This window comes from Salvelinus namaycush, chromosome 19 (genome assembly GCF_016432855.1).
Source record: "Salvelinus namaycush isolate Seneca chromosome 19, SaNama_1.0, whole genome shotgun sequence".
Classification (NCBI taxonomy): domain Eukaryota; kingdom Metazoa; phylum Chordata; class Actinopteri; order Salmoniformes; family Salmonidae; genus Salvelinus; species Salvelinus namaycush.
This window is the reverse complement of record NC_052325.1, coordinates 29,667,591-29,811,769: the sequence shown is the minus strand read 5'-3', so window position 1 is coordinate 29,811,769 and position 144,179 is coordinate 29,667,591. Positions and strand designations below refer to the sequence as shown.

Here is a 144,179-nt window from a genome sequence, read left to right as displayed (position 1 = left end):
TCGACGAGGCGAAGCGGTTACGAGCAATGCACATGAAGGAACACCCGGATTACAAGTACAGACCGAGACGGAAGACCAAGACGCTGCTGAAAAAGGACAAATACTCTCTGGCCGGTGGCCTGCTCTCTGGGGCCGGCGGCGGTGGAATGGGTCTGGGTGTCGGGATGGGTTCATCCGGCGTCGGCCAGAGGTTAGAGAGCACCGGGGGCCACGGGGGCTCCACCAGCTCAGGCTACGCTCACATGAATGGCTGGGCGAACGGTGCGTACTCGGGGCAGATGGCTGCAGCTGCTGCGGCGGCGGCGATGATGCAAGAGGCGCAGCTAGCTTACAGCCAGCACCCGGGCAGCGGGCATCACCACCACTCACACCACCACCACCACCCGCACAACCCCCAGCCCATGCACCGCTACGACATGTCGGCACTCCAGTACAGCCCCATCTCGAACTCTGAGGGCTACATGAGCGCATCTCCGTCCGGCTATGGCGGGATCACCTACACGCAGCACCAGAGCTCTGGCGTCTCCTCCTCGGCTGCCATGGGCACGTTAGGGTCGCTGGTGAAGTCAGAGCCGAGCGTAAGCCCTCCCGTTAGCACTCACTCCAGGGGCCCTTGCCCCGGAGACTTGAGAGAGATGATAAGCATGTATTTACCGACCGGAGAGCCCGGGGACCCGTCGGTGCAAAGTAGACTCCACGCATTGCCGCAGCATTACCAGAGTGCGACGGCTGGGGTGAACGGAACGGTTCCATTAACGCATATATAGATTATTTATATGACTATGGAAACTGCAGGCAGAATACAAAAACCCATAACCAAATATTTACTTATTTTTTAAATGATCACTGAACTACCTGCATTTTGTTCAGAATGTTTATGGTGTTCTTGTAAATTAAAAGTAAATTAGCCTATCCTTTTCCCATTTTGGAGTATACACTCTCTTACGAACAGGATATGAGTTCAGATACTGGTTGTTGTGTTATCATTTTGTAATTTTTTATTAACCACACTTGTGGTTGAGGGCGATGCCAACCAAATTAATGAACACATTTGCTTAACTATAATCGAATTATTTTTGGTTCACTGTAAGTTATTGAAAAATAAGAACATGTTTTCCATAATCATGAAAGATGGTTTTAAAGATTGATATTTTCCCCATTTAAATATTCCCCAAGAGATTGTAAACATTTCCGTTTACACTGTCTATTCATGATCATAATTATCTCCTCTTATTGTAATAACTATTGTAAATTGTGAATAATTTGAATATTTTAAAAGACTGACGCGCAACTGCTATTGTATAATTTACGAAATGCATTTCTGCTAGAGAGAGGTTCTGATATTGGGCTGAATTACATTTTAAATAAATTTCACACATATGTTGCTCTGATTCTACAAAAAAAGTGTTAGCTTGATTATTGTTCACTATCTTCAGTTGCAAATGGTAATGAGTTATATATTGAAGGCCACGAAACTTTGAGTCCGACGTAAAGCTACCTATACAGCTAATATTTTTTTTAAATGGGAGAGTGTCTCTGGCAAACCCGTAACATGAAACAAATAGTTACAATGCGTAATATTTAATATAAGTAAACTTATTTTTTGGCCATTGGATTAAGAGAGGCATGTCCCATGGTACACCCAAACTATTCTCAGGGTTTACCCTTATGGGTTTGTAATCATTTCTGTAAAGATAACGTTACTAGCAAGTTGTCACAATAGAACAGGGTCCACATATTTCAGAGAGAAGCACACTATTCACATTAGTCCTTCAGAATATAGCCTACATTTCGGATATATGCGTGCATCGTCTCACTTGCAATATATTTTTATAATTAATTATGCTCTTTTTGTTCTTGATTCGATTTAAAAAGTTTTATTTTTAGTCTTTTCATGGTTTTTCTTTCCCATGATAATTTGAACGCAATTAGGCTACATGCATTAGGTCTATGGTTTGTTTTATTTTGATTACTGACAAACTTAGACTAGACCTGTTCCGCAGGTATTGGTTATACAATAGGCCTATAGCACTTAATAACTTGATTTTATGTTGTTATAATGTACAATAGATTATTCAAATAGCATAATATGATATATTTCTGTAGTAACTTGGCAAAAAATACATTAATATATCCTATAGCCCATAGAAAACAAGAGCAAAGCTATCTCGAGTTGGGTGACTTTTGTGGCTTTTTGAAAGACATATTTTTCTTGCAAGCGCTGAAGGGATGAACCATGCAGGCCTATTTGGACAATAACGCTATGATTGCAAATGGCGATCACCAAATGCAACTAGTAAATGTTGAACGATTATTCAGGCTCACTCAAATATCCTAGGCTATATTTTATCACAAAAATTATGTTTTTAAACCTAATAAATGTGTAGGAGGTTTTGACGTTTTTGTTATTGGCGAATTTAGGCCTACCCGTTTTATTGTTGTCATGAACAGTATAATAGGCGTACTGCTTTTCAGTAAGTTAGCCTAATATTATTTTACTTCATAGCATATTGTCCTAAATTATTCCACTTAAATTATTATAGACTTATTATAATTCAAATAAGGAGTTGTATAAACCAGAATTAGGTTGTATACATATATAGCAAGCTTCATTTGATTACTTTAGAATAGTTTAGTATTGAATTGACCTCATCTCACATTTTACTTGTGACTGACTATCTCCCAGTATTGAATACATCGACTACACTGTGAGTAGATAATCCTGATAAGTATGAGCTGAAGGCTTTTTAATGGTCTATTTGGGAGAAAAGTGGAAACTTTTCTGTTTTCTTGTTATGTGAGTAGGGGTCAAAGTTCAGGCTGTTTCCTTGATCCCTTAACAAAGCCTGTACCCCTGAATAGGAAGCAGTATGGATACAAAGAAACCACATTAGTCAGTGATTGACACACTCTGCATCCCTGCCATAGGCCTACTACAGCAAGTATACTTATGAAGGCTGCAATGCCAGAACAATGTGCCTGATTCACAATATAGGGACAATTCAGTACAGCTCGGCTTGGTTCGCTTGACTTGACTCGGTTTGGCCCTATAGTGTGTAACAGGCACTTGGATTTTAATGATCAAGAACCACTTTTCTATTGAACTTAGATTTCCCCCCAATAATGGTTGAATACATTTTGCACTTTCAGGGAATAGATTCCGGATGGCAGTATCATCCAAGTAGATAAAGTTCTTTATTTAAGCCATGGTTGTATTACAGACGACATAGTACCTTCAACTCATTTGATCGTATTACCACTGTGTGTCTTGGATTGATTTAAAGTTTGACCCTTTGGAGATTCTGAGATGATGGTTAGTGTGTATGGGATGTTATATTCCTTTCCTCTGTGCCATGATGAATGGAGACTAGATGAAATCACCGTGCTGGAGACGGAGATCTAAAATGTTGAAGAGGGTGATAAGTGTGTATGACTCGTTTTGAATCAGAGCAGATCATCTGTAGACATTAGGAAACAAGGAAGGGTGAGCTGTTCACTAGGTGTTTCAAGTTGAAGTGTTTTAATACCCACATGGCAGTCATAGACACTGAAGCACATAGGCATGGCTAACATGATGAAATAAACAATTACACACAATTTAGATGAGAAGACTCACAGTCTTATTAATACGTTGGCAGAAGTAGGATATAGGGATCTCTTGTGTCTTTCAGTTCAACTGGACAGTTAGCTATAAATTACTTTATAAAAACGGAAAGACTCATATGTCATTTGAGTAGGCCGTCATTGTAAATAAGATTTTGTTCTTAACTGACTTGCCTAGTTAAATAAAATAAAACATTTAATAAAAATATGGTGTTACGAACAATCCATAACAGCACAACAAATAATGATGCGCACGCACGTGTATTGAATTGACAGTGATTTCCTCTTTGGGAGCAGCTTTATATGTGCATGATACATAATTGCTGTTCTTATCTCCTGTTCAAATACTCCAATGTAATATCATTGCTGGGGCAGGAGGTTTTGGTCAGGGCACATGGAGAGGAGAAACTCCCCGCCCTATAGTCATTGCTAAACCTGTACGCAGCAACAAGTGACATGACCTCTGACCTCAGGGAACTTCTCTCTCACGCTGTGCTATGATTCCACAACCTTCTCCCCAAAGTGGGCACTTGCTCTATCCCTCTTATGGATGGAAAAGTATGGGAGTAAGCATGGGTTAGAGCAGAGGGAGTTCCCTTTGTATCTCACAGTAGTCCATTCCCTCTATGGGGGTTGCAGGAGCCTTTCTGTGCCTCATAGAGCCTGGAATAAACATCTTTGGTGCATTGAGAAAAAGTATGAGATGGTATTTTCTGTTGTGCCTTATGAGGACAGTTACATCCTGTTTCAGGCTATTGTGTCCACGGTTAGTCCAAATCAGGCCCCAAACAGCATTATAATACTTATTATTATTATTTGGAACGCTTCTGCTCTTACACGGTTTAAACTAGAAACGTCATTCAAACTTTAAAATGTGCAGACTGGTATGGATTGAGTTACATACATGCAACTTTTTGATATCTTTTATACTTTTTAAACTATTAAGCTTTTTGTCCTTCTTTCTTACCTCCATCCACTTTAATGGAATGTCCTCAACGTTCTAAAGGCTCCATTGTGACATCATCACTTCCAACATTCTATTCACTGTAATTGCAACAATGCGACTTTTGACACAAATAAGCTACTTTGACCACTTTACCAACAACTTGGACAATAAGGCTGCCGAGTGGCGCAGCGGTCTAAGGCACTGCATCTCAGTGCTAGAGGCTTCACTACAGACCCTGGTTTGATCCCGATGATTGGGAGTCCCATAGGGTGGCGCACAATTGGCCCAGCGTCGTCCGGGTTAGGGGAGGGTTTGGCCGTGGTAGGCCGTCATTGTAAAATAAGAATTTGTTCTTTTAACTGACTTGCCTAGTAAAAAAAAAAAAGTTAGAGAGTGTATGAAATCTTTCTCTACTTCTCTTATTTTCAAATTTGAACTCAGAACAAAAATATCTTATTACACTCAAACGACAGCTGTTTTACTAACAACATTTCCTCGAACTTTTTTTAAGCAATTGAAGTTTGGACCACTTTCCCACAAAGTTAGACACAACGTGTGAGGGTATGCAATCTTCCTCTACTTCTCTGCTATTCAAATCTGAGCTCAGAACGAAAATATCGTATTCCAATCAAACGGTACAGCTATTTTAGTAACCACATCAACAATTTTTTTCCGTAACTTTTTGAAACAACTGCCGTTTTGACTACTCCCACAACAGGATAGACAAACACTTAGAGGATCTAACATCATGGGCTAATTCTCTGCTATTCAAATCTGGACTCAGAACAGAATTATCTCATACCAATCAAACGCTACAGATGTTGTTCGGAGTTTAGAGTGACATAAAGTAACTAGCTAACGTCAGCTAACAGCTCTCTCATGTCTCATCATTGAGAAGCCCAAACGGAGCCGTTGCTATCGATACTCACAGACGTAGAGGCGCACAGGCAAAAATTATGAGTAGTGTGAAGAGGGTGATTGAATTTAGAACAATTGTGAACACCAAGAAAGTAGCGACAAGGCAACAGCGCATCGTCCTCCTTCTTAGGATCGTGCCTCGTGCTCTAAATAACTCAACTGGCTAGTTCGCCTGTCTGCAAAGAGAAGGACGGGCTGTACTTTGATCCTGCTGCTCTGATTGGTAATGCTGAGCATTAATGCTTTTTCAGACCGGTTCGGTTTCGGTACGATTATTAAAAAATAATCATGGTTTTCGATTTTGGTTTTGATTATTTTGTTTAACATTAAGTGCACTATACATTATGTGGGTGCTTTAACAACACACAATAAAATGCTTTAACAACACATAATAAAACAATGAATAAAAGTCCCATGATGGTAGTGACGGCCCATTACTGCTTATCACTTATTAACCATCATTTATTCACATACTTTACTTTAATAAAATATTTCAGTTGTGTATATTACATTGGTTTTATTTGAAGACTTGATTATTTAATTCGAAGTAATCATCTCATCTCTATAGAGCTGCTGCCTATGCTGTATGACAAAATCACTATTTTAGTAGTTCTTCAAAGTAAAAGAAACACAGACCAGACAAGTAGGAGTGCAATTGATTATGGTCATTGGAATGAATTACCATGTTTTCTGCACTAAACTATGTAGAAATATACACTACAACTTCCTAATACATCGCACAGTTCAGGTTTGATCTGATTTATCTCTAGAGAAACTTTGCAATGTGTGTGTTGAGCTCACAGGAAAAAAGAGAAAAAAAATGGAATTCAAATAATTTAAATGACGTTGGTCAATTAGTTGTTTAATAAATGAAAAATAACTGACATTCCAGTTAATCGCTCAGCACTACTGATTGGATAGAGCGAAGCTGTCTCCATTCACTCCTTTCATATTTAACCCGATCACTTCTCATCGCACATCTTTCAGTTTTCACGCAACAGTTGTAGTTTAGACACCGACCAGAACTACTGACCACAACCTACTGACCATAACCACACAACTACTGGCCAACTTCTACTGAACCACAAATATTATAAACAACCACACAACTACCGACAACAACTACTGACCACAACTACTAAACCAAAACTACTAACACAACCACAAAACTACTAACCACAACTACGGACCACAACAACGGACCACAACAACGGACCACAACAACTGACCACAACAACTGACCACAACTACTGACCACCAAACTTCTGAACCACACAACTAATGTCCACAACAACACAACTCCTGACCACAACTGCTGAACCACACAACTACTTACCAAAACTACTGACCAAAGCTACTGATCACAATTACTGACCACAACAACACAACTCCTGACCACAACAACACAACTAATGAACCACACAACTACTTACCAAAACTACTGACTGCTACTGAGCACAACTACTGAGCACAACTACTGACCACAAAAATACTGAACCACACAACTACTGACCACACCTACTGACCACAACTACTGACCACAACTACTGACCACAATAATACTGAACCATGCAACTACTGACCACAACTACTGTCCACAACTACTGACCACAACCACACAACCACTGACCACAACTACACAACTACTGTCCACAACTACTGACCACACCTACTGACAACAACTACTGACTACAAAAATACTGAACCACACAACTACTGACCACAACTACTGTCCACAACTACTGACCACAACCACACAACCACTGACCACAACTACACAACTACTGTCCACAACTACTGACCACACCTACTGACCACAACTACTGACCACAAAAATACTGAACCATGCAACTACTGACCACAACTACTGTCCACAACTACTGACCACAACCACACAACCACTGACCACAACTACACAACTACTGTCCACAACTACACAACTACTGACCACAACTACACAACTACACAACTACTGACCACAGCTACTGACCACACCTACTGACCACAACAATACTGAACCGCGCAACTACTGACCACAACTACTGTCCACAACTACACAACTACTGACCACAACTACTGACCACAGCTACTGACAACACCTACTGACCACAACAATACTGAACCACACAACTACTGACCACAACTACTGACCACAAAAATACCGAACCACACAACTAGCTCTGGTCCAGCTCTGGTCCTGGGTGTAGCAAGCTAGCTAAGGTTTGCACTTGCTCTGGTCTAGCTCTAGTCTGCACTATAAATTATAACTACTTAAATGTGAATAAATTAGCATATAATACCCACCAACAATAATTGTAACTATTGAACCGTTCAAGCTAGAGACACCAAACCAGCTTTCACATGTTCAGGCTATCATACCCCATAATTTCCTAACAATTAACCAACCAATCAATCAATATTTTAATCTAACTACTTTTTCAACTACAACCAGTCACCACCATTACAACTGCAGACACTACCACTACTATAACTTATTTAATTTCATTTGCTGGAAAAAATGCTTCACCCGTGCTGCAGACGGTTATATCGGTCCGCTAATACAGGACTATTAAAGGCCCAGTGCACTACTTTTGTGAAAAATATTATTTTCTATTTTTATTTTTATTATTATTATTTTAATTATTATTTTTCAGGTGGTGCTGCAGCACCCTCAGCACCCCTACTTCCCGCAGCTATGCTGTTAGCCTAAATAATGTATTTATTAGATAGAACTACAGGTAGCTATCAGTAGGTCTACATGTGAACCTATTCTACCTATTTCTTCAACTACCACAAAAATTATTTCAAAGAGCTGTCATCACTAGATCCATCATATTTCTCTCCCCAAATAATATCCTGAAACTTTCCAATCATTACATCATCATACAACTAAAATCAAACTTAATTTACACTGAACATTTTACAAAAGTAAAATCTATTTTTCTGAAACTCACTGCATGAATAATTCATAGTGGCTTTGCTTTCCTAATAGTGTTGTCCACATGATCCTACCTTTTATTCCAGTCTTCTGAAAGAAGATCACTTTGTCCTATGTCTTTCTTCTTTCAGTTTTCACATGCAACAATGCAAGAAATATAGAAATATAGGAATATAGAAACTTTCCCCACCAGTTTTTCCCCAATCAGGAATATCAAACTGTTCCACCATTTAGAAAACTGATGATACATATTGTACTGTAGGCCTATACACATCTATCTGCCTATAGGTAGGTGTGCTGCACTTATTTAAAATTGGTTAACTATGGTGTATACCAGTGGAGGCTGGTGGGATGAGCTATAGGAGGACGGGCTCATTGTAATGGCTGGAATGTAATTCATGGAATGGAGTCGAACATGTGGTTTCCATTTATCCCATCCCAGACGTAACAATTAGCCCGTCCTCCAATAGCTCCTCCCAACAGCCTCCACTGGTACTAACTTTAGAAGTTCAGAGGACCATACCGCACCTAGGGCCGCCTACAGCACCTGTCAGAGAGCCGCCTCCCCAAGATACAGGTGGAGACCATTGAATTCAATAAAACAAACTGATGAATTCAATAAAACAAACGGCTGAAAACTGAGTTTGGTGTGGATCCTAAACAGACAGTGATATGGCGTATGCAGAGCTCCCCTCCTACGCAGCGGAGGGGCACATAGCATGGCCCGCTTGGAGGTTATTTGTATCTTATCTGCAGATGTAAAGCGACACAGATTAACGCTGAAAAAACAGAGAGGCGGGGCGCGTCACGGCACATCGCTAGGTTAAAAGAGGAGTGTTCTGGTAAATTTAACCCGAATAATTTACTACTCGACCACAGAGGGGAAAGTGGAAGGGAGGGGAAGTGATGAGGAACGGGTTTTGGGGCAAAGGTGGCGATGTGGAGGTTGGGGAATGGAAGAGAGGAAGAGGGAGGGGAACAGCAGCAGTACATCTCTGACCAATAAATCTCTCCAGCATGCGATACTCTTATCTTGTAGCCACCGATATATTCCACGCTAGGAAGCCATCAGCGCTGGCGCACACTCGGCGCTGGTAAAGCCCCGATCCCTTGCACTCGCTGTCCTAAATGGGGATAATTAGCGTCACTTTATCACGCCTCTGCATATTTTCTCCGCTTTCCCTCCATCCCCAACGCCCCCCTCCCCAAAAAACCCAGCCGAGCTGCCTGCTCTCGATGCCCGCTCTGTCACAGAAGATTACGGAGACAGATTGCACAGAACGAATGTGCCAGGCAAGATTAGCGGGGAATAGAGAAAGCAACTGGGCCAATGAATTCCTCGCGAGGGCCTTATCGTGCAATTACACGTTGACATGTTTAACAATCTTGCTGCCTCTTAATCCTGCGCTCTTCCAGGAGCGCTGCGATGCTGCTGTTGCTGCTGCTCTGTCCAGCACCATACACTGGAGCACAGGCCCCAATGCACCGAAACGTGGTGGCACACAGGCTGCTGACACACACACAGGGAAAGTTTTTTTTTCTTCACACATTTACAAACTTTTACTCTTGTTGTTTCTTGCTCTCTTGCAATGCTGTTTTCTCACAACACGAGCTATTTTGAGCACGATGTTCTGTAGCCTATCCTGAACTGTTTGTCAGAAGATTTTCAATTAGACAGTGTCTAAGCAATCAGCCGGGGAAATGATTGTATTGATGATTAAACTTTGAAGTATAATCATCCACATTTTGAATACTTCTCTGTAGTATGGTTTTATTTGAGGACTTTTAGCCTATGAACGGGGACCCTGTGAAAATGGTTGATAATGTTGGGAATATAGAGCTCCCGAGGGGAGCAGTGGTCTAATGGCACTGCATCTCAGTGCTAGAGGCGTCACTACAGACACCCTGGTTCGAATCCAGGCTATATCACAACCGGCTTTGATTGGGAGTCCCATAGTGCGGCGCACAATTGACCCATCGTCGTTCGGGTTTGGCCTGTGGAGGCCGTCATTGTAAATAATAATTTGTTCTTAATAACTGACTTGCCGAGCTAAACAAAATGTAATTGATTCAGGCCTAACCCGGATTTCACCGTCTATCGCGAAGAGTGATGGTGAGAAACATTTAGCCTTGACCATTTGTTTAGAGTTCGTTTTGGACTCTTTTCCTCTCTCTCTCCTCTTTACTCCTTCACACCCTTACCCCCCCCCCCCCCTTTAACTTCCCTCCTCTCCCTCCATCCCTCTTGCTTGGTGGTAGCGGGGCCTGTGTGGGAGTGATTGTGAGCGCCACTGTTGGAATTTGGCAGCGGCCGCGGTTTGGAGAGCCGCCCCACGCTGAGCCCCATTCAGCGACCGGCGCACTGTGAGGTTGGGAAGTTTCACTCAGCCGTACAACTCAATGCCCCAACAAAGGCGATTACAAGCCCCAGTGCATTCCTGAAGGGACCGGGTAGCGACGCAGGTGCGAGGGAACCGGGGGAACCCGTCAGAGAAGTGTCAAAAACGGGACAGTGCCGGGACCACACAAAACCTAACGCACCGCGGGAAGCAGGGATTTTTTTGGAAGGGGTCGGGGGTAGAATGAAAATAATAAGTTTGATGAGGATAACGTTTTGGGGTGCTTTAGAACAGGCTTGTCTGTCTGCCCAGTGAATGAAAGGAAGAGAAATCGTCCAATTTAGTGAGAGAAACACATTTCTAAGACACATTTCAAGTCAGCAGTGCCTTGATTGTTGATTTGAAAAGAATATACTGCAAGGCTTAGCCGAAATATCTATATTTGACCAAATAATTGAAAGGACACTTACAAAAAACATTTTTTAATATAAAAAAACTAAAAGTATTCTGCAAGAAAAAATCTCCTCTAATTCTTACTCGATTGGTAGCAGAATAACTGGTGCACAGGGGTTAACTGCGTTGCAATGGCCCAAGCGTGTGTTTTTGGCTGGCTATAGGTCTGTCTGTATCGCGGAGACAGACGGTATATTTGATTAGAACAGCGCCTAACTATCAGTTACCGAGGAGAAACAGAGGATCCCTAAGGAGCGGTAATCAGCACGCCAGCAGCTCGCGGACCTCTCATTTCCCACCACTGCAACATAATGGAGGCGCGCAGGACCGCATGAGAATCAGCCCAGCGCAGAAAAATAACTGTCACTCACTGTTTGGCGACCGAATAGAAGACACAGTATTCATTCCTCTGTAACACTCAACAGCGCGAGTCTGTGAATTAAATTTACCCAAACGAAACTTACTTTTTGTTTGTTATGAGCACCTCGTTTGTAGCATCTTTGGAAGAGTTTCCTTATTATAGGCCTATGGAAAGGGAATTTTGTAAGTAGGTGCACAACATTTTCACCTTTTTGTTGTGTGTGCGTGCGTGCCTCTAATTCCCATGCGTGGACACCATGGGGGTCTTGTGTAATCGGACTACTCCACTCTTCCCTGCCCTCACCTGAGTGCTACCCACAGGGGTGAGTGGGGGACAAAAGCGGTCCCCCGCACCGGCAGCGGTGGTCAGTCAAGCAGAGCGGACTATGCTAATGTTCCTGACCCAGCGAGGCAAAGGGGGGCGAACAGAGATTCCGATTGTTCATGATCTCACGAAACACACAGCTGCAAAGCAATGCTAGCAATACTGCGAGACTTTCAGATCCAAGCCAATGCATGACCCGGCCAGAGTATGCTCTGTAATCGCCAATTTAAAGTATGTATACCTGCAGTTTGACCACGTTCAGAAAGGGAGTTGTGCCTAACTTCAGGCAAAGCTGAAAGGGCTTCTGTCTATAACTTGAACTTTCTTCTATATCGTTAATATGATCCCATGCCTCTCTTTCTATCTACCCCTGCTGTGGCTTGTGTAAAGCACTGTCAAATGCTACAAGATTAGAAACGTTGGTCGTTATTCCTGCGTGCTTTACTTTATACCATTCTGGCCGGACGAGAGCTGTCCAGTGCTGAAATGACAGCGACTGAAATCACGTCATTTCAGCACCTCCTCGAGTCGTGCGTGAAAAAGCCAACTGTGTGTAGACCCTCTGCTGAAAAATATAGGCTATTGGATTAGGCCACACTGGATGAGTTATCAGGGTGGCAGGTAGCCTTGCCGTTATTAAGAGCGTTGGGCCAGTAACCGACATGAGCAAGGCACTTAACACGAAATACTTCTGTAAGACGCTCTGGATAAGAGCATCTGCTAAATTACAAAAATGTCAAACGTAGGCCACTGAAGAAGTGGAGTGCATGAACTCCTATACTAAAGTTGATTGAATTCAACCAAATTGAGGAACAATATAATAAATTAATAACATGACAGTAGGCAAATTCTAGATGTGGTGAATAATTTCCACAAGTTGTACGCATGAAAACGCAATGGGAAACCTAAATTCCAGACTTACAGTACCAGTCAAAGTTTGGACACACCTACTCATTCAAGGGTTTTTCTTTATTTTTTTACTAGTTTCTACATTGTAGAATAATAGTGAGGACATCAAAACTATGGCATAACACATATGGAATCATGTTGTAAAAAAAAAATTGTTGAACAAATTCTTCAAAATATCCACCCTTTGTGTTGATGGCAGCTTTGCAAACTCATAGCATTCTTTCAACCAGCTTCATGAGGAATGCTTTTCCAACAGTCTTGAAGGAGTTCCCACATATGCTAAGCACTTGTTGGCTGCTTTCCTTCTGTAAGGACAAACGCTGGGAAACAAGAAGCAAGTACAGGGAGTGAACATTTAATAAATAACGGACATGAAACAGAATATGAATAGCGTCTGGACAGGGTAAACAAAACAACATTAATGCAGACACCGGGATGAAACTGAGGAATAGACAGATATAGGGGAGTTATTCAATATGTGATGGAGTCCAGGTGAGTAAAATGAAGCGCTGTTGCGTGTAACGATGGTGACGGGTGTGTGTAATGATGGGCAGCCTGGCGCCCTCAAGTGCCAGAGAGGGGGCGCAGGCGTGACACCTTCACCCTGCGGTCCAACTCATCCCAAACCATCTCAATTGGGTAGAGGTCAGGTGATTGTGGAGGCCAGGTCATCTGATGAAGCACTCCATCACTCTCCTTGGTCAAATAGCTCTTACACAGCCTGGAGGTGTGTTTTGGGTCATTGTCCTGTTGAAAAACAAATGATAGTCCCACTAAGCACAAACCATATGGGATGGCGTATCGCTGCAGAATGCTGTGGTAGCCATGCTGGTTAAGTGTGCCTTGAATTCTAAATAAACCACAGACAGTGTCACCAGCAAAACAGCCCCACTCCATCACACCTCCTCCATGCTTCACTGTGGGAATCACACATGTGGAGATCATCTTTTCACCTACTGTGCGACTCACAAAGACATGGTGGTAGGAACCAAAAATCTCCAATTTGGACTCATCAGACCAAAGGACAGATTTACACCGGTCTAATGTCTATTTCTTGTGTTTCTTGGCCCAAGCAAGTCTCTTCTTCTTATTGGTGTCCTTTAGTAGTGGTTTCTTTGCAGCAATTCGACCATGAAGGCCTGATTCACACAGTCTCCTCTGAACAGTTGATGTTGAGATGTCTGTTACTTGAACTCTGTGAAGCATTTATTTGGGCTGCAATCTGAGGTGCAGTTAACTCTAATGAACTTATCCTCTGCAGCAGAAGTAACTCTGGGTCTTCCTTTCCTGTGGCGGGCCTCATGAGAGCCAGTTTCATCATAGCGCTAGATGGTTTTTGCGACTGCACTTGAAGAAACTTTTAAAGTTCTTGAAATTTCCTGCATTGACTGACCTTCATGTCTTAAAGTAATGATGGACTGTCATTCCTCTATGCTTATTTGAGCTTTTCTTGCCATAATATGGACTTGGTCTTTTGCCAAATAGGGGTATATTCTGTATACCAACCCCTACCTTGTCACAACACAACTGATTGGCTCAAACTCATTAAGAAGGAAATAATTTCCACAATTAACTTTTAACAAGGCCAGCTGTTAATTGAAATTAATTCCAGGTGACTACCTCGTGAAGCTGGTTGAGAGAATGCAAGAGTGTGCAAAGCTGTCATCAAGACAAAGGGAGGCTACATTGAACAATCGAAAATCGAAAATATATTTTGATTTGTTTAACACTTTTTTGCTTACTACATGATGTTATTTCATAGTTTTGATGTCTTCACTATTATTCTACAATGTAGAAAATAGTAAAAGTAAAGAAAAACCCTTGAATAAGTAGGTGTGTCCAAACTTTTGATTGGTACTGTACTTCACAGCCTATATTTGACCCCTCTCCCGGAGTCAACCAGACAACAACACCCTGTGAAAGGACAAAACACCGTCTGGAATTGTTTTTGTTTTCCCTCCAATGGTTGCTTGCTGTTTTGTGTAGGGGCGAACTTATACCGCTGATTGAGTCTGAGCCGCTTCAGTCCAAAGCTATCATCTACGAGCTGACAATAACAGGAGAGAGAAGAGAACGAAAATACTTGATGTTTATGGATCGCTCATTGATCTTGCGCGGGTCTTTGAAGCGGTTTATGTGTTTGTTTGTTTGTTATTTTGATGACTGGCTCATTGTAAACAGACAGCGGGGGTTGGGGGACTGCTAGGAGGGTTGGCGCGGCCGCGGGAGCGCGCACAATTCCCTTTCGCTCGGACGGTCGATGACAGCATGTGCTCCGGTGTTCATGCCTGGAGACGCGAGGAAATGGTGGCAGAGGGAGCAGGGTAGTTTGGCGGTAATGACACCCCCTACAGCTCGTTATTACTTAAAGACCATGTCGCAGTGAAATTAGAGTTTGGTGGTGGCATGGTGCTCTGAGCTTGTCAGTCTGTCTCCCCAGCCTGCTCACCCCTTCCTCCCCACCGTCTACTCCCTTCACAGAGCCACATCTTTTTTTCTCTATCTCTTTCTCACACACACACAGAGAGAGAGAGAGAGAGAGAGAGAGAGAGAGAGAGAGAGAGAGAGAGAGAGAGAGAGAGAGAGAGAGAGAGAGAGAGAGAGAGAGAGAGAGAGAGAGAGAGAGAGAGAGAGAGAGAGAGAGAGAGAGAGAGAGAGAGAGAGAGAGAGAGAGAGAGAGATCATTATTGTTTGTTGAAGTTTTCCTTTCATTTCTATGTATCTCTATGAATGCTTATGTAGGACTATAAGGTCATAAATGAGTTATGTCACCATGACGCTGTAATAATCAGTCTATGGATTGTGATAATTGTGATCAATCAATAAATCAATCATAGGTATTATAAAGCCCTTTTTACATCAGCAGATGTGGTTTAGAGCAAAGGTGTCTTGCTGGTCCGAGTGTTTTGTCTCAGGTCCAGTTGACTCAGCTGTCCTCCATGTGTTCTCCTCCACATCTTTAACATTCACATTAACATCAGCCAGTGAAGAGAGAGACTGCTGTCGCTAACAGTATGAAGCACAGTGTTCACTGCTGCCAAGACAGCTAATCCTTTTAGTGCACTGCTGCTGGAAAATCTTTGGGTGTATAATCACACACATACACACACACACACACACACACACACACACACACACACACACACACACACACACACACACACACACACACACACACACACACACACACACTAAAGTGTACTCTCACAATTCTCTATCTTACAGTCACACACACACAAACACACACCAGGCTGTAAAGGATTTCTGATAGCTCAGTGCCAGGTGATTATTTCCAAAGTGGCGTGGAAGGGGTTAATGGGAGCTCAACGAGTCGGGCTAAGAAACATTGTTTTTATTTCCTGATGCTGCAGCCCTGCACCACGCTGATAGCTGTTTGAACTCCCTGACCTCTGACCTTTGTGAGGTCAAGTGATCAACAACCGTTGTCGTTTAGATGGGGTCAGATTATAGCCTGTAAGGGATGTGCACTTCACACCAATCCCTCAGTGGAGGAGGTGTAAATTGCCTTTAATGATTATGATAACACTACTCTAATTGTTTCCAATGCCATTAGATAGTTATAAGCTATCAGACAATTTAGCAGAGCTAGGTGAAATGGGATTCATTTTATTCATTTATAAGTGTGCTGATAACCTTACTGGTCTTAAGGAAATTCACCTTTTGGCCTACATTTACATCATGGGTGTCAGTCGTGTGTGTGTGTGTGTGTGTGTGTGTGTGTGTGTGTGTGTGTGTGTGTGTGTGTGTGTGTGTGTGTGTGTGTGTGTGTGTGTGTGTGTGTGTGTGTGTGTGTGTGTGTGTGTGTGTGTGTGTGTGTGTGTGTGTGTGTGTATGTATGTGTGTGTGTGTGTGTGTGTATGTGTGTGTGTGTGCATGTGAGCTTTAAGCATGGTAGGTACAATTCACAGGTGGCTAGAGTACAGGCTCATAGTAATTGCTGGAACAGAAACAATGGAATGGTATCAAACACATGGTTACCATGTCCTCCCCTCACCAGCCTCCTGTGGTACAATTACTGTAAATAATAACTCTACCTGGTCAATCATGGATAAGAAAAATAAAGATCATACTGTATGGTTGGAGACCAGACTCCATGTGGATGTGGTCTAGGACCTCTGTTCTTTCCCCCAGTCTGCCAGTTTCCAAGAAAGCTCCATATCTGTGTGATCAGAAGAGATAAATATTGTTGTGGTGTCTGAACTGACTGACTGCTGACCTTTAGATGTCTGTCTCACTAAGTCCATCGTCTCTCTCTCTCTCTCTCTCTTCCCCCCCCCCCCCCCCCCTCTCCCCAGGGTGTCCAGTATGATGACTGCCATGGGGGACAGTCCATGGATCACCGTGGAGACCTGTGATTGACAGACAGGCACTAGCCCCCGTCTGGCTGGCTGGCAGGCCGTCATTACGATGAGCAGGAGCAGATTTGCTATGCTGGCGACAGGACCGCACGGGAAATGTCAACGACCATCAGAGCCCCAGACAGACTTCCTCCCCTCCCCCAAGTACCTTACCTAATGTCAGCTAATGTCCATGCTCGTCATCCAGACCCTCGGTACCATCAACACAGCTTCACATGCTTCATCTGCACTCATTATCAAACCACATGCACACAAAGCACTCTACCCCTGTATACTTTGTCCAACAACTTAACACGCCTCACCCAAACCCCCACATGGCTCACCCATCCCGCACATATTTCACCCCAACCCCAATGTATCACCCAACAGCCTCACACCTCATCCAACCACCACAGTACTTCACTCCTTATGTGCGTCACCCATCCCCCTTCCTTGCCCTTATTCCCACATACCTCATCCCAAGCCCCACACATCAGCCCCCCCCCCCCCCCCCCCCCGTCACCCCCCATGCACCTCAGCCAGCCTCCTATATTAATACCCTGTCTCCCTCTATTGGCCTATGTCCCAGCAGCACTCTGCATGTTAACATTTCAAAATTCTTCCAATTGTGACTAAGAAATATTTTCTTGCCTTCAGTCTATGTGAACAGCCAGTCTGCCCTGCATGCCAGACAGCTAGCTAGAACATCACGTGTGGCCAGTTCTGAGACAGACTGGCACTCTGACAGGCACCCTGACCAGAGTAAGTGCCTCTCACACATATTACAGCAGTTTACTGCAGTTTGGCAGGACACTGACAACAAGATAAGCCAATGCCTGGCAAACTGACTGACCCCGGTCTAGTTAGCACCTAGTAAGATAAGGAGAGAATAGAAGGAATATGACATTGAGATCATGTGTAAGTGAAAAAGGTTTCAGTAATTCTTTTCTCTTTCTTTAAGTGTTTTTTCTGCAAATGTACACACAGTGCAAACGTTTAGGAAATCTGTTCCAAGGTATCTCTCTAGTAAAGTCTTAACAGTCAACCTTCTCCTCTCCGGGCCCAGACACAGTGTCATGTTAATGTTGGTGTTATTCAGAGCTCTGCTGCCTTGAATGATACCACAAAAGTAAATAAACACATTCAAATGGCTTGCTGTCGCCTCTCATTGGCGCCACAGGAGAAAATCTCAGTTTCATTAGATAGGAAATTAAAATGAAGGGTAATTGTAGAGTACAAGGAGGAAAGGCGAGGAAAACCTTCTGTGAGACCACAATCTAACTATAATACATATAATCACTCATTGAAATAGTTTTTTATTTATTTGAATTCTGTTCCTCCAGCATGGGATTTTTTTAAATTCCTGCCATTGATCTAGAAACTGCTTGAAGCAGTGGGAGAGAGGGTTAAGATCTGTGGTATGGAAATACTGGGCAGAAGTTATGAATGAGGCAATCAAAAAATGAATAGGTAAATCAATGAAGCATTCAATGTGCATCAACATTGACTTAGTCAAGCGGTCATCTTTGTGGTCTTGTATTATTGATTTTATATCAACGTATCAAGTTGAAATCTAAATTATCTTTGCTTCTGTACATTTTGAGGATTGACTGAAAATCTGTCCCTTGCATTAGAAATAAAATGCAATGCAAAATAAAGAGTTATCTGTTTTTTGTGTGTCCCAACACCCTATTGTGTGTACGTGTACCCAAACAGACACATAAACACAGCCTCATGCATTATGTGCATCAATGTGTTACCAACCTGCAATTACAAACGATTGGAAACACACACGCACACACACACACAGGAATTGAAGGCTCTTAGCAGCAGTTTGATGTTGGTAGTTAGGTCCATGGTGTGCTACTCTGTGGGATGTTAATATGCAGGTGTGTTATTCTGACCCAGACAGACTGTGTACAGGAACAGGATAATAGGCAACTCCAGTGACTATACAAAGTCATTACCAGCATGTTACTGTCCAACTAGGCACTGTTCCTCTCCCTGTGCACACACACACACACACACACACACACACACACACACACACACACACACACACACACACACACACACACACACACACACACACACACACACACACACACACACACACACACACACACACACACACACACACACACACACACACACACACTCCGGAGAGATCCTTGGTTATCACACCCCTGCAGATTGTTCTGAACTACTTCTGGAAAACACACATCTCAAGATGTGGCCACTCTTGCCAACAGTGAACCCAGTGTTAAGAACAGTTGTTGTCGTTGTTGTCAATTGTGTGTTTTTACCATCACTAAATTCCCAGCATTGCTAAGGTGCTTTGGAAGAGGATTAACTGATGTTGGCTGGCACCGATGAGCAAGCCTTGCAGATTTCCAACCAGCAAGATAAAGACAAAGAAAGAGGGGAAGGAGGAAGAAAATGTGGAAAAGGACAACAGGGAAACGGTTATAACAGCTTGTGTAAACATGATGACTTGAGAGAGGTAAAGAGGTAGAAGAGATGACGGGGGGAAGAAAGGAGAGAGGGAAGGAAATAAGGAGAGGAACGCTTTTGGCATGTGAATCTAAACAATAATTGTCCGAAAGGAGGCGGTTTCCACTTTCACACCGATACTGGATAGAGGACTGTCTCTCTCCCCTTTTCTGCTCCTCTTCGCTCTACTCCTCCCTCTGTTTAGATCTCTCTCTCTCTCCCCCCATTCCCAGAAGGTGACAGTTCAGTTCCAAGCTCTTTTGTCTCTCTTCTGTCTGACTTCAAACAGCAGTACTGCTCTGGTCATACTGATGGTGCCTGAAGCGGACTGACGCTCTGCGTCTCAGGTTTACGTATCTCTGAGTGTCCTTGGTGACACTTTTCCTCTCCTCTCCTCTCTCTCTGTCTCGCTCTCTCGCTCTTATTTTCTTCTCTTTCTTACTTCTTCCCTCTCTCTCACTCTCTCTCCCTCACTCTCTCTTCCTTCCTTCTCTCTGTTTTTAATTAGTGTGTGGAGTAGCATCTGCAGAGAGAAGCCGTGAGGAATCTGAACGTTTACTAATTACCAAGTCGTTCAGAAATACCTCAGGGACCTACTCTGATCCTGTCAATCCATTTGGAGTTTTATGTGAATAAAAACCAATTACATGTCAAGTGACTCATATGAATACAGAATATCGTAGATTTTGATAACTTATTAGCCTGGACTGGAGAGAGGCATAAACTCAGTATATCTTGAAGTGCTGTATATTTCCACGACCCTTGATCATGTGACTGTGGTGTACTATTTCAATAGCAACTTTATTATCCCCAAAGGGCAATTCGTGAGACAAACCACAATAGCATGGCCTACTTCTCATGCCAGCCCCATTCCCATGCAGAGGCCCTCATGGTTGGGCCATGGCACTGGCAAAACCATAGTTGTGGGTTCTATACTTACCAACAAAACTATGATGATATTAATGTATCATGTAATCAAATCAAATCAAGTTGTTCATGCTTTTGTTGTTTCCAATTGTTGTAGTTGTTGTCATAGTTGCTGTTGTTGTCGCTGTAGTAGTAGTTGTTGATGTTGTTGATGTTGCTGATGTCACTGTAGTAGTAGTTGATGTCACTGTATAAGTAGTTGATGTCACTGTAGAAGTAGTTGTTGATGTTGTTGATGTCACTGTAGTAGTAGTAGTTGTTGATGTTGTTGATGTTGCTGATGTCACTGTAGTAGTAGTTGATGTTGTTGCTGATGTCACTGTAGAAGTAGTTGATGTTGTTGCTGATGTCACTGTAGTAGTAGTTGATGTTGTTGCTGATGTCACTGTAGAAGTAGTTGATGTTGTTGCTGATGTCACTGTAGTAGTAGTTGATGTTGTTGCTGATGTCACTGTAGTAGTAGTTGATGTTGTTGCTGATGTCACTGTAGTAGTAGTTGATGTTGTTGCTGATGTCACTGTAGTAGTAGTTGATGTTGTTGATGTCACTGTAGAAGTAGTTGATGTTGTTGCTGATGTCACTGTAGAAGTAGTTGATGTTGTTGTTGATGTTGTTGATGTTGTTGATGTTGTTGATGTCACTGTAGAAGTAGTTGTTGATGTTGTTGATGTCACTGTAGAAGTAGTTGTTGATGTTGTTGATGTCACTGTAGAAGTAGTTGATGTTGTTGTTGATGTTGTTGATGTCACTGTAGAAGTAGTTGATGTTGTTGTTGATGTCACTGTAGTAGTAGTAGTTGTTGATGTTGTTGATGTCACTGTAGAAGTAGTTGTTGATGTTGTTGATGTTGTTGATGTCACTGTAGAAGTAGTTGTTGATGTTGTTGATGTCACTGTAGTAGTAGTAGTTGTTGTTGTTGTGGTTGTCAGGACTTTGCTTTGAGCAGCCCAGGCAGGATGTCCAGAGAGAGAGACAGAGAGACTTACACGTGTCTGTTTGAATCTCCTTATCGGGCGTCTCATTTCAGGAGCACTGTAACTAGATGCCTCCTGGTCGTGGAACACAAAGTACTTGACCGAGGGCCAGAGCTGTGTCTCATCTCCTCCTCCCCCCATCCTCTCCTCCCTCCATCCCTCCATCCCCCCACCTGACTGTTTCAGATTACGCCTCAACCCCTCTCTCACTGTTGCCCTGAGAAGTGGGAGGCAGGTAAGGTACTCTCAGGTGTGTGTGTGTGAGTGTATATGTTCGCTTGTATCTGTGTATGTGTGTGTGTGTGTGTGTATATGAGTGAGTATGTGTGTCAGACAGGTGAGCTACTCTCAGGTGTATGTGGGCCGGGCTGGCAGTGTTTTCTGATTGGGTGAGCTGAGGCGTGGAGGAGGCTGCCTTTCAACCACTGATCGCCAGAAGTACTCATCTGATAAGGCCCTGCTGCCTGCCTGCCTGCCCACCTCTAGCTCCACGGCTGCCAGGGTCACTCCACCCCACCATGGGGGTCAAACGGTTAGTTACAGACCCCCTTAGACACAATGCTTTGGGCAGGGCAGGAGGAGGATGAGAGAGAGTGAGTTCTGTGTGCAGGGGTAGAGGAGGTGGAGTGGTGCTGGCATCTCTAGTTTTCATCACTCACTCACTCGCAAGTCAGTCACACTCTAACTATAGCCCCCAGGCTCACCCAAGCTGTCTCTGCCTCCCTCCCTCCCAGTCTCTCTCTCTCAATTCAATTCATTGGGTTTTATTGGCATGGGAAACATATGTTTACATTGCCAAAACAAGTTAAATAGATAATAAGCAAAAGTAAAATAAACAATAAAAAATAAACCATAAACATTACACTCCAAAAGGTTCCAAAGGAATAAAGACATTTTAAATGTCACATTATGTCTATATACAGTGTTGTAACGATATGCAAATAGTTAAAGTACAAAAGGGAAAATAAATAAACATGAATATGGGTTGTATTTACAATGGTGTTTGTTCTCTACTGGTTGCCCTTCTTGTGGCAACAGGTCACAAATCTTGTGATGGCACACTGTGGTATTTCACCCAATAGATATGGGAGTTTATCAAAATTGGATTTGTTCTCAAATTATTTGTGGGTCTGTGTAATCTGAGGGAAATATGTGTCTCTAATGTAGCAGGAGGTTAGGAAGTGCAGCTCAGTTTCCACCTCATTTTGTGGGCAGTGTGCAGATAGCCTGTCTTCTCTTGAGAGCCAGGTCTGCCTACGGCGACACCTCTCAACAGCAAGGCTTTGCTCATTGAGTCTGTACATAGTCAAAGCTATCCTTCATCTTGGTTACTCACAGTGGTCAGCTATTCTGACACTGTGTACTCTCTGTTAAGGGCCAAATAGGATTCTAGTTTGCTTAGTTTTTTTGTTAATTCTTCCAATGTGTCAAGTAATTATATTTTTGTTTTCTCATGATTTGGTTGGGTCTAATTGTGTTGCTGCCTTGGGGCTCTGTGGGGTCTGTTTTGTGGGGTCTAATTTGGATAATTAGCGGGTATCGGCCTAATTATGCTCTGTATGCATTATTTGGTGTTAAAAGTTGTACACAGAGGATATTTTTACAGAATTCTGCATGAAGAGTCTCAATTTGGTGTTTGTCCTATTTTGTGAATTCTTGGTTGGTAAGTGGTTCAGTACTCAGAACCATAAAGGGCAATGGGTTCTATAACTGATTCAAGTATTTTTTGCCAGATCCTAATTTGGTATGTTGAATTTTATGTTTGTTTTGATTGCGTAGAAGGCCCTTCTTGTCTTGCCTTGTCTCTCAGATCGTTCACAGCTTTGTGAAAGTTACCTGTGGCGCTGGTCTCTCTCTCTCTCTTTCGCTCTCTCTTTCTCTCTCTCTCGCGCTTTCTCTCTCTCTTTCTCGCTCTCACTCTCTTTCTCTCTCTCTCTCCTTCTCCCTCTCTCTTTCTCTCTCTCCTTCTCCCTCTTTTTCTCTTGCTCTTTCTCTCTTTATTTCTCCCTCTCTTACTCTCTCTCTTTCTCTCTCTCTGCCTCTCTGTCTTTATTTCTTTCTTCTTTCAACCTCTCTCTGTCTTCTTTTCCCCCCAGATTGACTTCAACCCTCACAACCCTGTCCTTGCACCCCCAATGGGGGGTTCAACACATTATTCTGTCCCGCCTGGAATTGTTGGCCAGGCCAATCCCGGTTCCCCCCAGGGTGTGCTCTAAGTACAGGACCCTGGACCCAGTAACATTTCCACTGAGCTGACCTTTGCTGCGGCCATTGACTGAGGACTGACACGCTTGAAGAAAGTGCTGCTCACTGTGCCACACACTTAGAGAGGAGCAAACACACTGATGCACACTTTGAAGGAACAGACTCTCTCAAACACACACACATACGCATGCAGGCACTCAAGCACACCCACGCACACGCACACACATGCACGCACGCACGCACGCACGCACGCACGCACGCACGCACGCACGCACGCACACACACACACACACACACACACACACACACACACACACACACACACACACACACACACACACACACACACACACACACACAAATCAGAGAGAGAAGCAAAGGCCACATCATCAAGGCCATAAAACAACATTAAACTCCATTGAATAGGTAAGCATTGGTCAGGTACAGTCCACTGTGATAATAACATGGTAAGAGCCCACCCTAAGCCAGGTCAATCAACCTCTCTACCTCCACACTCTGTGTGACACCTGTTCCAAATAAAGATAATTGGTCAATTTAGCATAATTGAGTTCTGCTACGCTCTTTGAAATCAAGACATTGTGGTCAGCCATTGGGTGTAAATTTGTTGATGGGCTTCTTACTTTGTTTTGTCCCAAGGTGAACACTGATTTTCTCTATAACCTGACCCCAGGTCATCTCATTTAGCAGCATGTTGAACTCCTTTTGAACTCATGTTGGTTCGTGGCATGATGAAATGTACTTGTTTCACCCCTGCTTTGTTTTCTTCTTTATTCTGTTAGCCCTGCTTCTGACTTGCATCATACTTGGTTAGTTTCTGTCTGCAGGCTATTTGTTTGGCTCCCAAAGAAAACAATGTTACTTATTCTGAGCACAGAGCAACTAGCTCCCAGGGCCAACTCTCAGTCATCAGATAGACTCACAATACTCATATAGACAAACAAACACACTACTTCCTGAGACTCATTTACAGAAATACTGACTCAGCTCTGATAACTCCTAAATCCCAGTGTGCGTGCGAGAGAGAGAGAGAGAGTGAGAATCTACTGCACTGCATCGCCAATGAACTGTAGAATCAGAAATCATGTGAGAGAGACAGAGAGTTAAAAGTAGCACAGTTCATAGTTCCCAGTGTACAATGTAAACAAACACGGGTAGAGGACAGTAAGTAGGCAGCAGTAACCAACCCAAGGTCCAAATAAAACACCAACCCGTGGTGTCACTGCAGCAACAGAATTACGCCATGGGTTAACGTTTTAATTATGCCATGTGGTTCCGTATCTTAACTGTCAGTCAAACTCCACAAATGTGAAACTAAAATGTCATTCATTAGGGTTAAGGTTAGGGATCGGGTAAAAAAAAACAATAACAACAAAAAACGAGTGCATGGCACTGGGATTGAACACAGACCCTTGGAGACAGTGTCTTCGGCTTAACTCCCATCCACAACCTCTAGCAAGCAGCAAGACTACTAGATGGTAATAGGTGTTGACATTGCCTCTAGTGGACGGTATGGCCTACACATTTGGCCAGGTCCAAAACTTAGTCTGGTACCTGCAGAATTGGCACCTCCTGGCGCATTCCATAAGAAAATGTGCTGTAACAGAGGCTTGTTGTGGTTTTACCACCGGCTCTTATCACCTTCTCCCTGTCTATCCGCTATCCCTCCGACCATCACGCCAGTGTTCCAAAAGGGGCGTGGCCGTGCATGGCCGATGATGTGAGTGCTACTGAGAGTGGCGGGAGGACCTAACACTGAACTAACCATCAACCCTGCCCTCCTGATTCCTCCATCCTCCTCTGCCACCCTCCCTCTTTTTTCTCAGAACTATTATCTCTGAACAGGAAGCCAAACCGCCAGCGGCTCAGGTGTTACCTGTTTTAGTTCTGATCCGTTACCCTGGTCACCTGTTACCTCTCTCTGACTGCACACACACACACACGATGCACACACACAAACACACACACACACACACACACACACACACACACACACACACACACACACACACACACACACACACACACACACACACACACACACACACACACACACACATACACACACACACACACACACACACAACACACACAAACACACACACAGCTCTGTTCACTGACCCTGGCAGTCTGATGGATAGGTCTGATGAAGTCATATCACACATGACTAGGAGAAGGGAGCTGAAACTGTAGACTGTGCTAATTAGCTGACTGGATAAAGAGAGATAGAGATAGAGGGAGAAAGAGAGAGGGAGAGATAAGAGATGGAAGGAGAAAGAGAGAGGGTTAAGTCACGGAAGGAGAAGGAGAGAGGGATAAAACATGGAAGGAGAAGGAGAGAGGGATAAGACATGGAAGGAGAAGGAGAGAGGGATAAGAGATGGAAGGAGAAGGAGAGAGGGATAAGAGATGGAAGGAGAAGGAGAGAGGGATAAGACATGGAAGGAGAAGAAGAGAGGGATAAGAGATGGCAGGAGAAGGAGAGAGGGATAAGACATGGAGGGAGAAGGAGAGAGGGATAAGACATGGAAGGAGAAGGAGAGAGGGATAAGACATGGAAGGAGAAGGAGAGAGGGATAAGTCACGGAAGGAGAAGGAGAGAGGGATAAAACATGGAAGGAGAAGGAGAGAGGGATAAGACATGGAAGGAGAAGGAGAGAGGGATAAGACATGGAAGGAGAAGGAGAAGGAGAGATGGATAAGACATGGAAGGAGAAGGAGAGAGGGATAAGACATGGAGGGAGAAGGAGAGGGATAAGACATGGAAGGAGAAGGAGAGAGGGATAAGACATGGAAGGAGAAGGAGAGAGGGATAAGTCATGGAAGGAGAAGGAGAGAGGGATAAAACATGGAAGGAGAAGGAGAGAGGGATAAGACATGGAAGGAGAAGGAGAAGGAGAAGGAGAGATGGATAAGACATGGAAGGAGAAGGAGAGAGGGATAAGAGATGGAAGGAGAAGGAGAGAGGGATAAGACATGGAAGGAGAAGAAGAGAGGGATAAGAGATGGCAGGAGAAGGAGAGAGGGATAAGACATGGAGGGAGAAGGAGAGAGGGTTAAGACATGGAAGGAGAAGGAGAGAGGGATAAGACATGGAAGGAGAAGGAGAAGGAGAAGGAGAGATGGATAAGACATGGAAGGAGAAGGAGAGAGGGATAAGAGATGGAAGGAGAAGGAGAGAGGGATAAGACATGGAAGGAGAAGAAGAGAGGGATAAGAGATGGCAGGAGAAGGAGAGAGGGATAAGACATGGAGGGAGAAGGAGAGAGGGTTAAGACATGGAAGGAGAAGGAGAGAGGGATAAGACATGGAAGGAGAAGGAGAGAGGGATAAGACATGGAAGGAGAAGTAGAGAGGGATAAGACATGGAAGGAGAAGGCGAGAGGGATAAGACATGGAGGGAGAAGGAGAGAGGGATAAGACATGGAAGGAGAAGGAGAGAGGGATAAGACATGGAGGGAGAAGGAGAGAGGGATAAGACATGGAAGGAGAAGGAGAGAGGGATAAGACATGGAAGGAGAAGGAGAGAGGGATAAGTCACGGAAGGAGAAGGAGAGAGGGATAAAACATGGAAGGAGAAGGAGAGAGGGATAAGACATGGAAGGAGAAGGAGAGAGGGATAAGACATGGAAGGAGAAGGAGAAGGAGAGATGGATAAGACATGGAAGGAGAAGGAGAGAGGGATAAGACATGGAGGGAGAAGGAGAGGGATAAGACATGGAAGGAGAAGGAGAGAGGGATAAGACATGGAAGGAGAAGGAGAGAGGGATAAAACATGGAAGGAGAAGGAGAGAGGGATAAGACATGGAAGGAGAAGGAGAAGGAGAAGGAGAGATGGATAAGACATGGAAGGAGAAGGAGAGAGGGATAAGAGATGGAAGGAGAAGGAGAGAGGGATAAGACATGGAAGGAGAAGAAGAGAGGGATAAGAGATGGCAGGAGAAGGAGAGAGGGATAAGACATGGAGGGAGAAGGAGAGAGGGTTAAGACATGGAAGGAGAAGGAGAGAGGGATAAGACATGGAAGGAGAAGTAGAGAGGGATAAGACATGGAAGGAGAAGGAGAGAGGGATAAGACATGGAAGGAGAAGGAGAGAGGGATAAGACATGGAGGGAGAAGGAGAGAGGGATAAGACATGGAAGGAGAAGGAGAGAGGGATAAGACATGGAAGGAGAAGGAGAGAGGGATAAGACATGGAAGATTGCAAATCAAAAGTAGGGAGGCTTTATTGACAGTGTTGGTTATTTATTCACATGAAGGGTGATGGGAAGTTCAAGAATAACACACTCTTTTGCCAAGAGCTAAAACCACACACACACACACACACACACACGTGCACGCGCACGCGCACGCGCACACACACACACACACACACACACACACACACACACACACACACACACACACACACACACACACACACACACACACACACACACACACACACACACACCTGTCCAGGTATTCTAGTGTTTAAGGCCAAACCCTGTCAGATGGAGGTAAGTCAATCCTGGGGGGGGGGGGGGGGGGGGGGCTGTAAGTCTAGCCTGTGGTGGGACAGGTGAGAGAGTGGGGATTGTTTTCAGGCTCCTGGGGACTTCATGATTGGCGTGGCACCACACTGCCCACCCAACTTCAACAGTCTCAGGTAACCACACTCTCATGGGCCCCATAATCACCCTGCTCTGTCTCTCTGTCTGCCTCCACGGGGACCATCTGGAGGAGAGAGAGAAATAGACACAACTCTCTTATGTCCACCCGATCATACATTTTCTTCCACACCCAAAAACAAACACAGGCAGACACATTATACACACCTATCCTGATGACATCAATCCTTTGAGAGGGCAAGGTATCACACTAACACACAAACACACAAATATCTGAGGATCCCCGCTCTTTGTTGCCATAGTGACATTGTGATTGACACCCTAATCTCCGTGATTATCAGCTCACTGTGGTAACAGAGATACCTCTAATCCCATAATAATCTTTCAGTCAACACAGGAGTATCCAGACCTTTGACTCTATAGGACTATAAGTACTAATGAGCACTCTGAAAAATCTCTTTGGGTCCATTGAAGACAACCAGAATTGTGATAATCAGCATGATTTCATCAAAATTACCAATGATACTTGTGACCTGTCCATGTATTTTCAGTTGGAGGTTTGAATTTTATAAGAGCTTTGTTATTGTGTTAATTGATTGGTACTGTAGAGAAGCATTGGTCAACAGTCTCCCCCATTGATTACGATCAATATCAGTCTGAAAGGGAATTCCCCTCCACTGTAATATGCTAATTAATTGAGTGATTGCTTTATTGCTTGTTTGATTCATTGGATGGGCATGGGAGTGATGCTCATGTCTTGTTTTTACTCTTGTCCACTCTTGTCACCCCAGAGGAAATTAGACTGGTTTTATTGTTGTGTACTCATCCATCCATCCGTTCATCCGTTCATCCGTTCATCCGTCCGTCTGTCCATTCATCCCCTTTCACCTCTCCTCAACCAGGGCAACTCCAGGCTTAGGTTTCTAGTTAAAAGCTGTTCTTTTTCTACGAGGAACTCTGGGTCTTTTGTTGGTGAAGTGACAACTGTCTCCCTCCGAATAACTGCAGTGAGATGTGCCCAGCAGGGGGCCCAGCCCAGGAAGACAATGGATGTCACGACTTCCCCGAATAAGACATTGGTTCTTGCACTCTGAATTTAACCCATTTTTGAGTGGCACAATTTGCCATGATAAAGTGGAATAGGTTATGTATGATTTCTTTGTTGAGGAGAAGGCTCCTAAAATATTTCACCACTGAGAGTTGGCATCCAATGCAAAAATGAAATAGTGGTCAACATGGGGTGGAATATACTGTATAGCACCCACACTCAAAAGGCGAACCGCAGTCCGGATCTGGACCCAGAACGGAGTCAATGCGGGCTGCAGGTTCCAACTAAACATTTATTAATTTTTATTTAGGAACTGTCAGCCTCGAACCCTGGTATCATATGAAAACACATAAGACATGGCAAAATGTCTAGAATTGCAGGAAATTAGCTTAGTCATTTAGCAGACACTCTTATACAGAGTGACTAGCAGGAGCAATTAGCGTAATTAATGCCTTGTTCAAGTGCACATCGGAAGTTTTTTCACCCAAAACCTTTCAATTACTGGCACAACGCTCTTAACCACCAGGCTACCTGCATGTATCCCAGGAATGTCATTCTACAGAGCAGCTCTTTTTGTCTATGTGTGTTTGAGTGCGTGCCTGAATCAGAAATCTCTGTATCTTTGTCTCTGGTAGAGAAAGGGAAGCTACAATTCACTCTTATTAAGGGACCTATGCAGCCTTGGGCAGACAGAGAGGCCTGTCGCTCTCCTTTTGTTTTCAGGGGGAAATAATCAAGCCCAGAGTTTTAGCCTTCACCTTTGTGTAGAAACCAGAGAGCCAGAGAACTTGTCTTCTGTATATGAAGAGTTTCGTTCCAAAACGCTATATCCGCCAATTTTTCACATTTGTGTTTTTTCATCAGAAATGATTGCAAAATTGTTTCGCTGGAATGGAGTGTTCATATAGAGTATATTTGACTGTACTATGTGGTTGTCACACCTAGCTATCTTAAGAGGAATTTGTACCTGTAAATCACTGTGGATAAGACAATCTGCTAAATGACTAAAATGTACATTTTTCCATACAGATCTCATATTACTGTATTGATTCATAATGTTGTATATATATATATATAATCAAGCCCAGAGTTTTAGCCTTCACCTTTGTGTAGAAACCAGAGAGCCAGAGAAGGTAGTGCTACAGAGGGTAGTGCGATACCGCCCCACACTGTATATATATATATATATACAGTACCAGTCAAAAGTTGGGACGCACCTCAAAGCATGCGTGGACCAACAGTCAGGTGTCTTCACCGACATATTCAACCTCTCCCTGACCCAGTCTGTAATACCTACATGTTTCAAGAAGACCACCATAGTCCCTGTGCCCAAGGAAGCGAAAGTAACCTGCCTAAATGTTTACCGCCCTGTGGCACTGACGTCGGTAGCCATGAAATGCTTTGAAAGGCTGATCATGGCTCACATCAACAGCATCCTCCCAGACACCCTAGACCCACTCCAATTCACATACCGCCCCAAAAGATCCACAGATGACGCAATCTCAATCGCACTCCACACTGCCCTTTCTCACCTGGACAAAAGGAACACCTATGTGAGAATGCTGTTCATCGACTACAGCTCAGCGTTCAACACCATAGTGCTCATGACGCTCATCACTAAGCTAAGGACTCTGGGACTTAACACCTCCCTCTGCATCTGGATCCTGGACTTCCTGACGGGCCGCCCCCAGGTGGTAAGAGTAGGCAACAACACGTCTGCCACGCTGATCCTTAACACTGGGGCCCCTCAGGGGTGTGTACTTAGTCCCCTCCTGCATTCCCTGTTCACCCACGACTGCGTGGCCAAACACGACTCCAACACCATCATTAAGTTTCCTGACGACACAACAGTGGTAGGCCTGATCACCGACAACGATGAGACAGCCTATAGGGAGGTCAGAGACCTGGACGTGTGGTGCCAGGGCAACAACCTCTCCCTCAACGTGATCAAGACAAAGGAGCTGATCGTGGACTACAGGAAAAGGCGTGCCGAACAGGCCCCCATTAACATCAACGGGGCTATAGTGGAGCGGGTCGAGAGTTTCAAGTTCCTTGGTGTCCACATCACCAATGAACTATCATGGTCCAAACATACCAAGACAGTCATGAAGAGGCCACGACAAAACCTTTTCCCCCTCAGGAGACTGAAAAATTTGGCATGGGCCCCCAGATCCTCAAAAGGTTCCACAGCTGCACCATCGAGAGCATCCTGACCGGTTGCATCACCGCCTGGTATGGAAACTGCTCGGCATCTGACCGTAAGGTGCTACAGAGGGTAGTGCGAACGGCCCAGTACATCACTGGGGCCAAGCTTCCTGCATCCAGGACCTATATAACAGTACCGTAGCGCCAAGTCTAGGACCAAAAGGCTCCTCAACAGCTTCTACCCCCAAGCCATTAGACTGCTGAACAATTTATAAAAATCGCCACCGTTCAATTTACATTGACCCCCCCCTCCCCTTGTACACTGTTGCTACTCACTGTTTGTTTGTTACCTATGCATAGTCACTTCTCCCCCACCTACATGTACAGATTACCTCAACTAGCCTGTACCCCTGCACACTGACTCGGTACCGGTGCCCCCTGTATATAGCCTTGTTATTGTTATTCTTATTGTGTTACTTTTTATCCTTACTTTTTATTTTAGCCTACTTGGTAAATATGGTCTTCTTCTTGAACTGCACTGTTGGTTAAGGGCTTGTAAGTAAGCATTTCTACACTTGTTGTATTCGGCACATCTGGCAAATAAAGTTTGATTTGATTTGACCTACTCATTCAAGGGTTTTCTTTATTTTTACTATTTTCTACATTGAAGAATAATAGTGAAGACATCAAAACAATGAAATAACACATATGGAATCATGTAGTAACCAAAAAAGTGTTTTACAAATCAAAATATATTTTACATTTTAATTTCTTCAAAGTAGCCACCCTTTGCCTTGATGACTGCTTTGCATACTCTTGTAATTCTCTCAACCAGCTTCACCTGGAATGCTTTTCCAACAGCCTTGAAGGAGTTCCCACATATGCTGAGCACTTCGCTGCTTTTTCTTCACTCTGCGGTCCAACTCATCCCAAACCATCTCAATTGGGTTGAGGTCAGGTGATTGTGGAGGTCAGGTCATCTGATGCAGCACTCCATCACTTTCCTTCTTGGTCAAATAGCCCTTTCACAGCCTGGAGGTGTGATGGGTCATTGTCCTAATGAAAACAAATGAAAGTACCACTAAGCGCAAACCAGATGGTATGACTTATTGCTGCAGAATGCTGTGGTAGCCATGCTGGTTAAGTGTGTATTGAATTCATCAGCAAAGCACTCCCACACCATCACACATCCTCCTCCATGCTTCACGGTGGGAACCACACATGCAGAGATCATCCGTTCACCTTCTCTGCTTCTCACAAATACACGGCGGGTTGGAACCAAAAACGTCAAATTTGGACTCAAGGGACGTTCAAAATTCTTGACATTTCCTGATTGACTGACCTTCATGTCTTAAAGTAATGGTAGACTGCCGTTTCTCTTTGCTTATTTGAGCTGTTCTTACAATAATATAGACTTTTACCAAATAGAGCTATTTTCTGTATACCACCCCCACCTTTTCACAACACAACTGATTGGCTTAAACGCATTAAGAAAGAAAGAAATTCCACAAATTAACTTTTAACAAGGCACACCTGTTAATTGAAATGCAGGTTCCAGGTGACTACCTCATGGAGCTGGTTGAGAGAATGCCAAGAGTGTGCAAAGCTGTCATCAAAGCAAAGGGTGGCTACTTAAAAAATATAAAATATATAAATATTCAATATTTTACACAATATACAAATATTTTGATATGTTTAAGACTTTTATATATATATATACAGTACCAGTCAAAAGTTTGGACACACCTACTCATTCAAGCGTATTTCTTTAATTTGACTATTTTCTACATTGTAGAATAATAGTGAAGACATCAAAACTATGAATTAACACAAGTGTTACTTTTTGAAACAGGTGTGCCAAGCTTGTAGCGTCATAATCAAGACTCGAGGCTGTAATCGCTGCCAAAGGTGCTTCAACAAAGTACTGAATAAAGGGTATTTTTATTTAATACATTTGCAAACATTTTTAAAAACCTGTTTTTGCTTTGTCATTATGGGGTATTTTGTGTAGATTGATGAACAAAAAAACACAGTTTAATTAATTTTAGAATAAGGCTGTAACGTAACAAAATGTGGAAAAAGTTAAGGGGTCTGAATACTTTCCGAATGCACTGTATGTGAGTGTGTGCAGTATTTTTCTGTTATGATGCCTGTTCAATTGACATGGCGTGATGTTAACACCGGTATAATTCTCCTTGGACAGGTTATATCAGGTTCCAGTCTTCTCCACTTACAATATGTTGCCCAGAGGACGGCACAGTGCATGGTTTCATATTCAACTCTATCAATCACAGGTAGTTATGTGATCACAAGCACGCACACAGACACACACATGCACACACACATAGACACACACACACGCACGCGCACACACACTGGTCAGCCATGAAAACAGAAGGTGCATGTCAACCCTCTGAGGTAGCTTTCTATAATCCTCACCTCACCCCTCCTTTATCCACACTTCTGTTCAACTTGTTCACACTTCCTGTCACAAACTTTCTTACACGGAACTTGTTCTGAGCAATTGAAAAGCTAAAGTTCTGCCCTGTTATTCTGAAGTACCTGAGTGCAAGGATAAGGTGAGTGAACGTGAATTAAAGAAATATAATTACAATCCTCTGTACCCTCCTGCCATTGTGTCAAATCTTAAGAGGTTTTAATTGTTCTGTCTCCACCACAAAGACAGTGTGGCTACAACAAGTCTGAGAGGGAAAGGCGCTGTACTCCCTCTTGTTGTTGAATAAATTGAGCAGAAGATGAATTAATAGACAGACAGAGCAATATCAAGAGCATGGATGTCTGGTTCTCATATATTAGTATATCTACTTAATGTTCAGATATTGAAGGTGGATATGAAGAGTTTTATTCAAAAATGCAATATATACATTTTCAGAAGTTTTGGAAAATTAGCTGTTTTGTTTAAAGAATTTATAACAGAGATTGACGTGTTTTTCCACCATCTTATCATGTCATAGGGTTGTTCAATGACACATGTATTTGTTTAAAATCTCTTAATTGATGGATTCATTTCAGAAACACAAATAATTCTGTTTTGTTGCATATATATATATAAACAGTGCATTCAGAATGTATTCAGACCCCTTGACTTTTTCCACATTTTGTTACGTTACAGCCTTATCCTAAAATTGATTAAATTGTTTATTTCCCTTATCAATTTACACACAATTTATTAAATATAAAAACTGAAATATCACATTTACTTAAAACTTCTTATGGCTGAAGGGGCAGTATTGAGTAGCTTGGATGAAAGGTGCCCATTTCAAACGGCCTGCTCCTCAGTCATAGTTCCTAATATTTGCATATTATTATTAGTATTGGATAGAAAACACTCTAAAGTTTCTAAAACTGTTTGAATTATGTCTGTGAGATTAACAGAACTCATATTGGCAGGCATAATTCTGAGTTGAAATCAAAACAGGAAGTCAGAAATCTGAGCTTGTCTGTATTCACCAGAGTCCCTTAAGAAATCCAATTGAGTTATGAATGATGTTGCACTGCCTAGGGGTTCCACTAGATGTCAACCATCAATAGAAATTCCAATGAGACTTCTATGATGTTGTGGGAGAGAATGAGAGCAGAATCAGTCAGGTGTCCATCAAGCAGCCATTTCCTGAACATGCGTTTTCTTCATGCAAGACACTGACGTTCCATTGCTCACGCAGACAAGAAAGAATACTCCGGTTGGAACTTTATTGAAGCTATATGTTAAAAACATCCTAATGATTGATTCAGTACTTAGTTTGAAATGTTTCTTCGACCGGTAATATCACATTTTGAAGTTTTTGTCCGATATAACGCTGACCAGAATTAGCGTTTGGATATGTAAACCAGACGCGCTAACAAAAGAAGGTATTTGGACATAAATAACAGATTTTTTCGAACAAAACAAACATTTATTGTGGACCTGGGATTCCTGGTGTGCTTTCTGATCTACATCATCAAAGGTAATGGAATATTTATCATGTATTTTATTGTTTATAGTGACGCCATCTTTGCAGCTGTGGTATGCTACTATTGAGCGCCGTCTCAGATTATAGCGTGCAATTATTTTTCCGTAAAGTTTTTTTTAAATATGACATAGCGGTTGCATTAAGGAGAGGTATATCTATAATTCAATGTGTATAACTTGTATTATCATCTATATTTATGATGAGTATTCATGTTGAAACGATGGGCTATGCAAAGTCACTTGATGTTTTTGCATTTAGTGAATCTTGTAGCCTCAATGTAAACTCAGATTTTTTGATATAAATATGAATTTAACCTTTTCTCAATAGGGGGTGCTGTTGGGACTTTGTAATAATTACGTTCCCAAATTAAACTGCCTCGTACTCAATTCTTGCTCGTACAATATGCATATTATTATTACTATTGGATAGAAAACACTCTCTAGTTTCTAAAACCGTTTGAATTATTTCTCTGAGTGAAACAGAACTCATTCTGCAACACATTTCCTGTCAGGAAGTGAGATTTCTGAAATCGAGGTCCCTGTTCTGAGGTCAGTTTATAAGTCCCCATGCAAGCTATGGGGCTACATGCACTGCATACGCCTTCCTCTAGATGTCAGTAAGCGGTGAGAATTTGAATGGACTGGATTGCACATGGACTGGATTGCACATCTGGGACACTATAAAGGCTCATGGAACGGAAGTACCGTTCTTTTCAACGGGGCGCTTGGCGCAAGAGGGACATCACAATGGCGTCCTGAAAAGCTTTCGTTTTAGCAGTTCTGTATCTCCGGCTCTGATTTAATTTGATTTTTGTCTTAAAAACTTCATAAGGTAGTTAATTTAAACCGACTTATAGCAGTTTATATCAGTTTATTGCGATTTTCTGGGGTTTCTTTGTCACACGCTATCAGGAGTTGGACACCTCTCAGGTGGAGGGCTAGCATTAGCTGCTATTTCTACAGGAGAAGAGGACATCTTTCAACCAAAAGACGATTGTTCTGGAGAAAGGACACCTTGCCCAAGATTCTGATGGAAGCTCAGCTAATAGTAAGCAGTCTTTATGCTGTTAATTCGTATTTATGTTGACAAATGTCAAATAATAATTCCGCCATGAATTTCGGTGCGGTCTCGCTTTAGCGCACGCTGTATGTTGAAGTAACGTTAATTTTAAAAATGTAACACAGCGATTGCATTAAGAACTAATTTGTCTTTCATTTGCTGTCCAACCTGTATTTTTTAGTCAAGTTTTGGATTAGTTACTGATTAGAATAGGTGCCTCTCCAAAGATTTCTCCCGACATTTTCTGGGCAGCTTGGCAACTTTTCTCATTGTATAACCACGATTTGTGCCACTAAATATGCACATTGTCGAACAAACTCTATATGCATTGTGTAATATGATGTTATAGGACTGTCATCTGAAGAATTCTGAGAAGGTTAGTGAAAAAATTAATATATTTTGGTGGTTTATACGATATCGCTATTTTTGGCTTGAATCAATGCTGTTGTGATGTTTGCTATTGTGGTAAGCTAATATAACACTATATTGTGTTTTTGCTGTAAAACACTTAGAAAATCTGAAATATTGGCTGGATTCACAAGATCTGTGTCTTTCATTTGCTGTACGCTGTGTATTTTTAAGAAATGTTTTATGATGAGTAATTAGGTAATACACGATGGTCTCTGTAGTTATTCTAGTTGCTTTGGTGAGAGTTGTGATGGTGGCTGCAATGGTAAACTATGATTTATACCTGAAATATGCACATTTTTCTAACAAAACATATGCTATACAATAAATATGTTATCAGACTGTCATCTGAGGAAGTTGTTTCTTGGTTAGTGGCTATTTATATCTTTATTTGGTCGAAATTGTGATAGCTACCTATGCAGGAAAAAAATGTTGGACAAAAAAAGTTGTGTCTTTTGCTATCGTCGTTAGCTAATAGATTTACATATTGTGTCTTCCCTGTAAAACATTTTAAAAATCAGAAATGATGGCTGGATTCACAAGATGTGTATCTTTCATCTGGTGTCTTGGACTTGTGATTTAATGATATTTAGATGCTACTATTTACTTGTGACGCTATGCTAGGCTATGCTAGTCAGCTTTTTTACTGGTGGGGGTGCTCCCGGACCCGGGATTGGGAGGAAGTAGAAGTTAATCAAACAAAACATGCATGTATTGTGTAACATGAAGTCCTATGAGTGTCATCTGATGAAAATAATCGAAGGTTAGTGATTCATTTTATCTCTATTCTGGTTTTTGTGAAGCTATCTTTAGCTGGGAAAATAGGCTGTGATTATTTTTGGTTTTGTGGTGACCTAACATAATCATTTGTAGTGCTTTCGCTGAAAAGCCTATTTGAAATCGGACACTTTGGTGGGATTAACAACAAGATTACCTTTAAAATGATATAAGACACATGAATGTCTAAGGAATTTTAATTATGAGATTTCTGGTTTTTGAATTTGCGCCCTGCACTTGGACTGGCTGTTGTCATATCGGTCCCGTTACCGGGACTGCAGCCATAAGAAGTTTTTTAAGTATCCAGAACCTTTACTCAGTACTTTGTTGAAGCACCTTTGTCAGCAATTACAGCGTCAAGTCTTCTTGGGTATGACACTACAAGCTTGGCACACCTGTATTTGGGGACTTTTTCACATTCTTCTCTGCAGATCCTCTCAAACTCTGTCAGGTTGGATGGGGAGCGTTGTTGCACAGCTATTTTCAGGTCTCTCCAGAGATGTTTGATCAGGGTCAAGACCGGGCTCTGGGAGGGCCACTCATGGACATTCAGAGACGTGTCCCGAAGCCACTCCTGCATTGTCTTGGCTGTGTGCTGTCATGACGTTGCCTGTTTGGGTACATCAAGGCCCATCCCCCTTTCCCTGCCACTCCCTGCCTCCCCCTTTCCTCCTTCAACCCAGCTCACAGAGAGACATCGTAAATTCCTGAGAATCTCCTCATGGCCAAACAGCATTAGAGAGAGGGTAAACTTTCAGGACAAAGAGATTTCTTCCACCTCGCAGAACTTGAGGTACGAACAGATTTCATGTTCCGGAAAAAGTATAAAAGATCGGTGAAGATTCCAGCTATTAACTGGTCCGTTTGTCACAACTTGGGAAACTCATGGGAGACTGTGTGGCTACATTACCATACCACTGTTTATATAATAGCCTCAGATATGAGGTTTACATCTAATTGTTGTATAAAATGAATGAGTGAGTATGATACTGTTTGTATAATTGTGTAATATGATGTTGGACTGTTTAATTAAGAAAAATACAATTCCTTTTGATTTGAACTAAATCTGAGGACCCGCCCCTGAGCCCAGTTGGGTCAGACATCCTGGGACAGCCCCTTTCTGCAATCCTAATAAAAACCCAACTCTGAGAAATTATCACCAGACCATGTTTTTTCTCCATTAGGAGGGGACAAAGGTTGTGGACAATTGCTGAATCTTTAACCATACCATGTGGTTAAACTCTTAGACGAATAAGAACAAGTCTTTGATATGGACTACTAGTCTGCAGCTAGGAATTCGGTATCATTGAACGCGAAGAACGACAACCGCCGAAACATCCATTCTATAACGAATGTCACTCTGAACTATCTCCTCTAACCAAGACAGAGGAAGACGGACGAAACTCTCCAACAGAAACTAACTTTTCTCCAGCGATGAAGACGACACACTGAGCGTAAATATATATATATTGATTGCAATTGTTCCCGAATGAGTGAGCGTTCATGTGTAAAGGATTAGCATGTCAATTGTTATAATTAGGAACTCTGTAGTGACTTCTTAGTCGACCTCCCCATTTCCCCTTTGTCTAACAAGCCGCCATGCCGGTTCAGCCCACTAGGGCATATTTCTCCTATCATTTCATGTAACCATTTTAAGTTTGTTTGTTTGTTTATGCATTTCTGTGAATTACTTAGTTAGTAATAAATAAATGATTTAAGACAATTGATGTATGGATGACTCATAGTGAAGACTGGGTTCGTGCAGATAACCAACAATTTACAATGTTTGGAATGAGACTAACGTGAGGTAAAATAAATAAATCATTAATCAGAAGACTATTGATCAGATATGAAAATATCTGAAAGGTTATATTGGGAAATTATAACTTTGTAATCTGAATACATTCCCTGGTGCCCCAAATTCATAGTTAATTAGTTACGTTATTAATCAGTTGATCGCTTAATCCCTAATTACAGGAATCTTTGATATAAACTATAAGTCTTCAATTTAATGATAGCAAAGACACGACAGTGCTTAGGGTCATTGTCCTGTTAGAAGGTGAACATTCGCCCCAGTATGAGCGCTCTGGAGCAGGTTTTCATCAAGGATCTCTCTGTACTTTGCTCCATTCATCTTTCCCTCGATCCTGACTAGTCTCCCAGTCCCTGTCACTAAAAAACATCCCGCAGCATGATGCTGCCACCCCCATGCTTCACCGTAGGGATGATGCCAGGTTTCCTCCAGATGTGACGCTTGGCATTCAAGACAAAGTGTTCAATCTTGGTTTCACCAGACCAGAGAATCTTGTTTCTCATGGTCTGAGAGTCTTTTAGGTGACTTTTGGCAAACTCCAAGCGGGCTGTCATGTGCCTTTTACTGAGGAGTGGCTTCCATCTGCCACTCTACCATAAAGGCCTGATTGGTGGAGTGCTGCAGAGATGGTTGTCCTTATAGAAGGTTCTCCCATCTCCATAGAGGAACTCTGGGGATCTGTCAGAGGGACCATTGGGATCTGGTCACCTCCCTGACCAAGGCCCTTGCCCCCTGATTGCTCAGTTTAGCCGGCCAGCTCTAGGAAGAGTCTTGGTGATTCCAAACTTCTTCCATTTATGAATGATGGAGGCCACTGTGTTCTTGGGGACCTTCAATGATGCAGACATGTTTTGCCACCCTTCCCCAGATCTGTGCCTTGTCTCTGAGCTCTACGGACAATTCCTTTTACCTCCTGGCTTGGTTTTTGCTCTGACATGCACTATCAACGGTGGGACCTTATACAGACAGGTGTGTGCCTTTCCAAATCATGTCCAATCAATTGAATTTACCACAGGTGCACTCCAGTCAAGTTGTAGAAACATCTCAAGGATGACCAATGGAAACAGGATGCATCTGAGCTCAATTTCAAGTCTCATAGCAAAGGGTCTGAATACGTATATAAATAAGGTATTTCTGTTTTCTATGTCTAATACATTAACAAACATTTCTAAAAATCTGTTTTCACTTTGTCATTATGGGATATTGTGTGTAGATTGATTAAGATTTTTATTTATTTAATCCATTTTAGAATAAGGCTGTAATGTAACAAAATGTGGAAAAATTCAAGGGGTCTGAATACTTTCTGAATGCACTGTAGATACATAAAGAAAAGCACATATGCACATATTTATGTATATGACCAGATCTGATGAACATCAAGACATTCTCTCCTGTTCAGAACTCAATGATCATTTACTTTGGACTCAAATGTACAGGATCACTCACTAAGACTCTCTGCTCCTCTCCTAGGGGGTTTTCTGAGAAAGAGGACTAGCTGATCTTAGATCAGCACTGCACACTCAGATAAAAAGACAGATGTGGGAAGAAATTGAAATGCTTCAAAGCCAAGCATCTGCTGAGGGGAAAGATTCCTTGCTTTTTATAAAACACTCAGATCATCACAACTCATACCCCTCTCATTCATCCCCTGCATCATTTCCAAGACAGATTTATTCACCCTTCACCCCCCATTGTGTGTGTGTGTGTGTGTGTGTGTGTGTGTGTGTGTGTGTGTGTGTGTGTGTGTGTGTGTGTGTGTGTGTGTGTGTGTGTGTGTGTGTGTGTGTGTGTGTGTGTGTGTGTGTGTGTGTGTGTGTGTGTTATGGGGTAGTGGCTGTCACCCTTGATAAGAGGAGGCGGAAAATCAATCACCTCAATTGACAGCCATGTAAGTGATACTAGAAGACTGTCATTGGCAATCTCTCTCTCTCTCTCTGTCTTTCTCTCTGTCTTTCTCTGTCTCTCTCTGTCTTTCTGTCTCTGTCGCTCTGTCTCTCTCTCTGTCTTTCTCTCTGTCTTTCTCTCTGTCTTTCTCTGTCTCTCTCTCTGTCTTTCTCTGTCTCTGTCGCTCTGTCTCTCTCTCTCTCTCTGTCTGTCTTTCTCTCTCTGTCTCTGTCTTTCTCTCTGTCTGTCTTTCTCTCTCTGTCTCTGTCTTTCTCTCTGTCTCTGTCTCTGTCTCTGTCTCTCTCTGTCTCTGTCTCTGTCTCTGTCTCTGTCTCTGTCTCTGTCTCTCTCTGTCTCTCTCTGTCTTTCTCTGTCTCTGTCGCTCTGTCTCTGTTTCTCTCTCTCTTTCTCTCTCTCTCTGTCTGTCTTTCTCTCTCCCTCTGTCTTTCTCTCTCTGTCTCTGTCTTTCTCTCTGTCTCTGTCTCTGTCTCTGTCTCTGTCTCTCTCTCTCTGTCTCTCTCTCTCTCTCTCTCTCTCTCTCTCTGTCTCTCTCTCTCTCTCTCTCTGTCTGCCATTGGCTCTTATCTATATCTGTCACCAGCTGTATGTGACGCTAACACACAAACACATGCACAGACGCACAGTCACTCACACACACACGCACACGCACACGGCACCTGCTATAGACCCGGCAGGATTAGCGTGTTGTATAAGTTGTTTATGTCACAGTGTCCTTCTCATTATGCTACCAAGCATGTGTGTGCGTGTGTGCGTGAATGCATATGCGTGTTGGAGGGGTGAGGGGGGCACCAAAGCCGTAGAGAGTACTTGGCAGAGTCTCCCTCTCGCTTCATCGCTCCTTCCCAAATCCTATTTGGCAGTGCCAGGCATTCTCTCCCTGGGATCTCCACAGCTCCGGTCTCCAAACGCAGCTTTAAGCCCCTCTCCTGGCTCCCACACTGGGCTTGGAGAGGAGAGAGACGGGGCGCCCAGCACCACCGCCAACGACACAGACACACACCTATTATCATTACGCTGTTACATGCTCCTTCCATGTACACTTACACATGACCTCATTCACATAATCACTAAGTTTCTCAAAGTGTCTAAAACCCACATTCATAAAGTCACTCGCTCAATCACAAAGTCAACAAGGTTCGCGCACATACTGACCCACAAAACACACATACACTCACTCGCTCATTCACATCTCTTTTGTTATTTTAAATCCAGTCATTTGATTCGGCTCGACAGTTTATGTGTGCCACGGCTGAGTATTTTGTTCTGATGGATGTTTACTAATTTTCAACACTGCTGGATCCACGACATGGAGCAGTGAATTAGAAAATCTGAAGGGTGCATGTTCAACAACACACCACTAGATGGCGGCACATACTCATATTTCATCCTGAACGATTCCTCTAATGCAGGGATCATCAACTAGATTCATGCGTGGGCCAATTTCTTCTTGAGGGGATGGTCAGGGGGCTGGTACAGGCCGGGTCGACAGGTTAAGCAGTTATGAGCGTCAGGCCAGAAACCCGAAAGGTCACTGGTTCGATTCCCTGAGCTGAATAGGTGAAAAATCTGTATGCCCTTGAGCGAGGCACACTATCCTAATTGCTCATTTAAGTCGCTCTGGATAAGAGTGTCCGCTAAATGAAAAAAATGTAAAAATAATTACAAATCATTTGTGGAGTGCAAACGGATATAATGTACGACTGAAACATGATCATTTCAAACCTTGCTTACATTTGTATATGATCACGTGTCTCTCTACTATACTTGGGAACATATTTCCTGGTGTTTTTACAGTCGATTATGCCCAACAATTGTTACTTTTTAAAAACTTGGTCAACTGCAGAACATCATTGGCTGAAGTGCTATCACTCTGTCCTCCTGTGACAATCTACCCTTCTGGCCCTAAACTGTCTGGTAACACAAGTGAGTCCCTGCATGCTCTTTTACCAAGGCCACTGTCCACAGTGTTTATTCATCATCCTCAGCCAGACATGCTCCCTGGGGTGGTGGAAGTAGACCTGCACCAGTCACTACTCTAATGAACTGATATTACAGCACCCCAGGATACATTTAGTACCAGTGGAAAACGCGTGCATAGAAGCAGCACAGGAAAAATCGTTTTAGATCCCACTACCAGCGCATCTTATTTCCACTGGGAATCAAAACAATGTATGGTTGGGCTAGTGACCTAGTGGCCTAGCCTACATGTCGGGAATAAGCTACAACACTGATACAGGGCCAGATTTTTTTCAATTTCCCTAGATTTAAGGTTTGGATTGGGGTTAGGGGTAATCTGATGCTAGATCTGTGATTAAAGACAGCTTCTACCTCTGTTGCCTTCACATTTCCTCTCTCTCAGATAGATTCAGTCATGGGAAGGTAAACAGCAACCTGAAATGAAGGAGTGAAGCAGACCAGAGTAACCTACCCTGAACTACCCACAGAAGCCACTGCTAACACTTCCTGTGATGTTGGTTACCCAGTGGCCTATTTACTGCTGGGCTCTCATGCGCTGTGACCTGCACCCCCACAATTAGACAGCTAGCGGGTAGAGGAGCATTAGCGCTGACCCATTTCCTCCAGTCAACTGGAGCTATGGTGGGCAGTCATCTATGAGATAACCAAGGCAACAACCGAAAGTACAAACACTCCTCCTTGCTATTCATTGGGCCAAACATGAGACCAGATCATTCCATTCTATCTGGCCACCTTGCAGTCCAAACCTAGAACTCAGTTGGGGAACTGGTTTTAGGGACAAATGAATGAATGGTAACCCGCGCTCAGTTATACATTCAACACAAAACAATGCCAGCAATACATTTCAAAACCACAACACACCATAGCCTATGTGACTTGTAATACTCTATTAATACTCAATTAATAATTAACAGCGACAGCCAGTGCTAGCACATTAGCGCTGGAAGTGCTGGATCCTATGCATTATTAATAGCATCGATGCTAATTGAAAGTCTTAACTCCACAAATGAAATGTCTGGAGCAGACAATCAGACACCCTGGTATTCTGCAGCCAATGAATCTTATTCTGATGGGAGAAGAGGCTATTTTTAACTTGTCTTTCCATATGCTCAGCTCAACAAATACATAGTCATGGAAGTAAGGTGAGAATTGAGTTCTTGTTTACCCTCTGAGCAATCCTCGTAACCAATATGTTATGTCAGGCTGTACGCTAGACTAGAGCAATTAAAATGTACTATCTCAATGACAGGCCTAATACATGCATTGTTATGGTTACTTATGGATGAAATAATTTGTGATAGCCTCTCTTCCTCTCTTACACTTAAGGCCATAATTGTTTGGTCTGCTGCTGTGAGCTCTCTCTCTCTCTTTTAATCTTGAAATTATTAACATTTATTTTGCCAAGTTGCCAACAATTACCACATTTGCAGTGTATTGCAATTTATTGTAAATCTATCTATGGGGTGAAATCATAGGGGACTTTTTGCCAAACATTAGTGTCCACGAGGCTAGGGTTTAAAGAGCGTGGAGGTAGGGGAATCTTCATTTAGAAAGCAGCAGTGGAGGAAAAAGTACCTAATTTTCATACTGGAGTAAAAGTAAAGATACCTTAAAAGAAAATGACTCAAGTAAAAGTGAAAGTCACCCAGTAAAATACTACTTGAGTAAAAATCTAAAAGTATTTGGTTCTAAATATACTTAAGTATCAAAAGTAGAAGTATAAATCATTTAAAATGTCTTATATTAAGCAAACCAGACAACACCATTTTTTGTTTTTTACATTTATGGCCAGCCATGGACACAGTTCAACACTCAGACATCATTTACAAACTAAGCATTTGTGTTTAGTGAGTCTGCCAGATCAGAGGCAGTAGGGATGACCAGGAATGTTCTCTTGATAAGTGCATGAATTAGACAATTTTCCTGTCCTGCTAAGCATTCAAAATGTAACAAGTACTTTTTGCTTTCAGGGAAAAGGAGTAAAAAGTACATTATTTTCTTTAGGAATGTAGTAGAGTAAAAGTAAAAGTAGTCAAATATATAAATAGTCAAGTAAAGCACAGACACCCCAAAAAAACAACTTAAGTAGTACTTAAAAATATTTTTACTTATGTACTTTACACCACTGGAAAGCAGGTTACGGACGCATGTGGTAGTGCATAGGGGAATGTCTCCTAAAATTACACCATTTTTTACACAAACTTCAGCTGAAGGGAAACCAACCCAGCCAGCAAAATGCTAATTCATATCATTAAAAATGTATGTAGACTAAACCTGAAAGAGATGGATTTTAGGCCTATATCAATTATTGATAGAAATTCTTCAAATAGAATATGACTATGCGACCGCAGCCGGCAGATTGAATATCACTGCATGAATTCCCTTTCCCAGAAATGGAAAGGGGTTTAGACTATATCAAAGACTGTACTGTATTTCTAACAATGTCCTCAATGGTTGAAGTCAGGCGCAATCAGGTGGGACCATTCTAGCCAATGAGAGGGCAGATACTTGTGTGAACAACAGGCACAACTAATATCCCTTTCATACACAGACCAAAATCCCACTAATTAATACATCTGAAAGGGGTAGGGCGTAAAAAACATGGAAAAATAAAAGACACCTAAAGACCTAGTCACTCAGAATACCAAAACAGATGTCAGGTCTGTGTGAATGTTTTTTTTCATTAACATTTTCATTGTTTAACATCTCCCTAATTTGAACTGCAAACAGCCCCCATGGTTTAACAACATCCCCCACCTCCCCACCCCTCCAAATTTGCCAGTTACCACTGATACAGACCCCTTGACTTTTTATTCTAAAATTGATTAAATAACAAATTTTCCTCATCAATCTACACACAATACCCCATAATGACAAAGCGAAAACAGGTTTTTAGAATTTTTTGCAAATGTATTAAAAATAAAAAACAGAAATAACTTCTTCACATACAATAAGTATTCAGACCCTTTGCTATGAGACTGGAAGTTGAGCTCAGGTGCATCCGGTTTCCATTGATCATCCTTGAGGTATCATCCTTGAGGTACCCCCCTATCCACATTGACGGGACAGCAGTGGAGAAGGTGGAAAGTTTTAAGTACCTCGGCTTACACGTCACGGACAAACTGAAATGGTCCACCCAAACAGCCAGTGTGGTGAAGAAGGCGCAACAGCGCCTCTTCAACCTCAGGAGGCTGAAGAAATTTGGCTTGTCACCTAAAACCCTCACAAACTTTTACAATTGAGAGCATCCTATCAGGCTGTATCACCGTCTGGTACGGCAACTACACCGCCCACAACCGAAATGCTCTCCTTTACAATACACTGCAAGAGTGGTGTGGTCTGCACAACGCATCACCGGGGGCAAACTACCTGCCCTCCAGGACACCTACAGCACCCGATGTCAGAGCAAGGCCAAAAAGATCATCAAGGACAACAACCACCCGAGGCACTGCCTGTTAACGCCGCTACCATCCAGAAGGCGAGGTCAGTACAGATGCATCAAAGCTGGGACTGAGAGACTGAAAAACAGCTTCTATCTCAAGGCCATTAGACTGTTAAACAGCCATCACTAACACATTAGAGGCTGCTGCCTATATACTGTACATAGACTCGAAATCATTGGCCACTTTAATAAATGGATCACTAGTCACTTTAATAATGTTTACATTTCTTGCATTACTCATCTCATATGTATATACTGTATTCTATACCATCTATTGCATCTTGCCTATGCCGCTCGGTCATCGCTTAGCCATATATTTATATGTACATATTCTTATTCCATCCCTTTACTTAGATTTGTGTGTATTAGGTAGTTGTTGTGGAATTGTTAGATTACTTGTTAGATATTACTGCACTGTCAGAACTAGAAGCACAAGCATTTCGCTACACTCGCATTAACGTCTGCTAACCATGTGTATGTGACCAGAAAAATTAGATTTGATTTGATTTGATCTCTCCCTCCTCCTCCCCTCACTCTCTTTTACATTCATCTCGTCTCCCTTTCACTTTCCCTTCTTCCTTGTCCTCCCTATCTCTTCCTCTCTCTCGTCCCTTCATCTACACAGTACAATACATTATTAAGCCTTCAGGGCCTTTACAATGGGTGTGGTTGGCAGCAGGTGTATCAGTTGATGATTCCCACCAGGAGCAAAGACACATACGTAGAAATATAATCTATCTGTGGATACAGAAACCATTAGAGATCTGGGACCTCTCCCTTTCTCTCTGCCTCTAGAAACGTCTGCCAGTATCAGTAATGATGTCACAATGACATAGCCAGTGACGCAAAAAGAGTGGATTTCTGCCAAATGCTGTTTTTGAGGCCGGTTTGGATATATAAGAAGTATTTTGAGATATAATACGGGAAACATCCATATAATCTAGCTGAGTAACCATTATACACTGCGCCCAAAATCAGTGAAGAAATCAATCTTAGCCCATATAGTACGCTACCTATCACATGTGTGCAGCTGAATACATAACAGAACGTGAATCACTCTTTTGGTGGTCAGAATGGGCCTGACTCTGGGTCAGATATAAGACCACATCCTCACTCCACAGGTAATCAAACATATGTCCAGTAATGGCCTACTTCTATTAAGTGTTTATGTTTGTTGGTCACTCTTGTTTTCACCAGATGCAAATACATTCTCCTGGTATTCTAACCTGGGAACTATGCAGGTTGATGTTTCCCCAGTATCCTGGTTATTTCAACAACAAAAACACTTATTCACACACACACGCACGCACGCACGCACGCACGCACGCACGCACGCACGCACGCACGCACGCACACACACACAGCTTTTGTGTTTGAGTAATACAGACAGGGGTCAGTAGAGAGAGAAATTGGGGAGGAGAGAAAGACGGCGCGAGGGAGGAGCCAGGAACAGAGGAGCGACAGGGGGAGGAGCCAGAGACAGAGGAGCGACAGGGGCCAGGGAAAGAAGAAAATGAAACAAAGCAAGGGGGAAGTGAGTGTGTGTTTCAGGATGTTAACATTGAAAGACTTCCAAGTATACATACATCATGTATAGTCTTGTACCTGTAGATGATATGTTTGAGAGTGAGAGACAGTGGCTTGGGTATACAACAGCAGATGTGAAATACATTCACCAAACAGAGAATCATAAAACATGTGTAGACTCCATTTAAAGCTCTTAAACATTTCTCTTAGCCAGTCTAACACCAAATATATAATCCCATTCATCATTGACTCTGAGAAGCCATGCTAACTCACTATGCTGTATATATGAAAGGGGTAAACCTGCAAGAAAGTGGTAAATAGGGGGCTGTTTGAAAGGGGTCATATACTGTAAACATTGCTGTTTGAAAGGGGTCATTATAAACATTGCTGTTTGAAAGGGGTCATATACTGTAAACATTGCTGTTTGAAAGGGGTCATTATAAACATTGCTGTTTGAAAGGGGTCATTATGAACATTGCTGTTTGAAAGGGGTCATTATAAACATTGCTGTTTGAAAGGGGTCATTATAAACATTGCTGTTTGAAAGGGGTCATTATAAACATTGCTGTTTGAAAGGGGTCATATAAACATTGCTGTTTGAAAGGGGTCATTATAAACATTGCTGTTTGAAAGGGGTCATTATAAACATTGCTGTTTGAAAGGGGTCATATAAACATTGCTGTTTGAAAGGGGTCATTATAAACATTGCTGTTTGAAAGGGGTCATATAAACATTGCTGTTTGAAAGGGGTCATTATAAACATTGCTGTTTGAAAGGGGTCATATAAACATTGCTGTTTGAAAGGGGTCATTATAAACATTGCTGTTTGAAAGGGGTCATATAAACATTGCTGTTTGAAAGGGGTCATTATAAACATTGCTGTTTGAAAGGGGTCATATAAACATTGCTGTTTGAAAGGGGTCATTATAAACATTGCTGTTTGAAAGGGGTCATTATAAACATTGCTGTTTGAAAGGGGTCATATAAACATTGCTGTTTGAAAGGGGTCATTATAAACATTGCTGTTTGAAAGGGGTCATATAAACATTGCTGTTTGAAAGGGGTCATTATAAACATTGCTGTTTGAAAGGGGTCATATAAACATTGCTGTTTGAAAGGGGTCATATAAACATTGCCTTGTATTTTTTACAGGTAATATACCACATCTTCTTTCTGAAATGGGTATAGGTCGTTTTTCCCAAAGTTGCCAGAATGCCAGGGGCGTTTCTAGGATTTGAAGACATTCAGGGATTTGCCCAAAGCCAGTAGGGGCATTCTCAACCAAATGTCAACAGCTAAATGCATGAATTTGGTGCCCTTTGAGATGAACATTGAGCGATTAGAACATTAAGAGATTAGATTTTTTGGAGATAACTTACACCTTCCCACCTGCCACAGCAGACACTGACAGTACTCAATTAAAGTTGTAATTGTGGGTCTCTCTACTCTGTAACACTCTCTACTCTGGAACACTCTCTACTCTGGAACACTCTAAACTCTGAAACACTCTCAACTCTGGAACACTCTAAACTCTGGAACACTCTCAACTCTGGAACACTCTCTACTCTGGAACACTCTAAACTCTGAAACACTCTCAACTCAGGAACACTCTCTACTCTGGAACACTCTCTACTCTGGAACACTCTCAACTCAGGAACACTCTCTACTCTGGAACACTCTCTACTCTGGAACACTCTCAACTCAGGAACACTCTCTACTCTGGAACACTCTAAACTCTGGAACACTTTCTACTCTGGAACACTCTCAACTCGGGAACACTCTCAACTCGGGAACACTCTCAACTCAGGAACACTCTCAACTCAGGAACACTCTCTACTCTGGAACACTCTCTACTCTGGAACACTCTCAACTCTGGAACACTCAACTCTGGAATACTCTCTACTCTGGAATACTCTCTACTCTGGAACACTCTCAACTCAGGAACACTCTCTACTCTGGAACACTCTCAACTCAGGAACACTCTCTACTCTTGAACACTCTCTACTCTGGAACACTCTCTACTCTGGAACACTCTCTACTCTGGAATACTCAACTCTGGAATACTCTCTACTCTGGAATACTCAACTCTGGAATACTCTCAACTCTGGAATACTCTCTACTCTGGAATACATACATCTACAGTGTTTTGTCAAAAACCACTCAACAACTTCAAACATAGACTCTGACCTGTCCAATGCGCCAAACTGATTAAATAATCCCACAGTACCCAAACACTCTCTCTCTCACACACGCGCATGCACACACACACACACACACACACACACACACACACACACACTCATATACACACATACACACACATAAACACACACTGTGCAGTAATTAGAATCCATAGAGCAGCTTTAAGTGATACAGTCTACTGTGTGCTCACCCCTGCTCTGCCTCTCTCCATCTCTTTCTCTGTGTCGTCTGTTGCTGTCTCTCGTCTGCCCTCTCTGTTGCTGTCTCTTGTCTACCCTCTTCTCTCATCCTTTCTTGGTTGTAAAGAGTGTAAAATGTATCAATTGTTTTAATAGTAATTTCACAGGCTTTTTCACCTAACCTGCAAATTCTTTGTAAACCATGTTGACTTTTTCACTGTCTGTATTTCACCGCATAATTTGTGCAAATAAATACAACTAATGTTACGTCCTGACCAGAGTTCTTATGTGTTTCGCTTGTTTAGTGTTGGTCAGGACGTGAGCTGGGTGGGAATTCTATGTTGTGTGTCTAGTTTGTCTGTTTCTGTGTCCAGCCTAATATGGTTCTCAATCAGAGACAGCTGTCAATCGTTGTCCCTGATTGAGAATCATATATAGGTGGCTTGTTTTGTGTTGGGGATTGTGGGTGGTTGTTTCCTGTCTCTGTGTTTGTATTCTGCACCAGATAGGACTGTTTCGGTTTGCCACATTTTGTTATTTTGTTCGTTGTAAGTGTTCACTGTTTTTGTTTAATTAAACATGTTGAGCACTGGCTACGCTGCGTGTTGGTCCGATCCCTGTTTCACCCTCTCTTATAGTGAAGAGAGGGAAGGCTGCCGTTACAGAACCACCCACCAAATCCGGACCAAGCAGCGTAGCAACGGGCAGCAACGGCAGCAGCAGCAGCAGCGGGACCAGGAGAAATGGACTTGGGAGGACGTATTGGACGGAAAGGGTTGCTATACATGGGAGGAGATCCTGGCTGGTAAGGATCGCCTTCCATGGGAACAGGTGGAGGCAGCTAGGAGAGTGAAAGCAGCTGAGAAGGGGAACCGGTGTTATGAGGGAACACGGCTGGCCAGGAAGCCCGAGAAGAAATCCCAAAAATTTCTTGGGGGGGGGGGGGGGGGGGGGGGGGGGGCTAAAGGGTAGTGTGGCGAAGTCAGGTAGGAGACCTGAGCCCACTTCCCATGCTTACCGTGGAGAGCGGGAGTACGGGCAGACACCGTGTTATGCGGAAGAGCGCACGGTGTCTCCTGTACGTGTGCATAGCCCGGTGCGGGTTATTCCATCTCCCCGCACTGGCCGGGCTAAATTGAGCATTGAGCCAAGTGCCATGAAGCCGGCTCAACATATCTGGCCTCCAGTACGTCTCCTCGGGCCGGTGTACATGGCACCAGCCTTACGCATGGTGTCCCCGGTTCGCCTACACAGCCCAGTGCGGGTTATTCCACCTCCCCGCATTGGTCGGGCTACGGGGAGCATTCAACCAGGTAAGGTTGGGCAGGCTCAGTGCTCAAGGGAGCCAGTACGCCTGCACGGTCCGGTATATCCGGCGCCACCTTCCCGCCCCAGCCCAGTACCATCAGTGCCTACACCACACACTAGGCTTCCTGTGCGTCTCCAGAGCCCTGTTCCTCCTCCACGCACTAGCCCTATGGTGCGTGTCTCCAGCCCGGTACCACCAGTTCCGGCACCACGCACCAAGCCTCCTGTGCGTCTCCAGAGCCCTGTACGCACTGTTCCTTCTCCCCGCACTCGCCCTGAGGTGCGTGCCCTCAGCCCGGTACCACCAGTGCCGGTACCACGCACCATGCCCATAGTGCGCTTTGAGAATTCAGTGTGCCCTGTTCCTGCTCCCCGCACTAGCCTTGAGGTGCGTGTCTCCAGTCCGGTACCACCAGTTCCGGCACCACGCACCAGGCCTACTGTGCGCCTCAGCAGGTCAGAGTCGGCCGTCTGCCCAACGCCGCCTGCACTGCTCGTCTGCCCAGCACCGTCTGTACTGCCTGCCTGCCCAACGGCGCCTGCACTGCTTGTCTGCCCAGCGCCGTCTGAGCTGCCTGCACTGCTCGTCTGCCCAGCACCGTCTGAGCTGCCTGCCTGCCCAGCACCATCTGAGCCATCCGTCTGCCCAGCGCCGTCTGAGCCATCCGTCTGCCCAGCGCCGTCTGAGCCATCCGTCTGCCCAGCGCCGTCTGAGCCATCCGTCTGCCCAGCGCCGTCTGAGCCATCCGTCTGCCCAGCGCCGTCTGAGCCATCCGTCTGCCCAGCGCCGTCTGAGCCATCCGTCTGCCCAGCGCCATCTGAGCCATCCGTCTGCCCAGCGCCATCTGAGCCATCCGTCTGCCCAGCGCATTCAGAGCCGCCCGTCAGTCAGGAGCTGACAGAGCCGCCAGCCAGTCAGGAGCTGCCAGAGCCGCCAGCCAGTCAGGAGCTGCCAGAGCCGCCAGCCAGTCAGGAGCTGCCAGAGCTGCCAGCCAGTCAGGAGCTGCCAGAGCCGCCAGCCAGTCAGGAGCTGCCAGAGCCGCCAGCCAGTCAGGAGCTGCCAGAGCCGCCCTCCAGTCGTGAGCCGCCCTCCAGTCGTGAGCCGCCCTCCAGTCGTGAGCCGCCCTCCAGTCGTGAGCCGCCTTCCAGTCGTGAGCCGCCTTCCAGTCGTGAGCCGCCCTACAGTCGTGAGCCGCCCTACAGTCGTGAGCCGCCCTACAGTCGTGAGCCGCCCTACAGTCGTGAGCTGCCACTCAGTCCGGAGCTGCCACTCAGTCCGGAGCTGCCATTCGTCCTGAGTTGCCCCTCTGTCCTGAGCTACCTCTCTGTCCTGAGCTACCTCTCTGTCCTGAGCTACCTCTCTGTCCTGAGCTACCTCCTAAATCATGTGGGGGCCTTGGGGAGGATTCTTAGGCCAAGGTCGTGGGCGAGGGTCGCCACTCAAAGGACGCTAAGGAGGGGGACAAAGACAGTGGTGGAGTGGTGTCCTCGTCCACCGCCGGAGCCGCCACCGCGGACAGATGCCCACCCAGACCCTCCCCTTGAGTTTTAGGGGTGCGTTCGGAGTCCGCACCTCGGGGGGGGGGGGGGGGGGGGGGTACTGTCACGTCCTGACCATAGTTCTTATGTGTTTTGCTTGTTTAGTGTTGGTCAGGACGTGAGCTGGGTGGGAATTATATTTTGTGTGTCTAGTTTGTCTATTTCTGTGTCCAGCCTAATATGGTTCTCAATCAGAGACAGCTGTCAATCGTTGTCCCTGATTGAGAATCATATATAGGTGGCTTGTTTTGTGTTGGGGATTGTGGGTGGTTGTTTCCTGTCTCTGTGTTTGTATTCTGCACCAGATAGGACTGTTTCGGTTTGCCACATTTTGTTATTTTGTTCGTTGTAAGTGTTCACTGTTTTTGTTTAATTAAACATGTTGAGCACTGGCTACGCTGCGTGTTGGTCCGATCCCTGTTTCACCCTCTCTTATAGTGAAGAGAGGGAAGGCTGCCGTTACAACTAATTAGAATCTATAGAGCAGCTTGAAGTGATACAGTCTACCGTGTGCTGAACCCACCTATTTTCTCTCTCCATCTGCCCTCTTCTGTCACTTTCTCTGTGACTTGTCTGTGACTTGTCTGTTGCTGTCTGTGTCTTGTCTGTTGCTGTCTCAGGTTCTTGTTTTCTAGGTTCTTGTCTCTTTTGTCTATCCTCTTATGTTATGGCCTGTTCTGTTCTTCTGGTGTCTCTCTCCATCATATCCTATTATTCTGTTGATGTCTCTGTGTCTTGTCTGATGTGTCTCTCTCCATCACCTATTCTTCTGTTGCGAACTCAGTGTCTTTTCTGGTGTCTCCCTCCATCACCTAATCTTCTGTTGCGGTCTCAGTGTCTTTTCTGGTGTCTCTCTCCATCACCTATTCTTTTGTTACTGAGTCTTATCTGGTATGTCTCTCTCCATAATATCCTACTCTTCTGTTGCTGTATTTATGTCTTGTCTGGTGTGTCTCTTTACTTTTGCAATCCAAAACATTCAAGAGGATACTGGGGTAGCTTAACTTGTTTTGGGCCTGTGTCTGGGTCACCGAAATCATCCTCTCCCTTACCAGTTCCCCCTGGCTGATGCTGTTCTAAGTGCTCCACTGGCCTGCTGTTCCCATCTGTCCTCGTGGCTTATCTGAAAGGTAGCACAGTAGAGGTGCAACATGTCATTAGTTCGTTTTAAAGGGCGACTCCACTTTCTGATTTGGCCTTTCTGATTTGGGTTTGATGTGTGTGTCTCGTGTGTGTGTTCACAGGTTGGAAGAGTTAGCCAAATGATTTAGCCAATTAGCTTCAGCCGGCTAGTGTGAGACCTGACCTTGACTTTGGATAGCTCATCTCCGGATCTAGTCAGGGACAATATTTTCATGCTGTACACCTTTTATTTTTCTAATTAAAGGCTTTCAATATTTGTGTATGAATTTCTACAATGTATAGTTGTTTGAGGTTTTTAAGTAATAGAAATGTGGAGCTATTGGAATTTTAACATATTGTCCCATACACATTCTGTAATTTACCGATGGTCCCTAACTGGCCATATAGGGATATCCAAAGTCAACTCAAACTTATCACAGGCATTACAATCTGGTCGCGTGCAGCTGCACCCCGAATTGATAATTACTTGTGTCCTGCCAGACGTTGGCATGTGCGCAGGATTGAAACAAACCCAATCTTAATTTACGTTGTGATGCAGTCACAACCACAAGTCTCGCAATACTCTGTTTTGGACGAGACTGACTTTATGACCAAAATTATCCTATTTACACTTTGTAGTCAATTTTAACAGTGGAATAAATGTTTGTGACTCTTATCGATGCCACATGGGCTGTTTTCTAAATGACAAATTGACAGGACCAGGGCAACTCAACTGTAAAGAAAAATACAAGTGTCTGCATAACAGTGAAACACAACTCTTTTTTTACCTTTATTTTACTAGGCAAGTCAGTTATTAAGAACAAATTCTTATTTTCAATGACAGTCTAGGAACAGTGGGTTAACTGCCTCATTCAGGGGCATAACAACAGATTTTTACCTTGTCAGCTCAGGGATTCAATCTTGCAACCTTTCGGTTACTAGTCCAATGCTCTAACCACTAGGCTACCCTACTGCTACCCGGCTACCCTGCCGCACTAGGCTACCCTGCAGCCCCAACTCTAAACATGCCAGATAAGAATAAGCCTCCTAGGCTATATGAATACAAAGAGACATGAGCCCAAAAATTGCCTGTAGACTGGAAAAAGTTATAAGACCTCTATGGTTTATTTCATTTAGTCAGTTCTTCCAGCTAATGTGAGATTTTTTAGATTACATACCATTTGAGGATGCAGAACTTAACAAAGTTAAACATTTTCACCGTAGTGTCCAAAACATCTTTCAAACTGTCAGGCATTCCCTTGGCAGCAAGAGCCTCTTGGTGGATGCTGCAGTGTACCCAAGTGACGTTGGGAGCAACTGCTTGCATGCGCGTTACCACTCCACTATGTCTCCTTGTCATGGCTTTTGAGCGCCATCAGTACAGATACCAACATGAGCAGCAGCTAAGCTTGGCTACATATGGACTGTTAGTGGAATTCCCGGGAGAGAGTAACGGTTAATGTGATTGGATGTTAATTATTTGACTAGGCTACCTAGTGTTGTTATTTGTGTTGTTCTTTTTTAGAACACTAGATGGTTTAATTTTATTTTTGGCAGTGAAACGAGGCTACTTAGGCGAGAAAAAAACCTCACCCAAATGTATAGCCCCATTGGAAAATATAAATGTTTGAAAATGTGAAGAATTATTAATATTATTTTTAATGTGAATCATATTTCTATTTGGTGTACCTCCGATGGTACGCGCAATACCTGCACTAGATAACACAGCCACAAAGTCAGAACAGCTTTCCCATTTTGACATCAGATGCCACTCCGGCAGGAGAAATCAATAGGCAAATATCACAGCCAATCACAACACTGGTGGATAAGTAATTATTTCACTATTACTGCATATATATTATGGACCTTTTCTGAAATTACAATGCAAAAAATAAATCCAATGTGTAGCACCTTTAACATCTCGAAAACGCAACAACAATAGAAAGTAAGTAGCTAAGTGAATAACAAGAGTAATAAAAATAAATAATTGAAAGAAAAGTACATTTTATGTCCATTAAAATAACATCAAATTGATCAAAAATACAGTGTAGACATGGTTAATGTTGTAAATGACTATCGTAGCTGGAAACGGAATAATATAATTCATGGAATATCTACATAGGCGTACAGAGGCCCATTATCAGCAACCATCCCTCCTTTGTTCCAATGGCACGTTGTGTTAGCTAATCCAAGATTATCATTTTAAAAGGCTAATTGATCATTAGAAAACCCTTTTGCAATCATGTTAGCACAGCTGAAAACTGTTGTTCTGAATAAAGAAGCAATAAAACTGGCCTTCTTGAGACTAGTTGAGTATCTGGAGTATCAGCATTTGTGGGTTCGATTACAGGCTCAAAATGGCCAGAAACAAATAACCTTCTTCTGAAACTCGTCAGTCTATTCTTGTTCTGAGAAATGAAGGCTATTCCATGCGAGAAATTGCCAAGAAACTGAAGATCTCGTACAACGCTGTGTACTACTCCCTTCACAGAACAGTGCAAACTGGCTCTAACCAGAATAGAAAGAGGAGTGGGAAGCCCCGGTGCACAACTGAGCAAGAGGACAAGTACATTAGAGTGTCTAGTTTGAGAAACAGATGCCTCACAAGTCCTCAACTAGCAGCTTCATTAAATAGTACCTGCAAAACACCAGTCTCAATGTCAACAGTGAAGAGGCGACTCCGGGATGCTGGCCGTCTAGGCAGAGTTGGAAAAAAAAAGACATATCTCAGACTGGCCAATAAAAATAAAGATTAAAATGGGCAAAAGAACACAGACACTGGACAGAGGAACTCTGCCTAGAAGGCCAGAATCCCGGAGTAGCCCCTTCACTGTTGATGTTGAGACTGGTGTTTTGCGGGTACTATTTAATGAAGCTCAACAGTTTCCCGGGTGTATCAAGAATGGTCCTCCACCCAAAGGACATCTAGCCAACTTGACACAACTGTGGGAAGCATTGGAGTCAACATGGGCCAGAATCCCTGTGGAATGATTTTGACACCTCGTAGAGTCCATGCCCCAACGAATTGAGGCTGGGGGTGCAACTCAATATTAGGAAGGTGAGAGCGAGAGCCTCAAATATCACATTAATTTGTACATATCCACTGTATACATGAAATGCGGCAAAGTTTGTTCCTGTTTTAGCAATGTCTTTGTTCATGTTCGTGTGGGTCAAACAAACCTCCCTAATGGTTGGTTGACAGTAGAACATCCCACAATGCAGGTGATGGCAGTATGAAGTTGGTGAAGAGCAACTGCAGAAACTTGCAGTCGACTGAAGTCAAACCTTCTTGACCTTCGATCTCGCAAGTGGCGCAGCAGTCTAAGGCACTGCATCACAGTGTTAGAGGTGTCAATATAGACCCTGGTTCGATCCTGGGCTGTATCAAATCCGGCTGTGATCGGGAGTCTCATAGGGAGGCGCACAATTGGTCCAGCGTCATCCGGGTTAGGCCGGGGTAGGCCGTCATTGTAAATACACATTTATTCTTAAATGACTTGCCTACTTAAATAAAGGTAAAAAAATCACATGATTTTTGTTAAGTTCATGCAGTCAACATGTAGGCACAAGCCAAATCATTTTATCCGCATAATGCAACACACTTTGGAAGGCGGTGGGTGACCAAACAAAAGTGATCCACTTGAACGTGCCCATTGACAAATAAAAGTACTGTAAGGGGTGGTCGAAGGGTCAAGGGACTTGAGTGGTCCACTGAGTTGTAAAATCTCTACCAATCACAGCAGGCACTACATCACTCCAGGTGCTTCTTGCAGTGCCTGCTATTGCCTAGCGCAGTATACTGTATTGTTTAAATTCTTGCATAGCGCAAGTGATGTGTGGTTATGGAAACTCATCAGACTGAAATGTAAAAAAAATCTATAAAATAAATGTTGACCATCAAAAGGTATGGGGCTGGATAAAAAACACCTGGGTCTGATGCCCCGGAAGCCCAGACCTAACGACGCCACTGCATAATGCCACGTGCATCCACTTTTTTGTAACAGCCTAAACATTACGAAACTTCTATTTCGATCACATAAGCCTCACATAATTCGACACGATAGACCTCCATACAAAAAGGGCTTATCTCACGCGAACAGATTTTGGGCGGAGTAAATTGCCTCTTCCTCTCTCGAATAAACCGTTATGTCGCACACAGATGCATTTTCATTGAAATCAGCATGGGGTGAAGTAAATTGCACTACGCATGCGCGGCATTCTGACGTATGGAGCAAACAGCTATTCGTATGTGCACCATAACAGAGCAAAAAGAGAGCGGGACTGAGGGAAAGACTGATATGAAAGGATATACATAGAAGGAAAATAAGAAGAAAAAACACCAAGGGGAACCAGTGAAAATAAGCTCGTCAAGCATTTTCAATGATCAGTTTAGCAAACTTTTATTCGTTGTGAAAAAAGGGACATTCCCGAAAACGATTGCCGCGTTCATGTGCTAGTCGGAACTTGTTAACTGGTTGTAGTTCTACATGTGCCACGTTCAACCAGTTTGCAAGTCGAAAATGTCAGAGTTTCCCAGTTCCGACTAACGCGTGAACGCGACATAAGCAGCACGAATAGCTGCATCACATTGCTCAATTGCATGGCTGTCCAAAATTACATGAAAATCAAAACAGCCAACTGAAAGACCGCTGCTTTCTCGCGCTCATATAGATGGAGAGACAGAGCGGTGGTGAGCGATGGATGCGTGGACAGAGATGAACATTGGGTAGTGTCGGTAAAGATCCAAGAGACTGGAAAGTGGACAGTAAATAATTGCAAACGGGGAGCTGTCAAAATAATGGATTTTAGCGTGCTACGGAATCTCATCAGCAGATACGTAAGTAGTGGATCGATCAACGTCGCAATGTTACATGTGTATTCCAGTAACATCTGCAACTGGCATTCTGTTACATATTCGTTACATTTTAACTAACATCACAACATTGTTGACTTTTTGAAACACAGACGTGGGTTGTTTAGGCCGGAAAACATGTGATCAAAGGTTTGTCACAGCTAAACGGCAGTGCAAATGGACTCCCGCCAGGCTTCGGTACTTTGTTTTCGAGCTGAATGTCGAATGTGCCAGAACGGTCCAGATGCATTGGAAGAGTGTGAGGAATTGAAATCAACATGGCTGGTCGTTTTCTTTCCCAGAGGCCAGCAACAACACACCTGATATAATTGTCTAATCAACATGCTCTTTATTTAAATCAGGTGTGTTGGTGCAGGGCAAGAAAGAAACACTTCAAGAAATTTATCAGTTCAAGAGGCTGTATTGATATGGGAAACATATGTTAACATTGCCGAAGCAAATTAAAGAAATAATATACAAAAGTGAAATAAACTTTAAAAATTAACAGTAAACATTACTCACAGAAGTTCCAAAAGACTAAAGACATTACACATGTCATATTATGTATATATACACTGTGTTGTAACGATATGCACATGGTTAAATTACAAAAGGGAAAATAAATATATAAATATGGGTTGTATTTACAATGGTGTTTGTTTACTGGTTGCACTTTTCTTGTGGCAACAGGTCACAAATCTTGCTGCTGTGATTGCACACTTAGGTATTTCACCCAATAGATACGAGTTGATCAAAATCGGGTTTGTTTTAGACTTCTTTGTGAATCTGAGGGAAATATGTGTCTCCAATATGGTCATACATTTGGCAGGAGGTTAGGAAGTGCAGCTCAGTTTACACCTCGTTTTGTTCTTGAGAGCCAGGTCTGCCTATGGCGGCCTTTGTCAATAGCAAGGCTATGCTCACTGAGTCTGTACATACAGTAGTCAAAGCTTTCCTGAAGTCAAATCAAATTTTATATGTCACATACACATGGTTAGCAGATGTTAATGCGAGTGTAGCGAAATGCTTGTGCCTCTAGTTCCGGCCATGCAGTAATATCTAACAAGTAATCTAACCTAACAATTTCACAACAACTACCTTATACACACAAGTGTAAAGGAATGAATAAGAATATGTACATAAAAATATATGAATGAGTGATGGCTGAATGGCATAGGCAAGATGCTGTAGATGGTATAGAGTACAGTACATACATATGAGATGAGTAATGTAGGGTATGTAAACATTATTTAAAGTGGCATTGTTTAAAGTGCCTAGTGATACATTTATTACATACATTTTTCCATTATTAAAGTGGCTAGAGTTGAGTCAGTATGTTGGCAGCAGCCACTCAATGTTAGTGATGGCTGTTTAACAGTCTGATGGCCTTGAGATAGAAGCTGTTTTTCAGTCTCTCGGTCCCCGCTTTGATGCACCTGTACTGACCTCACCTTCTGGATGATAGCGGGGTGAACAGGCAGTGGCTCGGGTGGTTGTTGTCCTTGATTATCTTTTTGGCCTTCCTGTGACATCGGGTGGTGTAGGTGTCCTGGAGGGCAGGTAGTTTGCCACCGGTGATGCGTTGTGCAGACCTCACTACCCTCTGGAGAGCCGTTACAGTTATGGGCGGAGCAGTTGCCGTACCAGGCTGTGATACAGCCCGACAGAATGCTATTGATTGTGCATCTGTAAAAGTTTGTGTGTGTTTTTGGGTCAAACTGTGAATCAGTTTGGGTCAGTCACAGTGGTCAGGTATTTCTGCCGCTTTGTACTCTCTGTTTAGGGCCAAATAGCATTCTAGTTTGCTCTTTTTTTCTTTCCAATGTGTCAAGTAATTATCTTTTTGTTTTCTCATGATTTGGTTGGGTCTAATTGTGTTGCTGTCCTGGGGCTCTGTGGGGTCTGTTTGTGTTTGTGAACAGAGCCCCAGGACCAGCTTGCTTAGGGGGCTCTTCTCCAGGTTAATTTTTCTGTAGGTGATTGCTTTTTTATGGACGGTTTGGTAATCGCTTCCTTTTAGGTGGTTGTAGAATTTAACAGCTCTTTTCTGGATTTGGATAGTTAGCGGGTATCAGCCTAATTCTGCTCTGCATGCATTATTTGGTGTTTTGCGTTATACACAGAGGATATTTTTGCAGAATTCTGCATGCAGTCTCAATTTGGTGTTTGTCCCGTTTTGTGAATTCTTGGTTGGTGAGCAGACATCACAACTACAAAGGGCAATGGGTTCTATAACTGATTCAAGTATTTTTAGCCAGATCCTAATTGCTATTTCAAATGTTATGTTCCTTTTGATGGCATAGAAGGCCCTTCTTGCCTTGTCTCTCAGATTGTTCACAGCTTTGTGGAAGGTATGTATAGTTTTTTTGTGTGCTCCAGGGCAACGGTGTCTAGGTGGAATTTGTATTCGTGGTCCTGATGACTGGATGTTTTTTGGAACACCATTATTTAGGTCTTATTGAAATTTACTGTCAGGGCCCAGGTCTGAGAATCTTTGCAGAAGATCTAGGTGCTTCTGTAGGCCCTCCTTGGTTGGTGACAGAAGCACCAGATCATCAGTAGACATTTGACTTCAGATTCTAGTAGGGCGAGGCCGGGTGCTGCAGACTGTTCTAGTGCCCTCACCAATTCAGTGATATATATATGTTGAAGAGGGTGGGGCTTAAGCTGCATCCCTGTCTCACCCCATGTCCCTGTGGGAAGACATGTTTTTTTTGCAAATTGTAACCACACTTGGTGTTTGTGTACATGGATTTTATAATGTCGTATGTTTTTTCCACATCACCATTTTCCATCAATTTGTATAGCAGACCCTCATGCCAAATTGAGTCAAAGCTTTTTTGAAATCAACAAAGCATGAGAAGACTTTGCCTTTGTTTTGGTTTGTTTGTTTGTCAATTAGGGTGTGCAGGGTGAATACGTGGTCTGTTATTCGGTAAAAAGCCCATTTGACATTTGCTCAGTACATTGTTTTCACTGATAAAATGTACGAGTCTGCTGTTAATGATAATGCAGAGGATTTTCCCAAGGTTGTTGTTGACGCATATCCCACGGTAGTTATTGGGGTCAAATTTGTCTCCACTTTTGTGGCTTGGGGTGATCAGTCCTTGGCTCCAAATATTGGGGAAGATGCCAGAGCTAAGGATGATGTTAAAGAGTTTTTTTTAGTATAGCCAATTGTAATTTGTTGTCTGTATATTTGATCATTTCATTGAGGATACCATCAACACAACAGGCCTTTTTGGGTTGGAGGGTTTTTATTTTGTCCTGTAGTTCATTCAAGGTAATTGGAGAATCCATTGGGTTCTGGTAATCTTTGTCTCTCTTGCTCTCCTTCACATACATACACACATGCACAATTTTGACATGGAAAAAGAGGGCAACAACATTTATAATGGCTTATTAATGACAGTTACCAAAGAGACCAACTAAAAGAGTGAGCGAGATTAAATAAACATTTTAGTGTCAAAATTGACTACAAAGTGTTTTGTCCAAAACTGAGTTTTGTGAGTTCGTCACAATTTACTGGAGGGTTTGGTAGGACAGAGTTCTGCAACCTTTTCTTGTCCAGGGACCCCCTCACAGGAAAACCGGTGACACAGCGAACCCATTATACGTTAGCAAAAATATTATTTTCTTGTCTTGTGTTATCATTAGGTGAATGATAATGGCAAGTAGCAGTAATCATAATTTTAGAATGAATAGATTTGGTTGATAGTTTTTCACTATTTGGACCTCCACATAATTGGAAGAGGAAGTGAAAACTCTAACATTAGCTAGAAAGGTAACTCCAAACACATTTTCACTATGAGCAGCTGTTTAGGTTAGGTTAGCCATGTTTTGGCAAAAATGAATGTCCAAGTCAAGAAAGCTTACCAGCGGCACTTGCCGCACTGGTAGCCTGTTCACACAAGCCTATGTCAGATACTTGAATGAGTGTAATTGGCTCAATTTTCCACTTTTTTAAAATATATTTTTTTGCTCCAAGAGTATCTTTTTTCTCCCACTCTGGTCGTTGTGGGGGGGGGGGGGGGGGGGGGCTGATAAGCAACCTTGGTTGCTGGGTGGGAGGTGTGCTCCCCCCCCCCAGGCAGGTGGGAAACATGGTTTCTGGGTGGAGAGGTAGGATGTGGGTGGGTGGATGGGGACTAAGGAGGGGGGGGCTGTAATTATCTTTGTATACATTTCTTTGATAGTTTTTTTTTTACCTGTAACCCCCTCGCCCCCCTATGAGTTTCTTTCTTGAGAAAAAAAAAAAAAGTTGGTCACCAAGAAATAAAATTCAGTTGTATCCCAACTGCTACTTTTCAGTATTCCAAAACCCATTCGCGAGCATCTTATGTCCCAACGTGACCTGTTTTGTAGCATGATTCCCTATGAAACACTGACAGACAGATGCACACTAGATAGTGAGAAAGTTGTCAAAAACTTAACAGCACTGAAACACACGTCGCCACTCGCCGGTGACTTGATAAGGTGATTGTAGCCTGGCTGCTCAATGTGCCTGCTAGCTACTACTTGCTAGCTTCATTGACAAACACAGAGTTGGAAATTAGCTAGCTAACAAGTGAATTTGGGCACTGATGAACAGTGTGTAGCTTGTGCTTTATTTTTGATAGTTTGAGAGCTTGCAGATGATGAAGTTTCAGACATGTTATTGTTCTCAGAAATCTGTCCTGAGCGTGCAGCCAGACGGATTCAGTAGACTATATGCAGTGCACTGAATAGTTTTTCATCCACATTTTTTTACTTGAGAAAATACTACACCAAACATCTTAGCTAGATTTAAAATTGCGACACTAAGACCTCAGCATAAACGTCTAAATCTATTACAGATTTCTTGATTTGTATTACATTAATTCAGATTATTTTACTATATTGTTGCTAAGGTGACTCGGGAGGGACAAACAGCTGTACTTGCCAGGGTACAATATACGAACATAACACACCCAAGACAACTCTCGTTTAGCTTCAGTCATGGCCGCTAGCATTTCTTAATGAGCAATCCTTAAAGCAAGGCCAAATCAGGAAGTGCAGTCACCCTTTTGTGTGTGTGAGAGAGAGGCAGATATCAAGCAGGAAAGTCACACAGAGAATTACATCAATTTGATGTATAATCAATGGGAGGAACAGGAGCAGAGCAGGAAATGGCTGTGCTGATGAGTGTTGATGACCGTGAGTTACAGTATTACCGGTAAGAGCACTAATGTCACTGTCATTAACACAGCCTGCTATCTGCACAGAAAGGAAGCAGCTGGACGCTAATGAGAGAGGGTAACCGTGATAGGAAGCAGGCCGCTGACTTAGTCTCAAATTATACCCTACACAGTACACTACTTTTTTTTAAATGAAATTTTCTTACAGAGTTCAAAGATAAAATAGTAATCACATAGTGCATCTACTTCTGACCAGAGCCATGCAGTAGCCTATGCGGTGAATTATAGGGCATAGGGTTTAGACTAGATATGGTCCTAATGACAGAAGGGAACAGTGATAGGAGGCTGTCCTCGCTCTCAGGCTCTCTGAACATACAGTGCAACCTCCATTAAAACCTGCCTACACTGGGTGTCTATCTTTGTTTTGTAGAGTGTGTGTGTGGACGGCGGCTTGACTGATGCCCTGCTGGGTGTGATGTCAGGGGAAATCAGATTCACTAGTGAGAGGAGGTCACAGAGCTCACCTCTCATCCCTCACTTTTCCCCCTCTCCCTCCCTTCATTCTTCTATCACCATGGCAACATGAAGTTGAAGTGGTCATCCATCCATCCATTCTTCTCTCAGCTTGTTCTCCTAGGCTACAGGTATACACTCTAGGCAGGTGCTAAAGGTCAACTAGAGACTGTACGGCTAGTTGTTTACTATGTCTTGTTAACTTATTGATGTTTTACATTCTAGTCTTGTAGCAGATGCTCTTATCCAGAGAAACTTACAGGAGCAATTAGGGTTAAGTGCCTTGCTCAAGGCCACATCATAAGATTTTTTTCACTAGGTTGGCTCGGGGATTCGAAACCAGCGAACTTTCGGTTACTGGCCCAATGCTCTTAACTGCTTGGCTACCTGCCGCTGTAGTTTTGGGCATTTCCATGTAAAAGGACCCATGAGCACTAGAAGTCGACCGATTAATCGGAATGGTCGATTAATTAGGGCCGATTTCAAGTTTTCATAACAATCGGAAATCGCTAATTTTGGACGCGATTAAGAAATAAGAACACATTCTTTTTTTCAATGACGGCCTAGGAACGGTGGGTTAACTGCCTTGTTCAGGGGCAGAACAACAAATGTTTACCTTGTCAGCTCAGGGATTCAATCTTGCAACCTTACGGTTAACTAGTCCAACGCTCTAACCACCTGCCTCACAAGGAGCCTGCCTGTTACGCAAATGCAGTAAGAAGCCAAGGTAAGTTGCTAGCTAGCATTAAACTTATCTTATAAAAAACAATCAATCAATCATAATCACTAGTTATAACTACACATGGTTGATGATATTACTAGTTTATCTAGCGTGCCCTGCGTTGCATATAATCGATGCAGTGTGCATTCGCGGAAAAGGACTGTCGTTGCTCCAACGTGTACCTAACCATAAACATCAATGCCTTTCTTAAAATCAATACACAGAAGTATATATTTTTAAACCTGCATATTTAGCTAAAAGAAATCCAGGTTAGCAGGCAATATTAACCAGGTGAAATTGTGTCACTTCTCTTGCGTTCATTGCACGCAGAGTCAGGGTATATGCAACAGTTTGGGCCGCCTGGCTCATTGCGAACTGATTTGCCAGAATTTTACGTAATTATGACATAACATTGAAGGTTGTGCAATGTAACAGGAATATTTAGACTTATGAATGCCACCCGTTAGATAAAATACGGAACGGTTCCGTATTTCACTGAAAGAATAAACGTTTTGTTTTCGAGATGATAGTTTCCGTATTCGACCATATTAATGACCTAAGGCTCGTATTTCTGTGTGTTATTATGTTCTAATTAAGTCTATGATTTGATAGAGCAGTCTGACTGAGCGATGGTAGGCACCAGCAGGCTCGTAAGCGTTCAGTCAAACAGCACTTTCGTGCGTTATGCCAGAAGCTCTTCGCAATGCTTCAAGCATTGCGCTGTTTATGACTTCAAGCCTATTAACTCCCGAGATTAGGCTGGTGTAACCGATGTGAAATGGCTAGCTAGTTAGCGGGGTGCGCGCTAATAGCGTATCAAACGTCACTCGCTCTGAGACTTGGAGTAGTTGTTCCCCTTGCTCTGCATGGGTAACGCTGCTTCGAGGGTGGCTGTTGTCGATGTGTTCCTGGTTCAAGCCCAGGTAGCGGCGAGGAGAGGGATGGAAGCTATACTGTTACACTGGCAATACTAAAGTGCCTATAAGAACATCCAATAGTCAAAGGTATATGAAATACAAATCGTATAGAGAGAAATAGTCCTATAATTCCTATAATAACTACAACCTAAAACTTCTTACCTGGGAATATTGAAGACTCATGTTAAAAGGAACCACCAGCTTTCATATGTTCTCATGTTCTGAGCAAGGAACTTAAACGTTAGCTTTCTTACATGGCACATATTGCACTTTTACTTTGTTTTTGCATTATTTAAACCAAATTGAACATGTTTCATTATTTATTTGAGGCTAAATTGATTTTATTGATGTATTATATTAAGTTAAAATAAGTGTTTCAGTATTGTTGTAATTGTCATTATTACAAACAAATTTTAAAAATCGGCCGATTTAATCGGCATCGGGTTTTTGGTCCTCCAATAATCGGTATCGGTATCGGCGTTGAAAAATCATAATCGGTCGACCTCTAGTGCAGATGCACTCACACCTGCCTGCTGTTGCCATTCCTGCCTGCCTGCTGCCATTCCTGAGCAAGCTCTGTACTGGTGGTGCCCCGATCCCACAGCTGAATCAACTTTAGGAGACGGTCCTGGTGCTTGCTGGACTTTCTTGGGCACCCTGAAGCCTTCTTCACAACAATTGTACCGCTCTCCTTGAAGTGCTTGATGATCCGGTAAATGGTTGATTTAGGTGCAATCTTACTGGCAGCAATATCCTTGCCTGTGAAGCCCTTTATGTGCAAAGCAATGATGACGGCACGTGTTTCCTTGCAGGTAACCATGGTTGACAGAGGAAGAGCAATGATTCCAAGCACCACCCTCCTTTTGAAGCTTCCAGTCTGTTATTCGAACTCAATCAGCATGAAAGAGTGATCTCCATTCTTGTCCTCGTCAACACTCACACCTGTGTTAGCGAGAGAATCACTGACATGATGTCAGCTGGTCCTTTTGTGGCAGGGCTGAAATGCAGTGGAAATGTTTTTTGGGGATTCAGTTCATTTGCATGGCAAAGAGGGACTTTGCAATTCATCTGATCACTCTTCATAACATTCTGGAGCATATGCAAATTGCCATCATACAAACTGAGGCAGCAGACTTTGTGAAAGTTAATATTTGTGTCATTCTCAAAACTTTTGGCCATGACTGTAGTTAATGTCATCTCTCCCAGCTCTTACTGACACCTACCCATGAGCCCCCTCTGGATAGTACAGTCAATACAATACTGTGGTACAGTAAAGTATTGTACTGTACTATACTGAACTCGCTTGTACTCTACTGTATTACACTGTACTGAACTCTGCCCTGCTCTGCTGTGCTGGTCTGTATTGTACTGCACTGCACTCTACTGTGCTCTGCCCTGTGATGTCCAAACGTGTGAAACATGAGACTGACATTCATATCCATAATTATGCATTTTTGTGTAGTACAGATCAGGGAACCATTATGTAATTCCGTTACCGTAATTTTGTTACCGGGTGTAAATCCACTTCACTTACTTTAGTTCAGTAACCAGTGGAGGAGAGGAGTGCAGAAGCTATGTAGAGGCTTGGTAAGGTGTAGTGTGACATTTATTCACTTTAAAGCCCCAGGTGCCAGGCTGTGGTCAGGCGTTAGCGGCAGCTAGTGATGAAAGGGACATTTCAGCTCTGTGTTAGCGCCAATGCTAACCTGGCAGAGGGCTAAAGGCAATCTATTCCTGTCTCTGCTCCCTCTCCCTGGGGCTGAGCCCCTGTGAAGAGAGGGGGTGGTGTTAAACCTAGTTGCCAGTCTTTAGGGGCAAAGTGTATGTGAGGGGGCAGTGTTGGATTAAGTGTTTTATTCATCTACACTTTACAGTTAAAACAAAGGACTTGATGTTTGCCTCTTTGCAGTTCTGTCCATCTAGGAATAAGTCATGCCTGGTGTTTATAGCAGGTCTACATTGATATTGATGTTATGTGCTGTTTCCTTTTAATGTTTGTTTTCCATCAGTGAGTCTTGTCTCTCATTCCTTCTCCTCCTGTCATAGAAATGGACCTCTTTTGATGTAGAAAGAATATCTGGTCCTGTACTACCTTCTACTACACTCACTTTGTAAGGCTCGACTCTTTCTCTCTCCTCTGTTCCTCTCTGGTGGACCCGTGCTGTGTTGCCATGACGATTAATGATATATCAGTGGTGGCAACGTGAGTGTGACTGCAGAGAGATCGTGACTGCGTGGTGGAATAGCTGCTCAGACAGACAGACATGTCTGAGCGGTGCTGCTTGTCTCCCATTTGTATGTCTCTCTGTCCAGTATGAAGGAAGTTAGAGGTAGTTTCGTGAGCCAATCCTTCTAGCAGATACCCATAGACTTCCAGTCATTGTGCTAATGCTAGTTATCAATTGCGCTAGCGTTAGTTAGCTACTTCCTTCAAACTTCATTCAGAGACATGTTCATCTGACTCTGGGGAAGAAGATTTAGGGCCTTTTATTACACACTATAACATCTTTATGTAACGGTGGTTCTCCTCCTCTTCAACCGAAGAGGAGGAGTAGTGATTGAACCAAGGCGCAGCGGGTTGTGAATACATAATTTAATAAAGACACGACAAAACAATGAAGACAAAACGACCTAGACTTGAATAAACTACAAAATAACAAAACCGAAATGTATAGACAGACCTGAACAATACGAACTTACAAATAACGCGAAGAACGCACGAACAGGGAAAAATAGACTACACAAAATGACGATGAACAAACATACCGAACAGTCCCGTATGGTGCGACAAACACTGACACAGGAGACACACCCACAAAACACCAGTGAAACCCTGGCTGCCTTAGTATGACTCTCAGAGACAAATGATACACACCTGTCTCTGATTGAGAATCATACCAGGCCGAACACAAAAACCCAACATAGAAATAGAAAACATAGACTGCCCACCCAAAACTCACGCCCCGACCAATAAACACATACAAAACAAGAGAAAACAGGTCAGGCACGTGACATATTCTGTAACGGCTGTCAATGTCGTTCTCCTCCTCGGACGAGGAGGAGCATGGATCGGACCAAGATGCGGAGTAGTAGGTATTCATGTTTTAATGGCAAACCAACAAACACTACAAATTAACAAAACAACAAACGTGACTAACCTGCAACAGTCCTGTGTGGCCCAAACGCTGACACAGGAACAAACACCCACAAAACACCAGTGAAACCCTGGCTGCCTTAGTATGACTCTCAATCAGAGACAAACGATACACACCTGTCTCTGATTGAGAATCATACCAGGCCGAACACAAAAACCCAACATAGAAATAGAAAACATAGACTGCCCACCCAAAACTCACGCCCCGACCAATAAACACATACAAAACAAGAGAAAACAGGTCAGGAACGTGACACTTTAGTGTCTGGAAGCCCCGCTGGGGGCAATGTAGCATGACATAGAGGAGATTCCTGTTGATGCTGATCTAAGGTCAGTTTAGTGTTTAAATGATTAAGGTTAGGAGGATTTGAGGAAGGGTAAGCTGATCCTACAGTAGATCTGATCCTAGGAGGGGAGCTGTGGGTCGGGGTCTTATTTGATCTCTTATGGATGATCCCATCCATGTCACATCAGATTATGACAACATGACTTGTGGTGGGATATAGCGATGATGTAACACCATCTTTATATAGAGACGGGCCTCTTTAGTTTGATTAATAATACACGTCAAAACAATATGGCCGCCCGGCCAACTGTCCGTAGGTCTCTTCTCATCAGCATAGAAAGTTGTCGAACGTGGCTGTTTGACACGGATCAGAACGTATTACTGATCAGACTGTAAAGCTATTATTCTCTCCCTCTCTTCCTCTCCCACCGTCACATTTGCAGAATGTGACAGGAAGGAGATGGAGAGGAGAGAATGGAAGAGGAGAGGAAGGGAGGAGAGGAAATGGAGGATAATATTATTGTATGGACGTTGGATCTGAAGTTAAATACGGCACACACTGCACTGCACTAGTCCTTCATACACAGAGGTGGTGTTACAGCCAACCTCTATATTATTCAACTCACACACACTGCACTGCACTAGTCCTTCATACACAGAGGTGGTGTTACAGCCAACCTCTATATTATTCAACTCACACACACTGGGGAGGTATAGCCAGCATGTGGTTTTGATGTCATTTTCTAATATCCTAATATGTTGCCTTACTCGGGATGCGCACACACACACTCTGACTCCTGAAGTCCTCACAAGAATAGTAAACAAACAAATATTTGATCAACTGGGGTCATTTTGTTGGTCCCCACAAGGTCAAATGCTATTTCTAGGGGGTTTAGGGTCAAGGTTAGAGTTAGGGTTAGGAGCTAAGGTTAGGTTTAGGGGTTAGGGAAAATAGGATTTTGAATGGGACTGAATTGTGTGTCCCCACAAGGTTAGTTGTACAAGTGTGTGTGTGTCTGTCTCATGTGACAACCTGTTGTGGGTCACAGATCATCCAGTCATCATTAGGCAGCTATTACTGTAACTGTTTTTACTGCCCCCCTACCCCCTCTTTTTCACTGGCTCCTTCACTCTTTCCATTACTTATCACACATATCACATATCCCCTTCTCTTTCCCAATCTCCCTAGTAAGTCTATATACTACACACAGATCTCTACTCCTCTCTTCTTCTCTCCTTTTACTCCTCTCCTCAACTGTAACCTGTCTTGCATTTGTTTCCCCCCCATCTTCTTTCTCTCGCTCTCTCTTTTTCTCTCTTTTGTGTGCGCTCTCGCTCTCTCTTTTGCGCTCTCTCTCTTTTTCGCTCTTTTGCGGCTCGCTCTCTCTTTTGCGCTCTCTCTCTTTTGCGCTCTCTCTCTCTTTTGCGCTCTCTCTCTCTTTTGCAGCTCTGTCTCTCTTTTGCGGCTCTCTCTCTTTTGCGGCTCGCTCTCTCTTTTGCGCTCTCTCTCTTGCGCTCTCTCTCTTTTGCGCTCTCTCTCTTTTGCGCTCTCTCTCTCTTGCGCTCTCTCTCTCTCTTGCGCTCTCTCTCTCTTGCGCTCTCTCTCTCTTGCGCTCTCTCTCTTGCGCTCTCTCTCTCTTTTGCGCTCTCTCTCTTGCGCTCTCTCTCTCTTTTGCGCTCTCTCTCTTTTGCGCTCTCTCTCTCTTTTGCGCTCTCTCTCTCTTTTGCGTGCTCTCTCTCTCTCTCTTTTGCGCACTCACTCTCTCTCTCTCTCTCTTTTGCACACTCACTCTCTCTCTCTCTCTCTTTTGCACACTCTCTCTTGCTCTCTTGCCTCTCCTTCTCTGGGTCATGCCTCTCTTCTTGGGTTTTGGAGCAGCCCGTTTGCTGACACTCTCTGTTGGCTAAGTGTCTATTTATAACCAGCTGCCAAATGCTTGTTGATCAGCCTGGTCTGGGCAGTGGTCTGGGCAGTGGTCTGGGCTGGTCTGCCGCATCATGTAATGGACTCTACCACTGGGTGACACGCAGCTCAGATGGTATCAAAAGTTTAAAAACATATCAACCTATTATGGTCTCATTCATAGATCAGACCATAGAATTAGAATTTTATTGTTGAATGTAATCTATGGCAGAGAAATGTGAGTTCTCACTGTGCTTTCTTTTGGTCGATCAGATCAGCTGGTTTATATTAGTCATTACAGTCAAGATGTTGTGAGAATCAGTGAGCATGGATGATGTCATTGGTTTCAGATAACTAAAGTCACTGAGGTGCTTGTTCTAGTATTTGTTATTGGATAGTTGAAGCGTTATTGGGCTCCCGAGTGGTGTAGCGAGTGTTTCAGAGCCACCCAGTGTGCAGGGCTCTGCCTAACCAGGGAGGAAGCTCCCTGTGTGGGGAGAGATCAGAGTATGGGCTGCTGCCCAATGGGCACTACACCAAGACACAATCTGTCTCTCTCAATTCAATTTAAGGGCTTTATTGGCATGGAAAACATATGTTTACATTGCCAAAGCAAGTGAAATATATAATAAACTAAAGTGAAATAAACAATACAAATGTAACAGTAAACATTACACTCACAAAAGTTCCAAAAATAGTAAAGACATTTCAAATGTCATTATGTCTATATACAGTGTTGTAACGATGTGCAAATAGTTAAAGTACAAAGGAAAAATAAATAAACATAAATATAGGTTGCATTTACAATGGTGATTGTTCTTCATTTGTTGCCCTTTTCTTGTGGCAACAGGTCACAAATCTTGCTGCTGTGATGGCACACTTCGGTATTTCACCCAGTAGATATGGGAGTTTATCAAAATCGGGTTTGTTTTCAAATTCTTTGTGGATCAGTGTAATCTGAGGGAAATATGTGTCTCTAATAATGTCATACATTGGGCAGGAGGTTAGGAAGTGCAGCTCAGTTTCCACCTAATTTTGTGGGCAGCCTGTCTTATATTGAGAGGTCGCCGTAGGCAGACATGGCTTTCTCAACAGCAAGGCTATGCTCACTGAGTCTGTACATAGTCAAAGATTTCCTTCATTTTGGGTCAGTCACAGTGGTCAGGTATTCTGCCACTGTGTACTCTCTGTTTAGGGCCAAATAGCATTCTATTTTGCTCTGTATTTTTGTTAGTTCTTTCCAATGTGTCAAGTAATTATCTTTTTGTTTTCTCATGATTTGGTTGGGTCTAATTGTGTTGCTGTCCTGGGGCTCTGTGGGGTCTGTTTGTGTTTGTGAACAGAGTCCCAGGACCAGCTTGCTTAGGGGGCTCTTCTCCAGGTTAATTTCTCTGTAGGTGATTGCTTTGTTATGGAAGGTTTGGGAATCACTTCCTTTTTAGGTGGTTGTATATTTTAACGTCTCTTTTCTGGATTTTGATAATTAGCGGGTATCGGCCTAATTCTGCTGTGCATGCATTATTTGGTGTTTTACGTTGTACACGGAGGATATTTTAGCAGAATTCTGCCTGCAGAGACTCAATTTGGTGTTTGTCCCATTTAGTGAATTCCTGGTTGGTGAGCGGACCCCAGACCTCACAACCATAAATGGCAATGGGTTCTATAACTGATTCAAGTATTTTTAGCCAGATCCTAATTGGTATTTTGAATTTTATGTTCCTTTTGATGGCATAGAAGGCCCTTCTTGCCTTGTCTCTCAGATCGTTCACAGCTTTGTGGAAGTTACTTGTGGCGCTGATGTTTAGGCTGAGGTATGTATAGTTTTTGTGTGCTCTAGGGAATTTGTATTCGTGGTCCTGGCAACTGGATCTTTTTTGGAACACTATTATTTTTGTCTTACTGAGATTTACTCTCAGGGCCCAGGTCTGAGAATATGTGCAGTAGATCTTGGTGCTGCTGTAGGCCCTCCTTGGTTGGTGACAGAAGCACCAGATCATCAGCAAACTGTAGACATTTGACTGCTGCAGACTGTTCTACTGCCCTCAATGATTTGTTGATATATGTTGAAGAGGGTGGGGCTTAAGCTGCATCCCTGTCTCACCCCCGGCCCTGTGGAAATACATTTTTTCCAATTTTAATCACACACTTATTGTTTGTGTACGTGGATTTTATAATGTAATATGTTTTTCCCCCATCACCACTTTCCGTCCATTTGTATAGCAGACGCTCATGCCAAGGTAAGTCAAAGCTTTTTTGAAATCAACAAAGCATGAGAACTTTGGTTTTGTTTTGTTTGTCAATTAGGGTGTGCATGGTGAATACGTGGTCTATCATACGGTAATTTGGTAAAAAGCCAATTTTGAGATTTGCTCAGTACATTGTTTTCTCTGAGTGAATGTACGAGTCTGCTGTTAATGATAATACAGAGGATTTTCCCACGGTTGCTGTTGACGCATATCCCCAGGTAGTTGTTGGGATCAATGTTGTCTCCACTTTTGTGGATTGGGGGGGGGGATCAGTCTTGGTTCCAAATATTGGGGAAAATGCCAGAGCTGAGGATGATGTTTAAGTATAGCCAATTGGAATTTGTGGTCTGTATATTTTTGTCATTTCATTTTGGATACCATCATCCCCACAGGACTTTTTGGGTTGGAAGGTTGCTATTTTGTCCTGTAGTTCATTCGTTTTAATTGGAGAATCCAGTGGGTTCTGGTAGTCTTTAATAGTTGATTCTAAGATTTGTATTTGATGTATACTGTATGTTTTTGCTGTTCTTTGTTATAGAGCCAAAAAGATTGGAGAAGTGGTTTATCCATCTCCATTTTGGATAGATAACTCTTTGTGTTGTTGTTTGTTTCGTGTTTTCCAATTTTCCCAGAAGTGGTTCGATTCTATGGATTCTTCAATTACATTGAGCTGATTTCTGACATGCTGTTCCTTCTTTTTCCGTAGTGTATTTCTGTATTGTTTTAGTGATTCACCGTAGTGAAGGCGTAGGTTCAGGTTTTTTGAGTCTCTGTTTTTGGTTGGATAGGTTTCTCAATTTCTTTCTTTTAGGTTTTTGCGTTCTTCATCAAACCATTTGTCATTTCTGTTAATTTTCTTAGGTTGTCTGCTTGCAATTTTTAGATTTGATAGGGAAGCTGAGATGTAAATTATACTGTTTAGGTTTTCTACTGCCAAGTTTACACCTTCACTATTACAGTGAAACCTTTTTTCCAGGAAATTGTCTAGATGATATTTCATTTGTTGTGTAATTGTTTCTTGGTAGATTTCCACAATATTTTCCTTCCATCTATAGCATTTCTTAATATTATTCAGTTTCTTTGGCTTTGATGCCTCATGCTTGAGCATAACTCGGTGCAAGTAGAGTGTGATTTTGCTGTGATCTGATAGGGGTGTCAGTGGATTGACTGTGAACGCTCTGAGAGACTCTGGGTTGAGGTCAGTGATAAAGTAGTCTACAGTACTACTGCCAAGAGATGAGCTATAGGTGTACCTACCAAAGGAGTCCCCTCAAAGCCTACCATTGACTATGTACATACCCGGCATCCGACAGAGCTGCAGGATTTGTGACACGTTTTTGTTGGTTATGTTGTCGTAGTTGTGTCTAGGGGGTTATATGTGGGAGGGAATGCTGTCACCTCCAGTTAGGTGATTGTCCCTCTGTGTGCTGAGGGTGTCAGGTTCTGGCATTTAGGTACATGTCCCTGAGTCTGGAAATTGTTGATCTCCCCCTCAAGGATGGAGAAGCTGGGATTCTATTGGGGGGATATAAACTCAGCAAAAAAAAGAAATGTCCCTTTTACAGGACCCTGTCATAGATAATTTGTAAAAATCCAAATAACTTCACAGATCTTCATTGTAAAGGATTTAACTTCTTGCCGCACGGATCCCTTTAGCAAGATCATTTTCGTAAACAACCGCTGAATTGCAGAGCGCCAAATAAAACATTTAAAAATACTAAAAATATTTATAATCGTGAAATCACAAGTGAAATATACAGTGGGGCAAAAAAGTATTTAGCCAGCCACCAATTGTGCAAGTTCTTCCACTTAAAAAGATGAGAGAGGCCTGTAATTTTCATCATAGGTACACTTCAACTATGACAGAGAAAATGAGAAAAACAAATCCAGAAAATCACATTGTAGGATTTTTAATGAATTTATTTGCAAATTATGGTGAAAAATAAGTATTTGGTCACCTACAAACAAGCAAGATTTCTGGCTCTCACAGACCTGTAACTTCTTCTTTAAAGAGGCTCCTCTGTCCTCCACTCATTACCTGTATTAATGGCACCTGTTTGAACTTGTTATCAGTATAAAAGACACCTGTCCACAACCTCAAACAGTCACACTCCAAACTCCACTATGGCCAAGACCAAAGAGCTGTCAAAGGACACCAGAAACAAAATTGTAGACCTACACCAGGCTGGGAAGACTGAATCTGCAATAGGTAAGCAGCTTGGTTTGAAGAAATCAACTGTGGGAGCAATTATTAGGAAATGGAAGACATACAAGACCACTGATAATCTCCCTCGATCTGGGGCTCCACGCAAGATCTCACCCCGTGGGGTCAAAATGATCACAAGAACGGTGAGCAAAAATCCCAGAACCACACGGGGGGACCTAGTGAATGACCTGCAGAGAGCTGGGACCAAAGTAACAAAGCCTACCATCAGTAACACACTACGCCGCCGGGGACTCAAATCCTGCAGTGCCAGACGTGTCCCCCTGCTTAAGCCAGTACATGTCCAGGCCCGTCTGAAGTTTGCTAGAGAGCATTTGGATGATCCAGAAGAAGATTGGGAGAATGTCATATGGTCAGATGAAACCAAAATAGAACTTTTTGGTAAAAACTCAACTCGTCGTGTTTGGAGGACAAAGAATGCTGAGTTGCATCCAAAGAACACCATACCTACTGTGAAGCATGGGGGTGGAAACATCATGCTTTGGGGCTGTTTTTCTACAAAGGGACCAGGACGACTGATCCGTGTAAAGGAAAGAATGAATGGGGCCATGTATCGTGAGATTTTGAGTGAAAACCTCCTTCCATCAGCAAGGGCATTGAAGATGAAACGTGGCTGGGTCTTTCAGCGTGACAATGATCCCAAACACACCGCCCGGGCAACGAAGGAGTGGCTTCGTAAGAAGCATTTCAAGGTCCTGGAGTGGCCTAGCCAGTCTCCAGATCTCAACCCCATAGAAAATCTTTGGAGGGAGTTGAAAGTCCGTGTTGCCCAGCAACAGCCCCAAAACATCACTGCTCTAGAGGATATCTGCATGGAGGAATGGGCCAAAATACCAGCAACAGTGTGTGAAAACCTTGTGAAGACTTACAGAAAACGTTTGACCTCTGTCATTGCCAACAAAGGGTATATAACAAAGTATTGAGATAAACTTTTGTTATTGACCAAATACTTATTTTCCACCATAATTTGCAAATAAATTCATTAAAAATCCTACAATGTGATTTTCTGGATTTGTTTTTCTCATTTTCTCTGTCATAGTTGAAGTGTACCTATGATGAAAATTACAGGCCTCTCTCATCTTTTTAAGTGGGAGAACTTGCACAATTGTTGGCTGACTAAATACTTTTTAGTATTTTTTTGCCCCACTGTACCAAAACACAGCTTAGCTTGTTGTTAATCCACCTATCGTGTCAGATTTTGAAAATATGCTTTACAGCGAAAGCAATCCAAGCGTTTGTGAGTTTATCAATCACTAGACATAACAGTAAGAACAGCTAGCCTCAAATTAGCTTGGTCACGAAAGTCAGAAAAGCAATAAAATGAATCGCTTACCTTTGATAATCTTCGGATGTTTGCACTCACGAGACTCCCAGTTACACAATAAATGTTATTTTTGTTCGATAAAGATTAGTTTTATAACCAAAAACCGCCATTTGACGAAAATTCAAAAAAGTATCCGTAATGTACGCAGAAACATGTCAAACGTTTTTTATAATCAATCCTCAGGTTGTTTTTAACATACATAATCGATAATATTTCAACCGGACGGTAACCTATTCAATACTACAGAGAAAGAAAATGTCGAGCTACATCTCTCGCGCGCAGGAACTAATCAAAGGACACCTGATGCGTTTTGAAAAATCTCGCTAATTTTTCAAAATAAAAGCTTGAAACTATGTCTAAAGCCTGGTCACAGCCTGAGGAAGCCATTGGAAAAGGAATCTGGTTGATACCCCTTTTAAATGGAGGAGGGGCAGGCAACGGAACAGGGATTTTTCCAAATAAAAGGCACTTCCGGGTTGGATTTCCTCAGATTTTCGCCTTCAAAATCAGTTCTGTTATACTCACAGACAATATTTTGACAGTTTTGGAAACTTTAGAGTGTTTTCTATCCTAATCTGTCAATTATATGCATATTCTAGCATCTGGACCTGAGAAATAGTCCGTTTACCTTGGGAACGTTATTTTTCCAAACATAAAAATTCTGCCCCCTAGCTGAAAGAAGTTAAACACTGTTTCCCATGCTTGTTCAATGAACCATGAACAATTAATGAACATGCACCTGTGGAAAGGTCATTAAGACACTAACAGCTTACAGACGGTAGGCAATTAAGGTCACAGTTAGGAAAATTTAGGATGCTAAAAGAGGCCTTTCTATTGACTCTGAAAAACACCAAAAGAAAGATGCCCAGGGTCCCTGCTCATCTGCGTGAATGTGCCTTAGGCATGCTGCAAGGAGGCATGAGGACTGCATATGTGGCCAGAGCGATAAATTGCAATGTCCGTACTGTGAGATGCCTAAGACAGCGCTACAGGGAGACAGGACGGACAGCTGATCATCCTCGCAGTGGCATACCACGTGTAACAACACCTGCACAGGATCGGTACATCCGAATATCACACCTGCGGGACAGTTACAGGATGGCAACAACAACTGCCCGAGTTACACCAGGAATGCACAATCCCTCCATCAGTGCTCAGACTGTCCGCAATAGGCCGAGAGAGGCTGGACTGAGGGCTTGTAGGCCTGTTGTAAGGCAGGTCCTCACCAGACATCACCGGCAACAATGTTGCCTATGGGCACAAACCCACCGTCGCTGGACCAGACAGGACTGGCAAAAGTGCTCTTCACTGACGAGTCGCGGTTTTGTCTCACCAGGGGTGATGGTCGGATTCTAGTTTATCGTCGAAGGAATGAGCATTACACCGAAGCCTGTACTCTGGAGCGGGATCGATTTTGGAGGTGGAGTGTCTGTCATGGTCTGGGGCGGTGTGTCACAGCGTCATCGGACTGAGCTTGTTGTCATTGCAGGCAATCTCTACGGTGTGCGTTACAGGGAAGACATCCTACTCCCTCATGTGGTACCCTTCCTGCAGGCGTATCCTGACATGAACCTCCAGCATGACAATGCCACCAGCCATACTGCTCGTTCTGTGCGTGATTTCCTGCAAGACGGGAATGTCAGTGTTCTGCCATGGCCAGCAAAGAGCCCAGATCTCAATCCCATTGAGCACGTCTGGGACCTGTTGGATCGGAGGGTGAGGGCTAGGGCCATTCCCCCATGTAATGTCTGGGAACTTGCAGGTGCCTTGGTGGAAGAGTGGGGTAACATCTCACAGCAAGAACTGGCAAATTTGGTGCAGTCAATGAGGAAGAGATGCACTGCAGTACTTAATGCAGCTGGTGGCCACACCAGATATTGACTGTTACTTTTGATTTTGACACCCCCCCCCCCCCCCCCTTGTTCAATTTCTGTTAGTCACATGTCTGTGGAACTTGTTCAGTTTGTCTCAGTTGTTGAATCTTGTTGTGTTCATACAAATATTTACACATGTTAAGTTTGCTGAAAATAAGCGCAGTTGACAGTGAGAGGACGTTTCTTTTTTTGCTGAGTTTAGGTAGCACACATGAGGACATTTTTCTCTGTTAAGATCATTTCCTTATTAATTTCTAGCCAGACACAAAATGTTCCCGTTTTGACTAATTTGATAGAATTGGTTAGGTCTGATCTATACCAAATTAGCATACCCCCTTAGTCTCTTCCCTGTTTCACACCTGGTAGTTTGGTGGATGGGACTACCAGCTCTCTGTAACCTAGTGGGCCACCAGTGGGTCCATCTCCTTTATTCCATGTTTCTTGTAGGATGACAATGTCTGCATTTCCAATTTCTTTGATGATGTCTCAGTTCCTTCTCTTTAGGCCAAAGGCAGATGACCTTGTATATTCCAGGATGAGATATAGTAAAAGCTTTGTGTTCCATAGTTTCTAGTGTTGTTTTTTTAGGCCCGGACCATCACAGTAGGAGTGAGCAGAGCATGTTGAGCATCTGACCTCTTAGGTCGCAGGATGGGGCTTGGGCGGGTTATTAGTGGGGGTTGGGCCTGTTGCTCTGCTCACGGCCTGGGCATATGTCCTGCTGTCATGTTGAGGTCCTTGCCTCGGGGGGTGGGCAGAAGGGGCATAGGTCTGATATGAGGGGGCCTATATAGGGTGTGGCCAGGGTTTGCTTGGGCTGGCTGGTGATACTGTGGTCTGGGTGTAGGTCCTCTTGGTGTGGGTTCTCTCTGTTTAGGTCCTTCACGAGGGGGTCTTGCAGGTCTAGGAGGGTGTCTCGCTGGTCTGGGCAGGGTCTCCGTTGCTCCTGTGACGTGCTGGGGCTACGGTTAAGGGTGACGTCCTACAGGGTCCTGGCAAAATTTGGGATTGCTGCCTTGCAGAGGTGGACCTGGTCGTAAAGGCTGTTCAAGTCCAGGGTGGAGTGGTGGGCCAGGTAGACATTAGGTTTTGAGCTACAGTCTCATGAAATGCTTGCATTCACCCATTGTATGGTAGCAGGGTGAAAGTCTTTTCGTGGTAGCAGGATGGCAATAACCACTTGTGCGTTTGAAAAAGCTTCTTCCTCTTTCTCCATCACACCTTTAGTGCTGTGGCCACTCTTTCCTTATGGGCACTCAGGTAATTTGTGCCCGTGTGAATTAAAATGTGGCTGGGGGACCCTAGTTTGTCCTCTGACAACAGCTCCAGGGCATGCCTAGTGTTTGTCCTCTGTCAACAGCTCCAGGGCATGCCTAGTGTTTGTCCTCTGACAACAGCTCCAGGGCATGCCTAGTGTTTGTCCTCTGACAACAGCTCCAGGGCATGCCTAGTGTTTGTCCTCTGACAACAGCTCCAGGGCATGCCTAGTGTTTGTCCTCTGACAACAGCTCCAGGGCATGCCTAGTGTTTGGGCACCAGAGTTTGGCCACTTTGTGTTTGGGAAAAAGTTTATCCTTTTGAATGCATTTGCCATTTGAGTCAATGAGGAGCACAATCTCTGGCTCGCTGGATGGGGGGGGGGGATTGTTCTTCTGGAGGGCTATTGGGGGAGCTGACAGGGGGGCTGTTAGGGGGTCTGTTGGGTTGGTGGGTCCTGTGTTGTCTGTCCCGTTGAGGTTGCGGTCCGGGCCCGAGGTGGGCTGTTCTGCTGGCTTGTCTGGGGGAGTGTCCTGCTCTCTGTCACACATCAGCTGTGTCACCCCCTCCTTCAGTGCCATGTGTGCCTCTTTAAGCTCTCTCAGACAGTGTCCTTCTCCACCTTCTGCACTCCGGGTCTTGTTGGGGGTGGAGGGGTGTTGTACTGGTCTATTTCATGGTTTTGTTCTGTCTGGATTGTGTGGACTAGCTCTCTGAGCTCCACCATGTTTCTCTCCACCTCTGTGAATTTGTCCCTCTCAATGATGCAGGAGCAGTGCAGTTGTGGGACCTTGTTGTGTTCAGCGCTGGGGGGGTGACTATCCTCGTCTGTAGGACAGTTTTGAAGAGGTGTGATCAGACTCACTCAGGATGGGGGAGTCATCACATAGATCTTTTCCTGCTGTGCTCTCTCTTTGATCCTGTAAAAGTCCTGCTGGAACTGCATGAAGATGCCCTGCTCCATTACTGTACCAGACTTGTACACGTTGACAGAGGTTGTTTCAATTTCCTCACTGTCTAGTATTCAGATTTTCCACCCTGGGCCAATACCCTCTCTTGACATGGGGTAGTGTGCTCTTATAGCACTGTGCCATGCCAGGGGATGTTCTGTGTGGAAAATTACGTTGCTTACGTTCCCCTCTTTGTGGCAGTCAGCAAATAGTGTCTCTGGATTGTCCTTGAGGAGCTTTTTTTTGTACACTGTTATTTTTAATATCCATTGTGTCCTGTATTGTGAAACTCTTGAGCCCAACAATGGCAGGAGAGTTTTCACACATCTGACTCCACACTTCAGTGCTAGTTGAAGATGCCGCCAGGTCTGTTCTGACCGAACAACTTGGTAGTGTAGTATACTTATTTACGTAGCTTTATATAACAAAATGACCTAGAGATGATTGTTTTTGGCTTCAGACTTATCTTCAGACTAAATATTACTCACTCAGTGTTGTGTTGGATGGTATTTCCAGGTTCAGCTGTGTTTCTTCTGCAGGTGTTTTTTCTTGACAGTCCTTGGTAGTAATAGTCCATTCAAGTAATATTGTCTAAAATCAAGGTTTTAGGTGTTAGGTTTTAATTTTCAGAGTAAAAACTCAACAGACAGTATGAAAACTCAAACCAAGTTTATTCTTCCCAGAGGATCAATACAGCTGCATCAGACAACGACATTTCACACAAGCACTGATATGTAACCCTTCCTCCTAGGCTGAGTCTCCTCCTACTCATCTGAACAAACATTGTATCTTTGTTGCTAGGCAGGAAACAAAGTGATACGTGCCATAAACTTTTCTCCCTTAACGTGACCTGACCTGACCTCGACCCCCTTCATCACCAATCCATGGCTCTCTCCCCTTACCAATGCCTGCCACGTGATCACTTTCCCTACACTCAGCACAATTCAAGCTTTATTGCACACAATATATACCTTCTTCCTACAGATAACCATTAACTTCTGGTGTAAACCCTCTAAACCTAAACACTCAATATTTCAATAGGATACCTGATAATTAACCCTATCCCAAGTTTAGGAGTTAGAACCCAGAATCCATCAGTCCCCCTATTTTGAACATTTCACTCCATACTGTTCAACATTACATTACACTTATAAATGGACAAACAATGATAATAAACATGAACAAAAAATAAAACATAATTAACATTCACAGTGAGGTTTACAAACTCGGAGACTTATGGCCTCTGTTCTATGATCACACCAAGCACACTCGTCTTTACATTTCTCATAGAACACTGATAATAACGTGTCCACTGGAGCTGTTCACTTCTTCCATTTCATCTTTCTCCTTCTAAGAGAATGATAGCACAAGATTTTAAAAGCAACGAGAAACACAAAACATTATAGTATTAACAATGTGGTAAGCTATGCATAATAATATATGCATGAAAGCCTAAAGTTTGATAACATGACAATTCCCACTCTCTATTTACCTGACTATGCCTTCAGGATACTTTTCTGCTGAGTTTGCAAAAAATGAAAGCCCTAAAAAGCCTCCTCATGCTTTCGCCCAGTCTTCCCTGTCTGACCACAGGATCCAGGAGGTGTTCCCAAGCCATGTCATCCTCACTTTGCTCCCCATCTCCTTCTTTGCCACCTGATAGGCACATCATCTGATAGGCAAGTGCGTATCCATAATCAACGCTACATCCTCTTGAGGTAACTCAGCACTGTATGTGCTTTCACATCGATGCCTTCAGAATGTTGTCCAGAGTACAATTACCCCAACATCTATCCTTTCATGTGATGCATTAACCAATAAAGCAACTAACCCAACCTAACTATGATATTTAAAGTGTCTCCTAGACCCAGCCCATCTGCATGTCTACAGTGGAATCTAGTGTCTCTCTCTCTAGCTCCGCTTCGTCTGTCATGGTGTCTTCAAGCTCACCCATTATGCACCTGGATCTCACTTCACGTGAGAACTACGCACCCACCGAGGAGAGACATGACAATCTTTACCGCTGCAGGTGCTGTAAGCAGTACTGTGTGTGGAACAGACCAACATTGTCCCAACACCCCCGCCTGGTGTATCTTGATGTACACTCAATCTCCAGAATTCAGGCCACGCCCTCGGTTATCTCCTGCTCCTCATGTGCCTCGTCCATCAGGGAATATACACATTGCAACGCATGGGTCATTTCCTGACAACAGACTCTCCCCTTATCCCAGATCACTAATCAGTGAGGTGAATAACAGCCTCCGGTACTCCCATCGGTCCCCCAGTTACCAGCTACCCAGCCATGTGGCATGAGTCCTCATAAAATGATATGCCAACAATGCTACTAAAGTAACCCCTGCTACTACTAACATGGCCCATGACTATAGCCTCCTTCAATTACTGTCCCTACAGCGACTTCCGTGAGAATAACTACTGCATGTAATCTGTCAAGTGTTCGCTGGCTGTTAGAAATTGGGAAAGAGATGAATGAGTTTGAAGAATATCTGAGTCCCAGGTTTCTTGAAAGGTCACCATAGTGTCTGAGATGCCAACACTATCTCTGCTACTCTCACCGCGATCTGGGTATGTGTAACGTTCAATTTAACTTCATATTAGTCCCTATATTGTGCAGTTAGCTGTCCTCCCTCTCCTACAAGCTATCTCCTGTAACAATATACCTAGTCTCTGAAAATGATACCACTCTATCAACACAACCTTCATTTATGAGCCCCCACAGATCTCCACCGCAGTCACATTCCATCCCACTTAACAGTCTGATGTAAACATTCTCAACCACAGGCCTCATGTGTACCTCGTCTCCTGCTACAGATACATTTACACATATATCATTCCATCTAACCCATAACACACTAGTCACTACTCCTAATGCACTTCTACAGTTATAAACATACTAAAACATTCTCAAATCACTTAGTCAATATACATCAGTCCCTCGTCTGGAACAACGATCACTCTTATGTTCCAAGAAACCTAAAAACATGTTGACTTGAAAAGGAAAGAGAAAAAAAGTACATGTTTAATAATTTCACACCACCCTTGATGCGACTAAAACTGGGGAAAGCAGCATCCATCCGCTCCGTTCTATACCCATGTGATGCTGGTCTCCCTGCTGTCTCTTTCATTTTCATCCTTGGGTGTTAACGCAAAACACAGACTGAGCCTTGTATGCAATTAATTGTACCGTATCATATAAAAATTCTGACGACATGGTAAAATAAAAAACCTTCATGGTTGACACAAGCTATCATCCAGTGAGTTCTCTAATAACCTCCCTGTCGGAGGACACTTAAAGATAAGGTTTCGAGAGCCTCCCTAGGCCTAATACATTTGAGCAGTGCCCCCACCCCTCACCGTTCGAGAGCAACTCTCTCGCTGTATCCGATTCATAACTAAAACATTTTATAAATTATCCAACCCAAATTTAGAATGACAGTCCTTAGTGCTTTACTTTCAGTCTATGACTCGAAGTCAAGCCTCTCATCCTAGCACACCTCATCCCGGTTAGAATGTACATTTATAAACGGGACCTTTTTATTGCCGGTAATAATTCTTCTCATTACAGCCCCCCTTTGACCCTGTTTTCCTGTCGTGAGTGGCCTGGTAATGAAAGATCGGTATCTCAATGCATACTTAGTCTAAATTGTTTGCAGTGTGTAGACCTTATTACATTCCCAATTTTTTTGCATCTCTAAGACAAACGTCAAAGAGCATAACAACATACTGTTACTGTTGAAACCATTTTCAAACTTAGTTCATACTCCCTTATTTTACTGGCGACCTCTTGGAAGAGTTACCAGATCAGGAAGTTAGCACCCTAACCCAGGGGGAATCCCAACACTCCAGCAGACCCAATCTGGTGAAATTTGTATCGAAACAAAGACAAAAATGAAATCAGCAAAACACATATCACAATCCATTTGGAGTAACTGTCATCACTTATTAACATATATTTTTCCTTTTTATATGCAGACTGAACAAAATACATTTGTATATTTACCCAAAGACCAGGGCCCCAGGGAACTGGTCATTTCCCCTTTGAACACATGATTCACATCGTGATTCAAAAACAAACAACACTGCATGTTAACTCAAAAATAAACAAATTCGAATAACCAATCAATTTAGAATTACAAAAATAGTATCTCGTAAAATAGAATAGAAACTAGTGTTTCTCGTTCATTTTATAATTAAGTCCCACCTGTTTCGGTCATGAGATTGATCAGGCTTCACCAGAAAGTCAGGATACAGGGCATTCAACATCCTTCAATATTTCCTCTCCCTTTTCTTCCCCTGTCCTTCGGAAACCATTTCAAAACATTTCCATCCTTCTGCATACTCAATTTAAAATCAAATTGGAAAGACCCCACTAAATAAATCCCACGGTGTCAACACCACTAACGCATATTCATAACCGGTAAGTTGTGTGTGGTAAACTGTAGGTCAAAAACACACATGAACAGGCCTCACTTATCTGGGAACTCCATTTATGGCCTAATCCAGATACTTTTATACCTAAAACTGCCGAATATCACTAACTGCTCTCCCCTAGACCACAGTCTCCGGGAACATTCCAACCAGAGATGATGAAACCTCCTCTTCTGGAAAAGAAAGTGTACATTTCGTTAGCATTCTTCATGCTACATAATAATCAGCAATCCAAAGGTATTAATTATAAACCAAACTTGATAATGGTAAATCTACTGTCCTTACTCCAACCATTAAATGTTTGTTTTAATCCACCCCATAATTTCTGTATTTTGTATTTAGCATGTACTACCCTAAGACACAGCGACTTTATCTCACCATCGAGTCCAACGATTCACTGGTCTCTTTTCCCCATGATTCTCCATAACCACCGCACCACAATGTTCATGAACTAAAAAAAAAGTGAAGTTCATTTTAGGTTTAGTAACCCCTTTGCTAATTCCTCGTTATGCCTCCACCCTTTCGTCCATTCTAGAAATCTATTTCAGAATAAGATGACTTAAAATGTAAATCTATTTCATAATTAAACCACATAAAATGTCTCATGAGATTAAAAAAACAAGGTGTTTGGCCATAATTTTAATTTGTTACCTCTGTAGAATCCACCCCCCTGGCATTTTGCCTAGATTCTTCAACCCAAAATAATTTTTCCTGTGGCATATTTAGCCAATTTCTCATCATAAGGAATCTGCGATATTTGTTTCCTGGCCTCTATTAAAAAGTTGTGTAAGACGATATCATACGTCTTCCTTCACGTAGAAACTGTCATCTCTATGAACCACTATCGATCGTACCGAGGCCATACACCGCTATGTGAAAGTTCCTGTCCTGCTACTTTCCGGAGGATTTGCTGCCTTTTTGGAAAGGATGCAGACGCTTGCATGGCAGCATTTCCTCCGACTGCAGCAGCTCCATCCCTACTGTACACTCATTCTTCCAATGCCCAACGGCCCCACACCTAAAACAGGACTCTGTCTCCCTACGCTTTGATGTTTTTTCGCTGCGTTTCTTTGTCTTACCTTGGCCATTGAAACCACTGTTAGAGACTTTCACTGTGGCTGTATTAACCCCTCGCACGTCTGCGAAGTGAGCAGAGTTATATTACACTCTCAAAGCATCCTGCTCTATTTCATCCACAACCCCCGCAGCTGCCGTTTTGATCACAGGTTTCAAACTTGCCATCAAAGCCGAAGTACAAGTTCTACCAATGTACTCATGTACCCAGTCTTTTTGCAGCTGAGGACATCTACTAATTTTCCATATTCAAATTGGTACAATGCTCGTGCACTTCTTTCAGCGGCTCCATGGCTTTATTAAAATCCTCTAGCTCCGCTTTACAGGGAGAATCGGGGCCGTCTGTTGCCATATCAATAGTTATTATTCCCAAACCTCTCCCATCGGTGTCCAGGGTATTTAGATTTCTTCACTCCCGTCTCTAATACAACCTTCTATTAACTATTGTCCAAGTTAGCGCTACCATCTTCCCCGGAGAATAGTTATGGTATTTGTGTCTATTAATTGGACAGGGCACTTAATACCTTGTATTAGAACCTATGCTATAGCGGCTGCCAATTTATTACTGGAGAATACGCATTACCTAATGTCTTATTCCAGTCTTGCGCCTCAAATAGCACTGTTGTTGATAACACACGTTACCAATTTATTCACACTTGTCTTCCTATTTCCACATAATCTTTCATGGTTCCCCCTCCCCAAAGATCATAAACCAACCTTTCTCTTATTGCTACGTTACTACAGACGTATCTTGTTCAAACATTCATACACATACAAACGCACGCACACACACACCCCGCGGCCTCACTGCGTGGGCTTCCAACCTCCTTACGGGTCTGGCCAATACACCACTACACTAGGGTTTTACCCTCTACAGGAACTATCCTGCTCTGGACTTACTCTGGTTCTAAGAGATTTAGGTATGGAATTTTGATTTGATTTTAATGTTGAGGTTAGTGTCCTGTATAAACTTGCATTTTTTCGCAAGGACTTATCTACATTTATTCAACTGTAATTCTATCTTTTTTGCAGAAGAACTCAGGAGCTCACTCTCACTCCTACTCTCACTCACCCTGTGTATTCTATAGAATCACAGTGGTAAAGGCACAGCCGCTCTCTGAAGCAGCCTTTTCACTTCTGTTTCTTGAGAATCTTGTGGGAGGTAGTTTAATTCAGGGTAACTCAACTTCCTTATCCACCCTGGGTCATGTGTTCTGTAGGAAATGTTTTACTGACACTACTGCTGAACATTAACTTGTTCAATAAGAATGCACATTTTCATATCAAAACGTTTGCTACAATTTTACTACAACGTGTTATTCCCTCGTCTCTCCTCACTCTCTGTCTCTCTGTCTCTTGCTCTCTGTGTCTCACTCTTTGTGTCTCTCCCCCCCCACCCTTTCTCTCTAACAGTGTGCGGGGGAGGAGTATTGGGTGGACAGTCGTACGGTTTACATCGGTCACAAAGAACCCCCGCCGGCGGCCGAGGCCTATATCCCTCAGCGTTACCCTGACAACCGCATCGTCTCCTCCAAGGTGAGCAGGTGTCATGGCAACCAAGCCGTCAGCACAACAACCACGTCATTTAGCCCTGATAACCAAGCATGTTGTGCTCTTGTGACAGTATGTCATCTATGATTAGCAACGTCTTAATGTGGGTGACAACCATAGATATCTGCTACTGCTCAAGGTTCGTTAGCCGTTTCTATGAGGAACTGTCATTGTTGATATCAATTTTGGATTAAATTAAGAAAGAAAAGACACACACTGGTATAAAGTGTTATTCCCTCTCTCTAGAAAACATGTTGATAATGTGGGTGTGTGTCAGTGGAGGCTGGTGAGGGGAGGACGTCTCATAATAATATCTGGAACGGCGCAAATGGAATGGTGTCAAACACCTGGAAACCATCTATTTGGTCCATTTGATTTCATTCCTCTGATTCCACTCCAGCCATTACTACAAGCCCGTACTCCCCAATTAAGGTGTCACCAACCTCCTGTGGTGTGTGTTCTCTTTACCAGTACACCTTATGGAACTTCATCCCCAAGAACCTGTTTGAACAGTTCAGAAGAATCGCCAACTTCTACTTTCTGCTAATCTTCCTGGTCCAGGTGAGAATATGCCATCTCTCTGTTTGATCTGAACCCCAGGGCCGTTTTATCATACATATTGTAAAGACTGGTGTTTCATATTATCAGTTAAACACATAGGCTATGTGAAGTGAATGGGAGTTAATTGTTTGGCTTGGAATGGCTTATGGTCATGGTCCACGATGGATATAATATGAGCCGTCCCGTCCAGTAGCTGGAGGAGATGATGAACGGTAAGAGGAGGAGACTGGTTGGCGGTGGTCCATCTCTGTACCATGGAGAACCTGAATGAATGATAATCAGCTGGTTCTCTTCCTCTCTCCTCAGCTCATCATAGACACGCCCACCAGCCCTGTCACCAGTGGACTGCCTCTCTTCTTTGTCATCACTGTCACCGCCATTAAACAGGTAGACGAGACACACACACATCCTCTGGTCATTGGTGTTGGTAAATCTAGGGAAGCCTTCCCTAGATAGCAGTGATAGCAGTGATGCATGAACCACACCTGGCTTATAAAGCCCAGGCCTTATACAATCATTAATCTAAAACATGACATGTTGTGTAGAGGCCATGGAAACAGGTCACCATGTTGACAGATTATACCACTAATTAGATACCAGCGATGACCATATCTCTCTCTCTCTCTGTGTGTGTGCTCCATTTCTCCCCACAATCCCTCATTCCCTTTCCTCCTTGTATCTCTCAACCCCTCCTTCCTCCCCTTCTCTCCTCCAGGGTTATGAAGACTGGCTGAGACACAAGGCAGACTGCAGTATAAATGAGTGTCCCGTGGACATGGTGCAGCAGGGGATGGTGGTGAGGACACAGAGCTCCAAGCTACGGGTACTACTACGCTATTAATGGGCCTTCTACTCTCCAGTCTACTACACATTATTATGACGCCTTTGGGCCTCATTGGCTGGTGTTTCTCTATTCTGACCAAGCATGCGTGTTCATTCATGTTCAGATAGAGCCTTTAGCTGTAATAGCTATAGTATGTGAGTATAATGGCTAGTATGAGAACTCATCCTTCTTCATTATATTATTATTCATGTAACATTATGAACTGATTATTTTATACACTGAATAATACCCGTAGTTATATAACCTTTGAACATTTATATCTTAGCCACGGCTATCATCTTTGATCATATTGAAATGAAATCCATTCCTGAGACCTTTTTAAGGCCAGTCTCCATGGGAACGTGCGTGCGCTTGTCTGCAATGCCATAGCTAGCGTCCCAGAGAAGATCAACATTCCCCCTACAGTACCATCCCAAACATTCCTGTTGTGATTACTCTGGTCCCATACAGGGAAAAGGATTTGCCTTTCCAGACAGAGATTAAATATCAATATGACTGATATGTCGGGTCGTTATTATCCTGTTATCTTCTGTGATGTCAGGCTGGACTAGGGTCAGAACCACTATATTACCATAGAATTAGGAATTAGAATTTAAAGGATTTGTATGGTTGTTACTGTAATATCTATAGTTGTATTTGAGTGTGCGTCGGCACGTGTTGCCATAGCCATGCCGTCCACTGAAACGTGTCATGACTATGAAAGACATTCATCATCCACACACACATACAGTTGAAGACGGAAGTTTACATACACTTAGGTTGGAGTCATTAAAACTTGTTTTTCAACCACTCCACAAATTTCTTGTTCACAAACTAGTTTTGGGAAGTCGGTTAGGACATCTACTTTGTGCATGACACAAGTAATCTTTCCAACAATTGTTTACAGACATATTATTTCACTTATAATTCACTGTATCACAATTCCAGTGGGTCAGAAGTTTACATACACTAAGTTGACTGTGCCTTTTAAACAGCTTGGAAATTTCCAGAAAATTATGTCATGGCTTTAGAAGCTTCTGATAGCCTAATTGACATCATTTGAGTCAATTGGAGGTGTACCTGTGGATGTATTTCAAGGCCTACCTTCAAACCCAGTGCCTCTTTGCTTGACATCATGGGAAAATCAAAATAAATCAGCTAAGACCTCAGGAAAAAAATTGTAGACCTCCACAAATCTGGTTCATCCTTGGGAGCAATTTCCAAATGCCTGAAGGTACCATGTTCATCTGTACAAACAATAGTATGCAAGTATAAACACCATGGGACCATGCAGCCGGCATAACGCTCAGACTACGGTTTTCAACTGCACATGGGGACAAAGATTGTACTTTTTGGAGAAATGTCCTCTGGTCTGATGAAACAGAAATAGAACTGTTTTGCCATAATGACCATTGTTATGTTTGGAGGAAAAAGGGGGAGGCTTGCAAGCCAAATATTTTATTTTACCTTTATTTAACTAGGCAAGTCAGTTAAGAACAAATTCTTATTTTCAATGACTGCCTAGGAACAGTGGGTTAACTGCCTTGTTCAGGGGCAGAACGACAGATTTTTACCTTGTCGGCTCGGGGATTCGATCATGCAACCTTTCGGGTTACTAGTCCAACCCCCCCCCCCCCAAGAATACCATCCCAACCGTGGCAGCATCATGTTGTGGGGGTGCTTTGCTGCGGGAGGGACTGGTGTACTTCACAAGATAGATGGCATCATGAGGCAGGAAAATTATGTGGATATATTGAAGCAACATCTCAAGACATCAGTCAGGAAGTTAAAGCTTGGTCGCAAATGGGTCTTCCAAATGGACAATGACCCCAAGCATACTTCCAAAGATGTGGCAAAAAATCTTAAGGACAACAAAGTCAAGGTATTGGAGTGGCCATCACAAAGCCCTGACCTCAATCCCATAGATAATTTGTGGGCAGAACTGAAAAAGCGTGTGCGATTAAGGAGGCCTACAAACCTGACTCGGTTACACCAGCTCTGTCAGGAGGAATGGGCTAAAATTCACCCAACTTATTGTGGGAAGCTTGTGGAAGGCTACCTGAAACGTTTGACCCAAGTTAAACAATGTAAAGGCAATGGTACTCAATACTAATTGAGTGTATGTAAACTTCTGACCCACTGTTAGGAGAATTAAGTTCTCATATTCTTTAACCAATTAAATTAAATTACTCAGTCTGCTATATCAGGATTTGTAGGATACTGATAGAAATAAAAACAGACAGAGGCCCAGTCTACAAAAGTCAAATGTTTATTTACGGGAACGTTCCGCCTATCATTTCCTGTACATTGGTCTATATACCTCACATTTCGTCATAAATGTCCCTCCTCTCAGAAACAATGACAATATAGTTCACAAGTCTTCCTGTCATACATTGTCTGCCACCTGTTATACAATCTACTACAAGCCCAAGGTCTCTCCCCTCCCTGGGTGAGGACAGAATGCCCTGTAAGGAACACAGTAGTAGAGCTTGTCTGTCGATAGCTCCTCTTATCTCATACATTGTCTCACACTTGCACCCTGCTTACATACTAAAAAGGAACAAAAAGTCCTTGTCCTAATTCTGACTAAAACTACACACATCAGATTTATAGAGGTATGATTCTAATAAATTTCATACAATCATACAATGACAGGGTAGTTTTAGTTATAGTTCTACGTTAAATGTATACATCATTTAGTCATTATTCATAAAATCCATAACACCCACTGGGAATGTGATGAAGGAAATTAAAGCTGAAGTAAATCATTCTCTCTACTATTATTCTGACATTTCACATTCTTAAAATATAGTGGTGATCCTAACTGATCTAAGACAGGGAATCTTTACCAGGATTAAATGTCAGGAATTGTGAAACACCTTAGCCAACTACATTTAAACTCAGTTTATGTAAACTTCCGACTTCAACTGTACATGCACATTCTACCGATGTTCCTCACCGATGGTCCCCTGACTCCCCCCACAGATTAAACAGAGTGGATTTTGGGGAAATGAGGAATAGTAAAGAAGATATTAATCATAGCTATTGAGTGTGTATGTGCAGTACAGTGGTGTGTACGGTCACCGTGGAGATGGGATTTATAGGCAGTTAAGCTGCTCCACTTGCATAATCCCACTCTTACGCAACAACTCAATCCCCAGGAAAAAAGGAGTGTGAAAAATCTGAAAGTATGATTGTGCACGAGGCATGTGTGTTTCCTGTAGGAGAACTGCTAATTATTTCTGGATCTGCAGCAGCACCTCTGTGTTTGTTTACAATGGCATGGGGTTTATAATGGGCACATTTAAATTATATCCCATCCCCCCAAATAGTGCAAACATTTTGACCACCAGAGCCATCAGGCTCTGGTCAAAAGCAGTACACTGTATGAGGAATATGGTAGTCCCAGGAGCGTAGGCACGAGTGAGCCTGGGTGGACCCAGGCCCACCCACTGGGTAGTCTGGCTCACCCACTGGGGAGCCAGGCCCACCCACTCAGATTGAGCAAAAAACATTCATTAAAAGTGTTCCAAACGGGACATTATTTGTCTTTTTACCAAAACATGCAATCACCATCAGATAGAATTCCTAGCAAGCAGTTAGTCAGATTTTATTAAATAGAACAGAACAGATTAACTGGAATGACATTCACTCTCACGGGATGGGTTGACAAAAAGAACTAACTAAACCACAAAAAAAATTCTCTGCACATTTTTTTGAAATGTGTAAAATTGCAGGAAGTTAGCCGCTCTAGCCCCACCCACACCAAAGAAAAGCCCACCCACCAACAAATTTGTCTATATCACTGGGTAGTCTACTCCATTTAGATCAGGTCAACCGTAGTGAACAAGGGAATAGGGTGTGATTTTAGGACCCAGCCTGTATTTCTTGAGTCTAAACTGATGATGTGGTTGACCTGTCAGGTGGGGGACGTTGTCATGGTGAGGGAGGACGAGACGTTCCCCTGTGACCTCATCCTCCTTTCATCCAGCCGCGGTGACGGAACCTGCTACGTCACCACTACCAGCCTGGATGGAGAGTCTAGCCACAAGGTATGTGCACACACACACACACACTCACATACTGTTACCCACACACACGTACACTGCTGGGATTCACCCCTGAATTATTCCAGCATGCTCTCTGATCAAACATGACTTCTCAGTGATTCATCTCTCTCTCCCCCCTACTATGCTGTGTCAGACCTACTATGCTGTACCAGACACCATGGCCTTTAAGACAGAGCAGGAGGTGGACTCTCTACATGCGACTATTGAATGTGAACAACCACAGCCTGACCTCTACAAGTGAGTGACACTCAATGTGTGACACACACAGAATCATTCAGTGACCTGTTTGTTTGTTGAAAATTGCATACATTTTATTTTTCCCATTTAGATTTGTGGGGCGCATCAATATTTATAAGGAAAGAGAGGATCCCATAGCCAAGTAAGACCAGCATTCCCCTCTTTCAATCCTAAACAGTCTTTGAAAAGGGCATGTCTTTGCCATAGATAGTAAAGCTTTTTCTTTTTGACTTTTTATCTTGTTCCTTTTCTCATTTTAGACCGCTGGGAGCTGAGAACCTTCTCCTCAGAGGAGCTACCCTGAAGAACACAGAACACATTTATGGTAACACACACACTGTTCTGTGTTTGAAGTTATATCTATGGTTATATTTGCGAATGAGTCGGCACGTGTTGCAATAGTCATACCGTCCACCGAAATGTGTTCTCCTGACAAGTAAAATACATTCTTCATACACACACACACACTGTTCTGCGTCTGTAGTGATGGTAACCCCTGGTTGTTGTTCCCTCAGCTGTAGCCATCTACACAGGCATGGACACCAAGATGGCGCTTAACTACCAGTCCAAATCCCAGAAACGCTCAGCTGTGGAAAAGTAAGATCTATTCCCATAACTTCCCCTCTCTGTGTCTGGTTGCTCTGGTGTGGCTAGAACTACCTGTCTGATGAAGGATAGCAGGAGTTGGAAGAGTAGCGGGAGTTGGAAGAGTAGCGGGAGTTGGAAGAGTAGGGGGAGTTGGAAGAGTAGGGGGAGTTGGAAGAGTAGGGGGAGTTGGAAGAGTAGGGGGAGTTGGAAGAGTAGGGGGAGTTGGAAGAGTAGCGGGAGTTGGAAGAGTAGCGGGAGTTGGAAGAGTAGCGGGAGTTGGAAGAGTAGCGGGAGTTGGAAGAGTAGCGGGAGCTGGAAGAGTAGCGGGAGTTGGAAGAGTAGCGGGAGTTGGAATAGTAGACTCTGTTATTACATAAAGTCTGCATAATTCTATTTGATCTCATTCAAGCTGTGTGTGTGTGTGTGTGTGTGTGTGTGTGTGTGTGTGTGTGTGTGTGTGTGTGTGTGTGTGTGTGTGTGTGTGTGTGTGTGTGTGTGTGTGTGTGTGTGTGTGTGTGTGTGTGTGTGTGTGTCGCTCTATTGACAATTCTTTTACATCCAGTTCTGGAGAATCAATCTGCATTTAGCTCCTCTAAACTTCTCCTCCCTCCCCCTATCTCCCTCCAGGTCTATGAATGCGTTCCTAATCGTGTATCTGTGTATCCTGATCAGTAAAGCGGTCATTAACACGGTTCTGAAGTATGCGTGGCAGTGGTCTGCTGACCGCGATGAACCCTGGTACAACCACAGGACCGAGATTGACAGAGAACGCCATGTGGTTAGTTCCCCCAAACCACTACACTACCCACAAAGCACGCTGTCATAGCAAAAATTATTAATCAGCTCACTCCTTATTTAACGTTCACTGATTCTGATAAAGCCTCTTGTTCCCTGTCTCTAACCATCCTTTCGTTCTCGTTCTCCCCTTCTCTCTCTTCCTACATCCTCCTCCTCCCTGCCTCTACCCCTCCCTCCATCTTCTCCTCTCTCTCTCAGGTGATCAGGGCGTTCACAGACTTCCTGGCCTTCATGGTGTTGTTTAACTACATCATCCCAGTCTCCATGTACGTTACCGTGGAGATGCAGAAGTTCCTGGGTTCTTACTTCATAGCCTGGGACAAGGATATGTATGATGAGGAGCTGGGGGTGGGGGCTCAGGTCAACACATCTGACCTCAACGAAGAGCTAGGACAGGTACACACACTCACACATCTTCTGAACATCTAGATATACTAGACTCACTTGTGTCCACACACATTTATACTGCACGTATAGTACACAAACACACACATACGTATACTACACACACTCCAAAAACTGAGTTTAGGGCTTGTATCCATAAAGCATCTCAGAAAATATCTTTGAAATCCTGTTAACCTGTTTTTAAGACAACAAAAAAAACTCCCAGATCCGAGCTCCCAGCTTTTAGGATGATGATAAAACACTGTTCAGACGAACTCTGAGCCAGGAGTAAAATCAACTCAGAAAAGTTTATCTCAGCTGGTAGTCACGACAGTTTGAGGTACCGCAAAGGAAAGATACTGATGATCCTCATTGACATTGTTGCAAATGATGGGGAATAACCAATCATGAGGAGGCATCGCCAGGTGTAAACTCTATAGCACGCTTCAGACAACCACAGTGAATGTGACTGTACATCCTAATGTTGAAATGGTAAAATGTTTAATATCATTTCTCCTGACATGATCAGTTCTCTTAATTGTTGCCTAATAAGCTTTTGTTTTTACCAATTCTGATGGTTGTTAAAATTAGAATTTTGACAATATTACAGTTATCAACACACTTGTCACTCCCATTCAACAACTCTAAATCGCTTTGTCACAGTCAGCCCCAAGCCACTCACCGGTAATGTTGCATACAATGTTTGAAAGGTCTGTCGTTTTCATCAAAGACAATCAAAGTTAACATAAGCTCTAGATGTCTTTAATTACCCAATTTATAGGTATGCCTAATTTAGGCTTCTTTTTTAACGTGATATTGCACTCCAAAGGGATAACTTGAAATAACAGCATAATGTAGTTATTTCATATATTTTCCTTTCAATTATTTAACTAGGTGTTATGTGAAATCATTGTCAAAGGCACAAGTGATGCTGTTTCATGTAGGTCTAGATTATTTGTGGATTGATTCTTTAGAATTATAAAAAAAATCTTTCAACAACTCCAAAGCAATTGCATGAACCACTGACTCGCTGCATTTTTCCATTATTAAGACACCTGCTGGTAACTCTTAACTGGTTAGTACAGCTCACAAAGTCTCCTAAATATCTGTCGACTCTGTGTGACTGTTATGAATAAAGGGGCTTCATGTATAGCTTTAGTTTTTTCCCGTAGGAGTAAAATGTCTCTTTTCTCACAACGTATGACCAATTTTCTACTCTGAGATGCTTTGTGGATACGGGCCTAGGTCAGCATCTAAATATAACGTCTGCTTCTGTCTGTGTGTGCAGGTAGAGTATGTGTTTACTGATAAGACAGGGACGTTGACAGAGAACAACATGGAGTTTATAGAGTGCTGTGTGGACGGACACGTCTATATCCCCCACGCCATCTGTAATGGACAGATCCTCAGTGCTGCTTCCAGCATAGACATGATCGACTCTTCGCCTGGAGGATACCGCAGGGTAAGACACAGTGTGTACCAGTGTGTACCAGTGTGTACCAGTGTGTACCAGTGTGTAATAGTGTGTCTGTGTTCCTGTGTGTCTCAGGAGCATGAGGACCTGTTCTTCCGGGCTCTGTGTCTGTGCCACACGGTGCAGGTGAAGGAGGAGGAGACAGTGGATAGCATCAAGAGAGGGATCCACCTGGGAAAACCCACCTCCTTCTACATATCATCCTCTCCTGATGAGGTGGCTCTGGTGGAGGGCATGACGAGGTAACACACACACCAGTGGCGGTCGGTGCCGTTTAAGATGAGGGAGGATATTGGGTGACTGTCATTCATATGCCATTCACCCAGTTCAATGTAATATCGCTAGGTTTAGGCTACTAGATAATACTCAAATTTTCACTGTACCCATCATGAGGTTGCTATAACCTAGACTATGAATGATTGTTTACAACGTTGGGCCACAGGTCGAGATGATGATAATTTTGAGTGCATCTAGCTGATCTAGGGTGGAATCATTAGTCCAACAGTTGCAAATGAGAGTTTTTATTGGGCAAATGCAGGTATGTATATCCTCGTTTCTTTTCATTTAAGAAACATTTTTCAAGAGAATCGGTGGAATGAATACACCCTTGATCACACGCAAACAGTTCAGTTTCAGCCACATACAAACAGCATCATCACTTTGCTTGTTGTACAGTGTATATATAATTCCTTCTTGCAGCTATCTATGCGCTCTCCTCTCACCTTTTCCCTTCACTTGTGGATTTCAGTGCACAACACATCAGCTGTCTGGGACCAGGCGAAAAAACCTTTCCAAGCCAAACTTTCATATCATGACCGCTAACCACTACACACAGCCTACATCGTTGTCACATCATAGTCTATGAGAACTAACACGTTCGTAAACCCACTACGTTCATGCAGTATAGTGTACAGTCAGAAAGCAGTTTAGCAGTTAAACCGGCGGGCCGCAGTGGTGTTGGGTGGTCCTTTGCATGGGGTGATGTAAGTCTCCTTTAACAATCAGTTTTCCAGATAGATGACACAGGAACCTTGGTATAAAACTTTTTAGTAATAAAATGCAATTGCAGACAGAGTTTCACATACAGAATACCTCAGTAGTCTATAGTAAAGATCTGTGTGGTGAAACAGGAGACAAAGCTCATTAAACTAGTGGGTGTGACGACCTACCGTCAATCATACCTTAACATTGTTGCATTGGATTAGATACAAAGTAACTAAGATGAGAAAAGCATGTCTAAACTGTGGTTTCTCACTCTGCACTGTAATGCTAGCTAGCTGTAGCATATGCTTTCAGTACTAGATACATTCTCTGATCCTTTGTTTGGGTGGACAACATGTCAGTGCATGTTGGAAGAGCTCTGATAGGTTGGAGGACGTCCTCCGGACATTGTCATAATTACTGTGTAAGTCTATGGAAGGGGGAAAGGGAACCATGAGCCTCCTAGGTTTTGTATTGAAGCCAATGTACTCAGAGGAGGACAGAAGCTAGCTGTCCTCCAGCTACACCATGGTGCTAACCTACAGAGTGTAAACTTTCATTGCAAAACGGTGCTTTTGAATCAATTATTTGGTGACGTAAATATATTTAGCATAGTTTTATCTAAAAAAGATATATATTTTTTTTAATGTTTCACTTTTAATTTTTATGAAATTTACTGAGGAGGATGGTCCTCTCCTTCTTCCTCTGAGGAGCCTCAATTGACACACACACACTGAAGGACACATACACACACACTGAAGGACACACACACGCACACAATACATGCACACATTTAACAATACACACACACTTAGTGATACACACACTAGGCCAGGGGTGTCAAACTATTTTTGCACTGCGGGGCGCATTCGGACCTCACAATGTTCTTTGCACTTAAAATTGATTAAATTCCAAAATCGCTTTTGGAATTTTCAATTCTCCATGACTGTCTAGCTTTCGTTTCGATGACTTTTAGCAAGCTGGACAGAGTGAATAGACTATAAAGGTAGGTCCATTATCATTTCTATACAGTTTCGATTTGGTTTTAGTCATTTCGATGTCGATTGAGATCGATTTACTTCATACCACTCGCAGGCCAGATTGACACCCTGCACTAGGCAATACACACATAGTGATAAACAAGAACACAAATAGTCATGCTTTTTCTCACACCCATTCACGCATGTACGCACACACTGTACACACGCACTTAGTCATGCTCTTTCTATCTCACACGTGTAAGAACACATGCTCACATTTACAACTCCATGGTCTCTGGTCATGGTGGTGGGTCTGTTTAGGGTGCAGCTGATCACGTTATTGTACTGGACTCTGTCATAGTGGCCCTGTTGTAACGACCTCAGTGCTGTACTGGATGGGTGTCTACTGTCAAACTGATGTACACTACCAGTCAAAAGTTTGGACATACCTACTCATTCCAGGGTTTTTCTTTATTTTTACTATTGTCTACGTTGTAGAATAATAGTGAATACATCAAAACTATGAAATAACACATGGAATCATGTAGTAACCAAAAAAGTGTTAAACACATCTAAATATGATTTATATTCCAAGAGTGTGCAAAGCTGTCATCAAGGCAAAGGGTGGCTACTTTGAAGAATCTAAAATCTAAAATATACTTAGATTTGTTTAACACTTTTTTTTGGTTACTACATGTTTCCATATGTGTTATTTCATAGTTTTGATGTCTTCACTATTATTCTACAATGTAGAAAATAGTAAAAATAGACCAAAACCCTTGAATGAGTAGGTGTGTCCAAACTTTTGACTGGTACAAAGAGTGTATCTCCTTCTAACCTACAGAACATTCTCTTCCCTCTCTACATTTTCACGCACACACACATTCTCTCTCTCAGGTTGGGGTACACCTATCTGAGACTCAAAGACAGTCATATGGAAATACTCAATAAGGACGATGAGATTGAAAGGTAGGGCTTTGCTCAGAACATAATTCGTGATTGTCCCATCTTTTATTTTGGAGTTTAGTATTTCACAGCTTCCTGTGAAACCATAGAGTATTCATGTTTAAGTTATGCATGCATAACTCAAGTTATTAATTGATTCCACATAATTGAAGTTCATTCTGACCATATTGCTGCCAATTGGCAAACCCTACGTGCTTTGGTTTGTGTGCAGGATGTCTGTAAACATTTTAGCAAAAATTCAACTTCCTTATACTAAGACACCACTGCCAAGAAAAATGCATGTGAAACCCCAGTGAAAAGTCACATAGAAGTGTGTGGGAACAGAAGACTCCAGAATTGGTGGATTTATCAAGGGTTTAAATAGCTGGTTTGGATCCCACAGGGACCACTTGTATAATATCAGTATCTACATCCCTCTCTGCAGTGGGCTGTCTATGAAATGTCCATTTTAAGAGAGAACGAAGGAAGAAGAAAGAGAGGGAGATACAAAGTAATGGGAGGGAAAGAGGAGGATGATTAATCTATTACAATGACTTTTAATTTGACTATTCTGTTTTTGTCACTAGCCCCTCTTATTGCTGTGTACATTATTAGAGAATGTCCTGTGTATTATGTCTGGTACTAAGGGAGTTGTCGTCTCCTGTGTGTGCTCCAGGTTTGAGCTGCTTCACGTGCTCAACTTTGACTCTGTCAGGAGGAGAATGAGCGTCATTGTCAAGTCTTGCTCAGGTAACACACACTCATACAAACACTATATCATTCACATAATAATGAATAGAAACTCAGAGATTCAGATGTATACAATGAAACCTACAGTTGAAGTCGAAGTTTTTACATACACCTTAGCCAAATACATTTACACTCAGTTTTTCACAATTCCTGACATTTAATCCTAGTAAAAATTCCCTGTCTTAGGTCAGTTAGGATCACCACTTTATTTTAAGAATGTGAAATGTTAGAATAATAGTAGAGAGAATTATTTATTTCAGCTTTTATTTCCTTCATCACATTCCCAGTGGGTCAGAAGTTTACATACACTCAATTAGTATTTGGTAGCATTGCCTTTAAATTGTTTAACTTGGGTCAAACGTTTCAGGTAGCCTTCCACAAGCTTCCCACAATAAGTTGGGTGAATTTTTGCTCATTCCTCCTGACAGAGCTGGTGTAACCGAGTCAGGTTTGTAGGCCTCCTTGATCGCACACACTTTCAGTTCTGCCCACACATTTTCTATGGGGTTGAGGTCAGGGCTTTGTGATGGCCACTCCAATACCTTGACTTTGTTGTCCTTAAGCCATTTTGCCACAACTTTGGAAGTATGCTGGGGTCAATGTCCATTTGGAAGACCCATTGCGACCAAGGTTTAACTTCCTGACTGATGTCCTGAGATGTTGCTTCAATATATCCACATAATTGTCCTTCCTCATGAAGCCATCTATTTTGTGAAGTGCACCAGTCCCTCCTGCAGCAAAGCACACCCACAACATGAGGCTGCCACCCCCGTGCTTCACCGTTGGGATGGTGTTCTTCGGCTTGCAAGCCTCCCCCTTTTTCCTCCAAACATAACGATGGTCATTATGGCCAAACAGTTCTATTTTTGTTTCATCAGACCAGAGGACATTTCTCCAAAAGTACGATCTTTGTCCCCATGTGCAGTTGCAAACCGTAGTCTGGCTTTTTTATGGTGGTTTTGGAGCAGTGGCTTCTTCCTTGCCGAGCGGCCTTTCAGGTTATGTCGATATAGGACTCGTTTTACTGTGGCTATAGATACTTTTGTACCTGTTTCCTCCATTTTCACAAGGTCCTTTGCTGTTGTTCTGGGACTGATTTGCACTTTTCGCACCAAAGTACGTTCATCTCTAGGAGACAGAACGCGTCTCCTTCCTGAGCGGTATGACGGCTGTGTGGTCCCATGGTGTTTATACTTGTGTACTATTGTTGGTACAAATGAACGTGGTACCTTCAGGCGTTTGGAAATTCCTCCCAAGGATGAACCAGACTTGTGGAGGTCTACAATTTTTTTTCTGAGGTCTTGGCTGATTTCTTTTGATTTTCCCATGATGTCAAGCAAAGAGTAGGCTATGAAATAACGGTAGGCTATGAAATACATCCACAGGTACACCCCCAATTGACTCAAATGATGTCAATTAGCCTATCAGAAGCTTCTAAAGCCATGACATCATTTTCTGGAATTTTCCAAGCTGTTTAAAGGCACAGTCAACTTAGTGTACGTAAACTTCTGACCCACTGGAATTGTGATACAGTGAAATAATCTGTCTGTAAACAATTGTTGGGAAAATTGCTTGTGTCATGCACAAAGTAGATGTCCTAACCGACTTGCCAACACTATAGTTTGTGAACAAGAAATTTGTGGAGTGGTTGAAAAACCAGTTTTAATGACTCCAACCTAAGTGTATGTAAACTTCCGACTTCAACTGTATGTGTGTTTGTGTGTCCTCAGGGGAGTACCTGTTGTTCTGTAAAGGGGCAGACACCTCCATCTTTCCCAGGGTGGTGTCAGGGAAGGTGGAGCAGGTGAGGGCACGGGTGGAGCAGAATGCTGTGGTAAGTCTATACACAAGTGTACACACACACACACAGTCTCTATATAGCATCTTTTCTTTGTACTGAGCAGAAATATAAACAGAACATGAAACATGGGACCAACACTTTACATGAGCTGAAATAAAAGATCCCAGAAATGTTCCATATGCACAAAAACTTATTTCTCTCAAATTTTGTGCAAAAATGTGTTGATATCCCTGTTAGTGAGCATTTTTCCAAGATAATCCATCCACCTGACAGATGTGGCATATTAAGAAGCTGAGTAAACAGCATGATCATTAAACAGGTGCCCCTCTAAAATGTGCTGTTTTGTCACACAACACAATGCCACAGATGTCTCAAGTTTTGAGGGAGCATGCAATTGGCATGCTGACTGCAGGAACGCCACCAGATAATTTAATGTTAATTTCTCTACCATAAACTGCCTCCAATGTCGTTTTAGAGAACTTGGCAGTACGTCCAACCGACCTTGCAACCGCAAACCATGTGTAACCACGCCAGCCCAGGACCTCCACATCCGGCTTCTTCACCTGTGGAATTGTATGAGACAGCTGATGAAACTGTGTGTTTGCACAACTGAAGAATTTCTGCACAAACTGTCAGAAACCGTCTCTGGGAAGCTCATCTGCATGCTCGTCGTCCTCACCAGGGTCTTGACCAGACTGCAGTTTGGCGTCGTAACCGACTTCAGTGGGTAAATTCTCACCTTCGATGGCCACTGGCAAGCTGGAGAAGTGTGCCCTTCACGGATAAATCCTGGTTTCAAACGTACTGGGCAGTGTGGGGTCGTGTGGGCGAGCGGTTTGCTTTTGTCAATGTTGTGAACAGGGTGCCCCATGGTGGCGGGGGGGTCATGGTATGGGCAAGCATAAGCTACCGACAACGAACACAATTGCATTTTATCAATAGTAATTTCAATGCACAGAAATACCGTGATGAAATTTTGAGGCCCATTGTCGCGCCATTCATCCACCGTCATCACATGTTTCAGCGTGATAATGCCCAGCCGCATGTCACTAGGATCTGTACACAATTCCTGGAAGCTGAAAATGTCCCACTTCTTCCATAGCCTGCATACTCACCAGACATGTCACCCCTTGAACACGTTTGGGATGTTCTGGATTGACGTGTACGACAGCGTCTTCCAGTTCCCGCCAATATCCAGCAACTTCGCACAGCCATTGAAGAGGAGTGGGACAACATTCCACTGGCCACAATCAACAGCCTGATCAACTCTATGCGAAGGAGATGTGTGGCGCTGCATGAGGCAAATAGTGGTCACACCTATCTGTGACCAACATCTGTATTCCAAATCATGTAAAATCCATAGATTTGAACCCAATGAATGTATTTAAATTAACTGATTTCCTTATATGAACTGTAACTCAGTAAAATCTTTGAAATTGTTGCATGTTGCGTTTATATTTTTGTTCAGTGTTGATACAGACACCAAAACCCTTAATCGCACACCGCAGCCCTAATACTTCTACTTCTAATATGCCTATAGCATAACCAAAACTCCAGATATATATCTTGAGTCTCACAACCCTAAATCATATATCTGCTATGGTCATAGTACTGTGGCTGCTATTACCTTCAAGGGGCAATTCACTGTTGAAGCAATAGAATTGCCCTCCCCGCCAATAGTTTTCATAAAAAGCTGAGGGATGGGGCTGGAGAAATGTAACCACTCTCAAATTCATAAACCGCTGTGGATGCAAGGACTGACCATCCATGATATGAAAGTATAGCTTTAATTATTGTTTTGTGGCTATACAGTGTGTTTTCATTTACTTTGTTTACAAACATTGAAGTAAAACAAGCTTATGTTGGGTTCTGATGGGGTACGACATTTGAACTGAGTTCATGAGGCATTTATAAGCAGTGGTGGAAAAAGTACCAAATTTGTCATACTTGGGTAAAAGTGAAGATACCTTAATAGATGACTCAAGTGAATGTGAAAGTCACCCAGTAAAATACTACTTGAGGCTAAGTTTTAAAGTATTTGGTTTTAAAAATACTTGAGTATCATAAGTAAAATTCCTTATGTTCAGCAAACCAGTCGGTACCAATTTTAAAAAATAAATAATTATGCACAGCCAGAGTCACACTCCAACACTCAGACATCTTTTACAAACGAAGCATGTGTGTTTAGTGATCAGAGGCAGTAGGGATGACCAGGGATGTGAAGTGTGTGAATTGGACCATAAGCATTCACAATGTAACAAGTACTTTTGGGTGTCAGGGAACATGTATGGTGTAAAAAGTCCATTATTTTCTTTCGGAATACAGTGAAGTAAAAGTTGTCAAAAACATAAATAGTAAAGGTAAGTACAGATACCCCAAAAACAACTTCGATATAAACAGTGGGGTAAAGTACCTAAGTTATGTTGTTCAAGAATACGTCCAAAAATGGATGTAGCAACTGCAGATTGCCCTTTTTAACAGGCATAACCATAATCTCTTTCACTCAACTGAGTCTCTCGTTTACCTCTGTCAGGAGGGCTTACGGACCCTGTGTGTGGCCTACAGAAGTCTGTCCCCAGCGGAGTATGAGGAAGCATGTCATCAGCTGAGCGACGCCAAGCTGGCCCTGAAGGACAGGGATCAACGGCTGGCCCAAGCCTATGACCTCATTGAGAGGGACTTCACCCTGCTGGGGGCTACGGCCGTGGAGGACAGGTAGGAGAGAAAGGGGAGGCAGAGGGGGGGATTGGAGATACGAGGTGGTGAGCGAGGGAGGACGGGGAAGGAGCGAGAGGAAGATGGAAAGCAGGAGTTGTGAAGAAAAAGGGAGCAGGAGAGAGGGAAAGGAGATTCAGGGGAAACAGCAGGAGGGGAGAGGGGGAAAGAGTGGGTAAAAGAAGTGAGCGAGAGGAGAGGGGGAAAGAGTGGGTAAAAGAAGTGAGCGAGAGGAGAGGGGGAAAGAGTGGGTAAAAGAAGTGAGAGAGAGGAGATGGGGAAAGAGTGGATAAAAGAAGTGAGCGAGAGGAGAGGGGGAGAGTGAGTGGGTAAAAGAAGTGAGAGAGAGGAGAGGGGGAAAGAGTGGGTAAAAGAAGTGAGAGAGAGGAGAGGGGGAAAGAGTGGGTAAAAGAAGTGAGTGAGAGGAGAGGGGGAAAGAGTGGGTAAAATAAGTGAGAGAGAGGAGAGGGGGAAAGAGTGGGTAAAAGAAGTGAGAGAGAGGAGAGGGGGAAAGAGAGTGGGTAAAAGAAGTGAGAGAGAGGAGAGGGGGAAAGAGAGTGGGTAAAAGAAGTGAGAGAGAGGAGAGGGGGAAAGAGTGGGTAAAAGAAGTGAGAGAGAGGAGAGGGGGAAAGAGTGGGTAAAAGAAGTGAGAGAGAGGAGAGGGGGAAAGAGAGTGGGTAAAAGAAGTGAGAGAGAGGAGAGGGTAAAAGAAGCGAGAGATGTAAAAGGGAGATTTACCATCATGGAATTTCTGATTTGATGACCACTTGTTTTCCTAATCGACTAGCCCTCTGATGTATGATACACATTGACCTGGCCTTGTATAGATTAGTCATCAATAACCGGACTGAGTTGATCAGTGTGTTAACCCATCGGCTGCTGGCCGAGGAGACTTATTGACTACAGGAGTTATCAATGACCACAAAGGAAATACTCTAACTCTTTCTCGGCCTTGATTGTTTTTACAATGGTGTGGAATCAATGTAGTCTTTTTAATCAGGATTTAATTCAAGAGGTTATCTCTTGAATTGAATTCTATTTTTTTATAATAAATATTATTATTTAATTGAATTATATTTTTTAATAATAAATATAAAACGAATAGGGTGAAAACTAATATTATTGATCAATAATGTCACAATTTCTATCTTGCGTACTTTGAAACGTCCATACAGCCTATTGTGACGTGTAATTCTAACAACCTATTGACTGCTGTGCAGGCTCCAGGAGAAGGCAGCAGACACCATCGAGTCTCTCCAAAAGGCTGGGATGAAGGTATGGGTGCTGACGGGGGACAAGATGGAGACAGCGGCGGCTACGTGCTACGCTAGCAAACTGTTCCGCCGCTCCACACAGATACTGGAGCTGACCAAGAAACGCACAGAGGAACAGAGTTTGCATGATGTTCTGTTTGACCTGAGCAGGACTGTACTCAGACAACGCTCCCTGTCAGGGTAGGCTGCACATTTTGTGTTCCTATGTTTTGTTTGTGTGTTTTCACGGTATGTGTGTATCTCTGTGTGTTAACATCTGTATCTGTGTGTATTTCCCCAGGCTGTCTGTGGAATGTCAGGACTATGGTCTGATCATAGACGGGGCCACCCTGTCTGCTGTGCTGAAGCCCAGTCCAGAGAGCTCTGGCTCAGGGAACTACAGAGAAATCTTCCTGGAGATCTCTAGGAACTGCAGTGCCGTGCTCTGCTGCCGCATGGCGCCCCTACAGAAAGCACAGGTTGGTCTGATGTCACTTCCTGTCTCACATGGGAAACCAGTGAGATAGAGAGTGGTTAGTTAGCCTGTTAAGTCATTGTGAAAAACTGGTCTTCTACTATAATGACCTAGTTAGGCAAGAGGTGAACTGTCAAGTGATTTTTAAAATGCATCTTAGTCTGTACCTTATTAGCAGTATTATTTTGGTATTTAATAAGTTGTGGTATGACTGTTGTCTGTCCAGATTGTGAAGCTGATCAAGGCATCTAAGGAGCACCCCATCACTCTGGCCATCGGAGACGGAGCCAACGACGTCAGCATGATTCTCGAGGCACACGTGGGCATCGGTGAGCTCATCTCTCTGATTGGCAAGCTCTTGGGTCTACTCTGATTGGTGGGAACCCTCAGCTAGCACTCATTTCTATTCTATGATTGTTGGGAGTCATTAGGTCCCAGACATCTCATTGGTGTCAAAACAGACACTAGATATTTCACGAAGACCTATTGGTATGAATGTTTTCCATCAATCAACCAATCCCTTTCTGTCTTCTAAGGCATCATGGGTAAGGAGGGGCGCCAGGCGGCGAGGAACAGTGACTACGCCATCCCAAAGTTCAAACACCTGAAGAAGATGCTGTTGGTGCACGGACACTTCTACTACATCCGCATCGCTGAGCTGGTGCAGTACTTCTTCTACAAGGTGAGCTTTACTACTGACACTAATACTGGGCATTTACTGGGCACACATTTCAATTGTTTAGTATTGAATGACACAACCTGGGAATTTGACACCACCTCAGCCTGGTACCTGTCCCAGAAGAGAGAGCCATTGGTGAGCCAAATGTCGAGGCACGACGCTGCAAGCAGCTGAATGAGGAACAATGTTTAGTCCTCCCTTTCTCACTTTGTTTCTCCCACTTTCACTCTCTCGCTCTCCAGAATGTGTGCTTCATCTTCCCTCAGTTCCTCTATCAGTTCTTCTGTGGATTCTCACAGCAGGTAGGTGCTCAGAATCATCCTAAATGACGGTTGCCTATAACGGTTGCCCGTCATGGCTGCCTGTTTTGTCATGTGTGGTCTGTATCTTTCTGACTGTGCTGTTTGTGTCTCTGTGCAGCCACTGTACGACACAGCCTACCTGACGCTGTACAACATCAGCTTCACCTCGCTGCCCATCCTCCTCTACAGCCTCATAGAGAAACACATCAGCATAGAGATGCTCAAGAGAGATCCCACTCTGTACAGGTCAGAGGAACATCCCACTAAAACTGTTTTGAAAGACAGTATAATTCCCACACAGAAAAAAAGGTTTGAACCAATTATATTGTTTCTGTTTGTTGAAACATTCTCTGTTTATCTCCCCTCCTCGCTCTCTCCCCCTCCTCCCATCTCTCTCTCTCTTTCCGTCACAGGGACGTAGCTAAGAACGCTCTCCTGCGCTGGCCCGTGTTCCTCTACTGGACGTGCCTGGGCTTGTTCAATGCCTGTATCTTCTTCTTTGGTGCCTACTTCTTGTTCGACAACACCACCTTCACCAGTAACGGACAGGTGAGCCCTGGCAACCGTCTCCACTGCAACCGGGGCAGAGCGCCGTTGTCAAGGACCAGTTGACATGTTGCCCCTAACCACAGATCGAGGATCAGATGACTAAACCCCAAATCATAAGCATTGACCATTAGCTGGGTGCCATTTTGAGATTCACTCACAGTGATGATTGATAGAACACCCATCCATCTACATGTGATTGTCCCATAACACCAGACGTTGAGACGGGAGTAATACAATGTGGTCAGGTTCAGGTTATCTATGGGTAAGTTATGGTCAGGTTGTGGTTCATTTGTGTTCGGAGTCCAGACGGAATCTCAGTGGTCTTCTTTAGCTTGACAACCATCAGGACTCCATTCATATGGACACTGCAATAGCATCTTTCTCTGTACTGTTGATTTATGTCATTACTGTTTTGTATTGCCTTTGGTCCTGTTTTTTTAAGTTGAAACATCCTGGAATCCATTTACTCTTTGTCCTGATTATTTTCTCTTCTTCTTCCTCCTCTCTGCTTCTACTTTATTTGACTTTTCTTCCTGTTCCTCAGCTTATGACCACCAACACACAGATGGTAAGCCTGTCTCTCTCCCTCTCTCTCTGTCTCTCTATCTATCATGTTCTTTTAGCTTCTGTTGTTTTTTAGTTATGAGTTTAGCTTTGAGCTTTACCGTTTCATTCCGAAACATCCATCCATCCCCACCTCCGGCATCCACCTCATTCTGCCAGTAGTTGTTTAGTTCCACATCTCTAGAGCGCCTCTACCCAGTCCAACCCCTGACCTCACTAGCTCCACTCTACTAATATAGATACACTAGTCTCTCCCCCACATTATCCTTTATCTGTTGGTAGTATATTTAATTGTGTGTGTGAGTGCATATGTGCTCAGTAGTAGTACGTCATAGACGATGCATTTTGTCAAAAAAGCAGACACTCTGCTGTTCATTCTAGCTGCACTGTCTTGGAAGGTGCCCTCTTTCACCCAAACGATGTATGTTCACATTGTCTAGTGTTTGTAGGAGATATATTTATTGTAGAGAGATACATTTCTAGTTGTCATGCTCCTTGGGTAGGGACATGATGATGTTGATTAGGCTAGTGAGAGGAGGAGGAGGAGGGGTAGTCAGGGATGACAACATGGGGGTTCCAACTCCTCCACTATGCTAATGAAACACATCCTTTCTCACTCTACCTCTTCCTGCATCTCTCTTGATCTCTCTGATTACGTCTCGCTCCATCTCGTTCTCTACGGCTTTCTCCTTCTCTCCAAACTCTCCCTCTCTTCATCTGACTCTCCCTCGAATTTATCTTGCTCTCCTGTCTCCCGCACTCTTCCTCCTGATCCTTCCCGATGGCTGCTTTGACAGTCATCTGTGAGGAGAGACCACACACACAGAGAGGGGGATGACTAAGGAACAAATGCGTTGATTTGCTCTATTTTTAGCACTATATTTTGCATCCTGCTTTTGCTTTTAAGTTTCAAGGTTATTTACCATAATTGGTCTCATTATGCATACAGTGCCTTGGGAAAGTATTCAGACCCCTTGACTTTTTCCACATTTTGTTATGTTACAGCCTTATTCTAAAATGGATTAAATAAAAAAAATCCTCAGCAATCTACACACAATTACCCCGTAACAACAAAGCGAAAACAGCTTTTTATACATTTTTGCAAATGTATAAAAAGAAAAAACGGATAGTATTCAGACCTTTTGCTATGAGACTCGAAATTGATCTCGGGAAGGGTACCAAAACATTTCTGCAGCATTGAAGATCCCCAAGAACACAGTGGCCTCCATCATTCTTAAATGGAAGAAGTTTGGAACCACCAAGACTCTTCCGAGAGCTGACTGCCCGGCCAAACTGAGCAATCACTCTGACAGAGCTCTAGACAATCATCTCTGCAGCACTCCACCAATCAGGCCTTCATGGTAGAGTGGCCAGACGTAAGCCACTCCTCAGTAAAAGGCACATGACAGCCCGCTTGGAGTTTGCTAAAAGGCACCTAAAGACTCTCAGACCATGAGAAACAAGATTCTCTGGTCTGATGAAACCAAGATTGAACACTTTGGCCTGAATGCCAAGCGTCACGTCTGGAGGAAACCTGGCACCATCCTTACGGTGAAGCATGGTGGTGGCAGCATCATGCTGTGGGTGTTTTTTTCAGTGGCAGGGACTGGGGGACTGGGAGACTAGTCAGGATCGAGGGAAAGATGAACGGAGCAAAGTACAGAGATCCTTGATGATAACCTGCTCCAGAGCATTCAGGACCTCAGACTGGGGTGAAGGTTAACCTTCTAACAGGACAACAACCTTAAGCACACAGCGCAGGAGTGGCTTCGGGATAAGTCTCAATGTCCTTGAGTGGCCCAGCCAGAGCCCGGACTTGAACCCGATCAAACATCTCTGGAGAGACCTGAAAATAGCTGTGCAGCAACACTCCCCATTCAACCTGACAGAGCTTTAGAGGATCTGCAGAGAAGAATGGGAGAAACTCCCCAAATACAGGTGTGCCAAGCTTGTAGAGTCATACCCAAGAAGACTTGACTCTGTAATCGCTGTAGTCAAAGGTGCTTCAACAAAGTACTGAGTAAAGGGTCTGAAATAGTTATGTAAATGTGATATTCCAGGGTTTTTTTCTTCATAATTGGGTATTGTGTGTAGTTTGAGGGAAAACAACAATTTAATCAATTTTAGAAAAGGCTGTAATGTAACAAGATGTGGACGAAGTCACAGAAGACCACACATTTTCTATAGTATTTAGGTCAGGGCTTTGTGATTGCCACTCCAATACCTTGACTTTGTTGTCCTTAAGCCATTTTGCCACATCTTTGGAAGTATGCTTGGGGTCATTGTCCATTTGGAAGACCCATTTGGAACCAAGCTTCAACTTCCTGACTGATGTCTTGATGTTGCTTCAATATATCCACATAATTTTCCGTCCTCATGATGTCTTCTATTTTGTGAAGTGCACCAGTCCCTCCTGCAGAAAAGCACCCCCACAACATGATGCTGCCACCCCCATGCTTCATGGTTGGGATGGTATATATATATATCTCTCGTTCAAAATAATAATTCTATGCATGCGTGCATACAGCACCAGTCAAAAGTTTGGACACACCTACTCATTCAAGGGTTTTTGTCTATTTTTACTATTTTCTACATTGTAGAATAATAGTGAAGACATCAAAACTATGAAATAACACATATGGAATCATGTAGTAACCAAAAAAGTGTTAAACAAATCAACATATATTTTAGATTCTTCAAAGTAGCCACCCTTTGCCTTGATGACAGCTTTGCACACTCTTGGCATTCTCTCCACCAACTTCACAAGGAATTATTTTCCAGTCTTGAAGGAGTTCCCACATATGCTGAGCATATGCTGCTTTTCCTTCACTCTGCGGTCCAACTCATCCCAAACCATTTCAATTGGGTTGAGGTCAGATGATTGTGGAGGCCAGGTCATCTGATGCAGCACTCCATCACTCTCCTTCTTGGTCAAATAGCCCTTACACAGCCTGGAGGTGTGTTTTGGGTCATTGTCCTGTTGAAAAACAAATGCTAGTCCACTAAACGCAAACCAGATGGGATGGCGTATCGCTGCAGAATGCTGTGGTAGCCATGCTGGTTAAGTGTGCCTTAAATTCTAAATAAATCACCGACAGTGTCACCAGCAAAGCACCATCACAACATCTCCATGTGTCACGGTGGGAACTACACATGCGGAGATCATCCGTTCAACTTCCCTGCGTCTCACAAAGACACGGCGGTTGAAACCAAAAATCTAAAATTTGGACTCATCAGACCAAAGGACAGATTTCCACCGGTCTAATGTCTGTTGCTCGTGTTTCTTGGCCCAGGCAAGTCTCTTCTTATTGGTGTCCTTTTAGTAGTGGTTTCTTTGCAGCAATTTGATCATGTTGAGATGTGTCTGTTACTTGAACTCAGTGAAGCATATATTTGGGCTGAAATTTCTGAGGCTGGTAACTCTAATGAACTTATCCTCTGCAGTAGAGGTAACTCTTGGTCTTCCTTTCCTGTGGCGATCCTCATGAGAGCCAGTTTCATCATAGCGCTTGATGGTTTTTGCGACTGCACTTGAAGAAACTTTAAAAGTTCTTAATGTTCCGGATTGACTGACCTTCAGGCTATCTTCTGTATACCAACCCTACCTTGTCACAACACAACTGATTGGCTCAAACGCATTCATTTGTGGAATATTTATTTATTAACTTTTAACAATGCACACCTGTTCATTGAAATGAATGAGTAGGTGTGTCAACTTTTGAGTGTGTGTGTGTACGTGGGTGTACATACAATGGGGAGAAGAAGTATTTGATACACTGCCGATTTTGCAGGTTTTCCTACTTACAAAGCATGTAGAGGTCTGTCATTTTTATCATAGGTACACTTCAACTGTGAGAGACGGAATCTAAAACAAAAATCCAGAAAATCACATTGTATGATTTTTAAGTAATTAATTTGCATTTTATTGCATGACATAAGTATTTGATTCATCAGAAAAGCAGAATTTAATATTTTGTACAGAAACCTTTGTTTGCAATTACAGAGATCATACGTTTCCTGTAGTTCTTGACCAGGTTTGCACACACTGCAGCAGGGATTTTGGCCCACTCCTCTATACAGACCTTCTCCAGATCCTTCAGGTTTCGGGGCTGTCGCTGGGCAATACGGACTTTCAGCTCCCTCCAAAGATTTTCTATTGGGTTCAGGTCTGGAGACTAGCTAGGCCACTCCAGGACCTTGAGATGCTTCTTACGGAGCCACTCCTTAGTTGCCCTGGCTGTGTGTTTTGGGTCGTTGTCATGCTGGAAGACCCAGCCACGACCCATCTTCAATGCTTTTACTGAGGGAAGGAGGTTGTTGGCCAAGATCTCGCGATACATGGCCCCATCCATCCTCCCCTCAATACGGTGCAGTCGTCTTGTCCCCTTTGCAGAAAAGCATCCCCAAAGAATGATGTTTCCACCTCCATGCTTCACGGTTGGGATGGTGTTCTTGGGGTTGTACTCATCCTTCTTCTTCCTCCAAACACGGCGAGTGGAGTTTAGACCAAAAAGCTCTATTTTTGTCTCATCAGACCACATGACCTTCTCCCATTCCTCCTCTGGATCATCCAGATGGTCATTGGCAAACTTCAGACGGGCCTGGACATGCGCTGGCTTGAGCAGGGGGACCTTGCGTGTGCTGCAGGATTTTAATCCATGAATATTATAAATATGTGTTACTAATGGTTTTCTTTGAGACTGTGGTCCCAGCTCTCTTCAGGTCATTGACCAGGTCCTGCCGTGTAGTTCTGGGCTGATCCCTCACCTTCCTCATGATCATTGATGCCCCACGAGGTGAGATCTTGCATGGGGCCCCAGACCGAGGGTGATTGACCGTCATCTTGAACTTCTTCCATTTTCTAATAATTGCGCCAACAGTTGTTGCCTTCTCACCAAGCTGCTTGCCTATTGTCCTGTAGCCCATCCCAGCCTTGTGCAGGTCTACAATTTTATCCCTGATGTCCTTACACAGCTCTCTGGTCTTGGCCATTGTGGAGAGGTTGGAATCTGATTGAGTGTGTGGACAGGTGTCTTTTATACAGGTAACGAATTCAAACAGGTGCAGTTAATACAGGTAATGAGTGGAGAACAGGAGTGCTTCTTAAAGAAGAACTAACAGGTCTGTGAGAGCCGGAATTCTTACTGGTTGGTAGGTTATCAAATACTTATGTCATGCAATAAAATGCAAATGAATTACTTAAAAATCATACAATGTGATTTTCTGGATTTTTGTTTTAGATTCCGTCTCTCACAGTTGAAGTGTACCTATGATAAAAATGACAGACCTCTACATGCTTTGTAAGTAGGAAAACCTGCCAAATCGGCAGTGTGTCAAATACTTCTTCTCCCCACTGTATATGTGTGTGTGTGTTTATATGCATGTTTTTTTTTTGCCTTGTAGAGTAAGATAGCAATGGTCTGCTGTACCGGAGTCAAAACTTCAGTATTTTTCATCCTATAGCTTGTTCTCCATCTTCTTTTAAATAATGAGCCAACAGGTTTTCAGCACTTTTATTCCCATAACTAATCCCAACAAATGTTCTCATGCTTTCTCTTGTCTCTCTGCAGCAGACACATACAGAGCAATATGTTTGGAACATCAAATCGCAAGAAAATTGCATTATCGAATCACAATATATACAGTGCCTATCATAAGTATTCACTTCCCTTGGATTTTTTCACATTTGTTGCGTTACAAAGTGCGATTGAAATGGATTTAATTGTGATGTTTTGTCACTGATCTACACAAAATACTCCATAATGTCAAATTAATAAAATATTACAAATGTTTTAGTTGCATAAGTATTCACCACCTTAGATGGCAAGCCTAAATAGGTGCAGGAATAAAAACGTGCTTAATAAATTACATAATAAATTGCATTGGCTCACACTGTGCAATAATAGGGGTTAAAATTATTTTTTAATGACTACACCATCTCTCTACCCCACACAATCTATTAATTACACTTTGGATGGTGTATCAATACACCCAGTCACTACAAAGATATAGGAGTCCTTCCTAACTGAGTTGCCGGAGAGAACGGAAACCGGTCAGGGTTTTCATTAGGAGGCCAATGTGGCAAAGAAATTAACTTTTTATCCTAAATACCAAGCGTTATGTTTGGGGCAATTCCTACATATCGCTTAGTGTCACTCTCCAAATTTTCAAGCATGGGGGAAGGGAAAGGAGATACCTAGTCAGTTGCACAACTGAATGCATTCAACCGCAACGTGTTTTCTGCATTTAACTCAACTCCTCTCAATCGGGGCTGCCTTAATTAACTTCCACATCATCGGTGACTGGGGAGCAGTTGTTGGGGGTTAATTGCCTAGCTCAAGGGCAGAACAGCATATTTTTCTAACTTGCCGCCTCTATTAATGGCCCAACGCTCTTAACCACTAGGCTACCTGCCCCCCTGGTGGTGGCTGCATCATGTTATGGGTATGCTTGTCATCGGCAAGGACTGGAGTTTTTCAGGATAAAATGAAACAGAATGGAGCTAAGCACAGGAAAACCTGGTTGTCTGCTTTCCACCAAACAATGGGAGAATAATTCACCTTTCAGCAGGACAATAACCTACAACACAAGGCCAAATATCAATCAATCAATCAAATTGATTTACAAATCCCTTTTTACATCAGCAGATGTCACAAAGTGCTATACAGAAAACCAGCCTAAAACCCCAAACAGCAAGCAATGCAGATGTAGAAGCACGGTGGCTAGGGAAAAACTCCCTAGAAAGGTGGGAACCTAGGAAGAAACCTAGAGGAACCAGGCTCTGAGCTGTGGCCAGTCCTCTTCTGGCTGTGCCGGGTGGAGATTTACAAGACTACATGGCCATTTAAGGAAGTCCAGGTTGTTCTTCAAGATGTTCAAACATTCATAGATGACCAGCAAGGTCAAATAATAATCAGTGGATGTAGAGGATGTAACAGGTCAGCACCTCGGGAGCGAATGTCAGTTGGCTTTTAATAGCCGAGCATTGAGGTTGAGACAGCCGGTGCGGTAGAGCGAGAGAGTCAAACAGCAGGCCCTGGACAAGGTAGGACGTCCGGTGAACAGGTCAGGGTTCCCTAGCCGCAGGCAGAACTGTTGAAACTGGAGCAGCAGCACGACCAGGTGGACTGGGGACAGCCAGGAGTCGTCGCATTATCCTAGGGCTCAGGTCCTCCAGGAGGGGGAGAGAATTAGAGGGAGCATACTTAAATTCACAAAGGACACCAGATAAAACAAGAGAATTACACCAGATATAACAGACTGATCCTAGCCCCCCGGCACAGACTATTGCAGCATAGATGCTGGAGATTGAGACCGGTGGGTCGGGGGACACTGTGGCCCGTCCGACGATACCCCTGGACAGGGCCAACCAGGCATGATATAACCCCAGCCACTTTGCCAAAGCACAGCCCCCACACCACTAGAGGGATATCAACAGACCACCAACTTACTACCCTGAGACAAGGCTGAGTATAGCCCACGAAGATCTCCGAGGGGGCACAAAACTGGACAGGAAGATCGTCTGTGACTCAATCCACTCAAGTGACGCACCCCTCCTAGGAACGGCATGGAAGAGCACTAGTAAGCTAGTGACTCAGCCCCCATAATAGGGTCAGAGGCAGAGAATCACAGTGGAGAGAGAGGAGCCGGCCAGGCAGAGACGGCAAGGAAAATATATACTGGAGTTGCTTACCAAAAAGATTGTGAATGTTCCTGAGTGACCGAGTTACAGTTTGATCTTGAATCTGCTTCAAAATATATGGCTAGAAAATGGCAGTCTAGCAATGATTAACGACCAATTTGACAGAGCTGGAAGAATTTTGAAAATAATAATGGGCAAATATTGTACAATCCAGGTATGCAAAGCTCTTAGAGACTTACACAGAAAGTCCCTTGCTAGTCCCAGCACTAAAATGCAGGTGAAATTGACATTGCTTGTTTTTAAGCATCAAACGTTACAGGGTTTAGGGTTGTAATACAGTAATTATAGATGGTGCTCTGTGTTGAATAATGGTTTTAAAGAAGTCAATGGTTTCAACCGATGTCTCCCTGGAAAACGGATCTTTTATCTCAATGGGATTCTGTATATAAAGGATGAAATGCAGCGTGATGATGTACTGTAGCAAACTGTTCCTCCTCTCTCTGTTCTCTAGATGTTTGGAAACTGGACCTTCGGGACTCTCGTCTTCACTGTGCTGGTGTTTACTGTCACGCTCAAGGTGGGTTAGTGTATGTGAGTGTTTTGTGAATCCGATAATAGTGGATTCCATAATCCCTTTGCACGTGTGAATAGCCTGTGTGTGTGAGAGAAAATTGATCCAGTAGACTTGCTCATCAGTCGTTAGAGCTGTGTGCCCTGCAGGCGTGGCGATTGATAATGTGTGTGTATCCTGTGTGTTGCAGCTTGCCTTGGACACACACCACTGGACCTGGATCAACCACTTTGTCATCTGGGGCTCCCTGCTTTTCTATATCATCTTCTCACTGCTCTGGGGAGGCATCATCTGGTACGCCTCTCGTTCTTACAACTAACTGATTCTTACGCTGTACATTTTTAGTATCACTTAAACAGAAATAAAATAACTAGATGTCATCTCTCCCTCTAGGCCCTTCCTGAACTACCAGAGAATGTACTATGTGTTCATGCAGATGTTGTCCAGCGGTCCGGCCTGGCTCGGCATCATCCTTCTCATCACGATCAGCCTGCTGCCTGATGTGGTCAAGAAGGTCCTCTGCAGAACCCTGTGGCCCACCGCCACTGAACGCGCACAGGTAGGAAGGACCACAACTTGACCACATAAATAAGAGTGTACCAGTGAATTAAAAGGTTATTTGTCTTCAGAAACAATATGTTCAGTAGATAAGTACTGTAGGCCTACCTGTAAAATCACCAAAAGTATCCAGGTAGAGCTCCCTCTGATATGCCAGACAACTCATGGTACTAAAACTCTAATTTCAAAGATTTTACTGAGTTACAGTTCATATAAGGAAATCATTCAATTGAAATGAATTTATTAGGCCCTAATCTATGGATTTCACATGACTGGGAATACCGATATGCATCTGTTGGTCACAGATACCTTAAAATAAAGTTGGACTGATTTTCTGTTCCACTTCCCTATCTGGTGTGACCACTATTTGGCTCCTGCAGCGTAACACATCTCCATAGCATTGAGTTGATCAGGCTCTTTATTGTGGCCTGTGGATTGTTGTTCCACTCCTCTTCAATGGCTTTGCGAGGTTGCTGGATATTGGCGGGAATAAGAACACGCTGTTGTACACGTCGATCCAGCGCGTTCCAAACATGTTTCAGGGTGACATGTCTGGTGAGTATACAGGCCATGGAAGAACTGGGACATTTTCACCTTCCAGGAATTGTGTACAGATCCTTACGACATGTGGCTGTGCATCATCATGCTGAAACATGAGGTGATGGCGGCAGATGAATGGCATGACAATAGGCCTCAGGATCTCGTCACGGTATCTCTGTGCCTTCAAATTGCCATTGATAAAATCCAATTGTGTTCATTGTCCGTAGCTTATGCTTGCCTATACCAAAACCCCACCGCCACCATGGGGCACTCTTTTCACATCATTGACATCAGCAAACCGCTCACTCACATGACGCCGTACACGCTGTCTGCCATCTGCCCACTACAGTTGAAACCTTGGATTAATCCGTGAAGAGCACACTTCTCCAGCATGCCAGTGGCCATCGAAGATGAGCATTTGCCCACTGAAGTCGGTTAGGATGCCGAACTGCAGTCAGGTCAAGACCCTGGTGAGGACGACCAGCACACAGATGAGCTTCCCTTTCTGACAGTTTGTGCAGAAATTCTTCAGTTGTCCAAACCCACAGTTTCATCAGCTGTCCGGGTGGCTGGTCTCAGACAATCCCACAGTTGAAGAAGCCAGATGGGAAACTCCTGGGCTGGCATGTTACACGTGGTCTGCGGTTGTGAGGCCTGTTGGACGTACTGCCAAATTCTCTAAAACCATGTTGGAGGCAGCTTATGGTAGAGAAATTAACATGTAATTCTCTGGCAACAGCTCTGGTGGACATTCCTGCAGTCAGCATGCCAATTTAATGCTCCCTTAAAACTTGAGACGTCTGTGGCATTGTGGTGTTTGACAAAACTGCACATTTTAAAGGGCCTTTTATTGTCCCCAGCACAAGGTGCACCTGTGTAATGATTATGCTGTTTAATCAGTTTCTTGATATGCCACAGGTGGATGCCACAGGTGGATGGATTATCTTGACAAAGGAGAAATGCTCACTAAGAGGGATGTAAACACATTTGTGCATAAAATCTGAGAGAAATAAGGTTTCTGTGCGTATGAAAAATTTGTATTTCAGGTCATGAAACATGGGACCAACACTTTACATGTTGCGTTTATATTTTTGTTCAGTGTAGATTGACCCTCTGTTAACCCACACTGTATTGCTAAAACTCCTCCACCTTTCACCACCTATTATTACTACTTCCTGTCACAATTGGATAGGTGTTTGAAATGTGGCAAAGATTCCACCAAGCCTATCAGAAGGCAAGGTGAAGCAAATATCACATTGCTTATACCTATCCAATGCTTTCAGATCTGTAGCTAAATCTGACTGATTCCTTTCTACTTTTCTCTTCCCTCTCTGCCTCTGCTTTGCTTCCTAATCGCCCCCCTTCAATCTCTCCTGTCTCTATCTTTCTCCTCACCCCACCCCTCCCTCTGTCTCCCTCCGCCCTCTGACCCCATCACCCTGGGCAATGGCAATGGCAGTCCAATCGCCCGTGCCTTACCGTGGAGCTATCCACCATCTTCGTGCTCACTCAGTCCGACAGCAGATTGAGTTTCTGATTGGCCGAGAGACTGCAGAAGAGGAGGAGGTGACTCTTTTTAAACACTTTCGTCAATATCACGTCAGTGTTCCACCGTCATTGAGTTACATCAGTTTCAACATTTAACTCCCAACTTTCCAAAGTCAATCACAATAGTGTTCCCATCCGGGGCTTCCATTTCTATGTCAAACAATTGAACTCAAGTGCCAGACAATACTGACATTCATACTGCTAAAATATGCTACTGCTGATCATGCTACAACTGATAACAAGCTCTAATCACTGATTTCATAACCTTATTAACCTATCACTAGCCTTCTGTTAGCATCTCGCTAGCTTTACAACCTCACCCAGTACAATACTCAGCCTGTCATTCTCATCATGTTCCCCTATGGATGCTATTCAAATGTAGCACTGTATGTATTGTATATTCATGTTTAAAATGTACGTTGATGTGTTATTCCGTCCAAATGCTAACTTGCTAGCATGTGTGGCACACCGACGCTAGACTAATCTTCCGTGACAACAGACAGATTATTGCTAGCAGTACGCTGGGAAGTTGAAGGGCTATCATCATGTTAGTTACAGTGCAGTGGTTCACCGCATGTCTTCTATTCGGAACCGCCTCCTGGTTCCTGACCCCTTCTCACCCTTACTGTTTGCCCACAGAGGGTGAGGGCTGATGGCGTGTGTGAGGGGAGTGTGTCCCCGGCCACGGGCCCGGACCCCAGTCCTGTTGCTGGTGGTGGAGGCAGTGAGAGCGACATGCTTTGCCCTGCTAGGACCTGTGAGGGGGAAAGAGGAGGTGAAGTGGTGCGAGCTGCCAGGACTTATGACTCCATGATGTCACACAACCCTAACTACCTTCTCAGCCACGCCCCCTCAGATGGCGAGGGTTGTTACGGTAACTGTGGGGTACATCTTGGTGGGTGATGGTTTACGCTTTGTGATTGGGCATGTACCTTCCTGAACGCTGGGACCTTTTGAAGGGTATTGGGGACATTTCATTTCCTGCTAGAGGCTCTTCACTGCTAGCTGGTTTGGGACAAATCACAACCATGGAATGCAACGCATGGGGCCTTCTGGGTGGTTTACGTGTGATGATTCTCTTCCAGTGCTTTAGGGTGGTTAGCCTGCAGGATCAGGGTGACTGGCTTGGGCTGGTACTGTATTGTAAACAAACTTGGGATACAGAGGCTTTTTCTGGCTTTCCTTCTGTCCTGCTGAGAGATGCTCTTAGGTAGCCTAATTTGTTCTTACCTGACTTGCCTAGTTAAATAAAGATTAAATAAATAATAAATAATCATTAAAGGTAAATATATTGTTATTGGATCACTCACATGCTGTCCGTGTCAACACGGGTTTCAGAGGCAATGCCACACATACATTTTGTGCAAATAAATACATTTGGTATCTTAAACATGGAGATAAAGTTAAATACATAGGAAAACATTGGCATTGATTATTATTGAATACATTTGATTGAATAAAATCCCCAGGCCACATCAGTGTACTTTTGACCTCTGGGGTTGGAAAATGGTACAGCATGTATGTTAATCTTTCATTTTTATTGCATGCTGATCACCTGAATGTGAATTGAACATGAAACAGACCAGGGTATTTTCAGTAGGTCTTACCACTTCCTCTCTCTATCCCCTCCTTCCCTCTCTCCAGGACATTGACAAGCTGTTGCAGAGCAGTGTAGCAGAGTTGACCCCCGTGTCCTCTCGCCCTTCTGGCCCCTCCTCCAAACGGGAGAGCACTGACTCCTTCCACCTTCACCTTGGGGTTCCGGGGCCCCTAACACTCCACAGGTCTGAGTTCTTCCCCCACAAACTGGTATTGGCCCACTGGGCTGATGGGGGTGGGGCAGACCTCCGCACCCTCATCCCCTACGTGCTCCGTAAACTCGGGCTGGCTTTGCCTACTACCCAGCAGGGCCAGAGACCTCGGTGTGACACACCGAGACCAATATGTGACCTAAACCTACAAATACTATGGATTTGTGTTCCACTCATAAACAATGCATACACACAAACGCTCACGAATTCTCACATACTCCTCAAACATGAAACATTTACCATGTGCATTGTCAGCCATTCGGAAGCGGATACGATTTGAGGCTTCCACATGCTTCAGTTCGGCTGGCGCCTTGCCGAGAATGTAACGAGTGCGCTTGCATACTCCCTTAAGACTTTCGCTTGAAAAATCAATACAAAATGTATGTCCGTTTTGAGATGCCGTAGCCAGCATACAATTCCTCAAAATAGACAGAAATAATCTAAGAACTCGTGAAATTGACGTTTTTGCCGATGAGATCTTAGTTGAGCAATTTACATCTAACTAAGATGATTGGTGCAGTATTTATCAATGAAAAAATGTGCAACAAAGACTTTATTGAAGAATCCCTACTGTTGACCAATCACCGACTTCGGCTACCGACTTCGGCTTGCCTCGAGAAAACATGTTGTGTCCCTGAACAGCCGAAAAAACTCTTTCCAAAGTCCAAAAGGATAAACATTTCAGAAAATGGCGTCATAATATATGCACAAACTCTTACGAACTGTTTGGGCTGGGAAGCATGCGGACGCCTTTGTGACCTCCAAGCTGCCTCCCATTGGTCCTATCATAGTTCTATTTCAGTCTGGTCCTGATCCCAGTCCACACCACTACTCTACGGTACTCTACTATTCTATTCTACTACTTTACTACTCTATTCTACTACTTTACTACTCTACTACACTACTCTATTACTCTACTCTTCTGCTACTTTATTCTACTCTATTCTACTACTTTACTACTCTATTCTACTCTACTACACTACTCTATTACTCTACTCTTCTGCTACTTTATTCTACTCTATTACACTACTCTATTCTACTCTACTAATCTACTCTACTCTATTCTACTACTATACTCTATTCAACTCTACTACATTCTACTCAACTACTCTATTATTCTACTCTACTAATCTATTCTACTCTACTCTACTATGATAATCTATTCTACCCCACTACCCTACTTTATACTACTCTACTCTTCATGTGAAAATACTTGAATCCAAAAGGAAAACTCTCACTGAACAAAACGAGAAATTCTGTATTTGAATGTCTGTCTCTTCTACACAATGGAATCGTACTGTGTCACAATATCAAATGGACCGGCCTTTTCTGTTTCGATTTTATTTACTGTGTTTCTCTTGTTTTTAACTTTCTTTACTGTCTCTCCATTTTGCTCTTTTTGTTGAAATAACTGGTGTTGCTTTGCAAAATGTTCTGGGGAGAAAGACCTCTGTTATTCTGTGCGTGCGTGTGTGTCACGGTTTCCATTAGCCGGCAATTGCCAAGCTTTTGACCGATTTTTAAAGAAAAGCCCATAAGTTAATAAAGCTGTTCCAGGCCAAAATGAACAGGATAAAAAAAATCCCATTGCAAAATCATGCTTTTTATTCATTGATGTTAATACCAGTTGATGGAAATACATTTGACCATCATGAGTATTGGCCTATAGGTTAATTTGTATAATTTAGTGGAATTAAATTGGCCTGTGTATTCTCATTAGTCATCATGTATCTTATTTATCCAACACAACTATCACATGTGCACAGCATACAGAGCCTATTTTGAGGGGGATTTCTCCTGCAGCTCCTCAGCTGGTTGCTGCTGGATTAAAACGTGCTTTTATAAACCCATTCATTGCGGAACAATTCTAAATGCAATCATATGTTGTTGTTTTTTAAAGAAAGAGCTACTATTTTTATTTCTCAACTGGTAATTGAAGCCTGTGTCCCATTCACCATTCAAGTGCAGGCAACAGGCTATCAGTGCGTCACCCACCATTTTACAATGTGAGCTGGAGGCAGTATGCATTTTGAAAACATACTTCATTGTTTGAAACCTGAATATTTTATTTCATATTCAGAGGCATGTCTTATGTTGCTTCAAAGTAGCCTGTAGGCAAAATCCAAACATGGTAACATGGAGGAAATTAAGTTTGGGGAAGCTTACAATTTATCCTACAATTTCTACAGTTCTGTGTGCCAGTTATGATTTTTATGTAAGTATTTTCGTGGGACAGTTTAATTTAAAACCTTGTTGTTTTTCAAAATAATTTTCACGTGGTTAATCATAAAAATGTGAATTAAAATGATCTAAGTCAGCTAATGGGAGACCACCAGCTTCTGCCAAATGGACACATTGATACGCCGTGATCCATTGGCGCCTAAATTATTGAGCACATGGAACTCGTAGCCTATAGGCCAATGCAGCAGTAGGCCTATAACTTCCATTGCTCTTTCACACGAGGATTCGTGACTATTGAGGAGGAGATTGTTGGAAACATTTTTTTAAAAGCTTACTGTGAGGAATTATAGTTTTAATATTTAAATCGCAATGGATGTTAAACACTTTCCTACCTTTCCGTGCAGCAGGCCAGGGACTTCTATGCGTGCTCAGGAGCGCGCTCCCTCAACATTATCAGGACAGAGAAACCAGACACATGCTTATTGCGCACATGGAGCACTCCAAATAAACAACAATGCAAATATTGACAAATCTCATAAACGATGGTTATGAAATAAACCAAAACTTGTTTCTCACAAGTATAGCTGGTTTATGTTTCCACTCTGAGAATGAGAACGGCAAATGACTGTAATTAATACAATCATTAACAGAAATTAATGTAAACAAATTATGAGGATTATCAGTACATTTACTACTGGTGACATATGTAATGGGGAATTGAACAATTCACACAATGAAACAATGAATGCTCAAGAATTGGCGGGAGACAGCTGAGCGATTCTGGAGAGAGACTCACCTATATCTTCGCCCCTTGTCTCAACATTTTAAATTATACTCAAGACACTATCTTCTCACATATTTTATATGCTTTTGACTGACAGCTGCAACTCAATAATCAGCTAGGCCTATTTTCAAGCGTGCTGCCCAAATTGCGGGCTTCCCAAATAGGCTTAGTCTAGGCCTATGAGCTTGTGATCTGAAATAATCCACAGCAATTTTTTAAAAGAAGCTAATGTTTCCGGCGCCACATTTTCCTAGCGGAAACCTTGGGGGGATACCTCTGCCTTAATATAACAATAACAGCAGGCTAGGAGCCAAATGAGAATAATGGAATTGTATAACTCTCACTCTAGTGGTGTATCTATCTATTCTAAATCAAATAACATTTATTTATAAAGCCCTTTTTACATCAGCAGATGTCACAAAGTGCTGTACAGAAACCCAGCCTAAAACCCCAAACGGCAAGCAATGCAGATGTAGAAGCACAGAGGCTAGGAAAAACTCTCTAGGAAGAAGCCTAGAGAGGAACCAGGCTCTAAGGGTTGGCCAGTCCTCTTCTGGCTGTGCCAAGTGGAGATTATAAAAGAGAGAGGGTCCAAAACAGCAGGTCCGGGACAATGTCGCACGTGTGGTGAACCGGTCATGGTTCTATAAAGCCTTACACATCTATCAGTATATTTATAACCCATTCCTAATCTTCCCTTTGCCCCTATCCCCTAGTCCGCAGTGCACCTGTGTAAATCTGAAAGCATTGAATAGGTGTATGTAGTATGGTGAAAATTCCACCAAGCCTTTCAAGGGACAAGATGGAGCAACTAGCATAGATATATATACACAAGGGCCTAGGGGATGGGAGGTTAGTGGTCCATTTGTGATTGGGCAAGAGGGGATAGAAGAGGATCAGAAGAGGGATGTAGAATACAAGCCACCCTGCCTTAATCCACAATCTCTCATCTCCACTGGTATAGATGTACTGTGTATCGCCAACTGGAGCTGTGCAGCTTGTTTAGTGGCTGGTTAGTGTGGGAACTGGTATGACATGTGTGTGTGGTGGAGCATCTTTCATTTCTCCATGTGCCCTCACTCTTATTGTCAGTGTTCTTTTCTTTCTCTTCATCATTTATCTCTCTCACCCCACCCCCACCCCCCCACACGCACACACACAGACACACACAGACAAAACCTCTCTCATACCCATCATCTATCATAATCCTGCATAGCACCACTATCTCCCATAGAGCCCCACAGTTGAGGTGTCATAATACCCATAAAACCTAGCGGTCAAATAGAGAAATGGTTCCAATCGTTTTTCCACCATTCATTTCTCCCATAGGGGAAAATGTAGGCTTACCCTGGCGTGATGTTTTGATATCCATGTAGATCTCTCTGACAGACAAGGTGACTTGTATCAATATATTTGGCTCCATTTACTTTGATGCGAAAATGCTAATTAGCATCAAAGTAGGCATGTAAAGACTCTTAATCCCTGCAAGCTCTTGCATGTCATCTCTAGCTGACACCTTTGCTAACAGGTATTGTCAATTTAAAACTTGCACAAGACCGTTCACAGAATTGTCAATTTAAAGAAATGTTGCCAATTTATTCATTACCAATTTAGTTAACATTAGATAGTAAATCCAGAAATTCTTACTTTTATTCAGTAGTCTTGTCCAGATCATCATGACATTGATAGTTCTTTATGATAGCTGCTAATGTGGCTAACTAGTGTTTCATTTTTGGAGGTTAAATTACAGGCAAATATATAAGTCACCTTGTCCTAGAGAGATTTACACGGTTATCAAAACATCACGCCAGGGTAAGCCTACACGAAACACAGCGCTTATATGAAGTGTTTCTAAAATCCACTATGGGAAAAATAATTGGAACCATTTCCTTGTTTGACCGCTAGGTTTTATGGGTATTATGAATCATACTGTAGTACTCTATAAACCTTTTCTACTCACTCAGGCCACCATGTGGCCATACACTGTAACAGCACTCTGTTTGGGTCAGACAGACCCAAACAGGTAGCTATGGTAGCTATGCCCTGTACACAGGCTGATAGGGTTATTTCATGGATGTTTCAATGACTGATTAGTCAGTGTTGCTTGCGTTATGTTTGTTGTCTAAAGATTGTGTATTCTCTGTTATGCAAAGGTTCTTGTCTGTATTCCTAGTATGATGTGTCTTTATCGCATTGTGTTATGACTATTTATACATGTTCGATTATCAAATTAGGTATTTTATATGGTATATTATGAATGTAGGTTGTTTATCATGTATGGATGCAAATTCAACTAATAGAGGTATCTATGTATAAATGGGGTATGGTTTGGAGACTTGAATCGAACAGCGGTGTCACAATCAAATCCATCTTTCTAGAATGTCATATAAATGATTGGTTTGCCACATCCTCTATATAGTAGATTGTGATTTAATGAATCTATTTTCCACATTTCTAACATGTAAACGTATGAGGTGAAACGTCTGCCTTTGTCCAAAGCTCGTCTGTGGTGTTAGTGAGCGACTGAAATTCATTGGATCATAAGCATCTTTGTATGTTTATATGTCTGCTGAGTGCTGATACACACACACACACACACACACACACACACACACACACACACACACACAACAAATATCAATAGGCCTGTATATCTTCTGTCACAACTCTCTCCTTTTGGGTATTTTGTTAAAGGTCCGAGTTGAGGTTTTTTGTTTGTTTGTATTATGACTAGAAGCCTTCGGTTGGGCTTACTGACATGGATTGCAAAGGTGTTATCGTGCATGTCATATAGCCACTGTAAAGAATATTTGGTCATGTTTTTATGGAAGTCATGCATTGTCTGATGTTCTTATCATTACTAGAGGCTAGCCAAAATACAATGTAGCTGGAACACTCAGGCAGGTGGTTATGGGGAGAGTATTCACTGTTTGTTACTCATTGGATGAGAGGTCAAATCATCACGTTGTCACTTATTATTATTAGTAGTAGTAGTAGTTATTATTACAATTATCCATGTTATTGAAAATATATATCAATCAAAATATATTTTGTATCCAGGGGAGAAGATTCTATTTTAACTCTATTTATTTAGATATTGCTTTCGGTTTTGGAACAGACAAAATTCAAAAGTAGACCCACAGAATAAACACACTGAAGACTTTAGAAGTAAATGAAACACACAGCACTTTGTACACCTCAGATCCCTCAAAAAATAAGGTTTACTACTGTAAGTGCACTGAGTTTTATAAATAGACTAGTCACCCACAGAGATTATATTTCTACAAGTCACTCATCTCATAAACTCTTTGTATTGAACTTTTTTGTTTTAAATATCATAGTGAGAGAAAAAGTGTGACCAAATAACTTGATTAGTCAATGAAGATTTGGGACTTCTATCGCTCTCTCTCTCTCTCTCTCTCTCGCATTGGTTAACCACACCAGCCCTGTGACTGTTGCTTTACCAGAATGTCCACTGCTTTATCAGCACAACTTTAGGTGCTCTCACCATACTGCTCCTGAACTTGTGATACTCTCACAAATGAAGTGTCAACTACTGTACTGTGCCCTCAAAGTCAAACGGTATTCTGCGTAACATACAAACCTACATTGTTTGTATCCGTGAGCAGTTTTCGAGCTTGTTTTTCTACAAAGATTGAAAAATAAGTTTTGTTGACATTTTGCCAGCCTATCTGTAGCGAATGAGGACAAAGCTCTGTACTGTCATTCTGCTTGTAATAAATACATTATTTAACACACCGGTTTGTCAGACTCCATCCTGTATGTCACAGTAACTGCATTCTTATTGGAGGATATATATATGACCTGACTAAGTTGAGCGGGCCCAGTGTTCTGGCCCATTGTGCTGGCCCAGTGCACCACAGTAATGTGTTGTAATGGCACAGGATGGCCACATGGTTGTGATGGAGGACAGCTAATCTCAGAGCCCACATAGAAAACAACCACAGATAATGAATGATAACAGCAAGTGATAACCATCATGCTCTTAATGAGGATGAGGTAAACCTTTTTATGTTCTTCTCTTACATTTTCTCTACCCCTCCCCCCTCACTGTCTCCATCTATTGCAGTCATGTCCTTTCTCAGAGCTGCAGGGAGACTTTAAATCAAACTGACCTCTCTCCTTGTGACTGCAGCCAAGCCTCAGTCCTATCAGTTGTGTGTGTGGTGTGTATGAGTGCAAAAATCTGACTTGGCTGCAATCGCGCTCCTCTCCCCTCTAGGTTTGCATTGTGTGTGCATGTTGAGGGTGCATGCAGTGCATCTGTGAGCCAGCCCCCTCTTTTCCTCCTCTCCAGTGCCGGCATCCTCCACTCTGCATCTCTCTGTCACTGCAGCTGGGGACGTCTGCATCCATCGCAGCTTCAGCATCCTCCCCATCCTCTCTGCAGCCAGCATCCTATCTCTTCTCTAAAACATTACTCTCTCTTCTCTCCTTTCTCCAGCACCCCTCTCTCCACTCACGTCCTCCACACCATCTGTAGTGCGAGCCAGCCAGGCAAGCCCCCCCCCCCCAGTAGCATCCTTACCCTGGGCTAGTGACTGTGCAGTCTCCCCCCTCTTGCCTCTTCTCCCCTGGGAGAAGCAGCTACGCCAGTCCCTCTCTGCCTCCTCCACAGCATCGGCTGTCTGAAGCACCAGGGAGACAGGCAAGCAGGCTCAATCTCTCTCCAGCCACGGCGTCCCTTTTCTGGTTAGCAGGGCTCCCGTTCCCCCTCCTGAGGATGATCCTGTGGATGAAGACGGAGGAGATGGCTCTAGGAACGATGCTGGAGAGACTCCGACTGGTCACCCAAAACATAGGTGTGTATCAACAGCATCGCTAACAATAGGAATCTGAATAACATACAGGAGGTACTGTTGTTAAGAAAGGGTTTCCTGAAACATGTACAGCAAGAGTATGACCAGCCAAAACGTAGGTAACAAGAGCATGACCAGCCAAAACGTAGGTAACAAGAGCATGACCAGCCAAAACGTAGGTAACAAGAGCATGACCAGCCAAAACATAGGTAACAAGAGCATGACCAGCCAAAACGTAGGTAACAAGAGCATGACCAGCCAAAACGTAGGTAACAAGAGCATGACCAGCCAAAACATAGGTAACAAGAGCATGACCAGCCAAAACGTAGGTAACAAGAGCATGACCAGCCAAAACGTAGGTAACAAGAACATGCTTATTTTAAACACAACATTTTAAACATGTCTGAGAAGATGGTGTAGCCTTACCTAACAACAGTATGACTATTAAAACATTGCTATATGTGGCGTAGTTGTACACTAATTGGTTTGTATGTTATCCTTGTCAATGACAGACCCATCACTGGTATGGGAGCACACTTAGCTATGTTCTGTGAAGCTGTGTTTTAGAGCTGAAATGTAACGTGTTTTTGTGTATGCAGTGTAATATTGACCTAAGTCATCGGAACCTCTGCAGGGGGATGTAACGGCTCTGGAATTGGCTTGGTTTTTCCTGCCTGTTGTCATGGGGAGACGTCATGTCTTTACATTTATTTGTTTTAGAGTGTCAGTACCCGTGCAGCTCTTGAATAGTTTGGTTGATCAGTTTAGATCAAATGATAGATACATAGAGGTTTTTCTCTAACATAACTACCATACCTGTTGTATTACATGGTTATTACTGTATTACAATAACCATGTCATATAGGACTCAAACATGGGTGTAAACAGATGATTGTGTTCTGTTACCTCATTGCCCTATTTCTTTCACCACTGTCCTGAAGTTACCAGTGTTTATTTAACAACAGTAAATGTATAGGTCTGTAATAGAAGACCAGGTGACCCAGAACATGTTACTTCACGTCTATATCTCTCAGCATCTTTCCTAACTTAGAGGTACATAACATCTCCTCTGTCACTGACATTCCTTCCTACCGTAGCCATGTTTTTACCATATGTCATGTATGTGTAAAATGGTTTTGGTCATAATGTACATCCATCAAACATTTCTACGGTATTTTGGTGCAGGTTTACACACGGATTGCAAACATGAACTGTTGCTGTGAGTGTTCTAAGCCTGGTTGTCATGGAGTTTTGTGAGTTTTTAAAAGATGATGGGCTATATCAGTTGTGCATTTTATGTGTATTATGGACACCATGTACTTACATAGATATAATATCAGATATTATCTAATACCCTTATTAGATATGTTCCTTCCTAGCCACAGGATGTACTTATTAGAAATGATCCTCCCTAGCCACAGGATGTACTTATTAGATATGATCCTCCCTAGCCACAGGATGTACTTATTAGATATGATCCTCCCTAGCCACAGGATGTACTTATTAGATATGATCCTCCCTAGCCACAGGATGTACTTATTAGATATGATCCTTCCTAGCCACAGGATGTACTTATTAGATATGATCCTCCCTAGCCACAGGATGTACTTATTAGATATGATCCTCCCTAGCCACAGGATGTACTTATTAGATATGATCCTCTCAATCCATCTCATCCTATTAATGTGACTCCTGCTGGACTGGCCTTCTACTGAGTTACACATCTATGGCTTGATCCCGCACACGCACGCAAACAAAGGCGTCCTCTAACACACACACACACACACACAGGCTCAATATCAGCTTTAGGCCCAGGGGTACTGCTCTCCAGTGTTGATATTGGCCATATGGATTTTGGTCAGACAGACTTAGAGAGGTGGTATATCAGTCTGTAACTGTCAATACAGAAATAACAGTTACCAAGGCAACACCAGTGTCAATGTTTTGGCTGTCTGCTCGTTAGAACCATACAAGCTTTTGAGATATTATTCAGAGGGGCTGTAGTTTGTGTGTAGTAGGACGGGCATGAGTAATCTAGTACTACTCTAGTACTCGAACGAATGTCAAAGCTCCATCTTTAAACAAAATCAAATAGGCCTGTAGGCTACAACTATTTGGTGGAATGTTGCTTGTGGCTGCCCGAACGGGCAAGTGAAATTTGGTCTTGAAGACTACGTTAATTTGTTTTGACTCTAGTGTTCCATTTTTAGGCCTAGCCTACATGTGCATTTGCGGGGCACAACCCCCCCCCCCCCCAAATAATGTGTGGCGGTATTTCAACACCATGCAGTGTTCAATGTGGAATTGTTCATGCATTTGGAAAATTCCAAAGAACAGGCAGAATAAACTAAATCAAACGTCTGTATATCGAAAACAACACATTTTGGTTTGTAACCCTGAAAGAATTGTCTTTCAACTCGCCAAATTGAGCCCCATTTCAAATGATCACTCTGTAAATAACTGTTCTAGGCATGAGATGTGCATCACTTTTCACTGGCAACTTTTTTCATTTGGAAAAATATTCTGTCGTGTTATATTACATTTTATGTTTTACTATAAAATAGGTGTGATGACTGTGGGCTCGGGAAATAAGAGTGTCTTTTCTGCTAAATTAACAAAACAAAGCTATGACATTGCACAGCCATAGCTTTTACTAGAATGCTCCACTGCTGAGGTTACTGCCTTTTTGAAGATTGTGTTCCATGACATAATATGGCCAGTTGATATTACGGTTTCAATAAATGTAAACTTCAATGGTACTTGCTTTTTTTATGGACTGAATATACAGTACCAGTCAAAAGTTTGAATACACCTACTCATTCAAGGGTTTTTCTTTATTTTTATTATTTTCTACATTGTAGAATAATAGTGAAGACATCAAAACTATGAAATAACACATATGGAATCATGTAGTAACCAAAAAAGTGTTAAACAAATCAAAAATATATTTTCTATTTAAGATTCTTCAAAGTAGCCACCCTTTGCCTTGATGAAGTGCTCAGTACTTGTTCGCTGCTTTTACTTCACTCTGCGGTCCAACTCATCCCAAACCATCTCAACTGGGTTGAGGTCGGGTGATTGTGGAGGCCAGGTCATCTGATGCAGCACTCCATCACTCTCCTTCTTGGTCAAATAGCCCTTACACAGCCTGGAGATGTGTTGGGTCATTGTCCTGCTGAAAAATAAATGATAGTCCCACTAAGCCCAAACCAGATGGGATGGTGTTTCGCTGCAGATTGCTCTGGTAGCCATGCTGGTTAAGTGTGCCTTGAATTCTAAATAACTCACTGACAGTGTCACCAGCAAAGCACCATCACACCTCTCCCTCCGTGCTTCACAGTGGGAACCACACATGCAGAGATCATCGATTCTCCTACTCTGCGTCTCGCAATGACACGGTGATTGGAAAATTTGGTCTGATGAGTCCACATTTGATACAGCCTGGATTCGAACCAGGGTGTCTGTAGTGATGCCTCTAGCACTGAGATGCTGTGCCTTAGAAGCTTCATGAGGTAGTGACCTGGGTGTGTGTGGTGTGTGTGTGTGTGGGGGGGGGGGGTGTATTGTATGGTGTGTGTGTGTGTGTGTGTGTGTGTGTGTGTGTGTTGTATGGTGTGGGGGTGTGTGTTGTATGGTGTGGGGGTGTGTGTTGTATGGTGTGGGGGTGTGTGTTGTACGGTGTTGGTGTGTGGTGGTGTGTGTGTGTGTGTGTTGTAGGGTGAGTGTGTGTGTGTGTTGTAGGGTGTGTTTAGGTATGGTGAGGGTGTGTTTAGGTATGGTGAGGGTGTGTTTAGGTATGGTGAGGGTGTGTTTAGGTATGGTGTGGGTGTGTTTAGGTATGGTGTGTGTGTGTGTTTAGGTATTGTGTGTGTGTGTGTGTTTAGGTATTGTGTGTGTGTGTGTGTTTAGGTATTGTGTGTGTGTGTGTGTGTGTGTGTGTGTGTGTGTGTGTGTTTGTGTTGGTGTGTGTTGTTTGTGTGCGTTAGGTATGGTGTGTGTGTGTTTTGTGTGTGTTTTGTATGCTCTGTGTGTGTGTGTGTGTGTGTGTGTGTGTGTTGTATGCGTTGTTATGTATGCTCTGTGTGTGTCTGTTTGTGTTGTGTATGCTCTGTGTGTTTTGTATGGTGTGTGTGTGTGTGTGTGTGTGTGTGTGTGTGTGTGTGTGTGTTTTGTATGCGTTGTTATGTATGCTCTGTGTGTGTGTGTTTGTGTTGTGTATGCTCTGTGTGTTTTGTATGCTCTCTCTGTGTGTGTGTGTGTGTGTGTGTGTGTGTGTGTGTGTGTGTGTGTGTGTGTTTTTTTTGTATGCTCTGTGTGTGTGTGTTTTGTATGCTCTGTGTGTGTGTTTTTTTTGTATGCTCTGTGTGTGTGTGTTTTGTATGCTCTGTGTGTGTGTGTTTTGTATGCTCTCTGTGTGTGTGTGTGTGTGTGTGTTTTGTATGCTCTGTGTGTGTTTTGGGTGTGTGTGTGTGTGTGTGTGTTTTGTCTGTGAGTGTGTGTGTATGCTGTGTATCAAATCAAATTTTACTGGTCACGTACACATGGTTTGCAGATGCTAATGCGAGTGTAGCGAAATGCTTGTGCTTCTAGTTCTGACCATGCAGTAATATCTAACAAGTAATCTAACAATTTCACAACAACTACCTTTTACACACAAGTGTAAAGGAATGAATAAGAGTATGTACATAAAAATATATGGATGAGCGATGGCCGAACGGCATAGGCAAGATGCAGTAGATGGTATAGAGTACAGTACATACATATGAGATGAGTAATGTAGGGTATGTAAATATTATATAAAGTGGCATTGTTTAAAGTAATTAGTGATACATTTATTACATCCAATTTTTAATTATTAAAGTGGCTAGAGATTTTGAGTCAGTATGTTGGCAGCAGCCACTCAATGTTAGTTATGGCTGTTTAACAGTCTGATGGCCTTGAGATAGAAGCTGTTTTTCAGTCTCTTGGTCCCAGCTTTGATGCACCTGTACTGACCTCGCCTTCTGGATGACAGCGGGGTGAACAGGCAGTGGCTCGGGTGGTTGTTGTCCTTGATTATCTTTTTGGCCTTCCTGTGACATCGGGTGGTGTAGGTGTCCTGGAGGGCAGGTAGTTTGCCCCTGGTGATGCGTTGTGCAGACCTCACTACCCTCTGGAGAGCCTTACGGTTGTGGGCGGAGCCGTTGCCATACCAGGCGGTGATACAGCCCGACAAGATGCTCTCGATTGTGCATCTGTAAAAGTTTGTGAGTGTTTTTGGTGACAAGCCAAATTCCTTCAGCCTCCTGAGGTTGAAGAGGTGCTGTTGCGCCTTCTTCACAACGCTGTCTGTGTGGGTGGACCATTTCAGTTTGTCCATGATGTGTACGCCGAGGAACTTAAAACTTTCCACCTTCTCCACTAATGTCCCGTCGATGTGGATAGGGAGGGTGCTCCCTCTGCTGTTTCCTGAAGTCCACGATCATCTCCTTTGTTTTGTTGACATTTAGTGTGAGGTTATTTTCCTGACACCACACTCCGAGTGCCCTCACCACCTCCCTGTAGGCTGCCTCGTCGTCATTGGTTATCAAGCCTACCACTGTAGTGTTGTCTGCAAACTTGATGATTGAGTTGGAGGCGTGCATGGCCACGCAGTCGTGGGTGAACAGGGAGTACAGGAGAGGGCTGAGAACGCACCCTTGTGGGGACCCGGGGGGGGGGGGGGGGGACCTACAGCAGCACCTAGATCTTCTGCACAGATTCTGTCAAACTTGGGCCCTGACAGTAAATCTCAGTAAGACAAAAATAATGGTCTTCCAAAAAAGGTCCAGTTGCCAGGACTACAAATTATATCTAGACACCATTGCCCTAGAGCACTCAAAAACTATACATACCCCGGCCTAAACATCAGAGCCACAGACAGACCTGGCTCTCAAGAGAATACAGGCTATGTGCACACTGCTCACAAAATGAGGTGTAAACTGAACTGCACTTTCTAACCTCCTAACAAATGTATGACCATATCAGAAACATAATGTATTTCCCTCAGATTACACTGATCCACAAAGAATTTGAAAACAAACTACATTTTTATAAACTCTCATATCTACTGGGTGAAACACCACAGTCTGCCATCACAGCAGCAATATATGTGACCTGTTGCAACAACAAAAGGGCAACCAGTGAAGAACAAACACCATTGTAAATACAACCCATATTTATGTTTATTTATTTTCCCTTTTGTACTTTAACTATTTGCACATAATGTGACATTTGAAATGTCTTTTATTCTTTTGGAACTTGAAACTTTTTTATTGTTTATTTCACTTTTGTTTATCATCTACTTCACTTGCTTTGGCAAGGTTAGCATATGTTTCCCATGTCAATAAAGCCCTTGAGTTATAATGTTGTAACATGATCTGAAACCAGTCAAGCATGTAAACCCCATGAGCAGAACTATTAACTAGAATTACTAAGCTTTTCACTGTCATGCACAAAATCAACCATTATTCAGATGGACACCGTAATAAACCAGATTAGTGACACTAATATAAAAAACAGATGAAACAGTGCCAGCATGTCTATGGCCCACTATGTGTAGACTAAACTGCACAGATCTCCTAACCCTCTATGCCCATTGCTGCTAAAGGCTGGCAAACTGCTTATCCATCTGGCTGTACAGGCTTGTACAAGCGGGCACCTTCTACCCAGAGCTTTGAGGGCAGCTGTGCTTCCTGTTGGATGGCACCAGGTAACTCCTCCTAAACCTGGGTAGAAATCCTGGCTCAGTTATAGCAGGCTTTACTACCGGTCTGTCTCTATAGGGCTGTCCAAAGCTTCACACACACGCACCTACGTGCATGCCCACTGGCCCACCTACACACACATATGCGTGCACGTGCGCTCGAACAATGACGCACAACGATGCCACCGCTCTGTCTCATGATCTACACAGTAACATATTCCAATAGATAATGCCCAGTCAGTGTTTCTGTGATCTAGATGTGTCAGTGTGGATGTGGATTGACTAGAAGTAGGTCAAATCAGCCAGTTAGGAAATCGAGGTGAGGACAGAAGTGATTGCTTCCCAACATCTCTGCCCCCTCTCTGCTGATTACAACACTTTATATTCCTGATGAGCTGAGAGTCTGTCTGCAGCGAGATGCAGTTTAGATCAGAAATCACATAAAGAGCAATCTGAGCTCAATCAGCAAGGTCAGTGCTGTCTGCAGCTTGAGTTGAATTGTACAGTGCAGAACACACAGTATCCCTCTCTCTCGCTCTCTCTCCCCCCCTCCAACAGGGAGTGTCTCTGACAATCTTCCTGGTTTGCTGGTTGCATGATTTGAGCCAGCTTGAAAACCCAGCAAGGTCAGCTTTACATTGACTCCTGTATCTGTGGTTTATGACCAGCAGGGTTGCCAGGAGCCTATGCTTGTTTCAGATCAGTGTTTCTCAACTTATTCCTAGTTGACTGCCAGGGTGTGCACATTTTCATTCTACCCCAGCATTCTGTGTGTGCAGAAGAGAGACAGCAGATGGGAGGAGGTTGAGTATGAGGGTGAAGCTCACCTACATGACAAACGAGGGCTGCGGGAGGGAGGAAGGGAAGAGGTGTATGGAGTGGAGGTGTGATGGAGAGGTTGAGACGACAGTGGTGGTGTCTTGCCTCTCCTTCTCTGCAGTGTTCTCATCAGTATGGGAGAGAGAGGCACTCCTCTCACCTTTTCACAGCCTACAGTAGCAGCCACAGTCTGTTAACCTGCCTGCCTGTTGACTATCACCGCATCTCTGCACACTAACCTATTCCAAGCTTATATGCCTAAACCCAGTAGACACTAACCGGCTGCCATTTTTCCTCGTGATCTATTTACAGCAAGAGATGGAGAGTCTGCCAATACGACCAGCTCCCTCACTCAATGACTAGCCACTACACTCATCTAGATTTAAATCCTCTAGCAGTCCAGAGCTTTCATTGAACTATTGAGCCATGTGTGATCACTGGCATATCTGATTGTGTTTGCATTTAAACATGTTTCAAACGGTACACCATGGAACAAGGGATAGACTTGAGAGAGAGATTAGTGGTAGAAGCAATGGCTGATTTATAATTAGCCTCAGCAGAAGGGGATTTGTGCTTAAACGGCTGCCCTCTCTTTCTACCCCTCCTCTTCTCTCCTCCTCTCCCTCTGTTCTTCCTCCCCCTCTCTCTCTTTCTCTCTCCTCTTAAGTGTTTATGCTTCACTCTAGCTCGGTCGTGATGAGGAGTGTGTGTGTGTGTGTTCAGTGCCGGGCCCACTGCACTTTCTGAAATCAGTCTTGGCTGAGGCATGGTGACAGATAGGGACTTAGCTCTGCGGCTCGGCTTGGATTGAACTGGACTCCTGTTTCTGACTTATCTGTACACTTGTGTGTGCACTCTACACTATGCATCCACACCTCTACACACAGCCTGCATGTGAGTGTGTGCTGAATCACTCCTCTGAGTGATAGTACATTGCAACTGATCCGGACCAGAACCAGTCACTTACCTCTTGGAGTGTGTACCGGAGCGGTCTGCCTGGGTCCGGGTCGGGGTACCTCTGGATGTGTGGGAGCAGCGCGGTCCCTCATGTCTGTCCATGAGTTTCTGCGGGAGGGGGCAGGTGAGGTGCCCTCCCGGATCATGAACAGACTGAGTCAGATGATCCAGAGCCTGGACATCTCTGGACTGGCCTCCCCATTCACCCCCGAAGCCAGCCGAAGGAACTCCTGGAGGGACTGGAACGGTAGGAGAGAATGTGTTGTGTGGGATGGAGGGGAAGGAATGTGGGGTGAGGTTAAGGGGGGGTCCTTTCCTCTAGGGATGAGGTTCTGGAAGGATTTCTTTAGGGCAGTGAGCCCAGATCATCACACACAAGGTTTCCTGTGGGCTTTTCTGCTCCATACTGGGGGGTGTACACTCGCTCGTGCAGGCATAGAGTGCAAACCCAAAAGTCATTCTGGGACCCATTTTAAAGGTATAAAAAAAGGCAGCCAAGCAGTAGTCTCATCAGTTGGACAATACACAGTAGTCTCATCAGTTGGACAATACACAGTAGTCTCATCAGATGGACAATACACAGTAGTCTCATCAGATGGACAATACACAGTAGTCTCATCAGATGGACAATACACAGTAGTCTCATTAGATGGACAATACACAGTAGTCTCATCAGTTGGACAATACACAGTAGTCTCATCAGATGGACAATACACAGTAGTCTCATTAGATGGACAATACACAGTAGTCTCATCAGATGGACAATACACAGTAGTCTCATCAGATGGACAATACACAGTAGTCTCATCAGATGGACAATACACAGTAGTCTCATCAGATGGACAATACACAGTAGTCTCATCAGATGGACAGTACACAGTAGTCTCATCAGATGGACAATACACAGTAGTCTCATCAGATGGACAATACACAGTAGTCTCATCAGATGGGCAATACACAGTAGTTTAATAAAGTGCATGCTGTAGCGTTAGCAATAGCATCAGTAGAGTACCTCCAGAGTCTGGTCTTCAGACAGGGGGAGACATGCTGAGGAAGCCCAGGAGGAGCTCTCTGAGGTGGTGTAGCAGCAGTGTGGAAAAGCTGCCACTGAGATCGCGTGAGTCAATCATTGGTTCAGCTCTGGGCTTAGCTGTGTGTGTGTGTGTGTGTGTGTGTGTGTGTGTGTGAGAGAGAGTCTACAGTGCGAAGCTACACTGCGTGTATAACCTTGCCTTGCTGTAATGTATTCAGCCTTGCTCCATGACTCTTGTTTATGTGTGCCAGTCTATTTCTCCATGAAGGTCTTGCAGACATTTAGCCCTGAGTGACTGAGTCTGGATCTCACTAAATGTCACTGTTCATTGCAACCTCTTGCTCTGCCTAGTACTCAACGTTATGGGCTGTATGAAATGGAAGGGGCTGATGTATGGCTAGTGTGTACTGTACTTTACTGTATGTCTCCTATCTCTTCTAAAGAATCTTCACCTCCCAGCAGCTCTGTTAAACCCATTATCTGGGAGTGAAAACCAGACCTTATGTTTACCCCCTGAAATGGCCCCCTGGGTTTCTGAGCACTATGTTACAGAGTAAAGGGACAAATACAGTTGTCACCTCGCTTTCCTTCCAAGGTTCATCAACAGAGTAAGACTTTGCCCATAATGAGGCTCTCTCTCTCTTTATAGCTGACTGAAGGTTGTCAAATGTCAGGCTTTTCTACATAAGTATTGACAGGTATCTGTTGCAACCTCACTCCACACACAAACTGTACTGATTTGTCTATTTGTATCCATCATTAAATACTTTCTGTATCACTCTTTATTGAATAGTGCTGCATAAGTGTGGTATTCTCTCTCTCATTTTCTCCCTCCCTCTTCACCCTTCATTATTCACTCTTCATTTTTCATTACTTCATTCCAAAGCTTAAATACCTCCGTAGTCCACTGTACGGTACTCCTCTTTCCTCTTCTCTTCTCTCCTCTCTCTCTCCTCAGAAAGTGGGAGCATTTGAGCAGTATAACTCTTGTGGCATACATGTCTCTGGCTTTATGCCCGACACACTAATAACCTTAACCCCCCTCAGGTCAGCGAAAGCAAACACACGTGTCTCACACACAAACATTCATATGGTTGTATAGGTTCAGCTCTGGGCTTAGCTGTGACCTAACTGTTTTACTGCTACAGCACCTGTATATAGGGCCAGATAATAGTCTGATAATTAAAATAAAATGGGTAAGAATGGCCTAATTTGTGGTAGAATGGCATCATTCCACATGCCATCTATCAATAGGGTCAGAATGACTATACTTAGTCAGAACTGTCTCTGTCATTGAGAGGTCCATTAAGAATCAGGCCTTTCAGTGGTTTTGTAAGAATAAAGTCTTTGAGTGAGATAGTGGAGTTAGTTAGTTAGAATAGACTCTTTCTTTGAATGGTACTGTTAGAATGCAGTGTGTGAATGGTTAAATGGTGAATGGTGCTGTTAGAATGCAGTGTGAATGGTTAAATGGTGAATGGTGCTGTTAGATTGCAGTGTGTGAATTGGTGAATGGTGCTGTTAGAATGCAGTGTGTGAATGGTTGAATGGTGAATGGTGCTGTTAGAATGCAGTGTGTGAATGGTTAAATGGTGAATGGTGCTGTTAGAATGCAGTGTGTGAATGGTTGAATGGTGAATAGTGCTGTTAGAATGCAGTGTGTGAATGGTTGAATGGTGCTGTTAGATTGCGGTGTGTGAATGGTTAAATGGTTAATGGCGCTGTTAGAATGCAGTGTGTGAATGGTTAAATGGTTAATGGTGATGTTAGAATGCAGTGTGTGAATGGTTGAATGGTGAATGGTGCTGTTAGAATGCAGTGTGTGAATGGTTGAATGGTGCTGTTAGATTGCGGTGTGTGTGAATGGTTAAATGGTGAAGGGTACTGTTAGAATGCAGTGTGTGAATGGTTAAATGGTGAATGGTGCTGTTAGAATGCAGTGTGTGAATGGTTGAATGGTGCTGTTAGATTGCGGTGTGTGTGAATGGTTAAATGGTGAAGGGTACTGTTAGAATGCAGTGTGTGAATGGTTAAATGGTGAATGGTGCTGTTAGAATGCAGTGTGATAAATGGTGAATGGTGCTGTTAGATTGCAGTGTGTGAATAGTTAAATGGTGAATGGTGCTGTTAGAATGCAGTGTGTGAATGGTTAAATGGTGAATGGTGCTGTTAGATTGCAGTGTGTGAATGGTTAATTGGTGAATGGTGCTGTTAGATTGCAGTGTGTGAATGGTTAAATGGTGAATGGTGCTGTTAGATTGCAGTGTGTGAATGGTTGAATGGTGCTGTTAGATTGCGGTGTGTGTGAATGGTTAAATGGTGAAGGGTACTGTTAGAATGCAGTGTGTGAATGGTTAAATGGTGAATGGTGCTGTTAGATTGCAGTGTGTGAATGGTTAAATGGTGAATGGTGCTGTTAGAATGCAGTGTGTGAATGGTTAAATGGTGAATGGTGCTGTTAGATTGCAGTGTGTGAATGGTTAATTGGTGAATGGTGCTGTTAGATTGCAGTGTGTGAATGGTTAAATGGTGAATGGTGCTGTTAGATTGCAGTGTGTGAATGGTTAAATTGTGAATGGTGCTGTTAGAATGCAGTGTGTGAATGGTTAAATGGTTAATGGTGCTGTTAGTATGCAGTGTGTGAATGGTTGAATGGTGCTGTTAGATTGCGGTGTGTGTGAATGTTTAAATGGTGAAGGGTACTGTTAGAATGCAGTGTGTGAATGGTTAAATGGTGAATGGTACTGTTAGAATGCAGTGTGAGAAATGGTGAATGGTACTGTTAGATTGCAGTGTGTGAATGGTTAAATGGTGAATGGTGCTGTTAGAATGCAGTGTGTGAATGGTTAAATGGTGAATGGTGCTGTTAGATTGCAGTGTGTGAATGGTTAAATGGTGAATGGTACTGTTAGAATGCAGTGTGTGAGTGGTTAAATGGTGAATGGTGCTGTTAGAATGCAGTGTGTGAATGGTTAAATGGTGAATGGTGCTGTTAGATTGCAGTGTGTGAATGGTGAATGGTGCTGTTAGAATGCTGTGTGTGAATGGTGAATGGAGCTGTTAGAATGCCGTGTGTGAATGGTTAAATGGTGAATGGTGCTGTTAGAATGCAGTGTGTGTGAATGGTTAAATGGTGAATGGTGCTGTTAGATTGCAGTGTGTGAATGGTTAAATGGTGAATGGTGCTGTTAGAATGCAGTATGGTGAATGGTGCTGTTAGATTGTGGTGTGTGTGAATGGTTAAATGGTGAAGGGTACTGTTAGAATGTAGTGTGTGAATGGTTAAATGGTGAATGGTGCTGTTAGAATGCAGTGTGAGAAATGGTGAATGGTGCTGTTAGATTGCAGTGTGTGAATGGGTAAATGGTGAATGGTGCTGTTAGAATGCAGTGTGTGAATGGTTAAATGGTGAATGGTGCTGTTAGATTGCAGTGTGTGAATGGTGAATGGAGCTGTTAGAATGCCGTGTGTGAATGGTTAAATGGTGAATGGTGCTGTTAGAATGCAGTGTGTGTGAATGGTTAAATGGTTAATGGTGCTGTTAAAATGCAGTGTGTGTGAATGGTTAAATGGTTAATGGCGCTGTTAGAATGCAGTGTGTGAATGGTTAAATGGTTAATGGTGCTGTTAGAATGCAGTGTGTGAATGGTGAATGGTGCTGTTAGAATGCAGTGTGTGAATGGTTGAATGGTGCTGTTAGATTGCGGTGTGTGTGAATGGTTAAATGGTGAAGGGTACTGTTAGAATGCAGTGTGTGAATGGTTAAATGGTGCTGTTAGAATGCAGTGTGTGAATGGTTGAATGGTGCTGTTAGATTGCGGTGTGTGTGAATGGTTAAATGGTGAAGGGTACTGTTAGAATGCAGTGTGTGAATGGTTAAATGGTGAATGGTGCTGTTAGAATGCAGTGTGATAAATGGTGAATGGTGCTGTTAGATTGCAGTGTGTGAATGGTTAAATGGTGAATGGTGCTGTTAGAATGCAGTGTGTGAATGGTTAAATGGTGAATGGTGCTGT

The 144,179-nt window shown here is 43.2% G+C and overlaps 2 protein-coding genes across 8 annotated transcripts in view; both read left to right on the top strand.

The window, feature by feature from the left end:
* sox1a (SRY-box transcription factor 1a) overlaps nucleotides 1-767 on the top strand; it is a 1,026-nt gene extending 259 nt beyond the window's left edge. Inside the window, exons 1-2 of one of the 2 annotated variants that reach the window (XM_039014095.1) lie at nucleotides 1-198; nucleotides 232-767. The exon at nucleotides 1-198 is cut by the window's left edge and continues 259 nt beyond it. In XM_039014095.1, the coding sequence (XP_038870023.1) occupies nucleotides 1-198; nucleotides 232-767 (734 nt within the window). The other variant, XM_039014094.1, reaches the window with a different exon arrangement.
* Nucleotides 768-58,970: 58,203 nt separating this feature from the next.
* Nucleotides 58,971-123,775, top strand: LOC120064302 (probable phospholipid-transporting ATPase IH). 6 transcript variants are annotated; one of them, XM_039014780.1, is made up of 30 exons: nucleotides 58,971-59,635; nucleotides 89,109-89,231; nucleotides 89,718-89,807; nucleotides 90,114-90,194; nucleotides 90,523-90,630; nucleotides 94,554-94,682; nucleotides 94,834-94,937; nucleotides 95,029-95,079; nucleotides 95,198-95,262; nucleotides 95,453-95,534; nucleotides 96,153-96,303; nucleotides 96,522-96,719; nucleotides 97,996-98,169; nucleotides 98,257-98,423; nucleotides 101,040-101,111; nucleotides 101,764-101,837; nucleotides 103,568-103,671; nucleotides 106,172-106,353; nucleotides 107,574-107,807; nucleotides 107,908-108,085; nucleotides 108,308-108,410; nucleotides 108,618-108,763; nucleotides 109,003-109,062; nucleotides 109,181-109,308; nucleotides 109,476-109,611; nucleotides 118,329-118,394; nucleotides 118,579-118,682; nucleotides 118,782-118,947; nucleotides 120,946-121,052; nucleotides 121,674-121,772. In XM_039014780.1, exons 1-29 carry the CDS (start codon nucleotides 59,597-59,599, stop codon nucleotides 121,021-121,023), a joined length of 3,393 nt encoding a protein of 1,130 aa, XP_038870708.1. In that variant the 5' UTR covers nucleotides 58,971-59,596; the 3' UTR covers nucleotides 121,024-121,052; nucleotides 121,674-121,772. The 6 variants fall into 6 exon arrangements, with proteins under 6 accessions (XP_038870708.1, XP_038870707.1, XP_038870706.1 ...); XM_039014778.1 differs by lacking the exon at nucleotides 120,946-121,052 and adding an exon at nucleotides 122,679-123,775 and having other exon boundaries at nucleotides 58,972-59,635; nucleotides 121,674-121,809; XM_039014776.1 differs by lacking the exon at nucleotides 120,946-121,052 and adding an exon at nucleotides 122,679-123,775 and having other exon boundaries at nucleotides 58,972-59,635; nucleotides 121,674-121,908.
* Nucleotides 123,776-144,179: the final 20,404 nt, after the last annotated feature.

Excerpts from the sequence above, each read along its gene's own strand:
- LOC120064302 (XM_039014775.1), top strand. The coding sequence starts at position 59,597 with ATGGATTTTAGCGTGCTACGGAATCTCATCAGCAGATAC. Across the intron at positions 89,232-89,717 it reads ACCGCATCGTCTCCTCCAAG|TACACCTTATGGAACTTCAT; the intron begins GTGAGCAGGTGT and ends TCTCTTTACCAG. Across the intron at positions 107,808-107,907 it reads AGACAACGCTCCCTGTCAGG|GCTGTCTGTGGAATGTCAGG; the intron begins GTAGGCTGCACA and ends GTATTTCCCCAG.